Source organism: Spermophilus citellus (assembly GCF_964194105.1).
Source record: "Spermophilus citellus genome assembly, chromosome: 9".
NCBI lineage: Eukaryota > Metazoa > Chordata > Mammalia > Rodentia > Sciuridae > Spermophilus > Spermophilus citellus.
In genome coordinates, this window is record NC_138191.1 from 16,247,129 (window position 1) to 16,391,307 (window position 144,179).

General features: G+C 41.0%; 1 protein-coding gene and 1 long non-coding RNA gene across 4 annotated transcripts; one reads left to right on the top strand and one right to left on the bottom strand.

Annotated features, from left to right (window-relative positions):
• The first annotated feature begins 7,203 nt into the window (after nucleotides 1–7,203).
• On the top strand, nucleotides 7,204–117,819 carry TBX15 (T-box transcription factor 15). Of its 3 annotated transcripts, XM_081306087.1 has the most exons (9): nucleotides 7,414–7,552; nucleotides 10,172–10,303; nucleotides 65,156–65,369; nucleotides 69,984–70,085; nucleotides 71,866–72,037; nucleotides 73,094–73,261; nucleotides 84,303–84,367; nucleotides 100,789–100,886; nucleotides 112,810–117,819. In XM_081306087.1, exons 3-9 carry the CDS (start codon nucleotides 65,269–65,271, stop codon nucleotides 113,592–113,594), a joined length of 1,491 nt encoding a protein of 496 aa, XP_081162213.1. In that variant the 5' UTR covers nucleotides 7,414–7,552; nucleotides 10,172–10,303; nucleotides 65,156–65,268; the 3' UTR covers nucleotides 113,595–117,819. The 3 variants fall into 3 exon arrangements, with proteins under 3 accessions (XP_081162212.1, XP_081162213.1, XP_081162214.1); XM_081306086.1 differs by lacking the exon at nucleotides 10,172–10,303 and having other exon boundaries at nucleotides 7,204–7,552; XM_081306088.1 differs by lacking the exons at nucleotides 7,414–7,552; nucleotides 10,172–10,303 and adding an exon at nucleotides 51,125–51,322.
• LOC308656048 lies at nucleotides 32,657–36,358 on the bottom strand. The gene is made up of 3 exons (XR_014023592.1): nucleotides 34,778–36,358; nucleotides 34,017–34,105; nucleotides 32,657–33,527 (listed from the first exon to the last, which is right to left on the bottom strand). It is a non-coding gene; the product is annotated as an uncharacterized lncRNA (long non-coding RNA).
• Nucleotides 117,820–144,179: the final 26,360 nt, after the last annotated feature.

The following is a 144,179-nucleotide window of genomic DNA, read 5'->3' on the forward strand; positions in this document are numbered from 1 at the left end:
CTTTCTTCACCTGGATTTGTAGGCTGTGGTGAGGTCCTTGCAAAGAATGTGAATTATGTAAATATTTTTTCCTGCTTAGGGACAGACAATTTTCCTACTCCAGATTTTCTAGGGTACTTGACTGAGCCAGTTTCAGAGCTATCAGTGGACTGCACCACCCCATCTCTTCCCCAACAGTCTGCCCATGGGCTCTGGCCATGCCTGCCCCTCCACAGACACCCACATAAGTATCTGCTCTGAAAGGTCAATCTCATTATAAAAGAACATGTCAATCATTTTGCAGGCTCATTTGTCCAGGGCAACCAGGCTTCTGGGATGGTAATCTCCTTACCCCAACCAGTTTCTGCATCACCAGGGATACTGTGTATACCATGCAAGAATTCTGTATCCCTTCCTATCCCCTTTGACTTTGTTTTGGGTAGAAGAGGTAGCCCATGAATTATGGGCTGAAAAGAAGGGAAACTTACCCATGACCTAACTCACAAACCTACCAGCATCTCTATCCCTACCTGAGTCCAAGAGCAAAGGAAGCATAATTCCAGCCACCTAACTACCTGAACTTGTAATTCTCTGATTTGAGCTGCATGGCTATCTTACATAGAGAGTTGTATTCTGTTCTCTTGAACAGTTTATTCTTCAATTGTCGGAGAGGGGGACACTATAAAAATCTACCAGTCAGGCTTTGTGGGTGATGGCCTTTAGGGTAGCCTCCCATTGTTCCACTGAGGACATTTTGCCCTAGGTGGCCCTTTTATTGGTGATGAATGAAATCCAGACCTTCAAGAAAAAAATAAACGTCATCATCACATCAAGGCCCTCAAGCTCTTATGTTGGTTGCCTTTAGCTACTGGTCATTGTGCTGTCCTGGATTTTGTCCTAGGTGCCCCCTCTTGTGCCTCACTTCTGTCAGCCTCAGTCTTCCCCTTCTTTATGTCTCAAGGCTGTTGCCGAGGTACACTGAGAAACTGGTACTTCTTCATCTAATAACCTTTAGATAACTTTCCCTCTTGGAAAAGACAAGAAAGAAAGAGAAAGAGAGAGAGAGAGAGAGAGAGAGAGAGAGAGAGAGAGAGAGAGAGAGAGAGAGGGGGGGGAAGGAGGGAGGGAAGGAGGGAAGCAAAAGAACTTATTTAAGCACCTGCAAAACTAGCAGGAAGAAGAGAATAGAGTCACATTTGGGAAGTGAACCTGGAAAAGCAGGGAATTCTGGAATCAGAAAAAGCCTGAAAAAATTCTCTGGAATTTTTTCCCAGGATGTATCTAGCTCCTGGATTTGACTTTCTGGTCCCAGGCTTGCTATCAGAAGGGAGAAAACATTGCACATGATTAAAAAAAAAAAAAAAAAAAAAAAAAAAAAAAAAAAAAAAGACAGAGGCTTGCTGCTCCTACTTGGTTTTACCATTTCTCCTTGCCCATCTGCCAGAACCCTGTTCCAGGTCCTGGGGCTTTGCTAAAACCTCTGACCTCCTCCAGGCAAGGGTGGCTCTCTAAATGGGTGAATCCTTGAGGCAGGATGCTCCTTATTTTCCCCTTTTTATATAGTTCAGAGACTTTGACCAAAAAGGTAACTCTATGCAGATGAAGGAGAGGCGGTTAGTGGACAGTCTTATGGATTAAGTTTTAGGATACCAGGAAAAGCCTGAGATTACTGAGGATTGGGGGCAAGAAATAAAACAGGTGGAACTACTTGATTTCTTTAGATTTCAGGGGAAATGGAATGTGTGGGCTAGAATGTTTCCCCATATGCCTATGGATAATCCCGGGAACCCAAGGACGTGCTGTTTATGCATTTATGTTTGATTCTAGAAAGACAGGCATGTGAGTGTGCAAGGTGTACATGTGCACGAGTGTTGCAGGATAGATATATACATGGTTTTGTAAAATCACTCATGATACATGTATGAACCTTAACTTACAAGTTTCCTATGTAAGGATAGGGTAGTGATGATTACACATTAATTTGGGGCTTCACACGGGTAGCGTCAAAACCCGGGGGCTTTGGATGGATGTCTTCTCTGGGGTTCCTAAGCAACCTTGAGCTCCCGAGAGCGTGTAAAGTTACCTTCCAGCTTCTAGCCCAAGCAAGGTGAAGAGAGGATTTGGAAAGCCTCCCAGGAAGCCCCTTTGTCCCCAGGCCCGCGGTTCAAGCTTTGGCATCCAGAGGCAGGTTACTCTCTCGCACTCGGTGGGATCAGCTCAGGCTTGGAGTTTCGCTTCCTGCAAAGGATGGCAGACCAGGGCTGGCTTCCAGCAGGGCCCGCGCACACCGAAGGCGAAGGTGGAGCTGCGGCTTGCGCCATACGCAGAGGGAAAGAGGAGCTGGGCCTGGGGAAACAGGATTTCCTTGCCTCTTGGGCGCTGCCGCTCCGGGCCAGGCCACACAAGGCTCCCTTTGTGGAGGGGCCCTGCTCCTGCGCAGACCCAAGTCAGCGAACAATAGTGCAATGTTGCCGCCCGCCGGGCCCGGCTCTCCTGGCCACACCGCGGCGGCCGAAGGCGAGGAAACCGGGTGGCGCTTTTTTATAGTCACAAATATAAAATCGGGGCTTTCCCCCCTTTCGCTCGCCTCTTGCCCCAACGCCGATAGAAAGCAGATAAATTTATGAAGGGCGAGCTAAGAGAATAATTACAGGGTGAAGGCCGTTAAATTTTATTTCCAGTCCCAAAGGCAAAACCTGCGATTTTATTGCAAACATCTGGAAGGACCGAGAGGTGGGCACGCTGCTGGTTTAAAATAAAAATAGAAGATTTTATTTCGTGAAAACAAAAAAACATCATTAAAGACCTTTTGCCCCCACGGACTTTTATTTTTTAAAAGTGTGAGGGGGGTGGTTGAATAGTCAACGACGCACGACGGTCCCGCAGCTCTCGGGCGACCTGAACCAATCGGACCACTGCAGATGCGGTCTACCGGAGTGGGCCCACGTCGCCTCGGCGGAACTGGCCTTGGGCAGGCGATTCCAGAAACCTACTCCCTCCCACTATGCCTGAGGGTCCCAGACCACTTATGCCTACCTGTTTTATGCTTTTTTGTTGTTGGGGGGCTCCAGTTTGGGGAAAGAAGTGAAAAAAAATTGGGGGATGTTGCCTTCACATTCCAAGAAGATTTCGATCACAGCGATAATAAAGCCTCAAATGTGACCGGCCCCCCCCCCCCCCCGACCAATTTAGGACCTCTTCAGTCCCAGGTCCTGGAAACGGAGGCACTGGCCTGTTAATGGACTTGCCTAAGGTCACACAGTTTGGGGCCAAACCAAGCCTGGTCCTAGGCTCCGCTTCAATTTGGAGACCCGATTGTTTCTTCCCACCCCATAGTCGCCTCATAATGTTTTATACTTCCCATGATGGCCGAATTCATTACAATTCCCTTGCCCCCACAGGGTGTCCTGCCCACGTGTTTAGGAGCAGCCTAACACATCCTGCTGGTCAACTGTTTTTAACTTTGTTTTCAATTACTCAATCAGAATTCCAATAGCAAAGCCTGCTGGTGGCTCACCCTAATTTTGAGGCATTATCAGTGGTGGAATTTAAGGTGGTATTTTGGTGTGGGGTGATGGGGGGGGGAGACAGATATATGCAGGATGTGGGGTTTCCTTTTTTGAGTTGTCTCTATGACTTTTGCCCTGATGATACAGAACTGTTTTTCCTTAAAAAAAAAAAATCAGAATATATAGTCATGGCCAGTTTTAGGTGAGCAATCACTGTGCTGCCCTTTCTTTCCTGTTTTCTGCTGCTAGCATTAGGCCTGGGCTTCCATTCCTTCTGTCTATGCAGGTGGTCAGTGATACCCAGTGATCTCAGACTTTCCAGGTGCTCAACACCTAGTCTTGTTCTTTAGCATCCTACAGGGGCTGGGGTGAGCCCTTGTCAATCAGTTTCAGGTCTAAAAAAGACTTGAAGTGAGCTCAACACCTACGGGATCCACAGAGGGCATAAGGTTGGTACTTGTAGCTGGGAAACTTGGGGAGTGCCTAGACTATTAGCTTCATCTGGGGGACTCCACTCATCCCTAAGGGTTAAAAGAGAAAGATACTAGGGTAATGAGAGGATATTTTGAAAACTCTGTGAGTAATCAATAGAATAATAACAGACTACATTTTTATCTTCTTACATTTAATCCCTGCAACCTTCTTCCTATCCCCAACTGTATACTATCATACACTTGAGCCATACACATTGAACCATCCCTCTTAATCTCCTCCAGACCTTACTCTCCATCATCACAGAGTTATACACTAAGGAGTGTGTATGGGGGGGGGGGGGGATCTTACATAACCCCTATACAGTGGCAGAATTTCACCTTCCCATTTACCTACAGGAAATCCCCATATTCATGATTCTTTTAAGCCAGTTTGTCTTCACTTGGGTCAGTTTTTGTGGCCTAACCTGAAATTGCAGGATATATGGGAGTGGGAGCAACCCAAGTTCAACCTAAATAGAAGAGTGTAGGAATTCTTCCAGAACTCTGAAGTGCTTATGCTCTGGGTTAGGGTACTCAGGCAGACCATTGAAGGCACTGTTCTTCTTTGTATGTTTCTGGAACATTATGTCCAGGAACTGTTATATGTAGGTTCAGGCCTCCAGATTTGCCTTTTTGTTGGTGGGTAACCAAAATTAGTGGTTTTTTTTTTTTTCTCTCTCTCTAATTGTTGTGGGCTCAGGGAAGAATGTGTGACCTGTGAGAAAGTAAGAAGGGGAGAAGCTGCCAGAAAAGTGGGGAGGGTGTGGGTTGAAGAAAGACCCAGGAAAGTTTAGAGGGCTTCTCTATCCATTTCTCACCTGGCCTGGTCCAAGCAGGCTCTAATCTGGGCATTTGCCAGGCCAACAGTGGATCAGGAGTCCAGAGTGAGGCTTGAGCCTCTGGGGAAAGGAACTGCACATTTCTGGCCTTTCTTGTCTCCAGTATTTTTTGCTAAAGCCAGGTAATAGTGAAAGCAGTCACTTTTGGGGACAGCTAGTGCAAACAATTCCAGTGGTGATGGAAGTTGGAGACCCTGCACGCCCTCCCTCCCAGGTTGTCAGAGTCTGCAAGTAGAGTGACAGAAGTCATTAAGGGCTCAGTGCATGGTTTCCAGACTTCCTGGGTTCTTTCTCCTGGGGGATCTCCAAGTTTAAAACTCAGGTTCTTGGGGGAGTCCAGGCCTTGCTGGATTTCACTCATTCAGTGCTTTTCCTCCATCATCATCATCATCATCATCATCATCATCATCATCATCTTGCATTTGCTGTTCTTCCAGCTTTCTCTCATTAAGGTTGGAACCCAATTTGAGGGAGATCCCCAAGTAGCCTTTTGCTTTCCTCCAAAGAGGCCCAAGTCATAGTCACCACACTCCAGCTGCCAGCACCAGAGCACTTATTATAATAATAGCCAGTACTGTATTTCCCGCGGCCCTTGACAGTAAGGTGGTGAATATGGTGTTTCAGAGGCCCCTTGGGTCGTCTTTTCTCACCCCAAGGTCGGAGGAAATGTGGGATCTGGTTCTCCAGGTCCTCTAACACACCGTGGATCCTCCACAGTGGCCTAAACTTGTAGGTTTTCCGAACCTGCTCAAGGCCTGGCTGTTGGCGGTACTTACTTGCTTGTCCTCTTAATCCGTCGCCTGCCCCAAGGACCAGACTCTTTTTGGCTTCTTTGAGCGGGGATAGAACCGTGCGTCCTGACTGGAAGGCGAGGCTGTGTCCAGGCCGCCGCCAGCGAAATCGGAGACGTTTTTCCAGCTTGGCAGGACCAATTTCTCGGCCCTGAGCTTGCTGCGCACAAAACTGCGCTCGGGGTCTACGGCCACCCGCGACCAGTTGTAGAATGTGGGTGGGAATGTGGGAAACAGGAGTGTTTGGTAAGGGCCAGGAGTGCTGGATGTTAAATTCTTTAGATATTCCTGATGAAAGTATAGCCCTAAGAGGTTAAAAAATAAAGGAGAAGGAAAATAATAAGCGAGGCGGAGAGCCAGGCTCTGGAGGTGACCCAATATGCAGAAAATTTTGAAAAAGTGCCTCCTTAATTATTAAAGTTCCTAGCTGTCCTTGCCCAGCACCCCTCCGTGGGTTCTCTGGACTAAGAGTCCGGAATAGGCGAAGCGCAGCCCAGCGTCTGCGCTGCAGGGAAAGCGAGTATTTTCTGCCTGTGGGCCTAGCGGAGAGATGCTTTCAGAGCGCGGTAAGCCAAACGCTCCACCGCGGGTCTCCAGCTCTCAGGGTGCTTGTGGATCCTCCTCCACCAGGTAGAGCTGGAAAGAAGAAACAGTGTTTGAATTTTCAGTTACAAGACCCTGGATAGTAACGGCACTTTTTTGTTTGTTTCGTTTTGCCTTAACCAGAGTCGCTCAGGAAACGTTAAATAGGAGCATAGGAACCTGTGTGACGAAAACTGGGCAGAATCGGCAGGTCCGAAAGCACCTGGGGCGAGCGTGAGATTATAGCAAGAATTTTCTAGCGTTTTTGGACAGGTTAACATTTTGTCAGAGCTACACAAATTCAGATCTGCAGCTAAAATGATTCTGGGCTTGGAGTATCTATGAGATCCAGCAGATTTGAGAGGAAAATGTGCGGATTTGGTATTTGCAGGAGTTTGTAACGGCGCAGATCAGACCTCAACTTCCAGTTCCCTTCCCCCATCAAGTAACCTACGTGGGCCGGACCGGGAAACCAGGGGTTAAAGTCGGCCCAGAAGCGTCCAGCCGAGGACCCGCACGCAGCCTTGGCCCGAGCCTCAGTCTCTCCCCTTCCCTCATTGGCTCAAGCTCTCAGGGTTTCTCCTGTTCCTTTCTTGCTATTGGTTGGGGGCTGGCTTTTTTCCCCCTCAGTCTTTTTCTTCCTTCCCCCTCCCTCTCCCTCACCCCTCGGACAGGAGCGCACTGCCTGCCCCCAGTTCCTTGGGAAGGGAGGAATTTAGGAGAGGAAAAAAAAAAAAAACCAACTTTCCCAGAAGTTTGGATCAGAGGAAGGACGGGAAGACCGAGAGGGGAAGAGGGAGAGGGAGGAGAGAAAGGGAGAGGGAGGAGAAAGAGAGGGAGAGAATTAAAAAAAAAAAAAAAATGAAGTCCAGTCGGCACAGCCTGTGAGCGCCTGCCCGGGTGGGTGGGAAGCAGGACTCCCGCGCTCATGCAGCTAGCGGGCGGCGCTCCGGGCGCTAGTTCCTAGAGGCTGGGGCAGCTGGGGGCGCGGATCCGATCCGGCGGCGAAGGGCGGGGGAGGACGCAGGGGGAGGGTACGGAGCCGCGGCTTCAGCCTCGGCCAGCCTTGCCGCCGCCTCTCTCGGGCCGGGCCCGGCGGGCGCTCGGAGCGTGAGGGTGCGGACTGCTCCCTCAGTAGCGGGGGCGAGCAGAGGCCGGGGTGCGGGCGGCTAAAATGAGTGAAAGGAGAAGATCTGCAGTAGCCCTGAGCTCGCGAGCACATGCCTTCTCCGTTGAAGCCTTGATCGGCTCAAATAAAAAGCGGAAACTGCGAGACTGGGAGGAGAAGGGGCTGGACCTGTCCATGGAGGCGCTGAGCCCCACAGGCCCACTCGGAGACTCTGAGGACTCGGCGGCACACGGCCTGGAGCCCCACCCGGGTGAGTGCGTCGGGCCAGAGTGCGCGAGGCGGGCAGAGAGGGGACGCCGAACAGCGTCCGCGGGTGTGGACTGAGGCCTCGCCGCTGACGCCCTGCCTGGCTCCAACACGGGTTCCTTTTCCTTGGAGCAAATGCTTTGAGCTTCCCTAAATTCGCCCGAACCAATTTGGGAGACTGGCCCGAGCCTTACATTTCGCCAGCTTCAGGCAAGGAAACCTACTGATCCGCATCCCCTTCTAGAGAGGAGCTCAGAGTTTGGGTTGCCCTAAACGGAAGGGACAGCAGGCCCCTGGGTTAGGAAGTGCGGGATCTAAGGCGATAGCGAGAGACGGAGAAGCCTGGGCTGGCTTTGGAACTCTCTGGAGGACTGGCGCGTCATTCCCGGCACCGATACTTCAGTCTTTCTCTGGAAATGCCCAGTTTAGCTTTCAGTCTCAGTCCTCACTCTTCTTCCAACTTTTAGATAGTGGAATGTAATTATATTTCTACCACGTTTGGAAACTGGAATGGATGTTAGACCCTCTTGTCCTGAGCTTGGATCAAATTTCACGGCTCATATCTGTGTAATTGGGGGGGGGATTCGATTAATTGGTGTCTCGATTTATGCGTATCCTATGCCTATAATGCACAGAGAACACGTAAAATGCAGGGCGGATGTCGATGTCTGATTTTTGCAGAACCCTAGAAAAGGGAAAAACAACTTAATGTTTTGTGTTAAGTGCCAAGATTTCAACTGTGCAAAACCGCCTGGGGGAACAGCTGTTGTCAGAAGAACTTCGTGCGTACGCAAACAGAACGCTCGCGGCTTGGTTTAGCGGTTTCAGAAAATTTCCAGCCCAGACTTCTATGACCATGCTGGAGGTGCTCTTGCTGACCAGCCGGGGCTGGGGAAATAGACTCAGGTCCATGTGCTGGCAAGAGCAGGGTAGCGGGGCGGCGGCCCGCACAGTGGTAGGAGAGGCTATGGACTCTGGAGCTTGGGGATCCCAGCCGAAACTCTGGCCAAACTCGAGGAGGGACAGCTGTCGCTTACATTTTCTCTTTATGCAGTGACAGTTCAATTTCCACGCTCCTGAGGCTAATAATAACGCGATTAGCAAGTGACCTGCAGAGACTGGGTTTTATGAATTCTGCGTGTTCTTGCGGCCTGTTACGGAATTTGGATTTAGTGCTGGGGAATTATTTTTATTAGTCGATGAAAAGAAAATTAAAAGGAGGATTTATTCCATCCATCCAAGTCTTTCTCTGTATTTGGATGCGGGTACAGGTCCATGCTGCGTGAATGATTCAGGAAGGAACAGCGTGGCTAATGTGTTTCCCTTCCATGGCCAGACCCAATTTCCTCACCTAATTTATCTGTTGTCAACATCTCACTAGGGCCTTCATATCGTTAGTGGAAGTTTTTGCAGGCCTTATACAATTTGCAATTGGGGAGGTTCTCTTTGATTTTTCCCAATAAGTGGAAGAAGCAGACGTTATTTAACTGTGTACGGCAGCTGCCCTGTTCGGGGAGACTTCACTCTTGGAAGTCTGCAGGTCTCTGAGTCTGTCTAGGGTCTTATGTTCAAAAGGGCCAATATGTGGGGTCATAATAAGGGACTGAGTTCATAGTTTCTTTTTCCGGCTCTTCTCATTTGGAAAGGAGGAGAGGAAAGTGAGGGGATCTGGGCAAAGAGAGAGGGACAAGAACATTGGGAATTGGTTTTCAAAATTCTGTTCTATAGCTCCTGCCCCATGGGGTTGGGGTTGGGTGGGGTGGAAGACCTAATATAGAACTAACTTTATGTAACAGTTCAGCGGGTCAGTTCCCTTACTTTATTACCTTTTTTTTTTTTTAAAGATGAACATTTTGATTACAGAAAACAAAATATATTTAGGGGCAAGGGTCCAGGAGAAGGAAGAAACAGAAATCAGGAACACTTTTGCTGGCTTTCTGCAGAGTCTGGCGATGGCTTAGTTAGGTTGGTTGAAGGCGGAGGAGATCCCCAAGTTGGAGCCCTGGCAATGGCTAAGGCTTTCTTACAGTGATCTGTATGAAATAAAAATAGGATGAGGAAAGATCTTTCCGACTAAGGGCGCCATGGTGTCCTTGAGATGAAGCTGTTCAGGAGCAGGGGAGGCAGGGCTGCCAGGCTCTGGATTCAGACCAGGGATTGGGATCTTTTTCAGACCTTTGCTTTCTCCTCTAATATAGCGCCCTAACAGACACACAGGGCCACATTTAAAGATGTTTATATGAAGGAGTGGTGTATACGACCCATTCTGTCCATGCCGTGCTGGACCTCATAATTCTGTTCAATTTGTTCCTCCAGGGCAGGGAGGTTGCTGTGAGGCTCACAGGCCTTAGGCCCATAGCAAGCTAGGAGCAGGGGGAAAAAAATAAAAAATAAAACCAAAACAGACAGGGGGATAGGGAAGGACCCCTGCCCCCTGAGCACACGGACAACCGCCTAGTGTAACTGAGTTTATGATTCTCATCTCCATACTCTTTTGACTGGTACCACCGTTTTCAGTCCTCCCTTCCGGAGACTGAAAATCCCCAGGATCCTCAGACAACCCGAGGCTCAGATTGTAATGCTTAACTTTAATTCAAAGACGTGGCCTTTTGCTTTTTCACAGCCCCTTTTTCTTTCCGCGTCTGGACAGAGCTGGCTTTAGTTGGCGCCTGAGCACCCGCAGCCTGGGGCGCCAACCTGTAGCAGCGGGGGACCAGCCCGGCTTGCTGTAGGCACTCACCGTTCAGAGGACACAGTATGTATTTCAAAAATTTCCACCGAGTCTGGTGGCCCCCCAAATACCGAGGCCCGCCAGGCTTGGGAGGGGGCTTATGAGGTACTCTTACTGTCATACCCACACCCACCCTCGCTGTCTTTTGGAGAAACCTCTAGGACTCAGCCACTACTGGCTGGAGAGGGTCTCAAGTACCATTTCGGAGGAATCTGGCTCTCGAGCCTACTCGCCCCCGCCTCTAGCTAAGCAACAGGAAACTTTCGAGCCAGGATCGGACAGAACAGCTGCTGTGACTGCGGCCTTAGAAGTGTATTTTGGGCGCGCGAAGGCGCCATCTGCGCCGGGGACCCCGTCCCCAGCTCCACCCAGCCTCCCCAACTCTGGCTTGGGCCTTTCTCGCCTGAGTCCTCAGCCGTGCGGCCGAGTCCGGGTCTCCTGCGGAGCGAAATAATTCAAACCTTCTGCGGAAGTATTTTCCGCTTCTGAGTTTGCAGGCCAAAACCTTGCAGCCGTGGTGGCGCTATGTAGGCCTGAAGAGATGGCTGCACACAGGGGGTGAACACGCATAGACAGGCACCCTCAGTGACACGCAGGGGGATTGGCACTTTGTGCCCAGGTGCACACGCGCAGGCTCGTGCATTTTCTCCTGTACCCACCCTCCCCTACGCTACAGAAATGAGACAGAAAAACAAAACAAGCTGAAGTCTACGCTGCCTCGAGGCACTTCCTTCTTCTGAGTTCCCGAGATCAACTGGTCACGTGAATTAATCTGCTAGTTTATATGTTGGTTCAGAGTAAAATTCTGAGATTTTAATCCTGACATTACTTCTTTACCTGCCCGACTCCCGACGGGGAAACTGGGTGAAAAGGTGGAAGCGACTCTTAATCGATTAAGTAAGGATAATAAAAAATCTTGATTACAAGAAGCCAGTGGGGAAAACGTGTAGCGCAGGCATCAGTCAGGACACACCAGGGCTCAAACTGCAGGGACAAGGTGTGTGGCATACTAGGCTATAGGCTTAGCCTTTGTCTAGCGTAGGGGCCCGGTCTAGGAACCCTAGTTCTCTGTGCTGCGTGTGCCTTGGCATGCAAGCAGGCCTCCAGGCTGCAGGGCCCCAACCCGCCAATGAGTCAAGAAAGTGCCTGATGGACATATCTAAGGTTTTGGCCTGTTAGGTCAAAATGGCCTTCCGCAGAGGGCACACATTTGGTAAGCGACTTTGTGTAAGGGAGGAGGTAAAGTCTGAATTTGTCTTCCGTAGGTGAGGATGAGTGTTCGCGGTGGGGCATGGCTGTCAAGCGCCTTCTTCGAGTGCTGGTCAGACCCTGGCTAAAGAAGACCAGGGCTAGAGTAAAGCGGGGCTGGGACAGAGCACGGCGAGGGCTCCCGGCCGGCCGTGGAGGGCAGATTAGGGAGATGTTCTGTGCCTGGAACCGTGGCACAATAGAAACCAGTAGAAAAAGGGAAGAAATTCTAAGCCGGCTCCATCTCTTAAGAAATGACGACAGTAAACCGCTGGAGGACAGGGAATGGGGAAAATCCGGATGCCCACACTTTGGGCTGTGATCCAGAGGAAGGTGAATTCTGCTGTCGTTTGCACCTTCTGAGCTTCGTCCGTGCTTCAGAAGCTAGCGGGTTAGGCTCAGGGATAACCGAGGGGCGTGCGGGGAAGGGTCTCTCGCTCAGCGGAGCCCCTCACCTGCCTCTGCCGCCCACTTAGCATTTCGGAGAGCTCCCTTACTCCTCCTGGAGTACCTAATACGAGGCAAAGGCTTTCTTGAGTGGATCAGCCCACAGTTTCCCGGCACTTCAATTCTGAAGTTAAATCTTTCATCTCTCCACCCCCGACCCAATGCTGTTTCTCTTTGAACACTGGGGGGCGGGGGGGGGGGTTCCCGGCTGGCCGCTTTGGGTTTACTGATTTTACACATGGGATTTCCAAAAAGAAAAGTTCACGGAGCGATGTTTATGCGGAAGGAAGGAAGTTTCTTAAAGTGGATTTTGGACTGTAATTGTATTAACACTGATCCAATGCTGTTTTTCTGACACACCCTCTTCCCTATACTAATTATTTTAAAGTTATAAAATTTTAAATTATGAAATTTAGTTAAAATATTTTTAATACATACATAGTAAGAGGATCCCAGTGAAGAATGACAAGAAGTGAGGGTCAAAACTAAACTAAAAATATCGGGTATTGATGGTTTCTCTATAATTTCCTTTGCATGTGTGAACATAAATCTAATACAAGCAAGTTTCCTTATACTGAGCCACAACGAGAAAAAGACAAATATGCTTTGGTTCAGAAGACGTAAACATGATGTTTATACAAGACTCTACTAGGGTGTTCATTACTATTATAAAAGAGCAGAATATTCCAAATCCATCATAACCGTTCTATTGACAAAATTTTCTCATATTAATGCGATGAAAAAAAAAACCCTTTTCATTTCCTGATTATGGGCTCTGATGAAACTTTATTATGTTGGAGAAAAAAACCAATTACCTTTTATATCTGTGAGTGAATTCTCAGGGTGGCTTCAGATGAAAAAAAGAAAGAAGGAAGGAAAGAAAGAAAGGAAGGGAAGGAAGCAGGCCTGACTTGTGCAAATTCCACAGGGATAAAGAGCAGATTGACATGACGTTTTCCTTCCTAGAAATGCAGAAATCCATTTGATGGTCATTCTGGAAGTATAGCTGATTATTGATTTCTTACTCTCAAAAGACTTAATACAGAGAATATTTAAGCAGCTTTCCCACCTGAGGCTTAAGTTTTGACCTTTTAGGATGCTTTTCACAAAAGGGAAAAGTAGAAAACTGGTGGAACGTGGAATCTCTTTTCCTTATTTCCTTCACCAGCGTGGTTTATTTTTGGCTTTCCTTTCACTAGTTTTTAGTAAGCCTGGAGTTTTATATGTGCATGATTGTGATGCACAGGGGTCTGCATTGGGAACAGCAATTAGCAAATTTATAAATCAGGGTCTGTTTACACTTCTTTCCAGAAGGATAATCATTAGTTAATTTAAGTGAGGCCCATGCTCTCAGTGGAAAATGAGACTTGGTAGGGAGGACTGTGAAATGGTAAGAGGTGGGGAATTTAAGCAACTGGTGAGGACTAATCAACACTTATTTTGTGTCATTAATGGCTTCACTTTGAGAAAGTATATTTTGCTGACTACAAACTGGTGATGAACTTTTGATACCAAAAGTGAAAACAAGCCTTGCAACCTCTACTTTTTATCTTACATTTAAAAAACTAGTCAGTGTCTAATTTTGTCCTTTAGAAAGAATTGTATAAAAAGTGTGTTTAGGTGTGTTTATATATAAATTTGTGCATGTGAACACCATAATACCACGAGAATGCTTTATCTACAAAATGCCCCTTTGAATGGAATATAGATAACATTTCAGAAACAAGAAACTGCTGTGTGTGTGTGTGTGTGTGTGTGTGTGTGTGTACACTCGCGCACATAGCCAATTTAACAAATTGGGAACACATAAAATTTGGAAGGCCAAAAGTTTTGTCACCTTTGGGCATTACTTGAAAATCCTAGAGAAACCCAGCTTTGAAACTTCTCAACACTATTTTCATTTAACTCTTAATTTAGCTGATGACTTTGACTAAAATCTCAGAGAAAACACCAGATAATGAGCCTGGACAGGGACAGTTAAAATTTTTCTAATTGAAAATGAACTGGAACAGTGGAAATTTTTCTAACTAAATTAGGCATTTAATTTTGCGAATAACGCCATCTTTATTTTGGATGGACAAAATGCTGGTTTTAATTTTGAAGAGTAATTTCCTCATGCAAAAAGTAAACGGAATAGCTAAGAGAAATCTGGACAATAATTACGTGTATGGAAATAACCAGAGAAACATTGCGATCTGGGGAAAGTAGTTTTAAAGCATAAGAAATACTACCCCCATTTATTTTATATTTTCTCCTACAATATAGTCGCCGAGGCTCAAATAAGCTGTTTCCAGAAAGTTACTGTATTCTCTAGGATTAAAAAACAAAGCAAAAACAAACTCAATAATTATCTCTGTAGTTTCCTTTCAAAAGGGATCATTAGAGGTCCCTATTAGATACTCAGCCCGAGCCCTGGAATTTTAACGCCCACTTCTCCACTGAGTGCACTGATTTTCTTAATCCCACCACCGCTGCCTTCTCTACTGTCCTGCAGCCAGGAACTCGGTTACAGCCTCAGATAGGGTCTCAGAAAACAGCTACCCCCTTACTTTCTCCTCCCAAATTTCCTCCGCACTCATTGAAAACGTCCATCTCCTCCGCCCCCGTTCAAAAAGTTTTCAGATGATATTTCACCGCGGAAGGAACTGGGATTGCATCCCTTCCTGATAACCCGTCCCTGGGAAAACAGGGCAGTTTTGGTGACCTTCACCAAGTCCAAGTTGGGCGGCCGCTGCTGCGTCTGCCCGCGATCTGCTTCTGCCCAGGCCTCCAGGCGCCTAGGGACACGGGTGGGGACTGCCGGTGGGGTGGCCCGGCAGCCGGCCTGGGTGCGCCAGCTGCGAGGTCCTGCTCTAGGTCCTGGAGCGCGGCTCCCAGCCTGCCGGTCCCAGCCGCGAGCGCCCGGGACTGCGGTGAAGCCTTTGAAATCTGGGAGAACGGAATCCTGAGGGATGGTCTGTGCTCCTCTTAACTCTGATTACATCCTGGGGGAAATGTGGGGATGCTGGGGTAACCGGGAAGCCTTGGTAAAAGACATCGCCCCCAAAACAGACCCCCGAAAAACAACAAATCCAAAAAAAAAAAAAAAAAAAAATCCCTAAACGGAACCCAAGGATCTTACACCTCGAGCCCTGAGGGGAGTTTTGAGTTTTGCTTTCATCAGGCTAAACAAATTTCCGAGGAATCAAACTGACTTCAAACATTAGCAATTAGAAACCAAGAATCCCTCGGCCTGCAGAACTTTTAATCCCTAACCATTTCCAAATGGGTAATTCTAGGGTCAGTGAATATCATAGCCAGTCAGTTAAAAGGTAAGTCATTCTGCCATTCCGGTGGGACCCAGAGTATCCGCGGTTGCCTAAGAGGATCCTTAAAGGTAGAAATGCCCCAGTCGAAACTGGGAATCACCCACTGAGACAGAAGGAGGGTAAATGTCCGACTGTCCTTCATGCTGTTCTTGGAGACTAAAAACAAGGAAGTTATTATTTTCTTCAAAGGGAAACCACCAACTCTACAAAGTAGAATGATAAGTGACTACTAGTCACTGAGAAATGACTTAAGTTCTGTAAGAAGCCAGTGGGAGCAATCTTCTCTCTGGACCTCAGATTAGTGGGGAGAGGGAAGCCCTATCCTAGGCACCCTCCTGGCTCCAAAGCCTCAGTCTCACCACTATGCAGGTCCCAGAATTGTAAACATAGGGGTTACTTGCTCCTGAAAAAGAAATAATGATTTTCACAATAGGGAGGGGCTAAGCCATTGTGAGCATAGAAATGCTTTGCCTGGGTTCCAATAGTTTCCTCAAGTCAGAAACTTAATTAATAATATGGGTCTTTCCTTTTTCTGACCACGAATAAGGGAGAGGCTATACCTATTTACTATTTAGAAAAATGGTTTAGTTAGAAAAGTAAAGGTGTAAACAAGATTGCATAGGAATATTGAATAGTAAAACACTTCAGAAACCGTAGTTGCTTATGTGAATAACTATAAGTCTCTACTATACTGCAAAACTTTCAACACAGACCCTTATATTCTATGTCATATCTGTGTATTATGGTAGAAGTCTGGATTAGTTTAAATAAGGAGTCCTAGATTCTTATCACTTAGCATTTAGTAAAGTGCTAACTTTACCATTAATGTTGGAATCAAGGATATAAAGGCAGACATATTAATTTTGAAAAAAAATGCTTTAAAGTTGTTTCATAGCCACTATTCTTGGTTTGTGAGATGAGAGGGCTGGTCTTAAATGAAAACCGAGGCCCCTTTTCTGTAAGATTCTTTTAACTTTTATTTCGATTATGTTAACTTTTGTTTTGTTTTTGAGTATTTTTACATATTCTCCCAGTGCACCTTGGCCATTACTTGACCCATTCCTTACTCTTGTGGAATGAGGAAAGTTTTATTGTGGTTGTAGAAAGTAATAGCAATAGCAACACAAAGCCAAAACAAAACAAAACAAAAACAATGGTTTTTTTTTTTTTAGCTAAAATTAAGAGCTTTCATAAAGATCTTGAAAAAGATTTATATTAATATCACATGTTCAGAAAGTCCTGGATCAGTGATTTGCAGACTGTTGGTTTTGATGTAACCTATTGTCACCCACGTGAATAATGCTAAAAGCGTTCTATAGCATGAGTGAATTGAAAGGAAATATAAGTTATTCATGTTTTGAACATTTTTTGGTCCTTCCCATAAATAACTGTAAAAACTGTGTATTTGAAAAATGAGCATTAAAAAAACAACTTTGCCATTAGTGAATTTATTTAATGGGCCAAAAAGACAAATTGGTTACCCCCTATTACTATTGGAGACTGATGGAAAGCACTAGTAACTATTTTCCATGTCTAGTCTGCTAAGCCGACATCTTGATCTGGCAGAGATGTGAGAATGCTAAAAGGATGACTTAGTAACAGGCAAAACGCTTGTCAACAAGATAGATCAGAAGACAGCTTAGCATTCAAGACCTCTATTCATAGCAGCTGAACTTGAGGGCAGGGTCAGATGCAAGACTGAGCCCAGCACACACCTAGGAGTGGGTCTCATGTTTCTGTCTTGTGAGGTTTCATTTCCTTACAGACTTCTGCAGCTGGGTTCAAACCCCAATGATGGCTCCCCACCCTCATTTGCTGAACCCATTTGGCAAAGCCCCTGTGCAGATCTCTGTAATCATGGAGTGTGTGGAGTTACTGGTTGCTTTCTCACTACTATTCTGTAAACTGCTGTAGGTCTGAGACCTAGTTGTCATTGCCTTGTTGTTATAGGACTTAGTAGAAGTGGCTGGCACACAGAAAGCGTTTAATTAATAATAAAATATGATAATGATAATAGTACCATATGAAAATAGCAAATAGCAACATTCATTGAACCTGTGCTATGTGCCAGCCATTGTGTTAAGCTTATTTTATATATGCATTCTAATTAATAATATGTAGCAATTATATATAGTCAAACATTTTTGAAATACTCTTATATTATCATTTCTATTTGGTGAAATGAGTGCATCAATTATACAGTATGGTATTACAAGCTCAGATTCTTGAGGTCAGTCTGCTTGTGTCTGAGCCCCAGTTCTAACACTGGTTGTATGACCTTGGGCAGGTTAATCCCCTTTAGCTCCAGCTTCTGTAGCTGTGACATGGAATAATAAATGTGTTCATCAAATGGTAGACATGAGGATCAAATGAGATAGTGTGCATATATATAAAAAGAAAGGATTTAGCTCGTACCTGTTATTTCTATCAGCTGAATTAATAATTACTCATCTTAGTGACTAGTTTGGATAAGAAATGTTTGCAAATTGTAATCTATAAGGAAACACTGCCCCTTTCCCTGTCCTTTGGCTTTAAGTGGAGGGTTTGGGATTTGGAATGGGATCCTCATTCTGTTTATAGGCTATGGTTAGAAGCAGTACTGAATTTGAGTACATGTGGCTAATAAAGTGAAATAGAATGGAGATCTGTTGCTATTCAAGTTGCAGTGAGGCAAAAAGCCAGAGCCTGAGTGGGCATCTAAGGGAGGGATGGTGTCCAAGGGTGGGGATCTGTGGCTAGCACATAGTAGGAGGAAGGGTTGGGCTGAAAATGGGGTTGGGGAGACTTTAAGGACTCCCCAGGGACTGGCAATTCTTGCATTTCTAAGTACTGTTGATTTTTTAAAACTCAGTCCTCAATAAGAGGACTGAGGGGCCTTCTCGGTTGCAGGGACATGGAATATAATAGAAGTAGGTTTCTCTTTGATTAGTTTCTGATATTTCTACCTGAAGCTCAGAAATTCTCCAAAGGTCAGGTTTTGCCTAATAGGAAATAGAAAGATTCATTCTTTGTTTGTAAAGCCATATTCTGACGGAACCCCAGGATTCTGGACAAACTGAACCAGCTGTATCAACTGAGTCTGTAGTAAAGGATTAGTGCATGTTGCTAGAGAGAGAGAGAGAGAGAGAGAGAGAGAGAGAGAGAGAGAGAGAGAGAGAGGAAATAAATTAAGGGAAAACCTATAACTAAGCTGAAGAACTAAGGACAGAAGAGACTGGGGAAATCTTTTTAAAGAGAAACAGCAGATGCCCCAGTCTTGTGATACCCACATCTAGCTGCCTTGTTTTGCCCACTTTTCTTCCTTTTAGAAAAAAGAAGCCTGAATTTGATTATTTATTATTATTATTATTATTATTATTATTATTATTATTATTATTATTATTATTATTTTAAAAACTTGTTACACCCTAGACTTTGTATTTTTTTTTTCTGGCAGCAGAGGGATAAGGTATCTTCCTCAGAAAAGAGGAAGAGAGAAGGAATCCTTCTCTTAGCCTCCTTGAAGCAGCCCTGCCCTTCATCACGAGCTCTCAGACCCCGACTCTCCACTGAAGGAAGCTACTCTTTCTTATAGGGATTGAGGTCTCAGGACAGATGTCCCTATACTGTCCCAATCTTATAAGTATCATCTTAGCTGAGAGTGTCCAAAACTCCAACCAAGCTTTTATGGATTGAGGGCACACTCTATGCCAGGTCCTGTGCTGGTGGTTTTATTCACATTCTCATTATGTCCACTCAGTGGTGCTTGGAGGGAAATAATTGTTTCCCCCATTTTACAGAGGAGGAAATTGATGTTCAATGAAATAACTTACCCATAGTCACCTAGCTCTGGTTCATTTTAAGTGATCCAGCCATAATTAAAACAGCCTTGTGTAGCTACAGGGTGTAGCTACAGGGTCTCTCTCTCTCTCTCTCTCTCTCTCTCTCTCTCTATATATATATATATATATATATATATATATTTGTGGGGGTACTGGGAATTGAACCAGGGGTACTTTAGTACTGAGCTCTATCTCCATCCCTTTTTATTTTATATTTTGAGACAGAGTCTCACTAAATTGCCCAGGCTGGCCTTAGGCTTTGTATTTCCTGCCTCAGCCTCTCCAGTCATTGGGATTACAGGTGTGTGCCACTGTGCCTAGCTCAGGGTAATAGTAACTATTTGAGTAGATTGTCTACCTGAAGATGACTCTTAAGTGCTCTAGGAAGAATGCTTTATGGAAGAAAATTCATGCTTTCTGCCTGTGCTGTCCCCAGCAGAAATTGTTCAATCATAAATGAGAGCTAATTTACAGTTTGCAGATCTCCCCACTTCTCCTTGTTATTATTAGTCCTTACCTTATATCCCTAAAGTGATGTCTCCATATCTGCTAGTAGAGGGCACCCTGTGGCAGCAGTACACGGTGGAGTTTCCTTGCCATGATGTTTGGAATGGGACATAAACAGCCTTCCCAATGTGACTTGCATTTCTTTGACTTTAATGTTCAGAATTCTCAGTGTCTGAAGGGCAGTGGCTACATATTGAATTTGATCTAAAATCTCTCCATCCTAAATCCTCTTGTGCAGTGAAATTCAGGGGAAACTTTAACTGCTCTGTTTTACCCATTCCCTCCTCCATTCACAACGGGATGGATGGAATCTCATTGGTAATTGATTCAAAATGGAACAGCTTAGAAACATATCAGTTGCAGTGACTGGCAATTCGTGCATTTCTAAGTACTGTTGATTTTTTCAAACTCAGCAATCACAGCTGAAATCCCTTTGCCATGGATTGAATTTACAAAGGAAGAGATTCTGATTTCCACAGTGGCTTCTTTTTAATGCCTGAGGATTAGAAAACCGCCTTGAGGACCCACGGCAAGTACACCCGCTCTTAGAGTCACGGCTTTAACTTTAACCTCTGAGTGACTGCTCTGATTCATTTATTTTTTTTTAACAGCTCTATTTAGAGCAGCCTTGTTTGGTATGGGATCAGTTATTTGCAGAAATCTCATTCCAACAAACACTTAAACTCTGTACTCCATTTTTCTTCTACCACTGAAAGATACCAGCAGTGAGTTTCAGAGAACTTAACAGCGGGTTTCTTTTCTTTTTTTTTTCCACCTGTTCACTGTCTTTCCATCACTTTTCCTCCCACTCCAAGCAACCTTCCTCTCTTAGGAAGTCTGATGTCTCCAGAAGGGATTTGGAGAAAATCTACACTCCCTACCCCACAGATTTCCATGGTGGACTTTTACCATTAATGCATCTCTTGGTTGTTAATTGTACAGTCTGTTGAATGCTTGTCTGTTGTGTTCAATGTTAGAAAAGTGGCTTTTAGAAGCTAAAAGGAGAAAGATGTAAAGTCCATCTCTGTTTTAAAGCTTTGCTTTCTCCTACTGCCAGCCCCACTCTGTGCAAGCAAGTGATTGATAGGATTTGATACACTCTTGCAGCAATAGAAGCATATGAATCTCTAAGCCTATTTCCTTTCCCAAGGAACTTATATGGAGCCAAACTCTTGAAATATAGAGTGTGGCAGAGGATGAGATCAATGCTGCAATCTTGAATGATTTACTGGATCTCATCCATGAGATCTGTCCAATTAGAAATGTAGATTCTTTAAGATGTACAGCCAGTCAGGTCTTGGTGATTTCATTTTTTTCCTTCAGAGTTCAGAGCAGTAGTTGCATGACCAGCATTAATCCTTGGGAACATTAGATTCCATATGGTGCAACTGTGCATTACCCAGATTAGACTGTGACATCACAGAGATTTAAGGCATCTCTGTGATATTCAGACTGGGTGGTAGGTACTGCAGGAGGCACTCCCAACAGACACAGGCCAATCTGCTGAAGGGGGTGAGCAAATAGCCAAGTCTTGGTAAGTGTGTGTGTGTGTGTGTGTGTGTGTGTGTGTGTGTGTGTGTATGTGCATGTGTGTGTGTACGTGTAGGGAAGGGCTGGGGGATGATGAGGGGTGTTATGGAGAGCTGGGTGTAACGGCTCCCCAGCCTGCGTGGGTGAATTGGTTCCGGATGTTAACATTTTTTCCTTGGGGCTTGACTACATTCTTCTTTTTCTTTGCCTGTCTGTTTTCCTGCCCAAATTGTTAGGCCTCCACAGCTGTGGGGCTCATTGGTGGTGAATACTGAGTGGAAAGATCTGCTTTATTCCACAGGCAAGTTTTGGGCACATGTATAGGTGTAGACTCTTGGGGGGGGGGGGTTCACTCAGCATCTTTTCTGGATTTTAAGGTCCTGAGGCCATTTGATGGCCTCTGTGGGGAGATGTGTACAGAATGTTCTAGGAAGCAAGTGGCTTTTTATATGCTAGAAGCAGAAGAAACTAGCTGGTGTGGAAATCCCAAACAGTGAAGGCAATGGTGTGTTGTGGGGAAATGTGGGCTTTGGGTTTAGGGGGACTTGACTTGAGCGTATGGTTCTGACAGTGTGACCTTGGGCAAGCCACTTAGCCACTCTGTGCCTCCGTTGTGTACTAAAATGAGGGTAGTAACACCTGCTTCAGGACTCTTTGAGAATTAAGTGAGATAAATGTAAAATGCTTGGAACAGTGCCTGATACAAGCAAAGTGCTCCCCATATTGTCATCTGTTTATCTTGCTCCTAATTATGCTTTTGGTAAGCTGAGAAAACTTAGAAACTCCTCCGTGTTTTTATGAGAAACCATCTGGAGAGTGTTGGGCACAGGATTGTTCCCAACTCTCCTTCTTACCCTATCTGCCCTGCTGCTCTATTCGTAGTTCTCCTTCCTCACAGGCCCTCTTCCTCCATTGCCACCCTCTCTTGCTGCTTCTGGAGCACTCCTCCTCCTACTGTACCCCCTAAAATGCTGAAGAAAGTTCATCCTATTTTTCAAGACCCCTCCTAAGCACTCAATATGACAGGAATATTCCAGATGGAGAAGGATAGGTGGATGTAAGTGTTAATTGACATCATGTCCAAATAAAATGTGAGTCAGAAAAGTATGTGCCCATGCAGATTTCACGTGTTTGAGTATTACCATAATGGAGGAAAGTTCTTGGATGCTGCCAATTTTATCTTCACTGGGAGTCTGCTTAGGGATCTCCTTTATGAGGGGCTTCTCTGTGTCACCACGATGCCAGGGTGCTTGCACGATTTTATGATCACAAGGGAGTCCTGGCTGGGTAATCTGCAACTTCCAAATGTGTATACAAATGTCAGGGTCTCCCTTTGGCTGCCAACATTAGAAAACTCTTAATGGGGAGGTCTTTTCTGAGCAAGGCTCTTCTCCTGCTTTGGTCTTCATAGAATAACTGCAAGCTTCCCACTACCAGCAATCGGCTCTTTCCTTGGCAATATACACACCTGTTAAATATTATTTCTTTTTCCTATTAGATTGGCCTTAACCTTTAAACTATTGAATAATCAATGCTGATACCCGCGGAGGCATTGGTTTGGGTGTTCTTTGTTCTGTGGCCATCTTCCTGCACATGTTAATACATACACATGCAGTGCTTTCCATTGATCTTTTCAACGTTTTAGCATTGGTTCTTAGACATGTCAGTTAATTTCTCTATACCCTGAAGTCTCCATCTATAATTGGGATGAGACCACTGGATTTGAGTAAGGAAGAAAGATTATCTAATTGTACTATTAGAAGGAATTTTTGTAGAGAGAAATTGCCAAATACTCTGCATGGCATTTGTTCTGGAGCTTTTGCCTGATGAGGTATCAGCATTTAGAATCAGTTTAGTTAAAAATTTCATTTAATTTAATATCAGCATTTAGAATTAGTTTAATTAGCACGTTTAGTTGGTGGGAGTATCTTTGTCCCATCTTTCCCTGTTTTTTCAGACCTTGTAGCCACAGCAGCTTGTTTTCTGCCCAGCAAAGAAGAGAAAGAAGTAGAATAAAAGGAAATCTGAAAATCCCCAGTGTTAAACAGAAGTGTAAAAAAATATCTCTAAATGAAAGACAGATTGCATATGTTTGCTTGAGAAGCAGAGTTGGGTTAAACTCAAACAGAATGATAGAAATTCTTTTGTTTTTTTTTTTTTTTCTTCCCATGAGTAGTAGGGAATATGTGAGTGAACTGACAGGAGGTCCCAGTTCAGGACCTAGCTCCTCGACTGGGGGAAGGCAGGTTATTGGGAGAAAAAAAGGAGAAAACGCCACTGAAGCTCAAGGCTATCTTTGATCAGGCTGAGGGGCTGAGGCATGTGAGGCAGCTCTGTGAGAATGCATTTCAGAAACAGCGCAGTCATAGAGAGTAAGGGGTGGGGATACACAGAGTGCCAGGTACTTTTTTTGTCCTCATCAACTATTGGGTCTGACTCAGATGGTCAAGGAAGAAAACAGTCTTGGATTTCTGTTTCCTTTTGTCCTTTACATCTTCTGACCTAACTCACTGCTGCCTGTAGCTGAAACTTGCTATAGAAGAGTTCTCCAAACTTGCCTTTGGACTTTTTTTAGCTACTGTACCCACATTGGTGGTGGATTGTTGGGGCTGATCCAGTGTCATTGTGGATTCTGCAGGGCTGGTGGCTTTCAAGTCATGGTTCTAAACATTGCAGAGCGGAGATAACCTTTGAGAGCCAAACTTCCACAGGAAGCCTGAAAGATCTGGGGGAGCTGATGCCTTAAGCTCCAAGCATGGGAAAAGAGTCTCTCTGCATTTTACATGTAAACAAGTAGAATGGCTGAGTCTTTCTCTAGTTGAGAGCCTTTGATCCTAAATTGTAAGAATATGTCTTCAAGATGCATCTTGAATGTCTTGATATCTTTTGAGAGCGCACCACTACAAAATGGCACTTAGTCTGGATCTCCTTTAAAAGGGAACTGTGACTAAGAATCTCAACCCAAGGAGGGGGGCACATTATTACTCCTCAAGGTCTAGCTGTAAACCCTAGAAGATCCCATTTGCCCATCTCTGAAGCAGAGTATTTTACCTGCGGAGCACATTGCAAGTACAATAGATTGTTCATAAAGATTTGAAAGTTCCTATTCATTCATCAGCATTCTGATTCTTCATTAAATTATAGGCTTCCTTTCAGGTCTCTCCTGGTTCAGAAAGTCAGGCTTGACCCCCACAAGGAGTAACACTAGAAGGTTCCTGCCTTGAGTTCCCTATAATAACCATACAGATTGAGACCCACTTTTCTCTGATTCACAAAGATGTGGACCCTATTGAATAAGGGGGAAGATGGGATGAATCTGAGCTATCAGATTTTGAGAGAGGTCTGTCTTTTGAGCTGCGTGATGTACAGAGAGTGAGTACATTTGCTCAGGGGATTGGTGCAGATACTTAGAGGAGAGAGATGTTCTGTATGTTGTGCCAGTTGCCTCACATGACTTGCTGAGGGGCCTCTCTTTAACCCAGCTCTTTCCCATAGTCTGTGTTAGATGATTATTGATTAGGACATTACAGCCATTCTTTCTATCATAGGAAAAACTAAAAACTGACTTCCTAATCCCACTTACATTTGTACTTTCCAAAAGAGTTTGAAGTGCATGGTACTAAGATAGAGTTTTGAGACCTGATGTATTTATCTGAAAAGTAGTCAAGGCAAACAGGGAAGCTCTGTGTGCTTATTGCAGACCACGATCCAACATCCACCCCCTGTGCATATCTTCAGGTGGCAATGGTGGCACCAATATGCTGTTTTAGGAGCCCAAATCAGAACCACAAGACCCTCAAACTAGTTTCTATGCTAAGAGCTTTAGGGTCTTTTCTTCTTTACCCCAAAATATTGGCTAAACAGTCTACCTACCTATGAGTGTGAGATATTATCAGCACCAACTCTTCTGATATGCTTAGCACAGTATTTATAAAGATATCTGTATTTTATTTTCATCTGTGGGACTATGGTTAGGTACTACTGTATCTATTTTTGAAGTATATGCATTTTTACACAACATATACATAGAATTTTTGGATGACAAAATTATTTTTCATTGCACAAGAATATTTCTTTCTTTCTTTTTTTTTTTTTTTAGGTCGTCTAGAGTGAAATGCTCTTCAGGATAAAAAACCTTTTTTTTTTTTTAATTGATAAAATGAACTCAAATGCCTGTTTAGGTAAAGCCAGATTTTTATACACCAAATTTGTTAGAAGCTATGTTACGTTGAGTTTCATATTTTAGTTCAGGCTTGAAAATTGACTAATTTTGAATACTTGATGACTTGAATTTCACCTCCTGCTTTGCCAAGATCATATATTTAGTGAATTTTCAGTGTATTTCTGCTCGAAAATAAAATTGTCTACTTTCTTTCTTTGTTACTGGAGATTAAATCCAGGGCCTTTTGTTTGTTGGTTCGTTTTGGTACTGGGGATTGAACCTAGGAGCACTTAACCACTGAGTCACATCTCCAGTTCTTTTTTATATTTTATTTAGAGACAGGGTCTCACTAAATTGCAGAGGTTCTTGATAAGTTGCTGAAGCTGGCGTTGAACTCACAATCCTCCTACCTTAGCTTCCAGAGCTCCTGGGATTACAGACTTATGCCACTGTGCCCAGCTGAATCCAGGGCCTTGAACATGCCATTGAGCTGCATCCCAGCCCTTCATGAAATTTCTTAAGATAAAATGCAAAATACTTTTTAGAGGTGAACTTCTAAAACATTGATTAAATTGCGGTCAAGGAAAAGTCCCTACTTCCATTTTCACAGTACAATGTTAAATGGGAAGGCTCTTAAGAGGAAAAATTTCAGATACCTACTAGAAGTAGGAAGCTGACAATATATGTAAATCTTTTGCCTTCCAAGTCCCAAGCTTCCTCTGTGAAAATGGAGAGTGCAGCATGCCATGAGTTCTCTCAGTGGTAGTGGGGAATAGTATTGCATGACAGAGATGGGCTCCGTTTCTTATTGCTCTCTTTTAGACAATTTAAAAAAAACGTTTTATTATGAACATTTCTAAACATGCAAGTACCATGAATCCTTATGAACCCATTATCTACCTTCAATGCCATCAATATTTTTGCCATGTTTGCCTCCAATCTCTCTTCTTTTTTCTTTATTTTTTTGATTCATGCATTTTAATCATATGTAATAGTGGGTTTTGTTATGCCATATTCATATGTGCATATAACATCCTGTGATCAATCCCATTCTCCAGTTCCTTCCCGCCTCTCTCTCTTCCCCCTCATCTGTTTGCTCTACTCTACTGATCTCCCTTCCATTATTATTATTATTATTATTATAATTTGTGAATTATAATTACATATAAAGGCAGGATTTATTGCAGAATATCCATAAATGGACATTTGTTGGAGCATTTTAAAGTGAACCTCAGTTATCGTGAAATTTCATCACTAGATATTTCAGTACTTGAGTAGACTTCAAAAAAAAAAAAAGAATGGTCATTTTCTGACTGAATCATAATACCATCATCCCACATAACATGGTTAATACTAATTTCTTGATAACCATCTTAGTCCATGCTCGAATTTCCCTGATTTGTTCAGAAACTGTCAAGCACTGTGGCCACCAACTCTTCTATTCTGATCTGCTTATGCAGTTCTTTTAAGGAGACCATTTAGGTGATGAGGGTCTATGTTAGCCTCACCACCAAACCTACCTGAAGTTACCTGAAGTGTGTGTTGCAGCCCAGTTTTGGGGTCCTCATTTGTGCAGTATCCTTTGAGGAGGTCTGGATGGGGAGGAAGGATTGAAGTCTTTCTTTTAGAAAAGTTCTTAGGTGATTTTGTTGAGCAGCAAGTTTTGGAAACCAGTATTCTGTGCCTATCCTCTTCTTAGGGGTGCCTTCGGGACACGGGACTGGAAAGTGCATGATCCGGAGTGCTCTGGAATCTGTATTTTTGAAGCTATGGTAACCGTTCTGTCAGCGCCCAAACAAATGTCCAAACTGAGAACATTCATTACTGTGGCAAGGTCAAAAACTTACTTTTTTGTTTTAATAAGAATGATTTGTGGCTATTGAAATAATGTGAGGCAGTAATATCTGATTACAGACTCCCTAGGCAAATGAGGCTCAGGATGTTTTTCTGGTTGTGGCAAATACAACTTGTAATTTTCTAGAGGTCATGGAAAATGAGACTCCTTCAGGGTTTTAACATTGACAATTGAATACGATTCTGGAAGTGAATTAAATGAGAGTGAAATCTAATTGTGTGCAGATTAACTCAGGGAAATCTGCCCCAATGTTTGCAACTGTAGAATATTTAGACCTGAATGAAACATCAAATTGAATACCACACAAGTCTACAAGTGAAGCATTTTGGTTGACCTTTTCTTTTGTCTGCATAGTTCTCACAATTTTGTCACAAAGCTTTGACAATTTTATCTTCTCCCTCATTCTTGGTGCATAGAGGCGGTGGATGAGCTGTTGTTTGACAGAATACAATTGGTCAGGCACACAGAGGACCTAAAACTTGAGCTTGATGGTGCTGAACACATTATTTTAACTCATTTCAGTTGAATGATTTTCTAATAATGCTGCCACTTATAGGTCATTTTTATAATTCTAATACCCTATGAAATCTGAAATAACCTCAAATTATTGAGTCATGCTGGTCCTTCAGTTCTGGAATTATTCAATTAGGTGCTTGGCTAAGTTGAAACAATGCTTAACAAACATGTTGATTAATATCTAGCTGCTCAAAATTACTAAATAATTTGCAGATTCTGTCAACCAATAACTGTGCCCTCTGATGAACAGCTGTTATTAGTCTGTGTACCTCTATATTTGGTGAGTCTGTATGTGGAGGTCAATATTACAGGGATCACAGGCCAGTCCTTTTTTCTTCTGGAGAACTTTGCTTGTACCTCTAATAGAATACTGCAGTGATGACATTGGAATGTGACTATGTATTTGTCTATCCCCTTTACTGACTTTGTCTTTCCTACACATCAGGAGTCTGTCTTCTTTACCTGTGAATCTCTAGTTCTCACATTCCCCTTGGCTTGCAATAAACAATCAATACATATGTGTGGCAATAAATGAATCAATCATATTTTGGGGTTTTGTTTTGTGTTGGGGTATCATATTGACTGTTTTGATTGAACCAACTGAAAGGAAAATCTAGACAAACTGTTGTCTTTCTTCCAAAAAGATCATTTGTGTAATACCACTAATATCACATTTGTATAGCAGTTTATTTTCTCAAAGTACTGTTTGTCCCCGGATGGATAATCATACTAAGAATCATGTTCACACCCATGAAAAAATGAAGCCACTAGTCATTTTATCTTAGATGTCAGAAAACAAATGAAGACTTGTCCAAAATGGCAGTCAGGTATGAACAGAGCTCTGGGGTAGATCTGTTGCTTCCCCATTAAGATGCCCAACCTTGGGCTAGGGCTGGGGCTGAGTGGCAGAGCACTTGCCTTGAACATGTGAGGCACTGGGTTCCATCCTCAGCACCACATAAAAATGACCAAACAAAATAAAGATAGTGTGTCCATTTATAACTAAAAACAAAATTTAAAAAAAGGATGCCCAACCTTGGTGTATCCTCTTTCCTTAACATGAGTTGTGGGTGTGGGAGGTTTAATGATGTGCTGGGGGAAGTCAGAATACGATTTTATTCTCTGAGAACCTCTGAAAGTGCAATAGGTTTTCTTCTAGTTTGGTAGGAGTCAAATTTAGGGCTGCAGCCATGTCATTACCTGCAGCCATGTAGTAATGACATGCAGAGTTTTGTTCACTCTCAGTGACCATTAGGTTACCTTCTTCAAGGGATGAACCTCTGGCTGTCTTTACACCACTGGATTGCTATTTGCTTGGCAAGTGTATTCATAGGTTTTCTCTGAAAATCTGAATCAAAGCTTGAAATCACAAGATCAGTTTTATTCTTCTTTTCTATTTTTAGTTTTTATTTTTGATACTTAGGCCCAGAGCCTCCTGCATAAGTATTTTACCACTAAGCTATACCCTCAGCAATTTTTATCTTATTTTGAGACAAGATCTTGGTAATTTTCTCAGACTGTCCTTGAACTTGCCATGGTCCTGCCTCAGCCTTCTGAGTAGCTTGGATTCTAGATGTGCAGCACCACTGTGCCTGGCTGGTTCTATTCTTTCTTTTTCCTTTTCAAATACTAAAAGTCCCACCTCTGTGCCTTAGAAGATCCTGTTGGCCCGTAAGTCTCCATTCTCTAATAAGCTGTGATAGGTGTTACTTATTCAGTTCTTTTCCTTATACATTTTTAAAAATTCAGATAATTTGTACACATGTTAAAATTCAAACAGCCCAAACAAAGAACTCATGGAAAAACATTAAGTGAAAATTAGTCTCCCATTCTGAGTCTCCTAGTTTATGGTCCTGGGATGACCAGTGACCAGTTTCTTTCACATTATTCCAGGTGTATGCATCTCAGTCATTATATGAATGATGTATATGAAAAATTATATCCACACTCACATACATGTATATGTATGAATTTTTTAAAGTGAAAACACAAATTGTGGCATGATATGTATAGTACTTTTATGGTTTAGTTTTGAGCTATTTTATTGGAAAGCCATACTTGAGACTTCTCTTCCCCATGTTTTAAAGGTCACTAATTACATTTTGTTGGTCAATCATAATTTGTATCAATGTTATTTTAATGAGTTTTTAGGTTGTTTTCAATCCTTTGTTTCTTTACATAAAGTTCCATGATTATTTTGAGTACTCTTGTTGTGGCATTTGTGGAGTAAATTCTAGAAGTAGAGTTAAAGTTATCGCATTTAAAATTTTGATGGGAATTCCAGATTACTCTCCCCAAAGGATGTTCAATTTACACTTCCATCCATGGTGTGTGACGGACTATTTTCCTATCTGCTTGCCAATTATATATTAGAAAACATTTTCATCTTTGCTAACTAATATCCATGTCTTTGAAAAAATGCTTATAAGTTGATTTTATCATAAACTTTCTGCTCTCTCACCAACTCTCCCATTTTCTTCCCCCAGATATTGAGCTTTAGTTTATAGAACTGCAAGGCTATTCCTTCTCCCCTTCAAATAGGCACAGGGTTTGTTTAATCTCAAATTCCCCTGCTCCTCCATTTATTAACCATCATTACTTTAACTTTATTCTTTTAGGATCCTGGGGTGCAAGTCTTCATTGCCAGAAGCCGTCAAGGTGTTGGGTAAATAAGAAATGGCAGCAAACATTTCTTATTGGCGAGGGAGAGAATAAAGGGCATGTCACTCAGAGTTTTTGGGTGCAACTTTGGTTCAATTATCTTCAGATGTTTAAAATCAAGGCTGTTTCCAGACCATTTCAAAGAATGGCAGGGCTGCCTGCTGAGACCTGTGTGAAATGAACACCCCGTTACAACTAATTAGTGTTACTGTTTTCCTTGCAGTTGGGGGTGAGAGGAAATATATGAAGGGTGTTTATCCCTTCCTGTAGTAGGAAAGAATTGGAAAAGCCTGGAGGGGACCCAGACAATGACTCCCACTGGCTGTTCCCACCCTACTCTGAAGAATGGCTGTAAGCAGTTATGAGCCTTATTGTGTGTTCAACCCAGTGCTTCAGCCTGCTTTGACCCATGTTCAAGTGCATCAGATTGTTTTTTGAATCCTGAGGCAAGTAACCATATGATTAAATTCAACAATTATTTACTGCATACTTATAGTATGTAGATAGATGACTAAGGAATAATCCCTGTTCTAAGAACTTTAAAACCTAGGTGCAAAAGATAATTGAGTAGGTCTTTAGCGCTGCTTCAGATTTTGAGGACAATAGTGGTAAGAGCTTAGGCTGAGCTTGAATTGGGTCTCTGTTCTTTACTAGCTCTGAAAATTTGATTGCTTGACTTCTCTTGACCACAATTTCCTTATCTACAGAGGTTTGTTCTCAAAAACTTATACAAAGTCACACACGGTTAACAATCCATTAATTTTAGTAAATATTATATGATTGGGGCTGCTCCTTAGGACAATTTCTGTGAGGGAAGTAAGATGCTAAAGCATGGAATGGGGGAAGGTAATAAATGGGTGGATCCTGAGGTACAAGTCTTCATTGCCAGAGGCTGTCAAGGTGTTGGATAAATAAGAAATGGCAGCAAACATTTCTTATTAACAAGGGAGAGATTAAAGGGCATGTCGCTCAGAGGTTTTGGGTGCAGCTTTGATTCAATTATCTTCAGATGCTTAAAATCAATGCTGGGGCTGGGGTTGTAGCTCAGCGGTAGAGCGCTTGCCTCGCATGGGTAAGGTCCTGGGTTCGATCCTCAGCACCACATAGAAATAAATAAATAAAGATATTGTGTCCATCTGCCACTAAAAAATATTTAAAAATAAATAAATAAAATCAAGGCTGTTTCCAGGCCATTTCAAATAATGGCTTAGTTAAGTTAGGTCTCTTGGCAGTGATGTGTTCATCACTGAAGTCTTGGAAGCTGAATATTTATACGCTTATTTCTTCCCCACTATTTCATTTATCAGTTGCTGCACTCAGTGACTTAAAATAGTGGAGCACAACAACCATTTTATTTGTTCCTGCTTCTGTGGGTCAGGCATTCAGAGCACATCATGCATCTTGCTGCATGATGTCTGGAGCTTTAGCTGGGGTGTCTCAAGGGCTGGCTGAGAGGGCATAATGGGAAAATGTCTGTAGTCTCAGTTTTGGCTCCAGGAGGGTCTCCTCTGTTCTCCCTGTTCTTCCCTGTTGCTAGCTTGGGCTTCCTTACTGCATGGCATCTGGGCTTTGAGGGCATGTGTACTGAGAGGAGAAGCTTTACTGTGCAAATATGTATCAAGCCTTGCATCATGTTTACAGAAACCTTATTGGCTAAATCAAGTCTCATGACCAAACGGAGTCAGCATGAGAAAGATCTGCACAAGTAGAGTTCCTTCCTAAGGAACTTCCTTATGGACTGAAAGGGGAGGATTGATTCAATGAAAGAGTCCTTTAATTGCATGGTTAATAAGAACTTAGATAAAATAATACTCTAAATCTTTCACCTTTCAGGGATATATTTTTTCTCCTCATGAAAACACAATTTATATTTTTCTTCATCTCTTTAAGTTAAAATTATGGCTGGGGTCTTCCTTCAAGGATGTGAAGTCCTCTTCATGGCTTATTTTCTTGACTTAGACATAGATTCTCTGTCTTTTTTTTCCCCAACAAATATTTAGCCTCCACAACATAAATCTTCAAAAGACTTTCAAGGATTCAACCATTTAGTGTCAAATGCAAATATTTAAACTTTTAAAAGAACTTGATTCTTATCTCTACTTTCCAGATAGCTCATCTTCCTGAGAAGTACTCCCTTAAAAGTCTCATTTTTCTCTTTTTCTGGAAAGTTTTGGGTTTGCTTGTTTGTTTGTTTTGTTTTGTTCTGGGGATTGAACTCAGAGGAATTTTACTATGACACTACATCCCCAGCCTTATTTATCTATTTATTCAAAATAAATTTAAAAAAATATTTTGAGATAGGATCTTGCTAACTTGCCCAGGCTGGCTTTGAACTTGAGCTCCTCCTGCCTCAGCTATCCTAGCCACTGGTATTGCAGGTGTGTGTGTGTGTGTGTGTGTGTGTGTATACCCCCCATGCTCCACTGGAAAGCGTTAATCTTAATGGAGTGAAAGGATTGATATGAACTAGTTCTGCTTTTGAGATCTCTCCCATTCATGAAACAACAAAATTTATGTATCGCAAATTTATACACATAATTGACACAATCGTCAGTGTTTCTGATTCATATTTCTCTAAAGATTGACACTGACATCAACTTTACAGATTTCCTTTGAATTAGGAATAGATATTGTGCTACCAACAAGCAAATGAGCTGAGGAAACTGGAGAGGGGTATAGAGAAATATCTAAAAGCCCAGAAGTTGTCTGTTATGGGCCGTGAAAACTTCAGTTTAGACTTGGGACCCTTCTTGTGAGCGATGCATCAGTATTTCACAGCTGATTGGAGGTAGCGACACATCTCACGAAAATTCATGGAGCTTCCTCATTTCTCTCATCTGTCTAGAAGATTCTGAAGCCTTGGGTCAAAGCTTCGTTGTCATTTGAATACACTGGGAAGGACTGGGTGTTGCTCTGGCCACAGAGACTACAGTGGCAGCCTGGTTCACGTTTGTAGGGAGTGATGATAGTTGTCCTTCTCATGTCGTCTGAATTGTCATTGTGTAGTGAGGGTGTGTGTGTGTACTCTTTGGAATGGCGGAAACTCAAGGCTGCTTCTACACTTCACCTTGAAAAGCTACAGTCAATTTCTATTCATCGGAAATTGGAGAAATAATTGTAAGCTTACAGAGCTCAAGTTTTTGGCTAGTACTGGACAGCAATATTTGAACTCTGCATAATCTTCTTTACAGTTCTGAAAAACAAAAATTAACGTGCCTTCTTTAGAACTCTGGCATCAACGAAGAAAAGGTTTGGTGCTGTGGCACACACTGGTAATCTCAGTGATTTGGGAGGCTGGGGCAGGAGGATCTCAAGTTTAAGTTCAACCTGGGAAATTTAGCAAGACCCTGTCTCAAAATAAAAAAATTAAAAAAAAGGTCTGGAGGTATAGTTCAGTGGTAGAGTGCCCCTGGTACCTTAATTTTTTTTTTTATTTAGTAAGATTCAGGTTTACTGTATTAGAACTTTTTGAAAATTGGCATATCTTTATGATATAGATATTAAACACATCTTATCCCTTAGAGTGTTGAAAAAAGGGAAGTAGCCCATACTGAAAATGTAGTCTTCTGAACATTACAAATTAGATTTTCAGAGAGCCAGAGCTGGTGCCCTCTGCTTCAGCACAGGTACCATAATCTGCTGTGATAGTGGAAGTGAGTCTTAGCTCCTGGACAATACATACCTAGTCAGGGATTGAGCCACAACCATTCTTGCATTTCCCCCTCCAAGCTCAGCCAAGATTCTCCAGAGATGTTCACAGAGGTGACTCATCTTACGTGACAAAGCCAGAATTAGATAGGAGACTTAGAACAAATCACTTGATTTTCCTAGGCCTCAAGATTCTTACATGTCAAATAAAGGGAGCTAGTGAGATAAAACTTTCGGTCCTTGTTAAGTCTCTATAGCCAAGTTCTGCTTCAGAGAGTCAGAGGGAGGGCGCAGAAATCTGAATTTTAAATAGCAACTGGGGCATTCTTCTGATTGCTCTAGTCCCCCTATGCACTTTGAATAATGATCCTTTACCACGAGGAAGAGGGCTGCCTCATCCCAACTAGTGCTGTGCAAACATGAGGCTGATCTGCAGCTCAGCAGTCCCCTCCATTTCAGTGGAGGGAATGAATCACACTTTCATCACAAATGAGTGTAATAAGGCTAGATTCTGAGCAGCACAGGATGGAAAAATGCAATCCCTGCTCTCTAGAAGACAGATGCATAATCAAATAAAGGTATTATAGGTTGATGGATACCCCAGCAGGATATGGACAGAATCTGGGAGCACAGAGTCTGGTCTAGGAAAGGGGAACTAAAAAGTCATTTTTAGTTTCCTGATTCCTACCAGGTTTCTCTGCAGTGGGGCCTGGATGAAGAAAGACACTCCAATCCCTGGGAGCCCTGTTGTCCTTTCAGCTCAGGAACCCCCCACCCGCTTCTCACCAGCCTGGCCTGCTATTGCTGCCTGCAAGATCTCCAGCTATGGCTGCCCAGGGTTGATGACAGCAGAAGTAACAAATTGCTTCTCTCTCACACCAAGAGGATAGGTTGGACCACATCCAGGATGATTAAATTGCACTTCCAGCTATGACTGTGTTGACCAGACCTCGGTTACTGCCCTCGCTCCTCCCTTCAAAGCAACAAGCAGCAAACATTCAGGATGATTGAGTCAGAGTGGCCACTTGTCCCTATTTCCTCACACTCTCTCAACTTCAGAACACGAAGCCCCGATCCTGAGGGAACCTGCCGGCTCACTCAACAGCCTGCTTGGGAGACTGTGTCATCTCCTATAAATGACAACCTTGTGCTTTCTGCCCTGGCATGCCTTCCCCACAGTCCTTCCCCTCCTTCTCCAACGTGGCCTTCTGGTCACCCTACCATGTTGTGCAAACTTTGGCACTACTTGGGACTGGCTCCCTCTTCTGGGGTCCTGGGAAGCTAGTAGCTGTGAACATCAAAGCCTGGAGAAGCTCAGTTACTGAGTCTGGCCTCCCAAGTCTCCATCACCCCAGAGGTTAGAAGTTGGCACTGGTGGTAAAGATGAAATGCAATGCAGTGGAGAGTTGCAGGTGTTCTCTAGGTCTGATCTGCATGCAGTTGTTTCCATTCAGTTGCAAAAATGTACAGAGCTCTTGAAACCAGAGCTTCATGGTGTGAATCAGATGAAACCTGAACTGAGCGGAAGGTGGCAGGTTTTCCAGTGCAAGCCTAGCGGGTGTACATTGGTGGAAAGTCACGTCAGGCCCATAAACACAGGGAGACGGAGAGGCCGCCAAAAGCAGAGGCAGAAATAGCTGGGGGTCCCTTATCCTGCCTCAGTCACACCACCAGCCTCTGCCAGACACAGTTCTCCCTTGCTCAGACCTTCCCCCTTCCTTTTCTTTGTTTCTCTCTCCAAGGTTTGTTTTTCTCCATGGACTCTTCAGCTTCCCTACAGGGCTTCAGTTGTCTTGCCAGTCTCCAGATTGCTGGACCTTTTCTTGGAATGCAGGAGGGATTCAGAGAAGCTGGTCACTAGATTCAGAGAGGCTGGTCTGCATCAAGGGCTTCTTTTCTCAGGGAAGCCACAGGAAACATGCTCCTTTATTCCATTCCCACGCAATATATTCCAGGTGTCCATACGAGGAGGAGGAATTGGCTCCCAACTCCAATTTTAATCAGGGTGTTTTTGGATGTGTCGAGTTTATTGCAGATATTTGTGCTTATTCTGGTTTTTCAGGCAGATTTCATCCCTTTCTTATTCAGTCTCTATATATGCTCATTGCTTACTGAACTGAGTTCATTCACTACCTAATAATGATGAATTAAGGGGCTGGAATAGGACTGACATTGTTCTGGAAAATAAAGCTATTTTGCTAGTGCTCAGCATGTTAAGGTGATTTTAGGAGATGGGCAAACTCAACAGTAATGAAACAGGTGCTGTGTGGCAGTAACTCCAGGGAGGGCTCAGCTCAACTTGGCTGGGATATTGTGTTTTTTTTTTTTTTTTCCAGTTACAGAGACTGGAGCCCCTACAGTGCTGACAGAGGTCAGGTACTGGAAATATCAAGGACCATCATTTCTCATGCACCAGCCCGAGACACCTCGTACATTTCATGTTCAGATGCAGAAACACTGAACACCTGGCAGAACACAGCCTTCTGTCTTCCAAAGGAATACTGACGTCTCTCTCACAGATGTCTATAAATACAAACTCTTATTTGCCTGAAAGCTTTCTGGCAGAGGAGCAGAGTGCATCCTCCGCAGCCTAGCATTCAGAGTTGGGGAGGATTTGGTGAGGTAATGTGGGAAGCATCTAGCATAGATCCTGGTGCAGAAGAGGTATTTAATTGTTGACCTTCCCCTCTCTCTTCCACAATCCCTTTTCTTCCTTATTCCTACCTTCTCCCACAACTTGTGACCAGAACATTCATTTATTTTATCTATCTATCTATCTATCTATCTATCTATCTATCTATCTATCTATCTATCTATCTATCTATTATCTATCTCATCTAATTTATCATTTATTGGAAGATGTTATACCATTTAATGACTGGTTTGGCTTCTCTCCACGGTAGAAACTTCCTATTAACTAGCATTTAAAATACTGGGACACTAATCATGATGTTCTATTCATCCCTTACCAATCTGCCCTCTTGATTACTATTCCAGCCTATATCTTTGATTCTCCGAATATGAGACAGCTATTTAATATTTTCTTTCTTTAGAACCAGGCAATTGGAAAGCAGAATAGGTATTATGGGCCAAATGGAGTTGGATGGGTTTTGGTGAACACTTCAGCATGGCCTAACAGGATAAGACATTAGTAAACTGCAGGCCCAGCGACCATAGAGATTTGGGTACTTCTCTGTGAGAGATGGGACTGGTGGGCATATGTAAAGATATTAGGGTGTGTATGATTGAAGCCCTTGTGTGTGTTTCCTAGGGCAAGGGCAGAAACAGGGTGAAGCAAAACTCACTTCATTAATTAAGGAAAATGATATTTTAATGCAATACTTAAAACATTTAAATTCGAGGCTGGGGATGTGGCTCAGTGGTAGAGTGCTTACCTAGCATGTGTGAGGCACTGGATCCCATTCTCAGCACCACATAAAAACTAATAAATAATAAAATAAAGGTATTGTATTCATCTAAAGCTAAAAAATTTTAAAAAAATTTAAATTAATGTTAACAAATCCATGATAAGCAAATATCAAAATATCGGAGTGATATTAGAGCTTGAGGTAAAAGAAGAAATAAGTAATAATAATCCTATCTGTGTTAGCTTTCTAAGGCTATAACAAAATATAATAGACTAGGTAGCTTCAACAACAGAAACTCATAATTTTGGAGGCTTAAAGTCCCAGACCAAGGTCTAGCAGGACCCTGGTGAAGGCTCCTTTTCTGATTTGCAGGCACAACCCTCTGGTTGTGTTCTCACATGGTAGAAATATAAATAAACTCTTTGGTGTCTTTTCTTATAAGGGGCACTAATTCCATTGGACCACATCCCATCCTCATGACGTCATCTAACCTGATTACCTCCCCAAAGTTCTGTTCCCCCAAATTGTCACATCGAGGGGTTAGAGATTTGACATAAGAATTTTGAGGAGACAAACACATTCAAGTCACAACACTGTCTTTATTTAATATTTTGAGAATTTTTTTTCATCACACATTTTCATATTTGACTTTAAAATTATTGCATTAAAATATCTTTGGCTACTGAATTTTATACGCCACACCAGTGTCTCAATAATTTCACTCCACTCTTGGCTTTTCCCTAGGAAAACCCCAACTGCTAGACTTGGGGTGGAGATTGTGGATTAAGCCATCACTCTGAGCTAAAAGGGCAAGGTCTGACCCCTCACTGGATTGGTCCAAAACTCCCCATGTTTTTCATTTCTTTTTTATTCTTTGCTTCATTTCAAGTGCATAGTTGCATTGTCCACACAATTAGCTTCATTGTTCTATAGGAATTTACCTTTTATCCACCACTGTAATAGTTGGGCAAATATAATAGTCAATAACCAAGTCTAAGTTCTTAAAATTTCTCATATGAATAGAGGTCGGCAGGAACCAGAGAACCTACATTTTCAGTTTTGTTAAGCAAGTGTTGTTGTGAATTCTGTAATTTTGGAATGTTAGCGTATTTAATATTCAAAACTTTCAAAGTTTTTAAGTTCTCTGATGATGTGGTTATGTTTTCAAAAATATTTTTGATGTTTTTCCAAAATAATTAAACATTTTCAAAAATTTATCTCATCTGTAGTCTGTATTTAAATTTTATCATTTGTCTTCATATTCATTACTAATATTTTTTTTCCTGATCCAAGATCTAATCCAATAATTATTGGATATTAATAGTCATCTTAATTCCTTTAAACTGCTATAACTTAAATTCTGTGAACTGGGTAGATTATAAACAGGAATTTATTTCCTACAGTTCCAAAGGCTAGAAAAGTCCAAGATCAAGGTACCAGCAGATTCAGTATCTGGTGAACACTATTTCTTGTTTCATATCAGGGGCCTTCTAGTGGGTCCCTGCGTGGTAGAAGGGGCAGGTCAGCTCTCTGGGGCCTCTTTTATAAAGGCACTGATCCTATTCATGAGGGATCTGTCCCCATGACCTAATCACCTTCCAGTAATCCCACTTCTTAACACCATCATGTTGGCACTTAGGTTTCAACATATGCATCTTCAGGGGACATTCAGACCATAGAAATCACGCAATGTGTTAAATTTTCAAGTTTCATTAGCCTCCTTTAATCTGAAAGAGTTCTGTGACTTTTCTTTGACTTTATTGATCATATTATTTATTTATTTATTTGGTATTAGGGATTGAACCCAGAGGTGCTTTATGGTGATCTGGTTATAGTTTGAAGGGCAGAGACCAGTTATTTTGTAGACTGCCCCTTACTTTATTTTATTTTTTTCCTGATGTTTTCTCATGTTTAGATTCAGATCATACATTCTGGGTAGAAATATCTGAGTAGTATGTGAGGTGTCTTCAGTGCCCCATATCAAAGCCTTGCATTGTTGGTTTATCCCAAATTTGGTTATCTTAATTTGATAACTTAATTAAGCAGTGTCAACCAGTTCTCTCCACGGTAAAGGTAGTTTGTTATTGAAATTGATAAATAAGGAGGATATTTTTTGGGAAATAGTTTGATACCATGTAAACGTCTTGTTCCTAATCATACTTTAGTGTCCACTGGTGTTTTTTGTTCCCATCATTCTGTATGAATTTATTAGTTGATCTTCCACTGTAAGGAACAGCGATTCCTTTGTATTTATTTCTTTGGAGTGGACTAAATGTGTTTCTATTTTACTTAACAGATTGTAGTCTGTCTTCTTTATTTTGAGGCTCAAATTACCCCTGACTTGGTGGGAATCCTTTCAAATGACCCCCAGTGTGCTCATTTGTGACACCAACATTCTTTGAGCACTTCCTCATCTTATGGGGCAACAAAATATTCCAGGCTCACCTTTAATTTTTTTCAAAAATAATATTATTACATATACCGTTTTCTTTTTATGGGAAGTTATTCGAGCAGAGAATGGGATTTGGGCAGTCGCTTGTCTGGGTTCATCTGTCACGTCCACTGTACTAGGCAGCATATTCTCTATAAGAGGCCATCGGGATCCACCTTGAAGAGGCATCATCAGTGAACCTTCTTGGAATCTGTTATTTTGCTTTGGTTTTGTATCACAATCCTGGGTGTGATTCACACAGCTGTGTTCATGTATCACTTTAATTTTTAAATTGTTGGTTTATTTGGGTATGTTTGTTAAGAATTGCAATAAATTCCCAGAATATGCTTCTGCTGGTTTTGGGCTCAGCCTTTGTTGATTGTATAAAGGGTAAAAACGGATCCCTGCTCCTAGAAAGTTTATATTCTGGTAGGAAAGACAAGAAGAGCATGTAAGATGACATGGCAAATCCCATCCGAGAATATATAGCTCTAAACCATATTATGTGGGTGCCAACAGCAAGTCTATATCAGTTCTGAGGAGGAGGTTATGCATGGAGAAGGCAGGCAAGATGCACAGCCATAACCATTAGGATGCAAGGTCTTTGTAGACCTAGGATGAATTCTGTGCCCATTGCTTTGTTGGAAGGATGAACTGTTTGGTAGATGACCTTTTATAACTGTACTATAAATATTTATGGGACACTCTTAGGGAAGAGTGGGCTAGTGTAACTAAGCCTTGGGTTCACTAAATTGCTGTAGACAAACAGTTCTTGGAACTTAGAACAGGGTCATGGATTAAATCAGAGGAGCATGACCCTGAGCCATTCTCTGACTTTTTTTCACTCCCTCATGGCCCTAGAGCAGGGAGCTCTTAACTCTGGGCGGACAGCTGTGTTTCCAGAACCTAGCAGAAAGAGTATCGTGTAGCAGTAAAGCATGCCAGGATGTTTTTCTGGTCCAACAGTTTTATATTTCCACACTGTCTACACACTATATTGTAAATGCCTTGGGGGCAGGGCCCTGAATTACACTGACATTCCCCATTGTATGTGCTTAGTAAATTATTCATTGATTTTTCTGGAACAGCCCCAACTGCTTTGGGATGTGAGAGATGGGAGATAGAGTGAGATTTGTTGACTCATGTAAATATGAAGTTTTTGCTGTTTTAGGTTAACCTCATAGCCCTGGGGTAGTTCTACACTTTCCTTTATAGAATCAAAATCACTATAGCAATCCCAGATTTGCCTTTTCCTAAACAAAAAAATTTGTTTTTAAATATTCTCCCTATTTAAAAGACAGATAGCCATTTAAAAGGATGGGACTTCTATATATTAAAAAATCCTTTTTAGGGGATGGGGTTGTGGCTTGGTGGTAGAGTGCTTGCCTAGCATGTGTAAGGCACTGGGTTCAATCCTTAGCACCATACAAAACATAAGCAAATAAAACAAAGGCATACGGTTAAAAAAAAGTCTCTTTTAAATATAAATAAAACTACAGCCTAGACGATCTTGAATCATGAGCTCCAGGCAAACAGGCCATTTCTGACAACCATCACCCCTTGCTGCCCATGAAAACGGACTCTGGAAAGATGTCCCACACTTCTGGGCCTGCTAAAACCTGAAGCTACATATCCTGTAATTCTTTCAACCAAGAAGGTGCTGGGACTCTGCCTCTTTATGATGGTGTAGGTTCTGGTGCAACTTGAGGGCTGTCTTGAATAAGGACCTATGGGATCATGCAGTGAACCCGGCTGAGGTGCCATGTACATTAATTATGGAAACCCAACAGTTGGATTAGGAAATCCCCCAACCTGAAATGAATATCAGCTTGAGTTTTTAATCCCAGAAATATTTCCTGTTTTTGAGATTTGCTGGTAGGTCATGCTTGCCTTAAGTTAAAGGGTCAGATTTTCCTGTAAGCACTTGAGCTCCCTTGCTATTTTGGGTACTCACCTCTCCACACACACATATGCTTAATCAGGAGCTGGAGCACAGTGAATTTCATCGACTTTGTTCTGAGCCTGCCGTAGAATCTCTTCCTGGGCCAAGTGAATGCTCAATGAGTTTGCCCCTTCCTATGATCATGCTGTAAGGCTCGAGTTGTGTATAATTCCCCCAACATGTTAACAGGCATTCTTCCAAGTGAGGACAAAATCTGGCTCATAGATGATAGCTCTGCCCCTGGGATCTCTTAGGGACAAGCTGGTGCTTTTAGAACTGCCTTGTGCCTTGATCTTAATTTATCTGTTGTATTCAATATCATTGGAAGCCAGGAAAAGGCCAAATACCTGACCTCCGTTCCAGGACTGTGATATTGCACCCACTCCAAACTCCCTTTGATCCTTGCTTTGGCAAGCGAAGCCAGGGAACTCCTTAGCTTTCCTTGGTCCCCAAAGCTTCATCTGACTTTGTCAGTTGTGATATTTAGTCTTCCCATTACAGTTTGATTTGATTGCAGGTTGAGGCTTTGATAGCCCATTGGAAAGTAGCTGATCAGAGTGATGCTCTTCCAAGTGTCCATGTGAGAATTTGTGTCCTGGGCTGGGGATGTGGCTCAAGTGGTAGTGCGCTCGCCTGGCAGGCGTGTGGCCCGGGTTCGATCCTCAGCACCACATACAAACAAAGATGTTGTGTCCGCTGAAAACTAAAAAATAAATATTAAGAAAATTATCTCTCTCTCTCTCTCTCTCTCTCTCAGAGAGGGAGAGAGAGAGAGAGAGAGAGAGAGAGAGAGAGAGGGAATTCGTGTTCCTTCTAGTAACTGCCTGAATGGTGACAGTTTTTGAGAGCTAGAACCTCAGCCCCATTTGGTCTTTCTGATTATGAGAACTTAGAAGGATGAATAGAGGTCACTATTGACAGCTTACAGTATTCACCTTGGGTCCATTCCCACTCCAAATACCGACAACCCCTTGATCCTGTTAATTTTAGACTATTTAGAACTACCTATCTCCTGAAATAATGTCTACCTTTGAAGGGAGCAAGAAAATATTCATCGGTGTTTATCGAGAAATTTCATGTAATAGAGAATTGTTGACTTTCTTGAGTCAAGACCAATAGATTAAAAAAAAAGAATAATAAGAAGAAGCTAAAAACTTTAAATGATCCTGTGTATAAAGTGTTAGTTCTGTATAGGAAGACATGGGTTTCAGATAATTCCTATGGTGTAAACTTACCCATAAGCACATGACCTTTCTTTCATCTCCACTTGAAATCATATTATATGAGTCATGAAATAATGAGACTTCATTTTAAAAGTAGAATTTTGGGTAAGTCATTTTTACCTTTCTTTCTAGTTGGAGTGAAGCTCTGAGGGTCCTGAAGCCCTAAGTGTGGGGGACAGGAGGTTGGGAATTAATGAAACGGCAGAGATCCATGTTTCTACTGGGCCTGTACAGGAGTTTGAATTTTCTCCAAGACTATTTTGTATCTCCTTATTTTTATATTCAATTTTATATTTATACTACATTTTGTATTTTATATTTGGTCGGCTGACTTAATCAGGTGTTATAGAGAGTTAAAATAAAAGGGGCGCATTGAGAGTGAATTAAATTCCAGTGACTCATTTATGAGGGTAAGGTTTATAGGACAACCAAAAGCTCACTAGTCTGAAAAAATATCAGTGGCCTTAATGAATTGAATTTAGTCTTATAATCAAATCTCAAAGAGAATACCTTTAGTTAACCATACATTTTCTCCAGAAACCAATTCTTGGCAATGTGGAAAAATGTCAGTATTGAATCTATATATTAAAAAGAAAAAAGAAAGAAATGTGTCCCTTTCTTCCTGCCTTCTTTTGTAACTACTTTCTCTATTTATATGCTGCTGTAAGAGGCCTGAACTGAGGGAGGATCTAAATATGGAATGCACCATTTTTTTCAAGTGCTAAAGTTGTTTGGTGGAGGACACAGTCTTTCCTTGGTGGTTTCTTACACCTCATTTTCTGAGACAGCAGAATTTCAAGTAAAAGAAATTGAGAATCTTAGTTTCAATCTGAAAACATAGCTGATTTTATCACAGAAAATTATTTTTTAAAAAAATTTCACTCCTGTCTTACACTTGTTTCATCTTCCACTGCAGCCCTACATTTCTGAGGCACCAAGAACCACATTCAGGTTTCTGACCTGGATGGGGGCAGGGTCCTCTCACATTTGCATTGGGGGAAGGCCCAGGCCAGAGACCTACCTTCTCATGGCTGGAGATGGGGAGAAGCAGCAAGCCCCCTCTGGGGACACGGGCCGCTGACCTCCAGCCATTGACTTTTGGAGGACACCAGTGCAGGTTGTCAGGGATGGGAACAGGAAGCAATCTCAGCCCAGGTTAACCATGACCTTTAGGTTTTGCCACCTGGAATCAGGAACAATGGAGTGTTGCAACTTAGTCCACTGAGTGGAAGCAGAAAATAGCACCTGTGGTTGTAGCAGGTGAACTTTAAGGACTGCCCAGGAGAGCTCAAGAGCTGTGTGGAGACCCTGCCAGCCAGAGAAAGAGGACTAGGGCCTGGGATTCCACAGATCCTGCCCCCGGCCCAGAGCCTGTTATTATTGTTACTCAGACCCCCCACCCCCAGGGCCTTTCTTCAGCTGGGAGAAAGAGGTGGCACAGGTTACTTCTGTTCTTCAGCTGTCCCTGTTCCCTTCTCAGGGGAATTGCACATTAGCTGTTGTATATTTGTGAAACTCCACAGAGCTGAATGGAGGACTACTCTAAGAATTTAGAATACCAAGCAATTGGCGGGGGAATCTCCTACTGTAGAGAGATAATCTTCTTCCGTATCATTTTATTATCCTGACAGTTGGAGTTGGAACATTTCAAGTCTCGGGTGAGCAGAATCTTTTCTTTCTTGTTGAGGAAATTTGTTCCAAACTTGGTGTTTGATGACATTATAGATATAGTCATAGTTTATAATTTCTAATTGTTTGTTTTCTAAAATGTTCTGTTTTTTTAAAAACTTTTTTTAAGTTGTAGATGGACACAATCTCTTTGTTTTATTTATTTACTTTTTTATGTGGTGCTGAGGATCGAACCCAGTGCCTCATGCACTCAAGGCACGCACTCAACCACTGAGCTACAACCCCAGACCAAGTGTTCTGTTCTTATTGCATATTACCACCCGGCTTTTGAATTGGGTGATGATTCTATTTGTTCTTCAGAGTTTAAACTTTTGCAGTATAAAGGTGGCTCACGTGAGTTGTGTTTTGGGGGACAGTAGGTGCCAGTGCCTTTTCAGAGTGCCACAGGAATGTGCTGGACTTTCCTATCCTCACTGCCTCATTTGGCAGGGAACCAAGAGCACACACAGATCTTCAGTACAAACCGACTGCTTCCCAGTGAGGAATATGAAGCATATTGTGTTGCTATACCAGCGAGTATGGAGTGACTGAAGCCTTTGTTTTTCTTATATTCCTTGACCATCGTCTTTGAACTCTGGCATTCTGAGTAATATTTTCCTGTTGCAGAAGGGTGAGGAGAGGCCCATCTTTATCAAGGCATGAGTATAGATGATCATTTAATAACAAAACAGCAACAACACTACCACATTAGAGGTCCTGCAGTGCACGCCGGTGCCACTCGCACAGGTTTCTCTGAGAAGGCAGCCATCTGGCCCTGAATTTGGAGTTTGGCCAGTGAGAAGGTGCCTATATATTTTCTTCTGCTGATATTGGCAAATATTTCAATGGTGCGACATATCTCTTGTCCTCATTCAAGCTATATTGAAGACCCAAATGAGGCCACATCATGTGGGCTTCTGCCATGAAGGTGTCTGAAGAAGGGGTCATCTTTATGCCAGTGCTGGCTCGTCATTAGCTGGCTTCAGCTTGGGTCCTTCTCCTCAATCCTTTCTTTGTCCCCTTCCAGGAAATCAGACATGGCCCTTCTCTGACGAAGCCTCAAATCAGCAGATATGATGACTAGATACCAAGACTGTCAGATCGTTAGCCTGAAGGGGACCCTCCTTCTCCCAAGAGCAGTCCTGTAAAATTGTGAGGTTGTAACATTTCTTCCTTCATCCTCCCTATTCACTCCTCTGAGTTATACCATCTGGCCATAATTTTATCAAAGCTAAAAGCAAAGTATTTATTGTGCACTCATACTGGGACTGTTTTTTTCAAGCCAGTCATTGGAAGATAGATGTATTTATTTTGTGATGATGCTAGGAAAGGAAGAACCTAGGGCCATGCTCACGCTAGGCAAGTGCTCCCCCACTGAGCTACACCCCCAGCCCAAATAGAATATTTTAAATCCAGATTTATCTTGAGGAATGGGGATTAGGAGTGGATGACGGTTACAAAAATTGGTCACATAAAAGAAGTTTAAGGCCATTCTTGCCTCGTTTTGAGACTTGTGAAACTCACTGAGAGATCTGAAGACAGTGTGAGTTGCAGATCACAAGTTGAGAGCGTCTGTGTTTTCCTCCCATCTCCTCCAGTTCTCAGGGTCCCGGCAGGCTAGACCACCTTGAGCCACTGACCCAGTGCTGACAGAGAGGCAGGAAACAGCAGCTGCTTCTGTTAGCCTCAGACTTGAGGGCTTCAGCGAAGGGCCTCACGGCCAGGTTGCTGCCAAGGCCTTTGGCTTTCTTGAATGACTTGATCCCACACTGATGTTTCAAGGCTGGGTGCTCCCCAGCTGGAGCCCTGAAAATGCTTGCATGGCATCTCTAGAGAAGGAAACTCACTTGAAGGAAACTCCCATAAAGTAAATCACCAGGACTGGATGGTTTTCATCCAAGAGTTGGGGAGGAAATGAAGTGTGAAATAGCACAGATACTGATGAAGACATTAGTTCTCCATTAAAACCACAACTGTGTCAGAGCAGAAATTTGCTAACATGATGACCTTATTGCTGGAGGAGAAAGATTAGTGTCTTCTCTGAGTCCCCTGGAAAACCTGGACCACTTGGAAAGAATAGTATAAAATACGGACACTACCATAATATTATGTCTTTACTCCCTGAGATCTGGTAATAGGAATACCATGACAATTCATGTATAGCAGCATTTTGATAGAAACCTGAGAAGGAATAGGATAGGGAATAGTCAACACATAGGCTGCTATTCCTTCCTTCTCTGTTCATGGCAGACATCACTAATCAAGCTAGAACTTCCCCCTCTCAGCTTGGATCGGGCCTCATACTTCTCAGTTTTGTACTTTGAACTTCCACCATCAAATGATCAGAAACGATATCTATATTGAAACTCATTTGCCCTCCCTGCCTAAAATGATATATTTTATGGACCACATTGGCTTATAACTAAATTACAAATAATGATAAGAAGGAAGTCTTCATACTTAGCTTAAGAACATGACAAGAAACATGTCACATTCTTTCTTCTTCCAAGGATTGAGTTGGAAGAACATCTGTCTCTAGAAATAAATAGTTTTGAGAGAACTGCATCCGCATATGTCAGCCCAATCCAAACCACCGTGGGGGTCTTTCTGGAGAGAAGGGAAATCAATCACTCTGAGACAACAAGCAGCATTTTTCAGAAGATCCTTTTAAGAAATGAGAACCGGTGGTAACTTCTCTCACTAAGCAGACTCAGTGGGGCAAAGAAGAAGTGCTAAGACCAAAGGAGAAAATACACGGGAATATCGGACCTGGAAAAACCCGAGTGACTTTATGGAAAATGAACCCGAGGTTCAGTGGGTTAGAGTTTCCTTTCACACTAGGGGAGCAGAACGCCAGCTCTGCTCCGGCCTGGAATCCCATGGGCTTGTCCACAGAGCATTTTGCCACTGCGTTGAGCAAAGCCTCCTATCACTTTTCGTGAGTAAAGCAGTTTGGTTAATTATAACCCAATTTTCCTGCTGCCTAGTGACCTCTCTATAAATGGGTACTTCACAGAACTAATATCTTCGAATGAATTGCCGTCTGACCATTTAAAGAAATATCTGCCTGCTCTCATTGGGTAATGGGCTATTTTTCTTAATCAGTGATTAGTTTCTATATTTATTGATTAACAGAAAATCAAAATACAGTAAAACCACATGGGAGATGGCCAGATGCTGTGATTCAGAGGCCAAAGGAACAATGATAAGACAAGGTCTGTGGGTCAGCAGTCCTGGCTACTAGTCCACACTCCACCACAAGATAACCCTTGACCTGGCTTAATTACATCTTGCAGAACCATAGGCTAAGGGGGGGGGAACATTGGGGAGGCTATTGTGTCTATATCTTTGACTCACAGGAGCAAGCAATGATCATTTTCATTTTAAAGACCAAACAATAGTTGCCCAGCAAGAGGAAATGAAGCAGCCAGTCTGAGGGAGGTGTGGATGAGTGAGAGGAGAGAATCAGGCTCCCAGGGAACAGGACTTCTCACTTCACCACTTTGTTTCTTCGTTTCCTCATCTTTAATGGGCGCTGCATGGATGCAGCACAATCTTTGGAGCCCGCAGAGAACGTGCTGTGGGTGAAAAATGGGTCACTTGTAATGCTGATAACTTAACGTTTCTAAAGCACTTTGTAGTTGACAAAGTGCTTCCCTCTGCATTACCTTACTCTGCTGGTTACTCATCCAGTTGGGTAGGCAGTAGGATTCCACATCCACTGTTCACAAGTGGGTCAACAGAGCCTCTGTGGGGCTAAACGGCTTCTTCACGGTTAAATGGTGCTACAGAGAGTTAGAACCAGAGCTCGCACTCTTGCTTCCAGATTTTGAACCGGGGTCTTTCCCCCATAGAATGACACATAATGCAGAGTTGAGTCTATTTGTCATTCACGTTAATGACAGCAGCGTGTCTTCAGTGTCACAGGGGGTGATAAAAATAGACATTTAGCTGCGAGGGCAGGAGGTTCTCACAGCAAACAAACTGAGCTCACCAAAATGTTCTCTCCCCTGGCAGGCCAGGTTGCCGTGGCCTTTAGGAAAGGCCTGGTGTGGGCAGCCTCTCCGACAGGCTGTGCTCTGCGCTCGGCTTTCCCCGGGGAGCTGCTTCTCTGCCCCAGGGCCAGATGCAGGCTCGGCCTCAGAGGACACAGGGCGAGGGATTTCTTCTGGGGATGTGGACTACCGACAGACAGCACTCCCCAGGGAGAAGACTGGACTGTGTGTCCCCCCGACAGAAAACTTGCTGTGGTTTTAGCCTGCATAGGAAGAAATGGCCTGGTGAATGGAGGGTTTCTGTGCCACGGGTGTTTTTCTGAGACAAAGTGGGAAGGAGAGTGAGAGACTGAGAGAGGAAAAGCAGCCAGCTAAAGGAGAAACCCCATTTGTTATTACATATAAAAATAAATCATTTATAATCCATTGACTTCCCCCAAAAGATCTGATATGGGAATCATTTACCCTATTTCTATGCACATGTATGTATGGCTATCATAAGGATAAACTGGAAATAAGGAGACATGCAGAGGAAAAATAGGTGATCTCATGGGACTATTTAACAGTCACCCTCCCACAGGAAAACACAACCACTTCATTTTTACCAGGGAGAAAAAAAATGCATTTTTTTAAATTAAGATGCACTGTCGTATTCTTTATTGTTTCTTTTGAATATTTCTCCCATTATAAGTATTTGGCTGTGAGGAAACACTATATTATGGAAGAGAGCTTGGAAAAATGAACCTTTGTCCTCCATTGAAGAAAACTGGCTAAATAGTATGCTTCTCTTCGAGAATCCCATAACTCCGATGCATCCTCTTCCCAGAAAAATACAAGCTCTTACAAATGACCATTGTAGGTGACACAGACCCCAAAGCTATCCATTGATTTTTAGGTTAATAACCTCTTGACTTAAATTAGAAATACTTTATAGAATAATTTTTCCTTTCAATAAATTCACTGCATCTGTTTCAGAGGATTGTAGTTAAATGCAGGTGGCTCGTCAGTGTCACAAAATATTCTGGTTTCTATGAAATAATCTCACCTGTGTAACATTTGTATTTTAAATATGTACCCATTGCGCTTCACTTATAATTTTACCTTAGTCCTTTATTGCTTTTTAAAAAAGATTCTATAGAGTGTGTACTTCATTCTAGTTTGTATGATAGCACTTGTGTAATACTCAGTATAATAAGGAAAATCTGCTTTACTGTTGGATCAATTTTGATTACATGTAGAATATAGTATATAAAGTAATACTTTAATATATACAACAGCTCATATGCCATCAATAAGATCTCATCCTCAGACTTGTGAATACTTGGAAAAAATTACTTCCACATGTTCCTAAAACTACTTAAAATATTTGACTGGTTGGTGGTCCATTGATTCTGAATATCTGACCTGTCAAAACGCCATCTTTAAACTTCAGTGATGCATAGAGACTTGGAATTAGCCAGGGCTGAATTTATTACAGAACAAAGGGAGGTGATGATTAACACACCCATCTGAGCAGTAGGGGGGAAAATAATCCTTGAATGGATTAGATGCCATGATCCTAAAACCACATTCTCTGAGTGTTGGGTCTTTGCCCAGAAATGGGAAGAGTCCAAACACTGATGCCTTTTAAATGACAGGGTGTCTCTATGGGACTCTGCTCAGGGACACTGGGACAGAGAGTTAGGGGTCAATCTTTCTTGCTCCTGTGACCTATCAGAGTTGGGAACCTGTGTGCCGTAACCCTTGAAACCGACAGCCCACCTGATTAGTGTTATACAGTTATCAGTATGCCTGTCTAGGTGGAGATTCTATTAAAGTATAAATAGATGAGACAGGTTTTTGTTTTTAACTGCTAATCAGAAATAGCTTGTCATTTTTTTTTTGAGACTCTCCTAGACTACTTTTAAGACTGCCTTTGAGGCTGCCAAGAAGATGAAGTAAATTATTATCACCATCTCATAAAGTGAAACCGTGGACTGGATCTCTTTATTCACTGATAATATCTGCTAGATGCTGAGCACCCCCAGAATGTATTTCTAGGGAAGTTTATCTTTGCAAGAAGAGTCCATGAACGCAACACTGAACACATTTTCTGAATGATTTTCCCAGTATTCTCTGTTTCCATGCCGTGTGCTGTCAGCTGTATAAAAACTGTGGATTTAAAAACATAGCATGATATAATAGTATTGATAGAGATTGATTCTGAGAATAGGTCTGCAGCAGAAGACTAGCCTCCTGATAAGAAAAATAGATCATCAGAGGAAAGTCATTTTGACCCTCATTCCCTGGGAGGAGGAGTACTTGAATCACAAGCCCAGGTGCTCAGGAAATCTCCTGTCACTCTGAGATGGGTTGGAACATGGTGCCATGTCTGAAGCTTCTAAATACAGTTCAGGCTGGGTCATCCTGCCAGATGCTGAACTGGCACCACCACGGGAATCGAAGTGGGAACTCTGACAGTGCTTAAATGCCATGGCCCCGGGGCTCAAAGTCTTCTGAGGCCGGGATGGGGAGAGGCAGTGCAGAGCCTTATGGGGAGGAGGGTAGGAGCAGCTTTGGCAGGGAACCCCCTGCTGCCTTGGTGACACCACCACTCCTTCTGAGGGCAACAGACACCCAAGAACACACCAGCTATTTTAGAAGCTGTCAGCTTCTGAATTGCTGACACACTTGGAGGACACTGTGTCTCCAAGGGTCATCCTGACCCATCAAGGTAGGTAGGCCTGGGGGGAAAAACAGAGGCATGCTCTAGTCAAGGTGTTGACTTGGGAGCAGGTGGATTATTCAAGTGACCTGGTGAAGATGAAGGGAGTTAGAGATGGGAGTTAGGAATAACATGTTGACTTTGAAATTCCTAAACCAGCCTTCTACCTACAGAAGCACTTTCTACCTTACCCCACCCTGTCCTTGGCCAGCGGAAAAATCTACCCTGGGTTTACCTGGGGTTAGGATCCTTTGATGACTCATTCCCTTTTGGAAAAGGTTTTAGAAAGAAAAAAAAAAAATCCCGACAAGAGACATTCAAGAGGCAGAGTTTTACTGGAGGGTCTGGGACCATAGGGTGTAAAGGTGGAATTCTAAATTTTGCAAGTGTCTTCAGCCATTTGGGTGAGCTGTGAATTAAAAGAGAATGCTATTAATATCATTAATCCAGAGTATTTCTTTCACTCGTAGGGCTTACCCTGTGCCCTCGGAGTAGGCTCCTTTCTTCTGTGAAAGCATTTGATTTTAGGGTTTCCTGAGGGTGATGTGTGATGGTGGATGAGTTTCTAGTTTTGGAGTAAAGAAAGACTTGGGGCCTTATTTTCTCTCAGATGTTTCTGGGTGGTGGTGCTCGGCACGATAGCTTGTCTGAGTCTCAATAATCTCGCTGGTAAAAAATAGGGTTATACCACCCAATTCTTGGGCCTCCCCCTTCTGGCCCCTGGGAGCCTCACCTCAGCTCTGGATCTTTTCTGCCTCCCTAGTGTGTACTTCCCTCTCTAGAGGCAGGGAGTGAGTACTCTCCAGAACATTGCTGAGCTGGAGTCAGGGCTCCCTACAGCCTCCCTGTTCCTTCTGGCCTCTCTGCCTCCCTGGAGAAGTGTCCTTGGGTTGCTTCTTCAGCCTTAGACACTCTCCCTGCTTCTCTGTTCAAGGCTAGAGTTTGCCTCCCTGGCCACTTTCTTTACTGAAGATCCAACACAAGTCTTTCCTCAGCAGTCTGCCTCCATCTTTCTTCTTTCTAGACCTGGTTAGTTTCCTTCTCAAGCAGTGCAAACCAGGAGATAATCCCTTGAAAGTTTCACACAAAACAGGCTTTCTTATGTGAGCATTTTCATTGTGTGTGTGTGTGTGTGTGTTTGTATTCTTTTTGGCTTTTTCTCCTTCTGCCTTTTTACCATGTCTACTAATGCTATTCAATTTTAATGTTTTATTTTTCCCCATTAGGCCCTGAATTATTTTTATTCTTTTTGCTTTGTGACCTTTTCCCATTTTCCATTTTATATTTTCTTTATTGGGATATGTTTTTCTTCATTTAAAAGGACACACGCTTTCTTTCTTCTTTTCAGAGATGAGTAGGAAAACTGATTGGGAAAAAATGTAAATCTTATGGTCACCTGTCTTTCTAAACTATGGAAAAGAATTAAATGTATTCCTGTGCTGTGCAGGGACTTTCTTGAGAAGCATCAGTATCTCTTGATTATTATTATTCCCATTTTAGATGAGGAAAGTGGCTCAAAAAGGTAAGTTGCTTGCAGGGTAGTGAGTCCGTATGATTCTGAAGATGGTCCATGCTCTTTCCCATACCCCCCCCCCCAGCATCTCTGCAAATGCCACTTCACTGAAGTCAGCAGGGGCCTGGGGTGCAGCAGCTGTTTATCAGGAGTCCCTGTGAACCTGGAGGAGGGCATCTCTTATCTGCTTTTCCCTCAGCATCACTAGCTCTAGCATTTGTAGAAGGGGTTGATCTTCTATCCATTATTATCCTCATGAGTGTAGCACCTTTTGCTTCTCAGGTGAGTGTGGAGGTGAGTTTGTGTGTTTCCTAGGTGCTTGATCATGACGGATACTCATGAAAGTGACTGAACTCACTGCACTTCATTTGAAGACCCCAAAAGCTTTCAGGGCAGACCTTGCCTTTTAGTATAACACAAATCGCAGTCATGAAAAAGAAGAGCTGGTAGGATTCCAACAGTTCATGATATGAAGTCAGGAGGCAACCCTGGGATTTAATAGGGATTTCACTGGGAACATAGTACATAATTAAGACACTTCTTTGCTAGGGTCTTATTTGTCTCCTGGAGGAAGACTGGAAGAACAGCATTGAGGATTGTTCATGTGGCATCAGCTACCCTCCCAGCTCTTCTCCACCTGTGTTGTTAAACATACATTTTATTCATTCAACAAAATAACATTTTATTGAGTGTGTAATAGGTGCCAGACACAGTTCCAGGTGCTAAGGAGATGAGTGGGACAATGCAGATGTGATTTGGGTATATAATATGTTGCCGTTCTCTAAACACATGCTTCTGCCACAGCTTTCTTTTTTCCTGGAAGATCCTTCTCCTCTTTTCTCATTTCTGTCTTTGCATTTCAGACATCTCTTTTTTTTTTTTTTTTTTTTTTTTTTAAAGAGAGAGTGGGGAGAGAGAGACAGAGAGAGAGAGAGAGAGAGAGAGAGAGAGAGAGAGAGAGAGAGAGAGAGAGAGAATTTTTAATATTTATTTTTTAGTTCTCGGCGGACACAACATCTTTGTTGGTATGTGGTGCTGAGGATCGAACCCGGGCCGCACGCATGCCAGGCGAGCGCGCTACCGCTTGAGCCACATCCCCAGCCCCAGACATCTCTTTCTTATGCCCACAAAAGACTTTTGGAATGGAAGAGGTTCCCCTCACCTGTAAACACCATGGCATTTTGTTCCTATTTTTCTGAGATAACAGTATATGGAAAGTAGTATTCATATATTCAAATCTTTTTCTATCTACACAGTGTTTGTGTAAATACACAAATACACACATCTTGTTGAAATTCATAAAAGTTTTCACAAAGTAGGTATCCTTATTTTACAAATGATAAAACTAAAGCTTAAAGAGGGCGAGTGATTTGCTCAAGGTTAGGCAGTTAGAAAGAGAAGAGATGAACTGTGGACCTTCATCTTTTGGATACCAAGCCCTAGTGTGCTAGGTGTCATGCTGGGTTTTAACTTTTCTACTTTTAGTATATTTTGTAAGCACCTACTGGCATAGGTCATATCTTTTTCAATTTGGTGCCCCTCACAGCACCTGTGCATTGCCAAACCTAGGCTAGATCCTCAATCATCGACTTCATATCGTGAACTGATGGAATCCTACCAGCGTTTTTTCCGTGACTGTGATTTGTGTTACACTAATAGGCAAGGTCTGCCCTGAAAGCTTTTGAGGTCTTCAAATGAAGTGCAGTGAGTTCAGTCACTTTAATGAGTATCTGTCATGATCAAGCACCTAGGAAACACACAAACTCACCTCCACACTCAGCATGAATTTACTTACTGTTGTTTTAATAGGAACATTCTAACAAGGGATAGGGTAAGAGCTTTCAGGGGCTTTGGAGGAAAGCCTACTTTTCTCTTGTTGAACAAATAAATGATTGATTGAATGAAAGAACTCAGCAGGTTACTGAAGAGGTTATTATAGGTGTTAGCTATGTATTGCTCATATTCACCAAACAGACTAGTTCTCTGTTTGTATGTCAGGGTGGGTATATTTTAAACTTGGTGTAGCTGGAGGTCTCCTGAGTGTCATTTAAAGGGCATTGTATATTCCTGGCTGTGCTCACATGTCTATCCTACTCACATGCTTGAAATTACCACCTCCAAGGACACTGTCTCCAGGAGTCATAGTTAAATTATTCTTGTTGCTTAGCAATTGACTGTTTAGTTCTTCCCCTTTAGTACATCAGCATGAATTTACTTACTGTTGTTGAATGGGAACATTCTAACAAGGTACCGGGTAAGAGCTTCTAGAGCCTTTGGAGGAAAGCCTACTTTTCACTTCACAAAATTTAAAAGACCAGATGGCAGTTGTAATATGGTGCTAGAGCAGTGGCTGGTGGTGGGAGTGGTGGTGGGAGGTTGGAAGTCAAGGTTGCAAAGAGCTAAATAAGCACTGGCTTGGGGATGAGCTAATGTGTCACTTTGCCCAGGAAAAATGCCAAGCCCCTCAAGGAGGGGCTGTGTTGACAGTTGGTAGCTTAAAATCAACTGGTAAATTTTAAAGGCCACCCCGTGGATCAGAATCAACTTTTGGAAGGCCTCTGGTCCAAGAGGTATTTAGGTTGGCTCTATAGCCATGTGGCTGATGGCCCATTTTGATTATTTCATTTATGTGTTGTTGTGCATTAATCAGGAATATCTTTTAAACAAAAAAAAATTGGTCTCACCATTCTTAACTTTATGGGAAACTAAAAAATATTTGAAATCAAGACTTTTTTAGATAATCCATAGCTCATATTTGTCTTATTTTTGTTGTTGTTTCCCTGACTTTGGCATAGAACCTTCTATGTTAATTTGACACTTTTCTGTTTGTAAAGTTCTTTGACATACATTATTATCAGCTGAATTCTCTTCAAACATACACATTCACTAAAGACCATTAAAAACTTTTGGGCCTTGACACTTTGATCTGAGTTAAGCCTCTAAACAAACAAATTTTGCACAAATAGGAACTAACTCAAAGGCCCTATCCTGTCTTTCATTGCTGTCATTAACCATTTCTCAAAGCCCAAATATTTTCCAAGTACTGTACCTTTTAATCTTATTTGGTTTATTGATCTAGGCTAAAGAAAAAGGGCAATTTGACATCAACAGTGATCTTCAGTGTCACATTTGGATACTTGACCCAGGTTGGACCAGGGATAGAAGGTAAATACAGCAAAAGAAGCCTTTTACACTTTAACTTAGGTGTTAAATAATGTCAGGTTGGTGAAGGGAATTAAATCATTCCCCGACATAACTGCCCTGGTACTGAGAAAGGAAATCCCCCCCCACCCCCCCACCCCCCGGCCCCCACCTTGGTTTGGATTTGCTCCTCCCCCCCCCAAAGAACTGACAATGTTTTTGTTTGCATAGAGCTGTCTTCCTAGCAGTCTGCAAGTGCACAGCTATTCAGTGCTAGCTCTGAAAGCCAGCCGCAGTCCACAGTGGGAAGAACATCAACTCCAGTGTGAACTAACTGGCATCCCTCTCTGACTTCTCCTGCTCACATAATGAGGGAAGTCTTCTAGTCATGCCATGCCTCTGCCTACACTTTTGAAAAGTGGCAGCATTAATGCCTACTTCATAGGGTTTCTGAGAAATTTATGTAAGACCATAAATAAAAGGTCTAATAGAATATCCATTATATCTTTTCCTTTTTTTTTTTTTGTAAATTCCCTCCACCTTCAAAGCATTCTGGAATGTGAGAGGTGAAACTTTTGGTGTCAGTGAACCTTTGCCTGTTCACCCAGAAATAGATAAAAAAAAAATAATAATCACTGCTTCACTTTATTCCAAAGCTTCTTTAAAAGGCTTAGTTCTTAGGGCTGGAGTTGTGGCTCAGCGGTAGAGCACTGGCCTAGCACGTGCGAGGCCCTGGGTTCGATCTTCAGCACTACATAAAAATAAATAAAGATATTGTGTCCAGCTACAACTAAAAATAGATATTAAAAAAAGGCTTAGATCTCAGAGATGACTTCAAGTCCTTGCTGTGTTCTATGCATCACTGAGAGAGGTGCTGGTTGTTAGTTAGAGAATGCTTTAGGCAGCTAAAGAGATATGAGCTCTTAGTCTCCTTAATTGGCTTATTGGCATGGGAATTGCTGGCTTCAGGTTACCAACCCCCTTTCTCCCAAATAGAACTTGGAGGGCACGGAGAGCTCAAAGACTCCATTCCATTACTGAAGTCATCTACACAGGCTTATTTGAATGTTTGCTATTATCGTAATTTTAGTTTAATCCAACTTGGGTTATAGTTCATTCCCTTGAAGCTCTGGACGGAGTATCAAATTTGGGCTCAGTCCGTACTCAGGATAGTGCCAAATGCTCTGCTTCGGCCATATTTAGAATTACTCTATGAAGTTTCATCACCAGCTTTCACTAAGCTATCTGATAATTTGCACTGCAGAGGTCCTCTGGAAATAGGATTCCACTTCTACTTGATACCAAGAATGCTGCTTGTGTATAAGATTCTGAGGTTTGCCCTGATGTGAATGGAAGACCTGAGATGGCCATGGAATTTTGGGATTGGGAACGTTGAAATTTAGGAACTAGACCAAGGAATGACTCTCCTACAAAATCAAATAGAAAATAACACTCAATATGGTCAGGCATCAGCCCTTGGCATGAGGGAAAAAAAAACAGATAAAGTGTTTAGATTAAAATTTTAGTTGAGTCTTTCTCCTTTAATTGTTTAAATTATCTTTTTCCTTGGGGGAATAGATGAGAGTTGGTGTTCAATCCTACAGAAGTGGCATTGTGCATCTAATCTCAAAAAATTCTACCTCTGCCATTGTCTTCTAGCACCCCTCTGCCATACTGAAACCAGGCTATGATATTTCATTCACACAGAAGATGTGGCAAAGCATCAGGCTTGGCTTATGGAATTCAGAGTCTGGGTGGCAGAACCATCATCACTATAATACAAGATAAAAATTTGAGTTTGTGGAGAATCGAATGTTCTGACATCCAGGATTCTCCAAACTCAATCTGGCCAGGAATCATTTGTTCTTTGATGTCCAAAGAGCCTAGAAGAATGAGTAGAAAACAGTCAATGTTCAATAAATGGTTGTTTAGTTGAGTTGAACCTGACTTTCCACCTTCATCTCTAATTTTCTTTACATATTATAAACTTTGACCATATCAGTTTGCTTATCAGCCCCTTAAAAATGTCAAATCCTTATTGATGTTATTTATGCTTACTACATGACATTCTTTCCCCACTATTCCTTGCTCATTGATACTGAACTTACATTTCAACTTCTTACTCAGATGTCACCTCATGGGCTGGGGATGTGGCTTAAGCGGTAGCGCGCTCGCCTGGCATGCGCGGGGCGCTGGGTTAGATCCTCAGCACCACATAAAAAAATAAAATAAAGATGTTGTGCCCACCGAAAACTAAAAAACAAATATTAAAAAATTCTCTCTCTCTCTTTAATTAAAAAAAATGTCACCTCATGAAGTCTCCTCAGTTCTTTTATAATTGTTGCTTCCTTCTCAAAGCTTCTTAACACATTTTTTCCCACCTTTGTTGGAGCAGCTAGCATCATTAGTCTTTTTAAGTAGGTCCTTCCTACCATGTGAGTTCCTTAAGGGCAAGAACTTGGTTTAACTGTCTTGAACCATTAGTATATAACCTGGTCTATAAAAAGTCGAACATTTGGTGAAATAAAAATGTAATTAAATATAGTCCCATGTGTCTGAAATCCTTAGACAGTAGAACTGATGTAATCTAAACTTTGGCATAAATGATATTTTATATATATAAAGTCTTAGCAGAGTGCCTGACACATAGTAGGAGCTCAATAGATGTTACCTACTAACATTTGGGGATAGTTCTTGTGAGCTCATATTCATCTCACTATTCAAAGCCAATTACATGGTTATCAACAGAATCACTAGATTGTGTTTTGTTATAGCTACAAATATAATTTTTAAAGCTGGATCATGTCTTAGACCCTCAGCTTCTAACATTAAAGATAAGGAAACAGATCAAATGAACCAAAGAGACTTGCAAGTTTCCCACTCCTGGTGAATAGCAGAGGCACAGAACTAAATATGCTTTGTTCACTGCATTCTTGAATGATTCTTCAAAATTATCTGTTAAGTGCAGATGCACATCAGTTGGCTGACTGTAAAAATGTGCTAAAAAATATCTCCAATCTTGATAATAACTGTTCATTAAAATCAAGTGTAGGCAATTTAGGCATTTGTATGTATGATAACCAAATCAATTTATTGTGGTTGGTTTGCTGTTGTTAGACTTGGTGGTCTCTAAGCTGCACTACTAATCCATCCATTAAACATTAGAGTTGAAAGAGCCTTTATAGCACCTCTAATTAAATGTGCATGTGCTGTGCTATAAAGATTAAGGAAATTGGGAACCAGAATAGTTATGTGACTCAGCCAAGATCAAACATGTTTAAACCATTTCAGTTGTGGGGATGGTTAAAATAGTTGAGAAGTGTTAGCAGAATTGCCAGCTGCTTTGGCCAGGGTCAAACCTAGTTTGAGCTCAGGGACATCTGATCATTTAATTAGGAAGCAGTAGGCCGGTGTTCTACCCTGTTAGCTTTCAATTTCTCTTGGTTTCAATTTCTTCATCTACAAAATGGACATAAACATATATGCTTTCTACCTCGTCAATTGGAAGGATGTATTACATGTATAAAATATAAATTCAGAAACTGCTTTGTCACTACTATTATTTATGAATAAACTCAACTGTTTATGAACTTCATCTTACAGTATCCATTTTATCAGTGGGATAGAAAGTGAGCAGTGCTATGAACTGATATAAGGATTTCGGGGGGGAATGGAACTATGTTGGTTTGACCTTACAAATCACACGATGTGATTGGCTCACTATAGGTTTTCCTGAGTTTCTCCTTTAACTTCTTTGTGAAATGTCACTTTATTGTTTATGTTCCTGATTTACTGAAACTCCCCATGGTGAAATGCTATTCATAAAAGGCATCTGATGGCCAACAAAGCTTTCTGGGTCATTCAAATGAGTTCTTCATGCTTATTTTGAAAGAGCAAAGGTCTTTTTTTTTTTTTTTTTAATCTTTAAGACTTCAAGGGATTGTTTTTTGAACGAATGATATGATTTTATGAAGAAAATCAACTATGTATTTCTTATATTCATCACTTAGGTAGCTGGATTACATATTTTAATTTAATAACTAAATTTATAAATTTGCTTAGCATAAGACATAACTATGATTCAGAAATGTGTTCATCCAAAGGATTAAACTTTTTGTTATCGATTTTTTCTGGGTGCATTATACTTATACATAATAGTGGTACTCATTGATATATCCACATATGTTCACAGCCTAATTCAGTCTGCTTCATTCACTGTACCCCCTTTTCTTTCCCTTCTCCCCCCTCTGGACTCCTTAATCTACTTTAGTGTCTCTCTTCTATTTTCATGAGGTCTCTTTTCTTTTTTCTATTTAGCTTCCATATATGAGAGAAAACATGTGACCCTTGACTTTCTGAGTCTGGCTTATCTCACTTAGCATGGTATTCTCTAGTTCCATCCATTTTCCTGCACATGACATCATTTCTTTCTCCTTTGTGGATGAGTAAAACACTTAGTGTGTATTTACCACATTTTATTTTATCTATTCATCTGTTGACAGGCACCTAGGTTGATTCCATAATTTGACTATTGTAAATTCTGCTGCCCTAAACATGAGAATTTGTGTATTGCTGTATCACACTAACTTTAATTCTTTTGGATAAATACCCAGGAGTGGTACAGCTGGGTCATTTGGTGGTTCCATTCTTAGTCTTTCAAGGAACTTCCATTTTGATCTCCATAGTGGAAGTTTTAATTTGCCATTGTACCAACAGCATATAAGTGTTCCAAAGGATTAAACTTTATGTTTAACAAGCCTATTGATCTTGACTCTGAGGTTACTGTTTTAAGGGTATTAGAGGGCAGCATATCTCACAGGTAACCTTAACTCTTCTAGAAATTTAAATAAACTATACTTTAGTTACTTAATATAATATCAATATTATATTATTCAAATTATGATATATAATAAACAACTGGGATTGGAAAACTTCATGGCATATTCAAATTATTGTGAAGGTGGCTGGTGCCTACTATCTGTAATAACAGTCACTAGTTCTACTTTGTGATAGTGAGAATTTTGGAGGGCAGAGTATTTCTGGGGGTGTAAATAGCTGTCTTTGTAAATTCTCACCACACTGCCTTTGCTTGCATAGATGTTTTTTCATTTCCTTACTAGTACCCATGGATTATCAGGACTGTTCCAATCTCCTCAAATTCCTGTTGTTTTTTTTTCCTTCTGGATTTCTACAAGATATTTGAGATGATACGTAATGTTGTGGAAAACTGTATGATAGTCATTTGTGTTATTTTCTGATTATTTATGAATATACCCAGCGCCCACTTCTATTGTAAATACCTTGAAATGGAGTCCCTTTGTGGACTTGGTATTTCAGAATCTAGCACAGTGCTGGGCACATAGTAAGCACTCAATAAACACATAATTAATCAACACTAACTAGGAAACTTCTCAAGGTCTGAAATTCTGTTTCTAATTATCTATATGGTACCTCATTCTGGAGCCATATGCTCACAGGTGATTATTGATTGGTTTGATTGAAACTGTAAACCCTTAGGCATAGCCACTCAATTCTTTAATCCCTATGATAATGTGAATCTGTTTCCCTCGTCTTTTTCCTTATTTAACCTGTCTTTCCCAAACAGTTTTAAATTTGATGTTTCTAATTGAGGTTTCCTGGGTAATCACTTGCATTTCCTAATTTACTTTCTTCAAATCATCAGAGAGAGAGAGAGAAGAGATTCAAAAAGTTTTCAGTTCAGTTCTTCTCATTGCACAATGAGGAAATAGGACCTTTGTGGTTAAGCAACTTATTTAAGGTTATTTGTTAATCCTTTAATGTTAAATTTTGAGTCTCCTTTTATTCCAGATGACATAATGAGTTAAGAGTTGAGTCTCCTATTTCCTAATTCTCCAGTGACAGTCCCTATTTCAATCACAGCCTCAACTAGACTACCATTAAATATTTATGACTTGGCTCAGTGATTTCTTGCCTCCCTTCCCCCTTCCTAAACATACATTAGAGAAATCATCTCTAAAACTTCTGCTGGGCTCTACCTAGGGTGTCTACTTCCAACCTTTTCATCATGGTACAACTCTATGGTGAGGAGATTTTGTAATTCTTTGCTCCAAATGGAGGTTAAGATTTTTTTATTTTAAAAAAACTTGTTTTGAGAGGTTTATAACAATTCATAATATTTATGGTAAATGAGGAGCTCTTAGGGTATTACGGAAACAAAATGGGATTTGGAAATCCACTTCTTAGGGAATCTGAATTACTATGTTTTGCTGAGTGTGTAATGATATGGAGTCAGGCTAAGATTTGTCACTCAGAAGCAGCTCTTATCTTAGATAAGTAACTGTACTTTTCTGTGCTTTAAGGAGACCAAAAAATAGCTCCTGTTTGGTCCTGAGACACAAAGTTATATGCTTAGACATGTAGAACCTAATTATAAAACTTATAGATTTAAAAATTTTTTTTTGGAGAGGATATTAGCTGGACTAGTGACTATGGATAAGCCAAAGTTTTTGGTAAGAAACTTTTTTTCTAGGAGGTCTGGTTCCATTCTGCAGCTCTCTGAAGGTATATAGAAGTGACAGATGAGGAACGGGAGAGAATGGATGGAACTGACACTTTGTTCCCTGTGGATACTGACAAGACTGTAAATACTCTTGCCAAGGATGCTGCCTAAGTTTGACAGAGAAAAAAATCCAGGGTTAGAAAGAAAGACAAAGAACCCATGGGACATGTTGTTCACAGCTGTAGAGACCTGTTGCAATTGAGTAAGGGTGGTAGCAAGATGGGTGGGCATTTTGGACCTTCTTTCTTCCATTTTACTGGTCAAAGACTGACCTGCGAGAAGCTCTGAATCTTGACAGCATGACAAAGTCACTTGTCAATTCTTTCACAGACGTTGCTCACAAGAAGGCAGATGAGTGGCCAGCAAGTACATGAAAAAATGTTCAATATCACTAATCCTCCAGGAAAAGCAAATGAAAATCACAATCCCATATCACCTCACTCTAGTAAGGATGTCTGTGATTAAAATAGACACTGGGAAAGTGTGGATGAGAATGTGGAAGAAAGAAAACACTTGAGTGCTCTCAGTGGGAGAGTAAATTAGTACAAACCTTATGGGAAACAACGAAAAATAAACTTAAAACTGAACTCTTATGTGATCCGGCAATTCTACTACTGGCTATTATCTAAAGGAAATTAAATTGGTACGTCAAAGAGACATCTACACTTTCGTGTTCGTTGCAGCACTGTTTCCAAGAGTCAAGACATGGGAACAACCTATGTTCATCAACTGATGAGTAGATAAAGAAAATGCTGTGCATATGTCCAATGGAATACTATTCAGCCAATAAAAGAATAAAAGTCTGTCATTTGTGTCAACATGCATGAAACTGGAGATCATTATGTTACGTGAAATAAACCAGCCACAGAAAGACAAGTACCACATGCTCTCACTCAGAGTTCACATCTAAAAAATTCAGTCCTATAAAAATTGAGAGTAGAGTATGGTTACGAGAGGCTGGGGAGAGTAGGAGAAGGAAGGAATGGGGAAGGTGGATCGATGGGCACTCAGTTATGTTTATACACAAGCAAGAAGATTTGGTGCACTGTCACACGGTGGAACTAATGTACTGCACATTTCAGAAAACTAGACATAAGAATTTTGAGTTTTCACTACCAAGAAATGATAAGTGTTTGAGAAGACAGATATGTCTAAACTGATTTAAACATTGCAAATGTATACAAACATTGACACATCATATTACCCCCATTGAGATATACAATTTTTGTGTTTTTATAGATCAAAGATAAATTTAATTGAAAAAAGAAAAATAATGTAACCTAGCAAAAGTGATAAATATTTAAGAAGATGAAAATGGTAAACGGTCTGATTTAATCATTGTATATTGTTCGCATATATCAGATAACCAACACTATCCCATAATTTGTACAATTATTATGTCAATTTTTAAAAAGTTAAAAGAAAAAGAAGTCCTTTGTCAGAGTTATATGCTTTTTTGGAAAAATCCAAACTTTACTCATCAATATTTACTTACGGAGGGAATGTTCAGTATTGAGGCTGTGTTATAGAAACAGGTTCTTAGGCTTGGTTTGCAGTACCGTTTGGCCTGATAAGATTGAATTAGCTAATTTCAATTTGGAAAACCTTAGAATTCTTGGCATCCAGTTCCTCAGAGAAAAATGTATAAATTCCTGAGGAATCTTCTCTGGTACATCTGACTTCAGCCTTCTCCATCTTTCTGCCTCCTGTCTCCCCCGTCCACCTACACACACACACACACACACACACACACACACACACACTTCTCTTCATGAGAACAGAAGACACAGGACAGGACCATCTGGCCCAGCATGCCAGCTTTTTATTTGGTTTCTCTGAATCCCACCTTCCTGTTTGGATCAACCCTCCCCTCACCCATACTTCAGAAACCAATCAAGGTGTCTCCTGAACTCATTTATTCCTTTTGTTTCAATTGCCTTCTCGAGTAACTTTTTCCATATGCTTATATCCTTGCCTCACAACAGAGATTTTTTTCCCATCAAGAATGGCCTGATTGGGTTCCTAGGAAAAAAAAACCATTTACTCAAATATGTGACAAAGTGCTTCTAACGATCCCAAACAACTTTTCATTACTTTTGATGACCAGGGCATACATGAGTGGAGGAAAAATTGCTGGGTTTCAAAGCAACTGACTGATGGGCAGGGATACTGAGTGGTGGGAAATGAAAGCACATACGTCGTCTGTAGCCTTGGATCTTTTCTACCTCGAGTGAAATTGTCTAATCTAGGTCTGGAGATTCAACCTCTTATTGATATTTTCCTTTAATTTGGAATTTTTTTTTTTGGTCACCCCAGTTTGGCCTCATTCCCTTCAACACAGTGACATTAGTACTCCTTATATGGCCTGTTGTGGACCAATTTTCTTCAGCTGTTGCTAAAACTTACTAAAATGCCAGATGTCATGTTGGAAACACGAAACCTGAAAGAAGGTCGTAAATCACAAAAACAAACCATAAAAAAAAAATAATAATAAAATACCCTGAGTGCCGTGCTCTGGAGCTCCTAGCTTCAAGTCTCCTTTTGTTCACCCCTCTGCACAGCGTCCCCCGGCCCTCCCGTCTTTCAGGGCCAAGGGTGGGGGCAGCTCAGCAGTTTCTCACCTAGAGCTTGATTGTTTATTTTGCAGATTCAGAGCAGAGCACTGGTTCAGACTCAGAGGTGCTCACTGAGCGAACCTCCTGCTCCTTCAGCGCTCACGCTGACCTGGCCTCAGGTGCCGCAGGCCCTGTGCCTGCTGCCATGTCCTCCATGGAAGAGATCCAGGTGGAGCTGCAATGCGCTGACCTCTGGAAGAGGTTCCATGACATTGGGACAGAAATGATCATCACCAAAGCCGGGAGGTAAGGATGAGTTTCTTTGGATGGAGAACCAAATCCGCAGACTCCACATATTTTCAGTAGTGTCAGTTAAGCCAGTGCAACTTGCACCCCATTTCCTACCTTGGGACACTTGGTAATGTTGTCCTGTTGCATTTACTGTGATTTGCTATCTTCCTCCAAATACCCAAATAGAAACCACCTCTATTCTCCCAAATATTTTCCACCTACAATGGACATCAGCTGATTCTGTGAACTCATGGTACCCATGGCCAAAAGACCGATTACCAAGGTCAGTGTTTACTCTCACATCCAAAGTTTGCAAGAAGTCTGCTCCCCAAACAATACCTTACATCTTATAAAGTCATTTAAAACAATCAGATGCTTGTGTAAGAATTGTGTGCAGTGTATGGTCTAAGCCCTGCTGGTTGATCCATTGCACTTTGTTGTTGGTTTAAGATTATGAAATTTGAATGGAGATCTGTGGAATCTCTTGCAAAACTGTTTACCTAAAATGATACAATCTACAAAAAGCTCCTCTTGAAAGAGATACTTTTAGTTGAACTATTCCTTTATTGACATCTTTCAATTCTCCACCGTTAGGTATTTGTTTTGTGCTGGATACTCAACATATATTATGTCCTTTAAACACCACAGAAATCCTATGAGGTAGGACATAATCATCCCAGGTATGGACAAGGATGCAAAGACTGGAGGAGGTTAATTCACTGGACTAAGGCACAGGGAGAGTAAGAGATAGTTCCAAAAGTCTACCTAAATTGATGTGGCTCCAAAGCAATGGTGTTATCGACTTATAACTCTGAGCTATTTTTTCTTACATTTTATTATTTAGTTATAGTTGGACACAATACCTTTATTTTATTTATTTATTTGTATCTGATGCTTTGGATCAAACTCAGGGCCTCCCATGCGCTAGGTGAGTGCTCTACCTCTGAGCCGCAATTCCAGCCCCGTAGCTCTGAACTATTAAGAAATGGTTGTGGTTCTCCCGCCTTGGATTCAGAATGAAAATTATTTAGATAAAATTAAAATTGGAATAAGTTTTTGAGAGTATAGAAGTAGCTAATGGAGATAAAAGCAAAACGAATTATGCTACTTTTATATTTTTGGAGTCAGTATACATGGACTCACATGTCATGGTTATATAAAATAAAATATAAATTTAATAACATAAAATGGAAAATGAAATATAAAAATAGAATGAAAGAATATTTTGATTTGGCCCAGTTCACGCACATGCATTTAGGGGAAACCTCTCAATACTATAAACATCATTAAATACGAGGTTAGAATGAATCTGAAACCTTGTTCATTTTCTCTCTCTTCTGGAGCCCTCTTCTTTAAGTTTTAGTAGTGAACAAAACCATCAAAAGTCTTCTTAGGTGGAGCAACTTTGAAGACTTATTCTCAATGCCATCTCTTTCTTGTTACCTGGGTTTTATGTTCTCCTCTTCCATATTTTGTGGTGTTCAGGTTTGAGAGAAAACAAAACAATCCAAGGAAAAAGTTTTTATTTGAAAGTTTTAGTGTTTTGATTTTTGGCAAGAAGATTGGTTTAGAGAGAGGCGAGGCAAATTATTGTATTCTTTGTTTTTTTTCTTTTTGGTCTAGAAGCTTTCCTAGGTGTTAGTTGGTGCTTTCACTTTGCTGATGGGTCTGTGTTTTCTAGTTGCTCTTGTCCTGAGCCCACTCTCTCACCCCTACACTTCAGTGAATTCAGTTCATTTGAGCACCTACTTGACAACTCTTTGGTAGCTGATTTCACCATTTCTTCTGCACATTTCTGTTTTTAAAAATTCACCTCAATACCTGGATATACCCACATAGTCCCTAGCACATACACAGATTATTCCTAACTCCTGATGAAATCTTTTATTTTTATTTTAGTATTTTAATCTGGTGTGTGTTGTGGGTGGGGGGAACGAATTGATCTTGAGGACACTTTACCACTGAGTTACATCCCCAGTCCTTTTAATTTCTTTTTCTGTTTTGGAACAGGGTCTCCCTAAGTTTCCCAGGCTGACTTTGAACTTGTGATTCTCCTGCCTTAGCCTCCCAAGTAGCTGGGATTATTGGTGTGCACTACTGTGCCTGGCCTTTGTTTCTGTACTGGATGGCCTCAGCTATTGCCGCATGTAACTCTCAATTCAGATTATTCTGGACAACTCAGAGACACACCAAAAAGGCTTTCTCTTCTGTGAATTTTCTTCATCCCTTCTTATCCCCCTAGTCAATTTGTTTATTCTCACTTCATTTTCCTTCCTATGTAGTAGCCTTTTTAATTTTAATTCCAACTTGCATTTACTTAGTTATTTTTATCATATATGATTCTTTGTCCTTTTTACTACTCAGATCTTAGTCACCACCCATTTCCCACACCCAAATGAATCCTGTTGATTTAGAGTTACTGCAGTCTATAGAACCCCCCATTGTTGAATATACCAACGCAATCCATGTAGTCAGCACCATGGACAGAGGTGCTTCTAGGGATTATTGGGTTGAGAAGACAAAAAACGACTGACCTAAATTTAAGCCATAAAATTAACACCAAACACAACTCCTTTTGTGAAATATGAAAGATTAATATTTCTCCAGAGTATTCTGACTCCACTTGATATTCTGTGCTAAAATGCCAAAAGGAAAAACAATGCTTGCCAAGCTGTTAAGGGAATTCAACTTCAGTCATAGAATTTTAAACAGGGAGGCACCTTAGAGATGATCTCATCCCTTTACTTTGTTTTATAGGTGACAGGGCTAGAGACTTATTCAAATTCACTCAGCTCATTTATCTTAGAGCTTGGATACTGGGAAGGGATGGGTAGCTTCTCCATTTGAGGTCGCAAGACTGTTCCAGACAAAGCAGGTATAAAACTTAAAGACATTAAACCCCTTTTCTTGAAGTCATCAAGACAAAAGCAAAATCAGTTTCTTTCAGGGTAATGCAACCTCTGTAGGTGACTGAAAAGAACCACATTTCCTTACCTCAGGAAGTAGGTGAGAGGACTTTGTGTCTATCTCTGGAGAGATGCTGTCCAATCATACATACACACAGGGCAATTGTGAGCCACTCTTCCTGAGGAGGGAATTACTGATCTGTATTTAAATGTGTTAACCAAGTTTTTCAAATTTTTGGAAAGAGTTAAGGTGGATCAAACTGTCTATTGTGAATGTTAGATTTGGCCATTGAGTAGCCAGCCATCATATTTTAATAGCCCACCACAAAACTAAAATGTAAAGCTTTCTATAAGGGTAGGGGAAAAAAATCTAAAATGATTTAACCAACAGAAGCTTCTGAACAGTAATAAAGTGGGAAAGAAGGAATGGTTATATGTTATATTTTGCAACTATTTAAGAATTAGCCATCATCCTTATTGAAGGTGTGTGATCCCTTTTGTATCCCTCAAATATCATGATATCATCGACTTACTGACAGAGGACATTTACTCCTGGATTGTTTTTCCTGGATAAGTAGGGAATGTGTGGCTTGCATAGAGAGCATATCCTGTAATCGACCAGCATACATTTGGAAGATGGCTGTCTGAGGTCAGAGTATGGTCTATGGCCGTGAAATGGAGCAAAGCCAATTAGGCCATATGTGGATCAAGCTTGTGACCTTGACCTCATTAGCACTGTGCTTTGCCCAGCTCCACTAACTAGCCCCAGATGGTTAAGCTTAATGCAGCATTCTGTGTACAAGTACCCTACAGCATATTCAAGGCAATCCAAAATTTTGAACTGAGCACTTTTTATGTCTGGCTCGATGCAAAAGAGCTTGGTGTTTTTCTTCTTTCTTATGGATAAAGAATGGTGAACTTTATTCTAGACTTGTTGAAACCCAATACCTCTTTTGGTCTGCTCACTCTCCTCCTCTCCTCAATTATGAGAGAAGTTGTAAAGTGCCATATCCTGACCTCACCGGCTTTGGCAAGTTTAACAAGCCATTGTGGTAGAAACAAGGTAGTGCCCAGAGGCCACTAGAATTCATTTGGTATTTGCTCCTTATTCCACAGGGTCCTTCCTCTGACACACACGTTGACAGCCTGAGAACTTGCAGAAATGTTCCTACAGTTTTATGAATTGAAAGGAACTTTGGTGGACTTTTTTTGGGGGGGCGGGGAGGACTGATAGCACCTTCACTTTTTCTCATTTCTTTGTTGAGATTATTTTTAGAGTGACGATTTAAAAATAAACTCAGTCTGTCAAACATATTTTACAATCCCCTACAATAAATTGTCAAAAGTCCCCTGGATAATAAGAAGTAGGTAAATTATTGTGTTTATCTTTGTGACGATTATAGCTAATAGGAAATGTTGTGTGGAGACATGCTTATACCCTTTCCCCCAAACACATATATTACATTAAAGATTAATTAAAAATATAAAGCAGATATAGGGCATGGCAGAACCTCTTGAGTGAATGAATGAATCGTCAAATAAGGCAATTTAAACTAAGAATAGATGTTGTTTCAGCAATATCGGTCTCCACCATATTTCATAGTGATCATTTTCAGAGCGAAAACCAAATCAACAATCTTTAAAACTTAGGAGTAGGTTAGACTTTTACTCCTGGTGCCCCCCCCCCCACTCTGAAGAGCTTATTTCCTGTTCCTTTTCACAGGAGGATGTTTCCTGCCATGAGAGTGAAAATCACTGGCCTGGATCCACACCAGCAGTACTACATAGCAATGGACATTGTACCTGTGGACAATAAAAGATACAGGTAGGAATGGAGGGAATTGCCAGCATGCCAAGACAGTTCTTTAAACTCATTAGGTGAAACATTTTAACAGTGCACGCTGTACAGGGAACAAGGATATGCCAATGGCTTGTGGCAGAGTATCAGGCAGGAAGTGGTAGCTAGAGGGAGGAAATAAGAAACAGGGCTCAGTAATAGTTTGATCTTGAATCCTTTCTAGGTCTCCAGGCAGAAAAGGAATTTATAGTGTCTCTTAGGGCAGCAAGTGTTTAAATGTATCTTGAGCCTAAAATGAATATAGTTAACATTAAAACTGATTAAAATCTCAAATAATTTGATTTGTGAAATGCTAAATGAGTTGGATTGAATTATTTTGGAGAATGGAAGGGGAAATGGGCCAGTGTAGCATATTCAATCACACACCTAATAGATGAAGAATTGGGTAAGACCTCAAGAAGAACACCTAGTTAGTGAGAATTATTGTCCTTAATATGGGTATGGGTTTGCTAGATAGTGTTCTCTCAATGCCACTAAAATCCATCATCATCTCCATGTCTCTTGGATGACTTGTATGCAGTTCTTATTAAAAAAAAAAAAAAAGCTGCCAAGCTTCTTTAGCATTTTAGAAAGCTAGGCATGGTGGTGCATGCCTGTAATCCCAGCTACTCAGGAGACTGTAGCAGGAGGATCACAAGTTAGAAGCTAGCCTTGCAATTTAGTGAGAACCTGTCTCAAAATGCAAAATAAATAAAGGACTGGGGATGTAGTTCAGTGGTAAAGCACCTCTGGATTCAATCCCCAGTACCAAGAAAAAAAAATCCTAGTCAAATCATTAAATCAAAGCTTATTTTTAAATATCCAAAGTTGGAAAACTTGGCCCCAAACCTATGAATTTGAAGGCCAGGATAGGGGAAGAGAACTGGTCAAGAGACACAAGGCCCGGATTGCAGGACTTAAAAGAGAAGATGCTTCCGGTATGTTTTAAAGGATCTTGGAGGTTGTAATCTGGACTGAGTGCCTCTGTGTGCCAAGGTCCAGGTCTCACATGATCCTTTGGAACTGAGAAGCAAGGAAGCACCAGATCCCTGGAGATGGCTTTTCAGTACCACGGGGAAGCTCAGGGGTCTAGAAAACTGATCTCTTCTACTGCCAACAACATTTCGTGTTCAGTGGTGTTTATGGGAAAATAATGTGGAAGATGATCAATCTCAAAATGAGGCTCCTAATAGATTTTGGTGGTATTTGTAGGAATGGTTGCACAGAGGACCTCCGTTCTCCTAGAAACACTCGGAATTCAGGCTCTCAGCAAGAAAATGGTTAACGAGGAGAGACTTAGAGGGTATCTACACATGGCTGCCTTTTATAGAACAATATGGAAGATGTTTTTAATAAGGAACCAAATCCCGAACAAGTGGCCAAGGGATTATATGGTTTACATTTGGAAGGTGAAAGGTTGCAGTAAAATACCTCTTCCCTAGCTAGACACGCGGGCTCAGGATGCCTGTGCGCACACAGGGGTGCACGGCAAGGAGAGGGAGAAGAAAGGAAAAGGACTGTGAGAACGTTTCCCCCACCAGAGATGTAGCTTTGATCATTGACTACAACATTTCTCGGCCCTCCTCCGCTCTGTTCCCTTGTCCATTTCCATGTCAGTCCCATTTCCCCCGGATACCTACCTGCCTTTCTCTTTTTCTCATTTATATTCTCTACCTCATTCCTGTTACTTCTCCATTCTTGTCATCTCTTTGTCCTCATCCCTCTCTGCATCTGTCTCTAAATTCTCTGCTCTCCCTCTCTGTCTCAGATACGTGTATCACAGCTCCAAGTGGATGGTGGCTGGCAATGCAGATTCCCCTGTGCCTCCCAGGGTTTACATACACCCGGATTCTCTTGCTTCTGGAGACACCTGGATGAGACAGGTGGTCAGTTTCGACAAACTCAAGCTGACCAACAATGAGTTGGATGATCAAGGACATGTGAGTTAAAGAATTGTAACTTCCTCTGCCTCCCTCTTCCCCTTTCTGCTTTAGAGCTGACTAACTCCAGGCTCTATCAAGTAGATACAAGAATCATTCTGCCACTTTAAGTCATTTTAAGCAAGTGAGCACAAAAATTTTTATTTTTAAATCCAGTTAAATTTCATTTATTACAAATCTAACATTTAGCAAACATCTGCTACGCATCAGCTTGTGTTTATCAGACAAAGTCCTTTTGCTCCGGGGACTTAACGGTTCAGTCAGGGAAGCAAGACAGAAACACAAGACAAATTAAACAATGGCAGAAGAAATCACAACATTCAGTAGAATAACTCACGGGGCAATAAACTAAGGGAATGAATGACAGTTTTGGCTGATTTGTTAAGAAATTTGTGAATTTACAAGAGAACACCAAGTCTCAAGGTTTTGCAGATATAATTGGAGGAACTGATGTTATTAATTTATCTCTGGCAAGGAAACATATACTGAATTTTCACTCATTGCAAGAATCCATACTGGGGGCTATGGCAAGATTGAAGAAGCTAAAACCATGGCTCCTATCTTCAAGGAAATGATGGATTTCTGAAGGAATGAGAACACACACCATTTATACTCACATGACATGAAAGAATGTCCATAAATTCAGTAATGAGTGCAAATAATAGCATATGGGATTTAAAGATAGCATGAACCTATGCTGAAAATGTGAAACTGGAGGGAACAGCCTGTCACACAGCAGAGGTTCTGAGACCTGTTAGTGGACTGTTGTGCTCTGGTGCTAGAACAGTCATTCAGCATTTTTCCAATTAAAGCAAACAAATTGCATCTACCATCCATGGGAGGGATGCTTTGCGGCATGTTTCCACACAATGCTCTCTATTGACTTAGTCCTTCCTATGGTGGGTGAGTACATTGGTTTCCAGTTTCTGTACATCTCACCCCCAATCTGTATCCTTTCCATAATGTCCCACCTTGGGTTTATTTTGCATGAGAACTTGAAAAGATAGAGGGACCTTGAAACCAAACCTAGCGTAATGTGTCCTTTTCTCATTTCAGATCATTCTGCACTCAATGCACAAATACCAGCCTCGAGTTCATGTGATTCGCAAGGACTTCAGCAGTGACCTTTCGCCCACCAAGCCTGTCCCTGTGGGGGATGGGGTGAAAACATTCAACTTCCCCGAGACTGTGTTCACCACAGTCACAGCGTATCAGAACCAGCAGGTAAGAGGCTGCCCCTGAGTGTCTCTGCTTTTAAAGGAGCTTATTCTTCCTTTTGGTCAGAAATGCTTAGTTCTTCTCCACAGCAGTGGGTAGACAGAATGAGAAACGCTAGACTTCAGTGCACAAAGGGCCCTGGGGGTGACAATACAGCAGTGCCTGGAGACAGCAGGTGTATCTTCATTTAGACCAGACCTTTTTTTTTTTTTTTTTTTTTTTTTTTTTTGTACTGGGGATTGAACTCAGGGGCACTCGACCACTGAACCACGTTCCCTGCCCTATTTTGTATTTTATTTAGAGACAGGGTCTCACTGAGTTGCTTAGTGCCTTGCCTTTGCTGAGGCTGGCTTTGAACTCATGATCCTCCTGTCTTAGCCTCCCAAAGCACTGGGATTACAAGGCGTGCACTGTCATGCCTGGCCAGAGACACTGTTCTTGACCAAGAGGACCAAACCTCCTGAGATATCCTCATGTCTCTCTGTATTTGTACATGTGCTCATGACCTCTTCCACATCCTGTCAAGCAATCCTCATCGTTTGGAATTCCTTTGTGATTCCTTCCCTCGTATCTGAAGTTTTCCGTGTATTGCTCTACCCAGTCTACATCAGCCATCGAGCCCATCAAACTCTTTAAGACTCACCACTTCCATTTACACTTGAGGATTAAATTTACCTCCATATGATCACCAGCCACCTCCTAAGATCTCTTTTAAGTTTTTATGTCTGCAATACACTAATTCACCCTATGAATATTTATTGAGGTGTTACTATGTTTCAGCCTTAGTAGAGAAATAGAGCTGATCAGGATGATTCTTTTCCTTAAGAAAAATTTTCAGTTGAGTGAAAGTTTATAAATACATGATGATGATACAGTGGAATAATTTTTCATGACAAACATGTGGAAGGGATGTTTCTTGGTTTGGGGAATAAGGAACTTTTCTCGGAATTGTGACACTTTTTCTGAAATTGACACACACTTAGGAACTAGCCAGATTAATGCAGGAGATGTGTGGATGGGGGAGGAGCAGAGGAAGTCACATCTGTAATTACTGTGGGCTTCTAAACATTGTTCTTCTTTTGAAGAGAATGTGGCTGGATGGATTTAAAAGTGGTCTTTATGAAATTCTCTACAAGTTGCATGTGACACCTATTTTTGTAAATCACATTTTATCTTTTGGCATATTGTCTAATTAAAAGGATCCTGTAGTGAATCCTTTTCTGAAGCACAGAGATTTTTGTTTATCTTGATTATGAATCAGCATATTTTTATTTGTTGCCTGCTCAAAGCAAAATGAACTTATACTATTATAATTAATATCATTTGTATTGGATACTTTGTTTTGTGCTCAAAGCAAGTGAGGAAAACATTTATATACTAGTTTTCCTCAAATAATTTATTTAAAAATTTAATAAATAACAAATTTAATAAATAACATTTATATACTAATTATTTATTAAATACTATGTGCTAGACAGGTGATGGTGAGTTATGTGATCTTTGGCTCAGAGAGCAAGAATATTTCTGTCTTTTCTGGTTTAACTGTACAATATTCCTTAGAGTTTTTTACCCTCAGAGGAATTTGATACATGATAATTCCTTAGTCTAGTAAAGGTCCCATACTCTATGAATGTCAGACTTTCTCAGGAGGCATAAAGTGTTTTCAACTTCAGATGGTCCTTGTGGTGCCACATTTGATCCAAGGTAGAAGAGCTTTAGTTTATTTTGTGTGTGATTTATAAATTATTAAACACATTCTCAAACACTTTAGATAGTGGAATTTCAGAGGCCAAAGGACGGCCATACAGGAAACTTTAATAATCGAGATTTTTCAAGCTCTGATACAAGACAAAACAGCAACATAGGTATGGCTTTTGTAATAACAGGAACCTTGGGATTAACCCTGGCTCAGAAGAGGGAAAATAAGAGTCTAAGTACTTTGAGCCAGGTACAGTGGTGCATGTCTGTAATCCCAGTGACTTGGGAGCCTGAGGTGGGTGGATTGCAAATTCAAAGACAGCCTCAGCAACGGCGAGGCACTAAGCAACTCAATGAGACCTTGTCTCTAAATAAACTACAGAATAAGGCTGGGGATGTAGCTCAGTGGTCTAGTACACCTGAGTTCAGTCCCCAGTTCTCCCTACCTCTCCAAAAAAAGAGTCTAAATACTTTGAGTAACTGATTGAATTTTTCCAGGATAACCCCAGATACTATTTTAATCATTAGTTTCTCATGAGGGTAGTGATGTAGCAATAAATATTCTGACTTTAGGACTTAGTTTGTAGAACAAACTAAAACCCTGAAGAGTGGACATTGTATGACTTCAATGAGGTCAGTTCTAGAGGTCAGGGGAGGCACTATTGCAAACAAGCTAAAAGTCAGAAATTACAGCTTTTTTTCGGCAATGAAAGAGGACCAAACATGGGGACTTGAAATTCCTTTCCCTTCCTGCACTTTCTCTTGGTGTAGGCCTTTAACACCTGAGTACATTCCACACAGATAAATATTTTGCCTACATCTGGGCTGAGGAGGGGGCAGAATGCCATGTTTAAGGTCATGTAATCTGGCAGCAGATAAACCTGGTTTGATTTCTGACCTTTCCAGTGACAAATTGTGTGACCCTAAGTAAGTTCCTCAGACCCCTTTCACTTGTGTTTCCTGGCCTGAAAATGTGCCTGCCTCATAGAGGCATGAGGACTAAATTCACCCACAGAGACCTGGCATACAATTAGTGGTAGTCAGCCTGCATTGCTCGGTGACTGGGGCTACCTAGGAGCAAGGCAGAGTGGCTGATAGAGGTGAGTTTAAAGGGTGAATTGCTCATTAAGACAGAAAATGGATTGTTGGGAATTGGAGGAGCTACGGTTGGCTCTAGAAGGGATTATGATCAATAGGTTAACTGGTTTGGTCTCTCTGTCCTCATGTCCTATTGATGAATTCATGATGTGCTGACATTCAAAATAGATGAGTCAAACTCAACTCTGCTCATTTTGAGATCAAGATAACAGCTTTCGCCTGTTCAACAAGCCCCAGTCCCTGGATAAATCAACAAGCACGATTGTTTAACATTCCCTTTGGCTGCGTAGATATGATTTAATATAATACATTGCCTTCTAATAAAAAAAATAACCACAGGTTTTTCCCCCAGGAAAACTGAGGCCTGTATCCTATAGGTTGGAGCCATTACCTAACAGTAAATTTCAGACTTGTACTAAAGACCTGGGAAGCAGCAATTGTTCTCTTTTGTGAGCTGAATTCACCGATTGCTGTGTTTTTATTCCCTTTGACATTATAGAATGTTTACTTTGCCCATTTCTTTTTAAGGGAAGGGTTAGGAGGTCTATTGAGAGTGAAGAGAATGAAAGCCAGTGGTAGGTCCTCAGTGTCCGCAGGACACTTGTTGGGAGGAACTCAGGGAAGGAAGGACAGGGAACTGAAATAACTGAAATGTCTCCAACCTTCCTAAGGAAAAGCAGTATCTTGTTCCAGAGACGGCAACGTACTAGACAGCAATTGGAGACCTGGGCTTTGTTCCTGAAATTTTCACTAGCTCTCTATGTCATTCTGAGCAAGTTATATGACTGTCTCTCTCTCTAGTCTTCCCATTCTTCTAGAATAAGGAGTTGGCCTATGGTTTCCAAAGTCCCTGATAACTCTGGAATTCTAATTTCTTCTTTTTTTTTCTGCATGATTTTTAATGAGGATCAGAAGCAATTTGTCACCCTCAAACTGAGGCCAAAACACCTGTTTTTCAAATGTTGAAAATTATTAGAATTCTGTAAACATTCATGTTTCTGAACATTCATGTCTATAAACAATTTAAGAAACTCCTACAATATTCTGGACCAATACATTCTTAGCAACTCCACATTTGAAGAGGTAGGAATATCCTGTTTTGCTTCTGAGAAAAATGTTCCCAATTCTTCTATTCATTTTTGACCCTTCCAATCCTTCCTGTCATTAAAGTCTGTTTCGGATGGCTTCCTGTTTGTCTCTCAGGTGGGAAACCTGACTTTCCATGTGCAATCCGCTTCTAGACTCTGCTTCTACTGACAGAATATATATTTTTTCCCCTAATCTCATTGCTTCTGCCCTTATCTGGCCCTGCACTCCCCATACCTTTGCCTCCCAACATCACTTCCAATCAAGTCGCCTGGACTGCAAGCAGAATGTCTCAAGATCCATTCCATACATCATTGCTAGATAGATCTTGCTAAAGCACAGCACTGATTGCATCAATTATCTATGAAAAATTGTCCATGACCCCTTAGGGCCTGGGCAGTAAAGTCCAGGATCTCACGTCTTTTCGTGAATGTCCTCTGTACCTAGTCATAAACTTAATTTCTAGGTTCATTTCCATTTCTTTCATCATTTATCTGTAGGAGTGCAGTAGTTTGATTTTTACTGTTGAACGTTGTAGCTGCTTTGCTTCTTCTCCATGTAGTTTTCTCTCCCAGGCATGTTCTTCCCCCTCATCGTTATCTAGCTGGATTCCTTCTGCTCTGGAAGTTTGTTGAAAACGCCACCCCCTGCAACCTCTACCTTTTTCAGCTGCCCATGAGCTCTGCCTCCTGCTGGGGCACTGTCCTCTCTCATGGCCCCTTGTCACATTACAGTGTTAGTATGAGAACCTTAGTATGTGTGTGTCCAATCTTCCTCTCAATTTTGACCTTTTGGAGATGAATGTACCTTTTCCGAAAAATATGGTGTGTGATATGGTAGAGAATACTAATTGGGAGTTTAGAGAGTTGCATTTCTAGACCCAACTCTGCAGCGGATGGACAGTACAGTACAGCCTTTGACAAATCACTCTACCTTGAGATTCTCATTCACAAATTGATGGCTTGGTCTGAATCAGTGTCTGTCTATGGAGAATTTTTTTATGGTACCATGAAAAATGAGAAAAATAAAGCCAATATAGAGACTTTTTATAGATGTAAATATTCAAGTTAATAGGACTAATCATTATTCTGTTTTCTGATATATAATGTCATCTGTTTTGTAAAATAGCAGGACAGTAGAGAGATATTGATTTCTTTATATGGTAGAACAAAAAAAATTGGGATATAAATGTTGAAGCCTCAAATATTGGGGAGGGATTAGAATTGGCCTGTGAAGTTCTAAAGCCCAGAACTATAAGTTAAGATGAAGGATTCTGGCATGTCCATAATTCTAAGATACTTGCATCTGTCCCAGAGCACATGGCACTGATACATGCTTTGCAAATGACTGTATACCTGAGTGAATGATTAGCTAACATGCCACCACTTCTGGTTTCTGTACACATCTGCACTTCTGCTTCTTTGGATATGAAGTGTGAATGAAGTGTTTTGATTTTCATGGCTATTTTATGCTTTTCCATCCTATCTTCATATCCTTGCTGCCTAACCTGTAGATCTCAGGGTTTCTAGAATTCTGAAGTTGTTATTTACTATTATTTGCTCTCATGATGCCAACTCAATAAGTCTGCGGAAGGGGGAAAGGTATACCATGTCCAGAATCTCATTGTGGAGAGTAGGTTGGTAGAGTGGGAATAAAGGTGACTTAATACCTTCTGCTTTTTCTTGGAAGACACGGATACTGTGTGTCCTTATGGATTCAGTGGGGGAATTTCCATTGCAGTATTTGTCTTCTCTATGGGAAAAGACTGCTCAACGTTCATTTTTTCCTTTTCCCAAACAGGAAACTAGATTTCAAAAAGACGTAGCCCCGTTTTCCCCAGGTTACAATCTTATTTCTTGATGAGAATTGGCTACATGAACCAGATTGGAATTCTGAAACCACCGCCAGGTTTGTGGAAGCAGATCCTATAGGATTTCTGAGTCACTCATTATATCCTGTACTCTAGAGCCAGTTTTGCTTTACCTTTCCAACTAAATCAATGCAGATTTTTTTTTTTTTTGTATAAGCTAAGGTTTTTTTTTTTTTAATTTTTTTTTCCTCGGATTGATGGAAAACCATTCAAGCAGTATGGGAAAAAAATAAGAAAAACTCAGAGATTGCTAATAAGGAAAGGCCCTTTTAGCCTCAGTTCTGTAAAATCATATGCAGGTTATTCAAGGTTCACTTTCTTTGGAAACTGTGCTGTTTAAGTCTGCTCTGTGCACTGTGAGAGAAACCTTATTTATTAACTGCTTCTATGTTGCTATGTAAAAATGTCAGTGGCAATGATTAAAATTAGTGGTAGCAAGTCAACACCCACCCCCACTTTGCACAGTCTTCAATAACTAAGAAGAAACAAATCAGTATGAAAGGTTATGGAAAGAAAATCAGTGGGGGAAAAAATCCTGCTTCACAGCCTCTCTATCTTCTGTCTTCACTTTATCACTGGACCACGTCTAGGCACTACAGCTGTGAATAGTGTTAGCTGCATGGGGAGTTGATAGACCTTGTTCTGATTGGAAGGACATTGAACATTTCTATTTGTAATGCCTGTAGTGAAAGTAAGTAAAACTAAGAGAGTTGTTAGGTCTAGACTCTCTAAATCTTGTCATGGCTTCAAGACTGCTGATCCCTGGTTCTCACTTAGTCATTCATTCACTCAGTATTTATTGAACAAATATCTATTGAGGAACAGTATGTGCCATAGTAGGTTCTGCTTAATAAGTTGGAATCTAAAATAGATATGGGTCCTATTTTCAGTTCAAAGGAGAGAGAGTGAGTAATATGTAAATAAAAAAAGAAGTATATGATTATCAATTAGGTCAAGAGCAAAGATGGAATTAGAGAAGGTGCACTTAAGCTGGGTGTGGTGGTGCATGCCTGTAATACCAGCTACTCAGGAGGTTGAAACAGGAGGGTTGCAGATTTGAGGCACAGATTTGAGGCCAACCTTAACAAATTAGTGAGGCCCTAAGTAACTTAGTGAGATCCTGTTTCAAAATAAAAAAAATAAAAAGGATTGGGGATGTGGCTTAGTGGCTAGGCATCCCTGGATTCAATCCCTAGTACCAAAAAGAAAAAAAAAGTTGCACTTAAAATGTTAAAAAGATGAATAGGTATCCTATTTTGGAGGGGGATGATCAGAAGCCATTTCTTAGGACATAATGTTTAGATTGAGACTTAGAGCCCTGAGTCAGTTATGTGAAAAGTAGAGTGCACGGATAGTGCAAGGGTGAACGCCTCATGCAGGGAAAGAGCTCAGCACATTCCAGTGCTGAGAGCAGCTCAGTTTGGCTGGAGCCTTTGGACCAAGGCATAGGAATGGGGTTGGTGTTGGAGAGTGAGCTGGAGGCAGCCTCCATAAGGAGCTTGCACTGAATTCTGCACAGTGGTTGGCCCCGAGAGAACGTCATGATCCAGGTATGCATTAGCAGAGATTACCTGGGCTGCTGCATAGAGAAGAGATTGGACAGCAACAGGAGCGGAAGAAAGGAGATCAGTTTTGAGGTCATTCAGAGTAGTTCAGTCAAGAGATGATAAGTACAGAAAAGTACAGATAAGACAGTCATATTTGGCTCTAATTGTTAAGTGTAATTGTGAAGTAGGATTAAAAATTAACTAGTCGAATGTGCTCTCTTTCTGGGTGTAGACAAATATATAGAACATATGTAGCTATATAAAATAATACATATATATACATACATGTATACATTTCTATAGCTGCTTCTTATAAAAATCCCTGGATCATATATTAGGGTAAGGGACAGTGTAACTTTATACTTCTTCTTTGGGTCAGTATCCCTTTGTGTAACTTGAGTCATTTTGGGTGTGTTTAGTTTTTGTTATTTTGCCCCTTCTCTGCTGTATTCCGTGACCTCTAGTTGTATGTTGCATACGCAGGCTAGAGGTAACATATTTTTGTATTATTTTCATGGTTGCTTTGGTCCCTGTGCTATTCACTAGGTTTACTGTCCTCTGCTGTGGGGTATCTGGTCTGATCTTCCTTGGTTCCCTGATGCCGATAAGTTCTGCTGCTAAGAGATTTCTGAAATTGAACTTTGTATTCTTGCCTTGGTCAGGGCCTCATGGGTCTCCCTTGCTAGCTCAGCCTCACCTCAGGTCTTACCCAGGCCCTCTGTTTGACTGCTATTGAGGCTGTAGCACATCTGTGTCAGGGCCAGCCACCCCTAAGAGTATATGGAGGTCACTCTGCCAGTTTCCTAAGTCTCTTGGAGTTGAGAGCTAAGGCACATGACGTCTAACTGCTTGCTTTCCCCTTTCTGTCTTCACTATGGTATGGGAAGGGAGGATTTTATTTTATTTTATTTTTTTTTGGTCCTAGGGATTGAACCCAGGACCTCAAACACACTAGGCTAGCATTCTACCATTGAGTATATTTCCAGCCCTTTTTATTATAATATTTTAAATTTTGAGACAGCGTCTTGCTAAGTTGCCCAAGCTGGCCTTGAACTTGTGATCTTCCTGCCTCAACTTCATCAGTAGCTGAGATTATGGGTGTTTACCACTACACCCAGTTCAGAGGGAAAGGATTTTTTAACTTCCTTTTCTACCTGATAAGAATTCACCTTTTATTATATCCTTGCCTTCCACGGGACAGCAAGCCTTACGGCTCAGCTGTCATTTGCATCTTTCTGTACTGTGGAAGACACTCTGCAGATCTGAGTCAACTGGGCTGCCTCTTGATCTGGGAATCATGGGACGAAACTAAGGATTATTGAGGTTAAGAATACGTTGATTTAGGTCTCCAAAACACGTCCCCTGTTTCCCTTTGTACACATAGCCAAAGTCTTCAGCACCAGCATTAACTGGGATCATAATTTGGTTTATATAACTAAAATTGGTCTCTTCTGCCTCTTGAGTAATCTGAATGCTTGAGCATTAAAGTAGTAAAGGGCTTTTCATGCTGTGACCTCAAGCGAGCTTCTGGAGCCTTCTCTTTCATTGCTTCTCTTCCTGTAGCCAAGGCTCTGGTTAAATCGGACTCTTTGGTGTTTCTTGACTATGTGCACTTCTTTCCCACTTTGACACTCCGACTGGCATTTGGCCTTTCTTATGAAATGCTTCCCCTGTCTCTTTTTCATCTTCTTGCATTTTTTTTTTTTTTTTTGTTAAAATCCTATGCATTTTTTCAGGGCCTGGTTCATCTACTGTCTCTCAATGAGACTTCAGTGCCCTTCAACTTGGCTTGATTGTGACTTCCTCTGAGCTGTCAGGACACTTTGCTTCATTGGGAACCTGATGGACTTCTGTTTCATATCATCTCTATTTGCATACATGCCTGTTCTTTTCTTGTACATGGGGAAAGGGATGACACAACTCTGCTCCCCATAAAACTCTCTAAATCTCCCGTTAAAAGCTTTGAAACAAGGACAGAAGTGTTATGTTCCCCAACATTTGATGGTATTTGTCTATTAAATTTCCACGCAGACCCCTTGCCTGGGCTCCAACGAGCTGTGGGAATTAGGTTTTCAACCATTTCTCGCTGCCCCATGAAATAAGAATGTCGTTTTATTTACGGGGTCTGCGGAGGCCCCCAAAACGTGGCAGCACAATCATATATCAGAAACCCCTATCATAAATGAGTTGGACAGAATAAGCCAACTTGAAAGAGAAAATAAAATATTATAACCCCAACTTGAAAAGAAAATATAGTGTGTGGTTTATTGCTGTGGATTATGGAAGGAAGAAAGAACTGATTTTAAAGTCAAACACAGAAAAGCAGTGACACTCTTTAAACTCAATACAGTATTCACATGGCAGACACTGGACTTTAGAAAGCCAAACCTTCAGGCTCCTGCTCTGGTCTATAAAATAGATGTAAAATTGCTTTGGCTACATTATTAGTGCTACATTATTAGTGTGCCGTTCTAGAAGCAAGGAACGCTGAGGGAGAAAAATAACCTTGAAGCCAGCATGGTTCTTTCAAGTCAGAGTCTGTTCCTCAGAATCTCACATTCCATTTGAAAGACTTTTAAAGGCTGTGGCTTTGGGAAATTCCACTCTGACAAAGTGAGCTGGAAGAGAGAGTCACAGCACAGGAGACAAGTGTCGTGGTCTTAAGTGATAAGTTCTGCAGTTTTCAGAAAAGTGAAGATGGTCTTAGATAATGAGATTTTCTTCTTTCTAGAATTACCTTGCATTGAGAGTGCCTTCCTGTCTCTCCACAGCTTCCTAAGCTCCCACCCCTATGGCTTGAATGTAGTAAGACATTAACATCTGGTTCAGACACAAAGGTTTCAAAATGCCTCCTATGGTGGAGGCTGAAAGTAAAAAACACTAGGGTGCATATGGAATATGTTGGTCAGGCTTGTTCTAGTCCAGAGGCAGGAGGGTGATATATGCAATCATGGCAGGGGTTGTTGGAACTAAGAAGGGTGCACTGGGGCATAAACTAGGCGGCCCTAGGGCCTGTCCAACCTAGGTGATGCAAGTGGATGTGCCAGCTTGGCTCAGCCTAAGCAGCTTCTCTATTTCTTCTGATTTGCTTATGAGTCTTGGAGACTTGCTGAGATGAGCTGCGTCCTGCCCCACTCAAACATTTACAGATTTCTCCTTTGCAGTAAAAGCCTAGCAAAAGTCTAACCACTGTCTTTTTTTGTTTGTTTGTTTTGTTTTGTTTTACAAGAACATTTCAGGCCATTAAATGAACAAATTCCTGGTGGTGAGAAAAGCACAACTTAAGGGAAATGGGAGCTGTAGTCTATCATTTGTATCTTCCAGGCTGAGGTTGATCATCTGGTGGTCTGATTGATTCATTATTTAGCCACTTGCACGACATTCATTCAACATGTATTTTGAAAGTGCCTCTGTATGTCAGGTATCATAGACCTGACCATTGCCCAGTTTTTCATTTCAAGGTCTATCTAGGCAAGTGATTTATCACCATTTTGGGGCAAGGAAGGTGAGTAGGAGAGATTTTACAGTCACATAAGAGGCAAACCTTGGATTTGAGAGAAACTAGTCACACATCTGCATGCCAGGCCCAAGTCCTATATCAAACTTCAATTTAAATTTCAAACTAAAAAGAAACTAAATAAAAGCAACAGCTGTTATTAATAGAACGACTTTTTTTTGTTAATTTTCTGGGAGTAGCACAAAAAGAAATCACTTAATTTCAAAACAATTCATATCTGTTTGTTTTCAGATCACCAGATTAAAAATTGACAGAAACCCTTTTGCTAAAGGATTCAGAGATTCCGGGAGAAACAGGTAAGAAAAACTGGGAAGAGACTCATTGATGTTCGTTTTCTGTATGACACAACTTTCCCCATACCTCCCTGGGGGCTAATGGCTCCTGATGGTTTGAAAATGCTGGGGTGCCCCCCACCCCGCCCCTGCAAAGAGAGTTTGACAGCTGATCCAAGGACGGAAAAATCTGCCCGCTATAGGCGCATCTCCAAATTCACTGTGAACACCATCCCCATGACCAAATTCAATCTCTCATGCTGTTCTCTTCCCAATCATATTTGGTAATTCAGTTTCTTAAAACAGGGTATATGGTAATTGATTATCCAAAAGTTCCTATTTTTTTCTCTGATAAGTGTCTATAAGTGCCTATAGCACTTGCAGTGATAGCTCCTACGTTTTGCATGATCAGGAAATGAGGAGTTGTGGCCAAATAAAAAATTACAGAAAATTACTACCTTTATGAGCTAATGTTTATAAAAATATATTAATCTTTGTACTTCAAGAAATAGTCCCAAATACATAACTGTTTCCTGCTTTAGAATGAAGAGTTTCTTTGGAAGCAACAACATAACATAAATTTTAGTAAAAGCACCTCTTCATACACAGGGCAGTGTTGTTTTTGTTTTTAATAAACACAGGATGAATTCCCAGTACTTTGGGGAAGTTTCAAAAATGGAAGCTAAGCAAATTTTAAAAACCCACTTCAAACTGAGACCAGTAGAATGCTACTTGATTGTAAAACTCAAGACTCTTAGCATTTGTCCTTTAAAAAATACATTTACAACACATGAATATTTACTTATTCATTTTAATCTATAATATGCATAAATTCAAGCTTTAAGAAGTTCCATTCCACAACTGTGGGATGGGATTGTTAACCAACAATTTTCAAGAAATGTTTATTCTTTTAAGACAGTGTGGGAAGAGAATGTAAAACTCTAGCACAACAAAAGGGATATATCCCACAAATCATATACATTTGGGGGTTGGGTGGTAACATCGTCCTACTGTTTGTAAAGGAACAAGCTGTTCTTCCAGTTCAGAACCCTGAATTCCCTGGTTTTCTCCTTCTAGTCCCACTATGCCCCTGGCATTTTATCACCGGTGGCAATTACCTGCATTTAGAAGGTGAAATAAAATACCAAGTGATATTTTTGGCATGGGGTCGGGGTGGGGTGGAGAAGAGAGGCTCTAAAACATGGCCTTGCTTGATGTCCTGCCCTGTCAGTGTGACTTGGTTGTTATCTGGTGACACTCCTAGGAATTGCTGACGTTCGTAGTACTCCTGTTGTACCTGGACTTAGAGACTGTGCTTTTTTTCTGACTGTTGATTCTTCTTTCTTCTCTCTAAATTCTTCCTATCGCACTTTTCCTATGCAAAGTTAAAATTAGTTAGCCATGGAAAATAAGGAGAGAGCTGAAATGGCTAGGGAAGCCACATCTATGTAAGGTTATTCCATTAGAAAATTCCATCTGATTTAGACAACACCATATCAGCAAATGTGACATGTATGTCTCTCATAGTGCGTAGGCTTTGCAACAACTCTTTAATGGTCAGACGTCTTTCATAATTTGCCGGCATTTCTTTACATCTGGATGACAGATTGTCAGAAGTTATCTTTGGTATTCTCTCTGCCAGAGTTCTTGGATAAACCAGAAACTTATATTTAGAACACTTTATGAAATATGTAGCTCATTATATAGTCATGCACCACCTAATGACGTTTTTAGTCAAGGACAGATTGCTCATACGATAGGCTATATACCACATAAGGTAGGTGGGTGGTAGGCTACACCATCCTGGTTTGTGTAAGGACACTATAATGTTCACACAAGTACTAAATTGCCTAAGGGTGCATTCCTCAGAATGCGCTCCTGTCAGCAATGCACGACTATATTATAGCTCAGATTTATGTTAAAAATCAGTCATGGTGATCATTTCCTTTACAAAATGATTTATGCAAGCACTTCTTACCTAACTCTCATATATTCGAAACACATTTAGATTTCTGTAAAATTTTATTTACCTCAAAATTCTTAAGGTCACATTCTTTGAATAGAGAATCCACTTAAACTTCCAGTTTTCTGATAACAACATCGAGTAATCTGTTCTAGGTCAAGCGATTCATTAGTGGTAGACACACTAGAACTCAGGCCTGTGGGCCTCCGGCCAAATGCTTTCCTGTTTCCTGAGTTTTCAGTTAAAACAATACGAAGTCCTCTATTTTCAAAGGTAAGCCATTGAAGAGTGAATACCTATTGTTTCCATTCCTTCCTCTTCTTCCCCACTAGCTTAGATTCTATGTCCAGGTCACCAAAGGCTATTTCCTGTGGCCTCTTTTCCAAGGCTCTGTGGTCTGGGCTCACTGAAGACCTAGATAGTGATGAGAGGTAAAAAAAAAAAAAAAAAAAAAAAAAAAAAAAAAAAAAAAAAAAACCAGAAGCTGGGCTTTCATGGAAGGTTCTAGACCTGCCTGGATGGTGGTGATTCTTGGGGTAGGACATTCATAATTGGTGGGCCTCATGTGGCCAGGGCATTTATAATCTTCAGCTAGGACTCCATGAATGGATTTCAAGTGAATTGAATTTCTGTGAATTCTAAGATATGGCATGTAAAACTATGTGTGGATGAGCAGATACACATTTTTTCTGGTGGAGAATTCTATAGTTTCCTTCAGATTTTCAGGAAGGACCATCTCCAAAGTTAAGAATTTCTGCTCTATACATATTCTCTGTCTCCAGTCTCCAAGCCAAACCTACCTGACGTTAGTTATTCAGCTATTTCTCTTTCATTCCTTCTGTATCTCCAGTAGCGTTTAATATTTATTTTCTTCTTGGCACTTAGAAAATTGTTTTTTTTGTTTTTTTCTTTGTCATTTTCTTCCTTGTTTTTCAGAGAATTCGGCCACTTTTTCTAAGGTTGGTTGATTCCTAAAGCTAATATTTTCCTATTAATGTTCACCTTATCCTTGAAAATTGCCCTCTAAATATACTTTGATGATTTTTTTGTCTATATTGTGCAGGTATCAAGAAATATATATATGTCAGTTGTTGGCCAGTGTTAAGAGAAATATAAATCAGTTAAGAGGTAGGATGGGCATGGGAGCCGCTTCTGTAGGGCAGCCAGTGATAGTCTCTGTGACAGAGTGTTATGACTGATGCTCGGGAAGTATCCAGGTAGTTACCTAATTCCAGGTAGAGAAAATAGCAACTGCAGAGACAGGCATATGCTGGGTGTGTTTGCATGACCTAGAGGAGACTCTGTGGCTAGAGCATATGGGTCCCTGCTCAAGAACATGTCTGAGCAGCATGGAAACAGGAGGTACAAAGGTATGATGAAGTAGGCCATGTTGACCAGCATTAGACCTGTGCACCAGGAAACAGAGCCACACTTCCACCTGGAGAATAAGACCATTGCATGTTATAGGATTTCCCACTGCCAGGAGGTACTGATGGCATCTTAGCAAAGTGCTGAAGTCCTTCTGGATCCTCACTGGGCTAGAAGGGACCTTGACTCATCATTTGCCCTGCTCAGGCAGAAGGAAGGTTGTTTGTCTGTCCTGCCTAGTGGGCTGTTTTACTGCATAAGGAATCCAGAAAAACAGAATCATGGATCCTCATGAGCCTAGTTCAGTGCTTCATTTATTTTTTTTCTGATAGTGTGGAAAGTTTTCATTATGTCTCATCAAAATCTGAACACTACATAGAAACAATGAAATCCTGTCATTTGTGCAAACGTGGATGGAACTGGTCCTTATGTTAAGTGAAATAAGCCAAGCACAGAAAGACAAGTACTGCATGTTCTCACTCACGGGAGCTGAAAGTTGATTTTATAGAAACAAAGAATAGAACCCTGGTTACTAGAGGTTGGGAAGGGTACAGGGGAGCGAGGTTAGAGGCAGGTTGGGTAATGGGTACCAAATTGCAGTTACAAAAGAAGAGTAAGTTGGAATGTTCTCTAGCACTGTAGTGTGACTAGAGTTCACAACAATTTAAATATTTTAGAAAGTATTAGAAGAGAGGGGAGAGAAGTTTAAGCTTCCCAATTCAAAGAAATGAAACATGTATGAGCTGGGGCTATAGTTCAGTGGTAGAGGACCTGTCTAGTATGGTTGTGTTTGAGATGCTGGGTGGTTTGATCCCTAGCACTGCCAAAATAAAAAAAGAGTGTAACCGATGTGATTCTGCAATCTGTATACTGGATAAAAATGGGAGTTCATAACCCACTTGAATCAAATGTATGAAATATGATATGTCAAGAGCTATGTAATGTTTTGAACAACTAATAATAAAAATTAAAAAATAAATAAATAAAATAAAATTTAAAATAAATAAATAAATAAAAATTTAATATGAAATTAAAAAAAGAAAGAAAGAAAGAGAGAGAAATGGTGTGTGATGTGTGTTTAAGAAAATGGAAATGCTAATTGCCCTGAACAGATTAATTGCATACATGTATTAAATTATCACTATGTGTACCACATAAAAATCTGTCAATTTAAAAAAAAAAGAAAACCCTGCAAGCTACTTTAAGTACTATAATAATCACATCAGTTAACTGTGAATTAAAAATTATGTTTTCTGTGCCCTTTATTTATGTTTTCTCTAATCTTCAAAACAATCTGTGTCTTGCAAATAAGAAAAATGAAGCACAGAGAGATTAAGCAGCTTTTCTACTGTCACACCGTAAAGGTTGGAGCAGGAATTAAAACGAAATCTGCCTGAGTTTGAAGCCTGTGCGCTTTGTGCTTTATCATGCTATCAGTTTACACTTGACATTTTATTTTCAATAGATAATTGAGAACATAATCCTTCCTCCACAAACTCTTCATTTACTTAAAAACACTACTCAAGTCACTCAGAATCACCTCTTTCCCAATAAAGCAACCTGTATATTCTCAGTCTGTCTCTGAACTGTACCCTAGGACTTCACCTATTACTTGTAGGCTCTGTAAACAAGGATTCCCTGGTGAAGCACGGGAAGCCAGCCTGCCCTTCTCCATCAGGTGAGGCTGTGATAGAATGATGCTGAAGTCAGAAGTCTCACAATAGGGCAAGGATGAATGATGAAACGTAGAAGCTGTTTTTCTCTTCCAGCACTCTGAGAAGCTAGATTAAAATAAGCTAGAAATTAAAATAAACTTGTTAGGGCAAGTAAAGGGCTTTTGTATTTTCCTCTTGAAAAAAATTTAAAATTACCTGATAATCACCAGCTGCCCAGTGATTTAATTCACACTGACTGCTTGCAGGATCTGATGGCAAGAATTCCTAATGCCATTTTGCAGATGGGAAAGATTGATGCGAAAGGATATAGAGAATTGTTTGCAAATCTCCTGGGAACTGTTGGTTCTGTGCCAGCATCAGGACCCAGTTTACCACCTTCCAGCCAGTGCCTCATCTGTTGCCTTTCTTGTGCTAACAGCTATTATAAATCTAAGATCTTCCCCATGCATTTTAGACATCAAGTGACTCATACCAAGGGGCATGGCTTGATGAGTTGCATATAAATGTACCCAAAACATACGGATTACATTTCCTTTAAAAACACATGGGCTTAAAAATTAGGGGGGGAAAGTGCTTGGCCAATGTTTTCTGGTTTTGCAGAACACAAAACATTTGTGGAATACTTTGGAGTTACAGGGTTTGCCAAACCTCAAACCAAAACACGTTCAGGTTTGTCGATCTCAATCCATCCCAGCGTGATCCAGAGGCTGGGGAAGGGAGGCGTGTGAGGGGAAAGATGGCAGGCTGCAGCCACCCACTGCACTTTCTTCAGATGCCTCATGAGGGTCTCCTGGGCCTGGAGCCTCTCACACTCAAAACCATCAGAGTGTAGCCCGGCTGACAGCTGTGTCCTCTGAAGCACACAGAAGAGTGTTGAGGGAGCTTGTGGCTAAGGACACTAGCTGCCATTCTTCATATTTTAATATAAAGAGGTCTCTAGGGAGAAGTGTCCTGGTTTCCAGTCCCTTTCTTCTTCCTCTCCTGGGAACCAGTGACTAATCTAATTGTTTGGGAGGAGGACTCCTCAGGATCTGCTTGTCTGCTGACAGCACGCATCCCAAGCTGTCCTGTTGGGTGGTGAGGCCTGCAGCTGGAGGGGGTCAGCACCTGTCAGGGCAGCTCTGGCCTGCTCACGATCTGCGCGGTCCCCAGACAATTACACCAGCAGTAAAATTGGTATTTTGGGGTTCATTGTGTTAGGTGCCTATGTGTTTCCCAGAATTGATTCTGAACTTGGAGGAAGACAAGAGGGAATATTCATTGGACCGTCCAGAATCCCAGGAGGAGCTCCAGGGAGCACACATGGTCAGCCCAGTGGTGCCACCATCATCAAAGCTTTTCATTGTTCTCTCTGCTTCTTTAGGAAGCGTCAGGCACATGCTTCCGTGTGAGAAGGCCTCCACCCTTCAAGCTGTACTTTGAGTGCTGCTCCCTTCCATGCCACATAATTATGCCCCTGATGAGAAGTCTTCATCAAGAGCCTCTGTGTGTGTCTCTGTGTGTATGAGGATGTGTGTATAAGGATATGTATATGTGTATAAGAAGACATATATGTGTATGTGTGGCGTGTGTGTGTGTGTGTGTATGTGTGTGTGTGTGAGAGAGAGAGGGGGGGGAGGGAGAGGGAGAGAGAGAAGGAGAAAGTGTGGGTTCATGTTGTGAGGATAATAATAATAATAGCTAGTTACTCCTTTTGGAGTAGAGACACTGACAGATCTTGTTCCTAAGAATTTTCTCTTTAATGGGAGGGAGATTGTGTTTATTTGTAAGCTGTTCCACTTCTAGATTTCTCAAAAACTTTTTGTCCTAAATCTGATTTTGAGTAGAGGTCAACATATGTTCATTTTCATTCAGGTCTCAGGGTGCAATATCCAGAGTTACCTCTGGGAGACCTCTGCTACCAGGAAGGGATGGTAACACCTTCCTAGTTCTGGGTTCAGAAAATAGATTCCTTTAGCTTCAGATTATGTTTTGTCTTATGGTCTGTGTTCCTGGGCTTCATCCCCTGCTGGAATGTAAGCTCTTGGAAGGCTGGGACTGTACCTTTTCAAGTTTATGCTCATAAATTTCTCCCACAGTGCCTTGTGTATAGACTGAAATAATTGTTCATCATTCAAATCAGTGTTGATGAGTGGCAGAGAAGTTTAGAACTGGGGACACTAGCTTGAGAAAGCCTTGTCCCAACCAAGAGCAAATTAAGGAGAGCAGCATCTGGGAGCTAGTTTTGGACATCCAATGAGAAGGGAAGATAGAGTGAATCATATAAACATCATCAGTTAGTCTGAAAGGCTAACAGTGATTTGGATTTAAATCTGAAGCTGGTTTCTTCTGTAAGGCACTAACCTGCCCTGATTGTTGCTTAGACACAGCAGGGGCATGGCTGAGCTTCCTGGCTCTCTGGAGCAGGGCATCCACCCATTTTCAGTTTCTGTGAGCCTCAGAAAAGAAGTTCCCAGAAGCTGGGCTAAAGCAAAATGAGTTTTTTTTTTTTTTTTTTTTTTTTGAGAAAGGTTGCCCAATAGGGAACTGTGAGGTATTATGCTTATGACGGGGGGGGGGGGGGAGCACCTCCTTTCTGAGAATACCAAAGGGAAGGTAGGGGTCAGGAAGCTGAAGAGAAGCAAACCTCTTTGCAGGGTCTCACCATTGAGAAACAGCCTTGGGAGGGACATCTACCCATAGGGCTGGGGAGCCAGCATTGCTCAGCTAGAGGGAGCAACAACTGCAGAGACCCTGCCTGTTAAAGGGGGAACCAAAGGAGCAGAGGGCAAGAGGACACTATGGGTCATCTAGACATGTCTGATGTGAGAGCGGTGTCTCTTTCAGGGGTGGCTGCCAAGATTTTACAGAAAACCCAAGTCAGCTTGGGAAATTTTATTTAATTCCCAGGGACTTCCTCCAAAGCAAACACATACACAGAAAGGAGAGGATCAAAATTATGATCTGTCTGTGGAGCGAGGGGCCCTATGAACTTACAAGTAAGATGAGTGGGTTCTTTCCTGCCAGTGCCCTTCATCATACCTTTAACCTTGGGTTGTACTTGAACTCCCAGCCTCCATTCCAGCTGCAAGAAGAGCTGTTCCATCTGGCATGTTTGGATGTTCATGTTGATGTTTGCAAGTCTGAGAAGTCACTAATGTTATTTCCATGACAGATCACAGGTAGAATGGCCCATCTTTTTTTTTTTTTTTTATTAGTTAATTTTAGTTACACCTATTTTAGGGTTCATTTTGACATACTTGTGCAAGCATGGAATATAATTTGCTCTGATTCAGTCTTCAGTATTTCTCCTTTCCCTCTCCTTCTATGTATTCCTGTTCCCTTTTCTCTCCTCTACCGATTTTTCTTCTATTTATAGCATTTTTTAAAAAAAAATTAGTGCCTGTTGATATTACATGGAGGTGAGATTCACTGTGGCATATTCATATCTATACATAGGAAAGTATGATCGGATTCATAGAATGGCCCATCTATTGCCCAGGAAATTACCACAGCTTTTGGGGAGGGTGTGTTTTCTCTGGAGTCCACTAATGGAGGCCTGAACAATTGAGTTTCACAATTCGGGCATTGTCAGAAAGGAGCCAGGGACAAGTTCTGTCTTGTGGGAGGTTGCTCTATATGGATAAGTAATTTTAATGGGTTGCCCCCCCACACACACACACACTGAAGAAACAATAAGTATGAGGTCGAAGAGGAAATCTGAGAGTGAGCTCATTCTCAGAATGTTTCCAGCCAACACTGCTGTTTGCTGGGAACATGGCCGGAGGCAGTCCTTCATGATGCCTTGAGTCCCAATACATAACATTTCAGGGAATGAGGATCATTCACTGCCTGGAGAGTAGATGTATCTGTTGAAAGTGGAGGTTTGGTCAAATTAATACTTATCTCCAGGGAAGGAGTTATTCTCTAATGGTGATGGTGAAAATATTGGGGAATAAGGGATTTTTCTAGGATCCTCACTTAAGCAGCTTAAGCCTTGGTTATGAAATGAAGAACCACTGCTCTTGACACAGTCAGGAATGCCCTGTCATAGGCCCAGCTGCTTCTTCCAACATCCAATAGAAAGAGGAGTGTGACAATGAGGAATTAAAGCACATAATGTTAGCAGAAAGGAAAAGAAGTATATAGGGAAAATTAGCTAGAAAATCCTAGGGCCTGTTCATTTTTGCTTAGATATGAAACCATTTTTCTTGGAGAGGAGGGGGCAAAGGATGCAGGGTGGACCCTATGTAACATCTGGTAGGACAGTTGTCTGTTATAAACAAGTAACTCAAATCTACACCTTCATCTATTGAGCTAAACATAGGAAACCGCTATATTTATTGATCAAAAATAGCAAAATAACAGCAATTTCATATAACTGAACGTCATTCATTTCTAGCCATTCAAATCATAAGTATACAAACCAGAGCGATAAGTACTGCACATAGTACCTGAAGAACAAATTGTTCGTTTTTACCACCACATTGAAGTGTAGCATTTCCCCTGGGGAGATTTGCCTGTGGTAAAACTGAATATAGTGAAGACTGGCTATCAGTATTTGCAAATCCAGCCAGGCCCAGCATCCAGAGAAGGATTTCGCACTCCTCTTTAGGCACAGCTTGCCAGTCAGCAGAATCCATGCCCTCATCCATCTCTGGCTCCCTGTTGCTCTTGAAGGCTCACATAGCAAACCTAGAGCCAATAAGCTGTCCACTTGCTCTTTTTCAACACACACAATGTCCCAAGTGTGCCCCTCCTGTTGAATTTCTGTTTTCATTTGTTCTCTCTGGAGCCATTGGCTATATTTTTCCAGCCAATCTCATCCTGCTCTTTCCTGGCAATCTCGCTAGCCTCTGTAGATTTTGCATACTTTTTTTGTTGTCCCTGGCATGGGTGGCTTCTGCTGCTTAGCACAGATCTATGGAAGTCATCAGTGCTGGACTCCTTTGCAAGCGCCACTGCATCTAAAGTTCAAGGTAGCTGGCCCTGTGCTGGATTTTGGCAGCAGCCGCCAGCTGATCTCCTCCTATTCACCCAGGCCATAGCTGTTCATCATGTCCCCTGGCTTGTGGTCTTTTAGCAAGTACTTAACATTTTTCTCTGCCTTATTATTTGTTCTCTCTCCCTTTTCATGAACCTTTTCCACCATTGTCCTCTTGGCCATATGGCTTTGCCAGGGGAAGTTGGCAATTGTTTTATTATCTATGGCTCTTGCCCAGGGATGGTGTCATTCGGCAGAGTGACGTCTCTTTAATGGCTAACATATTGAAGTCTGAAATATCTGCAAGATAATGAGGCCTACAGGGGCTTGAAGGATAGCTTTCGGTTCTTTGAGGAGAGATGAGAAAAGGAATTAGGTAACATATGGTTCTGAATTCCAGTGGAGTAAAATGTATTCTGCTCTTACAGGCCACCACCTGAGCGTAATGATTTAGATTTGTTTTGCTGGAGTTAAGACCAGTGGTCCTCAGTCTTTCACTATGTTTTCTTCCTTGTTTGGGTATAGTTTGTCTTTAATCAATCTGTGCATAATAAATAACAATTAGGAGAAAATATTATCATGATCTCCATATTATACATAGGGAGCCTTTGGCATGAAGAGGTTATATAACTTGGCCAAGGTTGCACGAATAACAAGCAGGGTTGCCATTTGAATCCAGGCAGTTTAGCTCCAGAGCCAGTGCTCTTAACTGTGATGCTAATCCAGCCCTCATGTGATTTTTAGTATTACCAAATCCAAGTAGGAACGTTCCAGTCTGCTTAGTATTATTATGGATTTTGGTCATACTTCTTAAGGCAGTGAAAACTCTTCTTGGACTGTCATTACTACCGATTCAAACTCCAAGTCTCTGTGTGTGTGTGTGTGTGTGTGTGTGTGTGTGTGTGTGTGTGTTGGGAGTGGGCAGGAATTCCAAAGTGGGACTCACTCTGTGATGAACAATTTTAATTCAACTCCAAGCATCTTTCCATTGGCTACTCCTTCTTCCCAGCTGTTGGAGGAGGCACATTGATGACAACTACTTGATAGTGTAAATATACTCATTGTATCAACTGAAGCTAAGGTTGGAATGAATGTTTGATTTTTTACTCAATTTGCAGAACTCTACTGGGAAGTATTTTAGAATATTCCTGGACAAGAAGTATATTGAATAATCAAGATATTATTGATGTTGGAGCTGACTCCAAATCTAGTGAAAGAGAAGGAAGTGTGGAAGGTTTGACCTCATCTCCTCGATGGAGCAAGGACAGTCTAAGAATGTTGGGTCATAGTAATAAGACCAGAAACAATATCCTGGTTCTGAGTCTTTTCAAATACTGGAACAATATGAGAAAGGAAACGAGACACACCACCACCCATGAGATGACATCTGAACACCGGACATGGAATAAATGCCTATGGTGTCTATGTCATTTCACACCCTGAACTTCCATCACCTTGACTTATTTTCAGTTTCCAGAACACTCCTTCTCTTCCATGCCTCTAAGTCATTGCACATACTGTTTCTTAGTAGAGAAAGCCCTTAATGCCTCTTGTCTGAATGGAAGGCTGCTGAGTACATTTTATAAATAAGGTTAAATAACTGGTCCCTTTGTGGAGTCTTCCTTAAGTTTTCCAGGTATATTAAGTACTACTTGCTTGAGGTGCCATGATATCTATGTGTCTCCAGTGTATCACATAGCTCAGAAATTAGTCATTTACCCATTGTTCTCTTTTTATTTAACAGGATACTCCTAAAGGATATCAATTGAGGTCTCACCGTGTAACAGGCATTGTGTTAGACATTGGGGCATGGAAAATCATGCCCCTAAAGAGTGAAGACCCTTTATATCTCCTGAACTTAGCACATATTTTCCCCCCTGATCAAATAACTCCTTTATGATCTCAAAACCCCTGTCACATTTAGTTACCCTTAGCCTTTGAGAGATGACGAATGGTCTTATCAACCCATTGCATATGTTCCCTTTATCACCAGCAAATAGTATGAAGCATAGTTAAAGATGAGCCAGAGAGGACTAAAGAGAAAATAAATGGAAGAAACAATAAAAAGAAATTCCCTACCTCAAGACAAGTAGAAAGCAGAAACGATGCATCAGAGTCTACTGAATGTTTTAATGATTGTTGTTTTAATTTTCAAACGTCTACTGAACTTTGGAGGGTTGATCCTGCCTGCCATTTTAAAAAAATGAGATTGGAAGGATATTTCTTTAACAATCTGGTTATTTTTCCAGATCAGTTGATCTTGAGGTGTCAATAATTTGTGAGAGAGCTCTTTGGCTTGCTTTTCCTCCTTCCTTCCCCGCCTCTTCTGTTTAGCACATTCTCTTGGTTGACCAGCAAACACATTGACAGGTCTAAAGAGAAAAGTCCTGGAAATAAGAGAGGGAGTGGCAGCCAGAGGACTGAAGAAAGGGTGTTTGGGCATGGCTTGTGTTGTCACTGGAGTAACTGGCTCACAGGGGAAAATGAGCAAGAGCGGGACATTTGCCAATTTGACTATCTCTGATTGGAAATCTCAGAGATGATATCTGTTGGTGTGCAACAGACCCAAAGAGACCCATTGTGGGGCATGTGTCAATGAAACATGGTTGCCTAAGGAAGCTTTTCTTCATCTCTCAGGCAATGAATTCACTTAAAAAAATAAAAATGAAAAATTTTACAAAACTAATATAAAATTATGGAGAGTAGGTAAATAATGTGTACCACAGGATAAACTTGGAATAGACATCCAAAGGACTGAAGATATTAACAAGTAGTTGGCAAGGTCTCTTATAAGAGACCTTGAAGGATAGAAATGACTGGCCTCTGGTAGGGGAACTCAGACTCTATTGAAGGTCAAATACTCCATCACTGAATCAGAAAAAATCAAAGGAAAATGGAACCCTCTCTGAGACCTAGGTAAATAAAGGAACAATTAATCATAATTAGCTATAGAAACAATTCCCAAATCTCCAACTCTAGAGGATTCCTTCCATTGTCAGAAACTTTATATTGTACCAAGTTGTTTTCCTAAGTTTTAGGTTTAGGAAAAAAATGAATGCTAATAAAAATTAATGCAATGATTACTCTGTTATAAGACATCTATTCCTCTACTTCCTAATTCAATTCATATCAATTGAGATCTCATCGTGTAACAGGCGTTGGGTTAGACATTGGGGCATGGAGAATCATGGATCCAAAGCCTAAGGTGCATACTTGCTAGTGGTGGAGAGAGGGGAATTTTGTAATCTTGTCATAACACTACACCAGTATAAAATTAGTGACTTCTAATAACTAGATCTGTCCAATGAAGCTCGATAAAGTTTGAGAACGAATAAAAAATATGACACACAGAAAACAAATAGGATTAATTTTTTTTAAAAAAGAAATATACTTTAAGTACATAAACAGATTGAGTAATATAAATCTGTGACACCTATATCATCCTACGTAGGATAAAGCATATCACAGGATAATTTATACTATCTCCTTTATAGTATAAATCTGTAAGAGATGGAGCCATAGTGGATTACTAAGGTATGGCTAGTAATGTTGTGGTCTTAGCCATTATTTGGGGAAAATCAGAACCCCTATCTACTTAAGTCTACCACCAAAATAATCCTTGTGTGACAGACCCTTTGATGGACCATGGATGTGTTCATATGAGGCATGTTATATATTGCATTCTTAAGCTAAGGAAGATCTCATGGGTGAGGATGTGGCAGGCAGACTTTGTGTAGAAATGTGTACTTCCATCATTCACCCATTGATATGGACCTAGAGGGTGATTCTAACCAAATGTCATAAAGAACTTTCTAACAGATCTAATAAAACACTGAATATTTATATGCCAACAGAGTCTGGATGACAGGATGATGTCATAGGAGAATGTAGATGATACCCAGAGACCCTTCTCAAATTTTAAATCTGGTCCTATAGCTCTGTTTTCAGTTGGATTTTAGATTTGGATATACAGATACATGGGCACTATTTTACAGTTTAAAGCTGATTATAGTATAAAGTTGCCTCAAAAAAAAAAAAAATAAAGTTGCCTCAGCCTTTTGGGCTATTATGAAAATGAATCCAAAGTTCATTTTCTGTTTTTTTCAATGAATACAATATTGGCAGTATATTAGTGTATTATTGCCATTTCACAATCTTCTAGCACTTGATTATGAAATGAGAAGGGATTGTTCTTTGTCCTTGAGCTAATATTTTGTCCTCATCACTGGTACATGCTCCTGGAAAGAATGGAATAAAACCTCTGCCATTTGAGTGAGCCTCCTGAGCCACTAAAGGGAATCCTAAGATGTTCTGGTGGATCGCCAGCATTCCACAACAAAGCAGTAAGGTCTAAGCCTGGCCTATCTATTTCTTCTGTCCACCAAGGCTCAGCATGGCTTTATCTGACTATCCCCTTATTATTCTGAACTCCCTGATTGTCTGGGCTCTTTCTCCCCACAAATAGTTTCATGTACTGTATTCAGCATTAACTTAGAGTGACTATGTGGAGATGTCTTCTATTCCTACTTCTAACAGATTAACAGCTAATAAACACCATGCGACACTCTCTCCTCTGAACCTCTTCTTAAAATACAGAGTTTGGTTTGCCAACCTTGGTGTATTTAAAGCCTCCAAGATTCCAGGGAAGACTTTAGAAAGTTAGCTGTGCAAGTAAGGCCTATTCAGAGAGGACATTTTTCCAACACAAAGAACCCATCCGTGTGTCAGCAGCTCGTGTGAGAAGAACCTCAGGGGATACTCTGGTCATTCATAAGGAAAGGATAGTTGTTCTCACTTCAAATAAAATGTCTCACTTTATTCTTGGCGTGTAAGGCTGAAGAGAACCTGTGAATGTATTATCAAGGGAGTGGAAGCCTGTCTGCTCTGGGAAGGTGCATGGTGCTGCCTTCTAGTGACTTTGCAACAAGAAGACTCAGCCAATGCTCTTCTCCTCTTCCCTTCTCCTCCGTCCCCATAGTCCCCCGCTTCCTCCACCTAGATAGAAATGACACAGTTGCAAAGAAAAGTCAGGAATCAGATGCTGCGTTCAAAGCTTTAAACAGAGCCTCAACCAGTGACTGTGTTTGGGGGGATATGGAGTATCAGCAAGAATATGTTGAAATCATCCTGGATAATTATCTGAGGACCATGTATATCAGCATCTCATAAAAGATGACAGAGACACAATTCATCGAAGGGTAAAGCAGACAGTGTGCACATAGTCTGGTTGATAGTTTATCTAGTACCAGTGAACCAAAACCGTCAAGGAGTTTAACTGTAAAATATTGGTTATTTCCTAAATTCTGGCAGTTTGTAAGTCCCAAAGACTGGCTGAATGTAATCCCAGCAGCTCAGAAGGCTAAGAGTGGAGGATAGCAGGTTCAAAGCATCAGGAATTTAGCAAGGCCCTAAGCAACTTAGTGAGGCCCGATCTCAAGATAAAAAATAAAAGGGGGTGGAGATTGGGCTGAGGTTATGGCTTGGTGGTAGAGCGCTTGCCTAGCATATATGAGGCACTGGGTTTGATTCTCAGCGCCACATATAAGTTAATAAATAAGTAAAAAATAAAAGGTCCATCAACAATTAAAACATATTAAAAAAAGGTGGGGTGGAGATGTGGCTCAGTGGTTAAGTGCTCCTGGGTTCAATACTTGGTAACACAAACAAATACTAGCTGAATTATTAGGTTATAGAAATGCAAAGTAAAATATTTGTAGACTCTTGTCTTGTCTTGGTCTTTTCGCCTGAGGTATAACTTCTGGGACCATGCCCTTTCTTTGCCTGTAGGTAGGTATCTTTTGTTGAAATGGAATCGTGAGTGTATTTGATCACATACTCTCCTTTTATTTGTTGTCGGGCTCATCTCTGTTGATTTAAGAATTCTTAGAAGCTACAAGAGTTTGACAGTTTCATTGACTTTTTACATACCTGGGTGTGGAGTTGATGATGGCATTGTCCTGAGCTAGAGAAGCAGTCAGTGCTACTTTCTGCTCAGCTGTACTTATGATATTAGTGACCTTGACCTTTATCATTCAATATGCTCTTTTCATACACAGCAAACTTCCTTTGAAGAATGGTCAGAGTAGGATTTTATCATGGTTATAAAGTTGCCTGCAAATAATCTGAATAATTAGGTTAATTTGTTCTTCCTTCTACAGTCTAGCAGCGTCTATACCTCCTGCCTTTTCATAATGATTTGTCCTGATGGTGACATCTCAGAGCCTATAAAATTCCACCTGCCGGGCTGGGGATGTGGCTCAAGCGGTAGCGCGCTCGCCTGGCATGCGTGCGGCCCGGGTTCGATCCTCAGCACCACATACCAACAAAGATGTTGTGTCCGCCGAGAACTAAAAATAAATATTAAAAATTAAAAAAAAAATGCCACCTGCCAAACAAACCACCTCCGGATCTTTAAAAAGTCAGTATATTTCTCGGGATTACTCACCACTTTATTTTCTGACTTTTCCTTCTGCAGAACTGGACTTGAAGCCATCATGGAAACCTATGCTTTCTGGAGACCTCCTGTGCGCACACTCACTTTTGAGGATTTCACTACCATGCAAAAACAGCAAGGTAAAGCCCTTGGGCAGGGCGTCTGCGTGGTGGCAGGGTTGGGAGGTGGGGCCTGAGCTGAGTGTAGCACATCTGGCCCCAGGCCAAGACATGGGTCACACCAATTCTCCTGGAACAAAGAGATCTCAGTAGCTCCATAAATAACCCAAGCATCACCACCAGCTTGTGCAAACAAGCTTGTTCTAGAGGCAGCGCTTCATCTGGCATTCGAAATTCTTTTCTCCCTTCCTAAAAGCATGTCTGTGTATTTATGATTACGATGGTGATGAAATCATTGTGGAGTATTACTAAGTGTGCACATAGGCCTTGGTATTTGAAGAGACTGTCATCATAATGACATTTATTCCTCGTGGAAGCTTCAACAGCTTTCTTATTTCTAAGTTTTTTTTTTTTTTTTTTAGATACAAAAAGCCTTCCCTCCAGACAATGGGAATATATCAAGTCAGAGCTCACAGTAAAAAGCGGGGTGCTTCAAGCCCATCTGAACCTTGTAATGTTGTGCTCTCGTGCTTTGCTTGTCTGAATCAACACTCCTCTCAAGTTGGTGGGCTAAGTGGACTATGTCCCACTGTCTTTGTGTTTTTTATCCAATTTCTAATATTTCCTCCCGTGTAGTGCAGGCTGGGAAATCCTGGCTATGTCTATAGAAGGTTCCTAGGTGGACTTCAACTCCTTTTCTTGGTCTACTCCTATTCCTAGGGCTACCCATCTTGGTACCTGAGTGAGAGCTTCCCAGGGTGTAAGATGGTGTATGAATGTCCTTCTCCAGCTTCCCCCTGCCTGAAATTGACACTGATCAACATGTACAGACCAAGCTCAATCTGTGGCTACCATTAATAGAGCCCAACTTTGGAGTTCTTATGAAGGAGGCCATTCTAGGGCTTGATAATACATTATATTGAATTCTCTTCTCAGCAGGGCCCCCCTCTCGCTTTGCACACACTGAACCAGGTTTGTCACCAACATCATTGAAATTCCTTATGTTTTACGATGAGTTTAGTAATTTTAATCATGAACTCGGGAGTCAAGACATTTTAGGGTCTTACCACTATTCCTCCCTAGCTTTGTGACCTTGGTCAGGTCCCTCAAGATTTCTGATGTCCCATTTTTTCTCTTCTGCATTATATAGATGTATATGCTAGAATACTTATTGAGAATTAAAAGGGATAATGAATTTAAAATCATCTTAAGCACTCAATACATGCTAGTTACCCATTGTCACCCTCATCAGCATCACCGTCTTCATCCCCCTTATATCATTGGACAAGCATTCCTAACAGGGATGGAGAATATGGTCTTTCTGATAATAAGTCATTCAAAGCATGATTAGGCTGTCTGTCTTCATCAGGGTCTGGTGAGGTTAGCAATCCCAGAATTTTCATCTCTTTTTTTAATAGATGGGGAGGAACAGAAACCTTTCATATGAAGTTACCTTCTTCCCAAAAGACTGTGATTTTAGAAGCAGTGTCAATTACTATTATTTTCTACTGCTTTGAGCCCTTCTGGCCCCCACGAGGCATAGGTTTTATTGGAGTTAGGGGGGCCTGAGTCCTCACCTTGGATGGTCTTCTCTATTAAACTTTGGCAAGTTTCTTTCACTCTGAGTACCAGTGGACTCACCCACAAATGACGGATAATTATTTTGGGGAGGCAATTTATATAAAGTTCCTTTATAAATGGAAGTGTGTGGTCCAAAGACCCCTACTCCAATCTTTTTCTGAGGTGGTTAGTTACTTATTTGCCTTCACTTTACCACTGACTTTCCAAGCTCTAGCTAAGCAGGAGTTTGGATTGTGGAGAAAGTAGACAAGGTTGGCAGAGATATTGTCAGTTCCCAAGAGCAGGCATCAATGGTGACAGTTCTGTTCACTGCTGTGTCTCCAAGATATGCCACAGGGCCTGGAACCCAGGAGGTGCCTAACAAATGTAAATAAGATCATTTGGTGACCCCCTGGCTCAGGTGGGCAGCATCGCCGTCAGCCTGTGCCTTGTATGTATGTGGTGTGGATATGATGTGCTCACAAGGGGTGGCCACCTGCATTGCAACAGCCTGTGAGGCTGTGGGGCAGATGCAGGCGCAGGAAACCTGCATGGATGCTTAGGTATGCAGTACAGCAGGTGTCGTGGGACTTCTATTGAACATCAGCATGAAGGCTTATTATTGACGCTTTAATAGCAATTGGTTTAGGAGAAACTGAACTATCAAAGCACAATTTCACAACTATCTCAGTGACCCCTTTTTTATTGGGGGGAACAAGCTTGAATTATGAGATTCATGTGGTAGTGGAATGAGGCTAAAGGAAAAGCCAGTTTACTGAATTGTTTCTATTCAAGAGTTGATGAAATTTTCTATTAAGTGGGTTTAATTGGAATATATTTCTGAATATATAGTGAACTTGATCCAGATTCTTATTATTAAAAACCTTGTGGTTTGGTTTCCTTTTGTTAACAGACTGTAAAAAAAACATTATCTCCTGCCTTGAGAACTAAGAGTTCCAGTAGCTCTGGACAGGATCACTTTAAAAATGCATAAAGGAGACGTAGACATCTATGCTGAACTGCTCTGTGTCTTGGAAGGAGTAGAAAGTGATGTTGTTAGCGGAGCGTCAGTGCACACTGTCCTGTGTAACTCCCTTTTAGTGGGGGGAGAGTTGACAATGTTGGCTACATGCCTAAGATCCCAGTAGTGACTGACTCACCCAGGTCAGCTTCAAGCATAGAGATATCTGTCATGTCAAATAGTAGACCTAGGACAGGTTTGTCCTCCTACTGGTAGAGACTGCATCAATATTTCTACTTAGGTGAGGTTCAACATGCTTTATTCTCCCTGCCCTGGCTGTCATTTTTATTTTTCTTTCATTAAGACTCATATGCTGGGGGCTGGGGATGTGGCTCAAGCGGTAGCGTGCTCGCCTCGCATGTGTGCGGCCCGGGTTCGATCCTCAGCACCACATACCAACAAAGATGTTGTGTCCGCCGAGAACTAAAAAATAAATATTAAAAATTCTCTCTCTCTCTCTCTCTCTCTCTCTCTCCTCTTAAAAAAAAAAAAAAGACTCATATGCTGGTAAAATTCAAGAAAAACACTCTGATGAATTCATCATAGTTTTGCAGAAACTCAAATTCTTCTATTTAAAAGACATATTGAATAGAACGTTCTGAATGGTCGTTTTTTCTTATTGGGAAAAGAATTCACAGGATTCATTGTCTTCGGCCTTTGACACAAAAAAGAAACCCAGGCATTTAGTGGTCTAGTACTATCCTCAGTTAAGAGGTTTCAGAAAAGCGGAAACCGACAATATGCCTCATTTGTTTTACAGGGCAGTTTCCACTCCTCCAGGCCACATTATTCTTACTCCCTAGAACTTTAATTTTCCATAAGAGTTTAGTTTACTCTTCTCATTGATGGTTTATTGTTCAATAACTTGGTCATTAGCTCTAAAAAGTTCTGAATTCCATTTTTTAAATGAAGTCTATGATATGGTCTTATCTTCAGGTGTCTTCATTTAGAACCAGCCAGGTATTTATGTGTTCAGAGAGTCTGGAGATAGAAATTCTCTTTCAGGGATGACTGCTGCTTGAGTACTGATAGTAGCAGGTAGGAAATGAATCAACCATGTAAGCGATGCGTGGGAAAGGTGACCGGGGCAATATAGACACACAGAGGAGAAGAAATAAGAGCCCAGGTCCATTAGAATCAAGTATAATGTGATCCTGTTGTTCCTCTGGACATTCTTGAATACAGTGTGCTTCTCAAGTTGCTCTTTTATATGATGGAGCCATTGGCATGGCCCAAACTGAGAGAGTTTTGTGAAAAGTGACTTCAAGTGATCTGATGACCGTGTACTATAAGGAATGATTCTGATGAGCCAGAAGCTGGCAATTTATTTCCCTATGTGGAAAGATGAGGAGGCTTCCATTTCAGAAGGCTTCCCTTCTGCTAAGATTTCAACAGCATTACGTGTTTCGGTGTTTGTCAGGCAATTTTAAAGCATTAGAATCATGAGGTCTGCATTGGTGACTAAATTTTCATCTGTTTGATTTGTATTAGTTAGAGTTGGTCAGTGAGAGGGGGTCAAACAGTGAGCAAGTCACATTAGTAAAATATTGAGAAAACAAAATTCAATGGAAATCAGCCTTTGAACTGTAAAGTCATTGTAATGATTCAAATATTGTCCATTTATACAGACCTTGCTTATCTCTAAGATGAAGAATAATGCCTATCTATCTAGTTTTCAACTGTGTATTCACACAGAATTTTTTAAAGCACTCCTTCCCCAATGTCCACTAAACTCTGTTTTAATGGGTCTCAAAATTCTGTGACAGATTTTTTTTTTTTTGGTCAAGTTGTTTCCAAACTACTTACTTTAAAAACGAGTAACTTAAAACTGCCACCTCCATTCAATGGTCCACAAATGGTCTTCTTTCCTTCTGAAGGTTTTATGATGCGTTGTTATCATTAGCCAGCCTTTTACTAATTAAACTTAAATGACCAATTGAGATAAACAGTTCTAATCTGTTCTTCCACGGCTGATTAAGACTAGGGTGACAGGTGGTAGGGGTAATATTCATTTAGCCTTCTAAGCTTTCTGGGCAGACTTGGTCACCTTGCCAGTTCCAGCAGTTTGTCCGTGCTTTGATGACACCCACAACAACTGTCTCATATCACGAATAACCAAAATGACCCAGAGGAGGAGAGTAAGGGAAACTCTCAGTGCACATGGGCTTGCTTGAAGCCATATCAACCATGGCAGCATCAGCAGATTTCAAGAATTTAGGGCCATCTTCTAGCTTCTTAACAGAATGGCAATCAGTCTTTTCCTTCAGCTCGGTAAACCTGCAAGCCATGTGAGCTGTGTGACAATCCAGTTCAAGGACATAGCCAGCACTGATTTGGTCTAGATGGTTTCATAAAGCCCTCCTTTTTGTGTGTGTGTATGGTATAGAAGAACATTTTGATTTTGTAGAATGGTTTACACTGTAAGAATGAGATGCTCCACATGGGAGGTAGAGACCATCGCAATTCAACCCTCTGAAATAACAGTACAGTTTGAGCATTTCTCATCCCCCAATCCAGAATCAGAGATGCTCCAAAATCTAAAACTGCTTGAGTCGCTAACATGACCCTCACAAGTGGAAAATTCCATAATGTGAAACTTTGTTTTATGCACAGAATTACTAAAAAATATTACATGAAATTACCTTTAGGCTCTATGTGTAAAGTGTATATGAAACAAAAATGAATTTTAGATTTAGGTCCCATCCGCAACATATCTTATTATGTATATGAAAATATTTCAAAATCTGGAAATATCTAAAATCTAAAACACTCTGGTCTCAAGCATTTTAGTCAAGGGCAACTCAACCTGTAATTGGTAACATTGTATTTTTTTCCTCCTAATGTCCCTAAATGTTCAATGTTTCCAGAACTAAGTCTGCCATCCACCTCATAAACCTGGCACCCTCCCACCATCCGCTGGTCATCCTGTATATTTCTTTCCCGGTCCTACCTTCTGTGAACCACCATTACCAAGCTCTGGACTCTGTCCACATCTCTAACCCCATTTCTGCCACCCCACTCTGAGCTGCTGTCATCTCACCTGAATGACCATGACATCCCCCAAGCCTCTATCTTTTCCTCTGAGCCGTTCTCCACACCTCTTCCTTTCACCCCCTTACTCCAATTGCTGAGAATTTTCAATGGTCACAATTTACATTCTCTGTAGAAGACATATCCTTGGCAAAGCCCACTAGACCTCACATGTTCTGTCTTTTCTGCTTCCCCTCTAACATAGAGATGGGGGCAATGAGAATTAGATAAGTTAGTGCCCTAGATAATTGAGTGCTTCCAAAAGCACCCAGGAGTTACTAAGCATCAATGAGTGGTCCCTTTCATTATCGGTGGCTGATCTCGTTATAGCCTATGCCACTTTTCAAGCATGCTGTGCTTTTTCCTGCCACAACTTGTTCCTTTGCCTGAGAGGCTCCCTCCCATCCCCTGGCCTTTTTAGTGCTATTTTTGAGAACTCAGCTTAAACCTCACTTGCTGGGGAAGTTTCTCTGCTATCTGTAATAAGCTGAATCCTCTTTTAGAGTGTGCTCTGGTTTATCTGGGTCATTCTTTGGTTAAGGTCTTTCATTCACATTTTTCTCATCAATTTTTCCCCACATGATTATTACATTTCTGGGTCCAGGCATAATGATGCACATCTGTAATCCCAGTGACCCAAGAGACTGAGGCAGGAGGATCACGAGTTCAAAGCCAGCCTCAGCAATTTAGTGAGATCCTATCTCAAAATAAAAAAATAAAAAGGGAGATTGGCACAATCCCAGGTACTGGAAAAAAAAATTCTGGGTACAGGCATGATATCTGGCTCATATTTGGTACTCAAAGAGTCATGGAAGAAATGAGTGAACTCAACTCTGCTGGGTGCTGTATTAAGGGAATAGTGTCAATGTGTTTGGCAAGAATTCCCTAACTTAAGCTAAAATTCAAAAAGAAAAGAGATTAGGGGAAAAAAGGAACAATAAAGGTATAAACTAAGAAGAAAACAATCTTGGTTAAAAAATAGTGAAGGAAATGTCCAAGACATCCTAAGTAGAAATAACAGGAGAACTAGTTGGGGTCAATCATTTAGGATCTTGACTGTCCATATGTGTGTGTGTGTGTGTGTGTGTGTGTGTGTGTGTGTGTGTGTGTGTGATGGGAAGTATGTAAAATAAAATTGAAATTGAGTCACTTTTTCATCTATCTATTATTAGGATTTCTTATGCTGTCATAGCTAATGTTAAGTCTTTGGGTGACAGAATTAATGTCAAGAATAGAAAATTAAGGGGAAGGAGAGAAGTTATAGGAGAGAAGAGTCTGGCTCTTAGAAACAAGTAATAACATGGAAATTTATCCTTTACTATCCCAGATGGGGTTTTATCTTACTGTTCTTCAATGTTGTTTTTTTGGGGGGGGTGGGGAAGCACAACAAAATAAACCCCAAAGGAAACTGTATATGAAAGTCCCCATATTACCATCTGGAAATGATCAATTTAAAGATGCAAAAGTCAGCAGGTTTGATATTCTGGATTTTCATCATCCCATTCATCTTGTATTTGTGGTACATAAATATATCCTAGGTTGTTGTCCTTGTGTGGGACACTGCTAAACATGTATTCTTTTGGGTTGTTTTGCCTTTTAGCCTTGAATTTTGGAAGCAAGTTAATGTCAGATGTGAATTTTAATGTACCTCCTTACTTTAGTCCAGGGGTAAAATAGGATGGAGAGGAATAGGGAGTGGAGCTTGATACTAGAACAACTGAGAGTATGAAGTTATTTATGGCATTATATTATGGAATTATATTTATAGCATTATATCTGAGGTGGATTAAGGCCTCAGAGGATAGTGGGAAAGACACACTAATTTGTGCTCTTTCAATTTCTTTTGCTTTGCTTGATCTGTGAAGAGATGAGGCTGTGGAACAGCCTGTTTTCATCCTGGGTTGAGAAGAGAGGATTCACAGAGGAGCTAGTATTGGTACAGCCTTTAGGAATCTGGCTCAATTGTCTCTTACCCCAGTGCCCTGTCATTCACAGCACTAGCACTGGGACTCCTTTAGCCTGTCAGGGAAGGGTGTGTAGCTCTGTGAGCCCAGGAGGCTCAGCTCTAAGGTTGGAGGTCAACACCAAGAGACATCCTCACTGGCGCCCACTGCCCTCAAGATTTCTTTCTCTTTTCTTTACTCCTTGTCTCATAAAAGAGAATACGTAATGCCTGCATGTCAAGTACTGTTGTGAGCCCTTTGTAATGTGTATTCTTTCATTTTTTTTCCCCTTGAATGTGAAGCTGAAGGCTAACTTGCTAAGGTCCCAAAGCCAGTAAGATAGCTAGGACAGGAACCAGGATTGTCTGGCTCTACACAGCATGTTTGATCACAAAATAAATTCATGTCAAGACTCTTAGAGCATCCAGAACGTGGCAGATACAGAGGAGATGAAGGTGACAGGCAGACTATGCTAAACAGGAAAGGGAGGCCAGCTTTTCTTTGAGAGGCAGCTCTGACCCCTTCTGTATGGCACTTCTTGGCCTAGCTTTGCTGTGCTGAGAGGTCTTCTCTCATTCAAGTGTTAAAATGCAAAGGAGGTGGTCTGCCTCTTTAAATTTATTTAGCACTTGGCTGGTATTCCCAACTTGTTTAACAGTTGGCAGGTTGTTAGATCACAAGAGAATAAAGACTTCTCAGTGTCTCAGTTTTCTATTTTGCAAAATGGATACCATAGTCTTCTCTCTCTCTCTCTCTCTCTCTCTCTCTCTCTCTCTCTCTCTCTCTCTCTCAACTGTGAAAAATAATCATTATCTGTATTGAGGACTTGTGTGCATACATTTTTTCAAACTGGATGGAAGCAATGTGACCTTCTCTTGAACAGACTTGCTTCCCCCCACACCCACCCCTTTAAACTCTAGTTCTATGGAGGCTCCCACCCCCTAAAGCTCAGCAGGCCACCAAATCTCATTTCCAGTGAATGTCATTTAAAAGCCAAAGCAAGCTGACTACAAACTTTTTAACATGTGCCTCTCATCTGCTCAGCAGAAATCCCTGTAACTTGTTAATAGTTCCCTTCTTATTTTTTTGTAGTGAAACCAATCGAGGCCTTAAATCAGTACCATTCGTTCCATCTTGGGCCATCTGAGAAAACCATTTAGAGTTGTAGCAAGTCCTGTGCTCCATCGTGCACTTCCTGCCGCAGGGCTAGGGCCAGTGCCTGATGGAGCATACCTATAGCAGGACAGGACAGTGTGCTGAACAGGTGGTCTCCTCGGGGGCCACATAAACACCAGATCAGGGAGAGCAGGACAGGCTTTCAAAGAAAAGACACCAGATTCCTATCTCGTAAAACACAAATCTCTTTACAGCCAGAGTCAAGTTTCTCCATTTGTGCCACAGCACTTATTTCAGTGAAGTTTATGGTGTTTAGGGTCGGAAAGGAGAAAGATGGATAGGATGCCTCAAAGAGAAGAACATGAATTTCTGAGCTTTCTGTAAGGCACAGTGGACTAAGGTATTTGGCTGTTCCAAAACAGGAAGCAGGCGATGTTCTTCCTCCTCCTCCTAGAATTTTCCCTTTCCAGAACTCCTTCATCATATCAAAATGATTCCTTATAAAGCACTTGCGGTTGACTACTCATGCTTTACATTACTTTAAACTTCAGGCACAGTGACAGTGCTGAGAAGGACAGAAACTGAGTCTAAGTCCTCATTTCCCAACTGAGAATTGAGAGGTAGAATGTGTTGCTTGTGGTCCTGAGCAGGGAGGAGGTCAGTGATCTGGAATCAGGCGTGAGCTTTTCCCCCCATGGCTAGCTATAGGCTAAAGTGTTGGTCTTTTCTATTACTGTGGAGTGAAAACCATTTTACTTCTGTAAAAAGGTAATTTGTTTATGTTTGTAATTTGTTTATTTCTGTAAAAGGAACTTGAGAACCAGAAACAAGAAATAAAAATTTCCTGAAATGACTTTAAAGTCAACAATCGATGGGGTGAACTCTAAATCCAACCGTATCTTGAAAGTTCATTAGGAAAATTCTTTTGACTAAGGAAGAGATGGTATTAGTTGGGCTTTATAAAAAATTGGTCCTGGATAAACTTTAGATAGGGCAAAGGAGACGGAGGGCAAGGGAGGAGAAATGGGGTAGGGAAGATGATGGAATGAGACAGACATCATTATCCTCAGTACACGTATGGAAACATGAATAGTGTGACTCTATTTTGTGTACAACCAGAGACAAGAAAAATTGTGCTCTATTTGTGTAATATGAATTGAATTGCATTCTGTGTCATATATAGCAAATTAGAATAAATAAAATTAAAAAAGAAAAAATCATAAAAAGAAAAAATATTGGTCGTAGAAAAAATTATTAACAAGAACCAAATTTGTACATCAACAACTAGTATTATATACCTGTGGATATAAGCAGAGTGCTTTCTCCGTCCATCTAAAAATTAAATTCAACTTCCTCTTTGAGGCATTTGATTCTTTATCCATACATCTGGGATCTCTTTCTCCTTCCCTAGAACACTGTGGGTGGTTTCTCTATAACTCAGTATCTCTGGAATCCTCCTATTTTCTTTGTAATTTTATTGCTGATAAAAACATTTTTTTTTCTGCTTCTTTCTACCTAAAATGCCCTTTACCTTTGCAGAGTTGTAGGTGACCTAAAGGGTATAGCACCCCTTGGAGACCATAGTAGGTGAGAAGCTATTGTGGGGCAGTACCATAATGGCAGGAGGGAGGGAATTAGACTAAGGGAGATCCCACAAGCAGACAAAGCAGATGCTCACTCTGGAATTCAGTGAAGGGCTCAACAGGTCCAGTACTCACCACCACTTTTAAATTCCATTAGGAGAGACAGGAAGTGGATGTTGCACTCTGCGACTTCTTGACCCTGGAAAAGAGAAGGCTTGCAAAGGTCATTTTTGGCCTTCTTAATCTGAACACATTTAAAATAGGTTGGAATGAATTGGCCTTCAGTCTGCTTGTGTATCAACTACTCATCCAGATCTTATATCCACTTGTCCTAAGATCAACACTTTCAAATACAGATTCAAAGACTTTTAGAAGTGGAAGGAGCTGGAGGTCCTTTAAGATGAAGTGTGGATTCTGGTCTTGAGAACTCATTAGAAATGCAAATTTTCAGACCCTACCTGAGAGCCACAGAATTAGAGACTTTGGAAGAGAGTCAGTAATCTGTATTTTAATTAGCCCCCTAGCTGATTCTCATGCATATATTCACATAAGCCACAGAATCACTACTTTTGGTCCTATGAAATGAAGAATTCAGGTTGTATCATTAGTTCCTAATTCTGGCTGAACATTAGAATAATTTGAGGAGGTTTTGATATGACAGTCCCATGACCCCCAAACCTTCCTTTAGTTGGTCTGAGTTGGAATCCTGGAGCATCATCATTTTTGAGATGGCAGGTCCTCTCAGCTGGAGAGCCACTGATCTAAGTTAATTGCTTATTCCTAGATGAATAAACGGAAACCTATAGAGGGTAAGTGAGGTGTCCAGCATCATATGGGTAGTTAGTGTGGCAGAGCTTTGAGTAGAGCCCATTATCTCCTGACTTTCACATCAGCTTAAGGACTGTTTGGCCTCTTGTCCCAATAAATATCAAGATTCCAAGGACTCTTGATTACAGATTTGTTGCAGTCTCTAACACTGGATAGGCTCCTTTGAAGGAAGTCTGGCAGAGCCTCTGGACCACAATGATTTTCTTGTGGATTAGCCTGTTTTATTATAACTTAGCTCATATAATTATGCTCATATGTCTTTCATAAGACAGAACTTTAATCTCAGGCCTCAAGTCTGACCACCTGGTCTCTCTATTCTGCCCTCCCAAGCCTCAGTCTCGATACAACACCCTGTTCCAGCACCTGGTTTCCACTAAGATTAGAGTCCTGCATTAGTATGCTATATTTTGAGCTGAAAGACTAAAGATAGAAAAGTAGGAAACAATCACTGGTTAAAATAGGCATTTCGTGCATTTCCACTGAGAATGGGAAAAGTTGAGCTAGTGGATTTTAATGAGGATCACTAGAGGTCTTATTAAAAAGTGAATTTTACGGTAAGAAATGGAAAAATGGATATTGGAAATCTTATTATAATTGAATAAATGAGACTAAGGCTTTTACAGAAAAATAAAGAGTTTAGTGTTCTTTTGTGTCATCCTCTTTGTCCTCTCTTTTGCAGAGTGTGTACCTTTGGGTGTGTGTAGATGGTGGAATCACTGGGTATGGACTTTGACTGAAAATAAAGATGTAGGTCTATAGAAATCAGTCCATCTCGGGCATTTGAAGGCACCCTGTGTGGCTCGCATTTGGCCCAGGTAAACCCAACTAAAAATACTCAATGGTATTCATGTTTTATTTTTCAGGAGGCAGCACAGGTACTTCCCCAACCACCTCCAGCACTGGGACACCATCCCCATCGGCTTCTTCTCATCTTTTATCTCCATCCTGTTCTCCTCCAACTTTTCATTTGGCCCCCAACACTTTCAACGTGGGCTGTCGGGAGAGCCAGCTGTGTAATCTAAACCTCTCTGATTATCCACCTTGTGCCCGAAGCAACATGGCTGCCTTGCAGAGCTACCCAGGGCTGAGTGACAGTGGCTACAACAGGCTCCAGAGTGGAACTGCTTCAGCCGCTCAGCCCTCTGAAACCTTCATGCCTCAGAGGACTCCATCCCTCATCTCAGGAATACCAACTCCTCCCTCGTTGCCCAGCAACAGCAAGATGGAAGCCTACGGTGGCCAGCTGGGGTCCTTCCCCACTTCCCAGTTTCAGTATGTGATGCAGGCAGGCAATGCAGCCTCCAGCTCCTCATCACCACACATGTTTGGGGGTAGCCACATGCAGCAGAGCTCCTACAATGCCTTTTCTCTCCACAACCCCTACAACCTGTATGGATACAATTTCCCCACCTCCCCTAGGCTAGCTGCAAGCCCAGAAAAACTGAGCGCCTCTCAAAGCACTTTACTCTGCTCTTCTCCCTCCAATGGGGCTTTTGGAGAGAGGCAGTACCTGCCTACAGGGATGGAGCACAGCATGCACATGATTAGCCCTTCACCTAATAATCAGCAGGCAGCCAACACTTGTGATGGCCGGCAGTACGGGGCAGTCCCAGGTTCCTCCTCCCAGATGTCTGTACACATGGTTTAGAGGTCAGTCCAAACACCATGGAGCCTACAGGAGTCAAGCCCCCAGAGTCTCCGTGGGCAGATCCTCCTCTTTGGGAGCCCAGTGCCTTTGGAAAACAGGAATTGTGTATTTTTTTTTCCTGGAGGGGGAAAACACATACCCAAGAACAACAAGAGACACTTTTGAGCCACTGAAGAATAGTTGCAGTGAATCATCCACAGCTCAGTGGCCATTCTCCTGCCTTCCCAAACCTTAGTTTTATAAAGCATCATCTATGCCAGAGTGGCTTTTGAAGAGACTGAATAATCGTTTTATAATAATGTTAAGAGAGATGCTAGCATGTAGCAGTCATGAAAAGTTACACACACACACACACACACACAGACCTACCTATACATACTTACATGCATACATACATGCACATATACAAACTTACACATACACAAATCACCCTGCACACTGACTCTGAACTGGGTGAACTCTGTGGATGGAGGCCCAGAGTGGGTGCTTTCACCAAGAATTTGTCTATGTACAACACTAGATGGACTGGGCCAGAAGTAGCCATCAGCCTTTCTTGCCTGCAGCTTAACCTGCTTCTGGAAAGAACGGTGTATCCTGGAATCCCTCTCTGCCTATGAGGGTGGAAAGACATCTGAACTACGACTGGACTTGGCTTCCTTAAATTGCTTTTAAACTTGGGCTGTCTTCATGGAGTGCGCCGTCCTTGATATTCCCAGTGGTGCGGTAAAAAGGGAGTGAGAGCTTCTGAGAGAGAGAGAGAGAGAGAGAGAGAGAGAGAGAGAGGAGAGAGAGAGAGCAGGAGAAAATGGAGAGCAAGACAGAGAGAGAGAAGGTGTGAGCAATGAGAAGAGTTTCACCAAGGAAATGCGCTAGAGTTTGTTTCCCCGCTACAGGATATAGAAGGCATCATGGTGTTACTGAGGAATAAATCTCTCTGGGACACTGTGCATGGTCAGGGCACCAGTGAGAGGGGCCCAGGCAAGGAATGTATCTCCATCCCACGTTCTGACCACTGTGATCCAGAAGAGAGAAGCATCACATGGGAGTTGCTGATCCCACAGCATGCAGCCTGGCAGAGTGGGGAAAGAGAAGAAACGTGAAGAAGGAGGAATTTTATAATTCCCCGGGTGATATCAAGAGTAGAGGCAGCAAATAGAGGCCTGGCCTCCACATGCCTCCACAGCCTGAGCTGGACCGCCAGACCACTGGCCCCCAAGGCAGAGAAACTCTGTCACGTTCCAGGGAATTACAGATGGGTCTCCTACATGTTTCCACCTGCCTGTAGATCTCCATTTTTGTCAAATAGTTCATTGCATTTTGAAGTTTGGGGTTTTTTTCTTTCATCTTTCCTTTTCCCTTCAGATCCTTTAATGATAAGAAAACAAAGTGAAGCTTGGTACAAGCTAAAATTTTTAAATGGTGTGGAAATGCAAATAATGCCAAGTAAAATAATACAGATAATATTAAGATTTTTGGTTTTGAGGTGTTGTAGATAAATGTATTTATATGCCTAGTGGGGAATCCAATATTGAATATTAAAAAAGGGGGCAATAAAAGGGTGTGTAAAATATGTATGAAGAAAAGGTGTATAAAAATTTGCCCTTATGCACGGAACTGTTTCTAAGTGCCAAGCACAGAATGCCGCTAAATAAAATCTTTGCAATTTTTTTTTGAGTGTTTGTTTTTACAGAAAAATGAAATAACAGGCTTGCGTATTTGTGTTCTGCTTTACGATGAGCATGGCACATTCATATATACTACCCTCTGTGATCTTCATACAGACTCCAGAAAGTAAATATCATTATCCTCACTTTACGGTCAGTAACTGAACTGCGGAGATATTGAGCAAATTATCCAGGACAATACAATCCATCAGAGAGGGAACTAAGACGTAAAGCCAGGTCTTCTGACTTTAATGGGATTTTTTTTTCTTTCATTTCAGCTGCAGAAAATCATGTGAGTATAATAATAATCCTTATTGTTGCTCTGTGCCAGACACTATACAATGGGTTTTACATAATCATCTCGTCCTCCAACACTTCCGTGAGATGGGTATTATTTAATCATCATTTTGTAGATCTGGAAGCAAGCTTTTAAGCACTGGCTGATGACCTCAGATAACAAGTGATGGAGCTGGAAGTCTGACCTTTAGGTCTGTGCAATTAGCACCATGTCATTTAGCCAGGGCTCCAATAGTCCTGGAAAAGATGTGGATGATCAGGAAAGGAGACATGACCTAAGGGTTGAGGCAAGAATCCCTCTGAGATTGGAGTTTGCTTGATATGTTTAATTGTAAATTGAACAAATCACTATGGTATGGGAGAAGTGGTTTTGAGCTTTCATGCACCAACTGATAATTTATTTAAAAAAAACTAATAAAGTGTTTGAGCTATGCCATTTACAAGTACTTTCACATATTTCCTTTAAGGCTCACAATAACCATGAAGGGTAAACAGGGCAGCAGGAAGCATTGTTTGTATATGGGGAAGTAGGACTATAAAGAGTGTGACCTGACCATACTTAGGTGTTTGGGGAGCAACAGAATGAGGACCTGAAATCTTCTGCTCTTGCCCTATCCCAGACTATTTGCTGGTGAACAGCTATATTGGTTTCTCATTGATTCATTTTATCAGAACTTAATTTGAGGGGCTCAGGTTCCCAACTACAACACTCTTTCATTAGAAATGAAGCTGAATTGGGGAAGCAAAAACCTTACTTAATCATTGTTTTGATTTTTGCAAATAACTTCAACAATGCCAGTTAATACTATCAACCCTTAGGTCATTGCCAACACAGTCGAGACAATGACCAACTGGTTACCTGCATGTATTTCAGGCTGTCTGGGTATGACCGGTTTCAAAACTTAAAAAGACACCCTTATTAGGAAGCCATGTATTATTCTTTGGCATAAAGGTAGACCAAAACCAACTATTTCTTTTTGATTTATTGGCATACTTAACATTGCCATTTGGCTTAATGCCCTTTGAGGTTTTAGATAATAGTCATGACATGGCAAGCAAGTCACTTGGCATAGAAATCTCCAAATTGTCATTTAATAATAAAAACAATCATTTAAGCAATCATGTAGAATATTAAATACAGAATACTTCTGTAATTAGTATTTATTAGAATAAACCCAGTCAATTACATCTGAATTACAGTATATGCTTCCATCTGTACCTGAGGAAGTAATTTTTTCAACAAACTGAATAAAGAATTGTCAAGAATATGTTCTTCCAATTCCTTTTAGTGCAATAGTGAAAATTCTTGGTAATAGGCACAGCAATTACATTCAAAGAGCTATTTATTAAAAGGATTGTGCCACTAAAGGTTGAGATGCACCATCCTTGCTTGTGTTTCCTTGGGAAAGTCTTTCTCATTCATGTGTGCATCCTCAGTGCTCAGGACAGTTCATGGCCTCTTTACGGAGCCTCAGTACAAATCTACTCTTATTGTTCAATTTGTTGATCAAATCCATTTTTCTAGGTCAGCGCAAAATGATTGCATGACTGAATTATTATTCTCTCCAAATTAAAGGGATCTAAACTAAGATTTATTGTTCTTCATAAGGTATTCTATTATAAATTAATGTACATTTAACTTAGGAGCTGAAAGGCATCATACATAATGAAGGATAAAAAAAAAACATACATGCCACAATTTCTTTCCTGAAAAGGCTCACTTTTCAGGCAGTCGGATTCCTCTCTGGCAAACGTTATAAAAGCCTCTGGTCATTCAGGGAAGATGCTCAGGGTAAGAAGGTGAGGCTGAAGTTATTTTTTTCTTAAGGAGGTAGAATTTGAATTGAGCTTTAAAAGATGTTCAGAGTTTTTTGCAGATGCAAGGAATTGGTAGGTTTCATAATGAAATACTTTAAAAGGCGGTTAAATAACTTTTGAGGGAAAAAAGATAGCATTTTGATAAAAATGAGCAATTTAATCAAGTTGGACACATTCAGAAACTTCTAGCAGACTACAGATTACCATCTTCCTCTATGAAATATTTTCTCATTAGTGGAAGTGTTGAGGGCTGAAATTCAAGATAAAGACTGCTTGGTCAATGTCAAATGTTTGATTCATTGCTTAGTACTTTGACAATCTCAGAGAAACTCTACTGTACTGATTGCATTCAATAAGTTATGGGAGAATTGTCTTCTCAAGGAAACCCAGGAACCAAGATATGTTTTATAAAAGCATTTTTTTTTTGCTTATGGTCATCAATAAATTTTATCTCAACATCCATGACCAACTTCATTCCTTAATATGGTTCAATTAAATAAATATTTATTTGATGTCTGCTTTGCATCAAGTGCTTCTCTAGGCACTGAGAAGACGTCAGTGATCAAATACGCTCATGCCTTCAAGGGGCTCATGTCCTGGTGGGAGGCTGATATCAAATGCACTGGCAAGTAATTAAATAACGTAATTTCAGATTGCAATAATTATTTTGAGGAAATTAAAATAATAGAATAATAGAGAGTGACTGGGGAATGGGGATGAAGGCCCACATAGGTAGGATTTACTAGAGGGCTGCTCTACTTGGTGACATTTTTGCTAGGACTCACACACACACGTTACCTTAGAATTTGCTCACTTGAAGACATGCTGAGGGGGCCATATCCTCACTGGAAGAGAGGCTCTGCTCATTTTGCCTCAGCGGAGGCCAAGCATTTTCATCCTTACAATGGCTTTATAGCATCAATACTTATTTACCAAAGGCTTCCATGTTTGGGCCATTTAGAGACTCCTAATTTCTGAATCTATCTTCTGTATGGACCCAAAAAGTCACATTTTCATGACTTTCTTAACAGGGATTGAGAGGCATTCCTTCTATTTGCGGCAAAAGACTAAAACAAATGATCAAATAGCAACAATCAGATTAATAATGAAAACTAATAAATAAAAAAATAAATATGGTTTGGTATCCTACAACTTTCTCAGAACTCTTCTATGTAATATTGGGATATATGGAATGGAATTTCTACCTTGAAAGAGATTTCAACCTGCTGGAGGAGTAGAGATAGGTTCATATGGAACAGTGAGCAATCATAGTATTAAATCCATGGTAAAGACCATATATGCTGCAGAATTTCAGAAGGAAACTAATTTTTATTGAGTGTTTATTACATATTACACATTGTGCAAGGCAGTATCCCACAATCCTTGCAATCAACCTATGGGATTTGTATCTCAATCCCTATTTTATAGATGGGAATACTGAAACTCATAGGGGTTCGTAATGTGCACAAAATCACCAAACTTGAAAGTCACACTGTATTTTTTAAAAAACGAGATTTATAGGAACTAAAATAAAGAGAGATGGGTTCGGGGAAAAGGTTAGACGTGAATGGAACTCTGAAGGATTGGTGGAAACTGTATACGCTGAGGAGAGAGGAGGGTGGTCTGGTGTGAGGGTGGGGGGCAGCGCAGTACAGACACGTCTCTGTATGGGTCATTGAGCTGTGGCTGCAGATGGAGGGTGAAAACATTCACTGTCCTAAGTCATATGTCATGATATTCTCCCTGCTGCTTCTGGCACCACGACTCTGGATTTCCTTTGCCTATGCGAGGTGTCCTGGCCCTGTAACTTGGGAAACTCAGGATTTCCTCTCATGTCTCAGTGGGAACATCAACCTAGAAAGGACCAGTGGGGGCTGGGAGGTGGTGGAGCATCAAGTGACTTCCCCAACACCTCCACCCCACTCCCCAGCCAGGCCCCAGGGATAGCTCAGCTGCCACAGTCCTTGGGTTGGACTCTGCTCAGAGCCCCTTGCTTTCTCCAGCCAGGCACGCAGAGCCACGTGGGACGGTGAATGGGGACCTTGCTGCTTAAATCCGAGAAAACATTCATCATGTTTTCCTTCTTAGCTCATTTTACTACCCGTAGCACTCATCTTTTATGGGCCAGCCTAACGGCGTTTCCCACTTCAGATGCTTCCTACTCACATGTTCTGCTTTTATTAGACTTTATTGCAAGCCCTGCAGGGGCACAGAAAACCAAAGGGGTTTTGAGTCATTTTTCGGTATTTTTTCACCCAGTGAAGCCAAAGTGGACAAAGGGGGCTGCCAAAGGATTGCCATAATCAACCTCCAGCAGTTAGGGAAAGTGTTCTGACTCCATGACAAAGGCCCTTGGAGTTCTCCTGGTCTCGTTGTACTCATAACCTTCCCCAACACGCAGGCAGGCAGAGCCCCTCCTAAACTGTCTCCAGGGGACTTAATAGATAAACCAAAATCTTAGCATATTAATGTTCATTTTTCCTTCATCTCATAATTGTTGGGGTTACTGGCTTTTCTCCACAGTGATTCAGGAAACCAGGCTCTTTCCATTTTATGGTTTCACCGTCTTCAACACATAGCTTAGCACCTCTCCATTCAGGTAGCAGATGGGGAAAGAATGAAACGTTGAACTTGATATGTATTTATAAGCCAAGACTAGAATTGGTTATATGATTTCTCCCCTACTCTAATGGTCAGGACTCGAATGACCACACCAAAGTGCAAGGAGGGTGAGAAATAGAATCTAGCTGAGGGTCTGGGAAAAAGGGAAACATTATTTTTAGGCAATAGGGAGTCTCTGCCAGCCTATGAGCCATCTAGCCTGAGTCAATCTAATCCTTTTTTCCTTTAAACCCAGCAGGCAAAGGTAAGTCTTAATTCTAGACCCAGCTTCTCAGCTGCTTTGTAAAATAAAATCTGGAGCCACCAAGTTCACCACGCTGGAGTTTAGTTCATCTGTAAATATATCTTTCCGTAGGAGTTCCTTCCCATTCTCTTAAAACAAGCCCTTGAGGATTCATGAATTGCAGAATGAGCTTTCCTCAAGTCATAGAAGCTACAAAAATAAGAAATACTTATCCTGTGCTTAGTATATGCCAGTGAAATGCTTTACATAGATGGTCTTCTTTAATTCCCAGCAATCGCTTTACAAAATTGATATAATTAGTTTTATGATACTTCATTATATGCGAAAGAAAAAATGCAGGGAGGCTAAGAATCTATCCATATGTCATACTCAGACAGTCTGATTTAGAGCTTGCACTGTTAATTAATATAAGATATTTATTTACTAAGGAAAAATGCTGAGAATGCTATAGATAAGTCATGTTCTCTGCCTTAAAAAGTATATAGTAAACAAAAATTTTAAAAAGCATGTAATATAATAGAATCAACTCTCATTTGGTTTCATCCAGAAAGAGCCCAAGTACAACACACAATGGAGGCTTTTTCTAGTGTCAGGATCATCCTCTACTCAGCTTGCAGTGTTTGCAGGTCTTCAGAGGATACTTCCTATCCTAAGGCAGAAGCATGAAATGCTGGTCACGTAGTGTCATTGGAAATCCCCAAAGATCCAATCTGTTTGGGATCCATATTCTCTCATGGCTTCTCAACTGGGTTTCCGGAAGAGGAAACTCACCAAATTACTCCCTGTGTGAGAAACCAATATTTCAGATCCCCTCACCACTTAGTTTTATTTTCAGGGAAAAATTAGCTATACCTTCATCCTGAATAATTCCCAGAAACAGGTGGGTTAAACTGGCCCATGTTCCGTTTTCCATTTCCATAGCCTACTGGTCTGGGGAAGGTTTCATGCTTCACCAAAGAACCTTTCCCTAAATGCTGGTTTGGTTTCTTTGCAACATGAGCTTACCTATATCTTCTTGAAAACAGTCTCCACAACCCACCCTAACAAGGCCTCATTCTTCTGAAACATGGTCAGGGAAGGACTTGCATCACTGTTCAGAACTGAAGGCCCAGCAAAATAACCAGCGTGGAGGCGAGATGATCCAGAGCTGGAGAAACTGTTAAGACAGGAGTCTAAGGTGGGAGCATCCTTGAGCACATGGATTGAGACAGAGGATGATGTGGTCCATTTGTCAAACCAAGAGTGGTTTTATAATGTTCATGAAGCTCAGTACAACCTTTTGGGAAGGTTAGAGGAAGATGCTCTGGAGGATGTGGAGTATAGAACAAACAAAGGGTCTGTCCAAGTGGCTTGTAAATTCCTTGTCTCCTACAAAGTGGAAACATGGGGAAGTCATCTTCCTCCAATAAGACTTGGTAAAAAAAAAAGTTAACCTTTGAGAATTAAACTAATCAGTTTCTCTGCAGTGACTACTCTAGCTGAATGTATTTCCTGTCTGTCATCCCAATCCATACTTAATAATTCATGACAAAGTAATACTGGCAACTGAAAGAGTTTTTGGAACAGAATTAATTCCCAAGCCTGGAAATCATTTTCACCCTAACCCATTCAATTAAACCTTCAGCAGTGGCTCATCAACTTGTACTCAACACCAATTTTGTACAGAGATAGTACTAAGTTTTGGTAATAATAAATAAGTGAGAACCAGTCCGTACAATTTAGGAGATTACAATCTAATGCAGAGACAGATCAGGAATAGAAAGAACAGTTGGAGTCAGGAAATGCTATAAGAGATGCACGCATGGAATCTATGGGAGAAGCTGGGTCAACCTAGAGTTCAGGTCAGGGTTCCTGGAAATGATGACAGACAGTTGAAGGCAAGATTGCCTAATCAAGACATAGAATAAACTGAAGCCAGTGACTATAATTAGGGTGACCTGTAATCATGCTCCAAGGAAATTCAGAATCCCTCTGCCATCTGGTGCAGTATGGCTGTGGAATTTTGGAAATTTCATATCAGATGAAATAGCTCCACAATATTAGGAAATAAAAACCCTTGACCTCAGATTAGTCTTCTAAGGATCTAAGGACAATCAGATATGTGCAAATTTGGTTTGATAAAAAGTGCTGTGCAGCTGAAGGGACTACAAGAAGCAGTAACATGGTGACATGTAGGGCCTTCATTATCTGGCCATATTCTTATATCCATAATTGTCCCAGAAAAGATGGCAGGAGTCTGAACAGAACTTCAGTCTCTCTTGTCTGTCTGGAGAGCAGTACCATGTATGACCGTGTCATCTCCACCCTGGAACCTGATGACGGGAATGTGTGCAGACACTTAACCCACCTCAGAAAAGCCAAGCACAGAGTGAAAAGGTCACTTGTGGACTGGTGGAAAGGTGTGAGATGCATGGGGACAGCCAAATCACAGAAGAGTCACCTCTGCAGGGGCCAAGTCAAGCAAGATTCAACAGGGGCCGTCTTGCTTGTTCAGGCATTTCATAAACCCACACTGGAGGGTGCTAGCAGGACCCATGGATCCAAAATTATGAGTTATTTAACTTGGCCTCTGGCATGACTAGCTCTTTTGTGACTTGGCTGTTCTTGGGGATGTCACACCTTGATTCTATTGGGCTTTACCAAAGAATATTTTTTTAGGTGCATTTTATACTTTCAATGACATAATCCTTTCTGTTTGGAGAAATAATTAAAGAAGAACCAGTAGTCGGGGATACATTCATTTCAGCTCATTGTCTCCTGGAAAATGCTGCTTTGCAAAAAGTTGTACTACAGGAAACATGAATTCCAGTGGGTTCTGCTGTTGCAAACATAAACTATCATTTTTCTCTCACTGCATTAAGCAGCAGGCCCCAATGGGAACTAGGCAACATTAAGAAGCAGTTAGGAAGATGGTAGAGTAACCTAAATAAGCAACTACTTTTGTCTTCAGCTCTCCTAGATACTCACCACAAGAAATCAAAGGACACATTTTGTAGAATTTTTAAGCCTGAAGTCTGTCGTCCGTTGAAGGGAGCATAGATTTCATAGACTGACCAAGCACAAAATGGAGTGGTGCTGTGATTAGAGATCAGGAAGTTGGCTTGAGGTCAAAATCCAGAAATTTGTAACAATGGGAAATAAGCAAAACTCCTCCAGGGTCTGGAAGCAGTGACTCTCCAGGAGTTTGGTCCCCTCTGTTTTATAGGTCAGGAGATGACAGAATGAAATGCTCTCTTATTTGATTTCCATTGACTTCCCCCTGGAAGCAGAAATTTTATTAGCATGCTTTGCCTCTAAAGAAGCTACAGGCTTTGGGTTGAATCCAGTGCTTTTCCTGCTACACCATGGAAGGCAACATGCAGAGAAAGAGGCCTTGAACTATTTTTAAAAGGGTTGGATTTGAGCCTTTGCTTCCATCACTTATTAGCTGCAAGATAGAAATCACAATTAACCTCCCATATTGTTAAAGATTAGGTTAAGATGAAATCAAAGTCCTAATCCCATGAGGGTGATATAATATGAACTTGATAATGATAGTTGTGCCTGTGTTTGTCAAAGTGTCTTCTTGAAGTCAGGGGGAAACAACCTTGTCAGCCAAAGCTGATTCAAAGAAGGCATGATAGAGTAGCATGATGACCTGCTCCATTTAACTGACCTGGAGAATCTGTAAACTAGGGAGAAATTTGATTAGGCCAGATTGCCATTGGTGGGAATGTCTCATTGGCGACTGGGAAAGGTAGGGGTGTTAGCATGAGCTTTCACTGGGTCATTCGTGGGCAGATAATGGCAAGGGTGGGTTAAAAGAGTTGTAACTTCAAGTCCCAACTCTGCCGCCAACCAGCAGTTATAGCATTTTCGGGCCTTTCTGGGCCTCCATTTCCCATCTTTAAAATAGAGATATCTCAGGAGGTGATTTCTAAGGTCTTTGCCATCTCTGATGTTCCATGAAAGATAGACAAGTCTTTCTGTGATTGTTTTGGGTGATTCTTTGGAGTAGATTTGGTTTAAAGAAATAAGTAAAAGGGAAGATAAGTAAAAGTTAACTTGAACACTTAGGTATCTCATCAATTCCCAAGCACTTCCAAATCCTTTTTTTGGTTGTTTGTTTTTAATTTTTTATTTGTTCTATTTAGTTGTACATGACAGCAGGAGACATTTAAATTCATCATTCACAAATGGAGTGCAACATTTCTATTCTCTGGTTGTACACAGTATAGAGATGAACCATTCGTGAATCATACATGTACCTAGGGTAAGGATGTCCATCTCATTCCAACATCTTTCCTATCCTCATAACCCCTCCCCACCCTCCACTTTGCCTAATCCAAAGTTGCTCCATTCTTCCCATGTCCCTTCCATCATAGATCAGCATTCACTAATCAGAGAAAACATTCGGCCTTTAGTTTTTTGGGATTGGCTTACTTTACTTAGCATAATATTCTCCAACTCCATTCATTTACCTGCAAATGCCATAGTTTTATTCTCTTTTAATGCTGAGTAATGTTCCATTGTGTATATATACCACGGATTCTTTATCCATTCATCTATTGAAGGGCATCTAGGTTGGTTCCACAGTTTAGCTATTGTGAATTCAATTGCTGTAAACATTGTTGTGTCCATCCCATTAATTATTTCTTGATTTTAATTCTTGTGCCAATGGAGTCTTATTAAGGAAGTTGGGGCCTAATCCCACAGGATGAAGATTAGGGCCTACTTTTTCTTCTATTAGATGCAGGATGTCTGGTTTTATTCCTTAGTTCTTGATCCATTTTGATTTGAGTTTTGTGTATGGTGAGATATAGGGGTTTAGTTTCATTTTGTTGCATATGGATTTCCAGTTTTCCCAGCACCATTTGTTGAAGAGGCTATCTTTTCTCCAATACATGCTTTTGACACCTTGTCTAATATAAGATAATTGTAATTTTGTGGGTTAGTCACTGTGTCTTCTATTCTGTACCATTGGGATGGACTCAAACTAAAAAGTTTCTTCTCAGCAAAAGAAACAATCTGTGAGGTGAATAGAGAGCCTATCCCTTGGGAGCAAATCTTTACCCCTCACACATCAGATAGAGCACTAATCTCTAAGGTATATAAAGAACTCAAAAAGTTAAACTCCAAAAAACAAAACAAAACAAAACAAATAACCCAATCAATAAATGGGCCGAGGACTTGAACAGACACTTCTCAGAAGAGGACATACAATAAATCAAATAGATAAAAAAATGTTCATCATCTCTAGAAATTAGAGAAATGCAAATCAAAACTACTCTAAGATTTTATCTCATTCCAGTCAGAATGGCAGTTATTATGCATACAAACAACAATAAGTGTTGATGAGGATGCCAGAAAAAGGTACACTCATACACTGCTGGTGGGACTGCAAACTGGTGCAGCCAATAGAGAAAGCAGTATGGAGATTTCTTGGAAAATTGGGAATGGAACCACCATTTGACCCAGCTCTCTCTCTCTCCTTGGCCTATACCCAAAGGACTTAAAAACAGCATACTACAGGGACACAGTCACATTACAATACACAGCCACAATTCACAATTGCTAAACTGTGGAGCCAACCTAGATGCCCTTCAGTAGATGAATGGATAAAAAAATGTGGCATATATACACAATGGAATATTACTCAGCAATAAAAGAGAATAAAATTATGGCATTTGCAGGTAAATGGATAGAATTAGAAAAGATAATGCTAAGTGAAGTTAGTCAATCCCCAAAAAACGAGTGCCGAATGTTTTCTCTGATATAAGGAGGCTGATTTATAATGGGGTAGGGAGAGGGAATATGGGAGGAATAGAAAAACTCTAGATAGGACAGAGAGGTTGCAGGGAAAGGGAGGGGGCATGGGGTTAGAAATAATGGTGGAATGTGATGGATATAATTATCCAAAGTACATGTATGAAGACATGAATTGGTGTGAATAGACTTTTTATACAACCAGAGATATAAAAAAATGGTGTTCTATATGTGTAATAAGAATTTTAATGCATTCTGCTGTCATATATGAATGAAACATAATTAAAAAACATTGTTGTGTCTATGTCACTATAATATGCTGGTTTTAAGTCCTTTGGATATAGAGTGAGGAGTGGGATAGCTGCGTCAAATGGTGGTTCCATTCCCATTGTTCTGAGGAATCTCCAAACTGCTTCCTAATGTGGTTGCATCAATTTGCAGTCCCACCAGCAATGTATGAGTGTGCCTTTTCCCTCATGTCCTCTCCAACACTTATTATTACTCATATTCTTGATAACTGCCATTCTGTCTGATGTGAGATGAAATCTTAGTTTTGATTTGCATTTCTCTAATTACGAAAGATATTGAACAATTTTTCATAATGCTTTTTAATTCATTCTTACGAAAGAAGATCTTTTCTTTTCATAGTCATAAAACTCTGAAAAATATAAAATCCCAAAGGAGGGATTGGTAGTACAGCTCTTGTATCTGCAGAAAGAATGTCGTTCTCTCATTAGTTGGCATTTGGTCCTTCTGAATTGTCAGTTTCTTCATCTGTAAAATAGGAATAACTGTCCTCTTTTACTTGTGGAGAAAGAAGGAGCTGATTACTTGGATTTGAAAAGTAGTTAGAAACTGTACATACTATAGGCTCTCCTAGTGCATTATGATACTTAAGGACAAGAATTTTTCTTTTATCTTCTTGATAAAAGAATTGGAGTCACAGCAGTTGAAAGTAAAACACCAATATATGTTCAATAAAAATAAAAAAAACTTTCCCTGACATACTATTATCAATTGTTTGGCATGTATCTTTCCAGGGTTTTTAATCTAAACCCATAGGCTCAATATATATCGCACTGAAGCATGTTTGCATAGGATTTAGTTTTCTTTCTTTCTTTTCTTACTTATTTTTAACCAAAAGTAATAATGTCATCCATATTATTCTAGGGATAGTCTTTCTAAAATTGATTTTATTTATTCCACAGCTAGATAGCTATTACTCTATAGTATAGATATAGCATATGCAGCATAATTTTTTCCAGTTCTCTGAAGATAAGCATTTGAGTTGTATTTATTTATTTTTATTACTAGGTGTTAAACCCATGGGTGCTTACCTTAGAGCTATATCTCCAGTCCTTTCATATATATATACATATATTTTATATATATATATAATTTTTTTTTTTTGCTAAGTCACCAAGACTGGTCTCAAACTTGCAATCCTTCTGCCTCAGCCTCCTGAGTTGTTGTGATTATAGGGTTGTGCCAGCCAACCTAGTCTATTGTTATTTGTTTTTAAAATTTACTTCCCAATATAAACAATGATGAAACAAAATTTTAAATATATATTTGATGACCTGTAGACATTAAATCTTAATCAAGCCTCACCCTATATCTTTACGGATCAAATCTACTGGAAACTGAGGTTGGATTCCAAAGATAGATTTGGCTCTTAGTGACTTATCGAGATTTCGTCAGTCCTCCCATAATCCTAAAATGAACAAGGCTTATTCAACAGCTGCCACCACCCCCCGTTTCCCCAAATGGATAATCTTGTGAGCTTCAGCCGACTTGACCATGAATACATTGGATGCTGCGTCCACAATCCTCCCCTTTTCTTCCACAGATGCACAGGACAGGGGTAGGGTTCTCCCTGCCTTTCACCATACATAGACAATTTTAGCAATGACTTTCCTGACATCTGTTTCATCAGGTTCTTAATCTCAGGACCATTAGTAATTGACACCATAAATAAGATCACCAGCGAGTGGCTGGAATCTTGGGAGGGGCCAGGAATTTGACCTGCAGATTGTGGGGGATCTGATAAGAGCAGTCTTGTGGTAAACTAATATCTGATGCAAAAAAAAAAAAAAAAGGTGACTCTAGCACATAGCTGAGTGCACACGTAGGTTTCCCATAAATAAGATAAAGGCACTCCATAAATAAGATAAAGTTTCCTGACCTATTGCTAAGATTATTTGTAGCCATGGCTACATCATGCTGTAGTTACAAGTCCATTCTGTCACTAGGACAGTGAGGATTCATACTTTATTCTGCAGGCCAGAGATTGTTGCCTGGTGGAATATTGTAACTAAGCATGTGTATTATTAGATATTTTAAAAATAATGTAAAAAAAATTTAATATTGGGAGATTATACATAAAAGCCAGGATATCTAGCATCCAAAAGCTAAAGAAGATTTGGTGACTGTGAGGTCACTGTTCCATGTGGAGCCACTTGGGGCTGCCCTCTTCAGAAGGGTCATGAGCTGCCTAGTCTGACAGAGTCTTCGTCTGGTTTGCTACACCAACATTTGTGTCTGTAACTTCTAGTTTGGAAATAATGATAATTACAACTTAGAAATTCTATTGCTGCTTACTGTTAAGTAGAAGAGGTACCACCCATATGATTCCTTCTTTCATTTACAGGGGGCAAAGTTGCCAAGATTAATATTTATTTGATTAAAGTAACAGACAAAATATCCTAGCAGAATATTTATCCTTATCTTACAGAAAAAACCAAAAACAAAAACAAAACCGAGGTCCAGAAAGTTTAAGTAAACTACTCCAATCTACCAAGGCTCTTGGTAAAGTCAGTATTTGGACCCAGACAGTCTCTCTCTCAAAACAGTATCTCAGTTCTTTGGTCCCATCCAAAGATGAACACTCCTCCAAGGAAAGGGAGTGTTCATCAGCTAATCTCAAAGCATAGTTAGTTGACAGCAATGTCTTCTCTTGTGAATCTACGAGGGTACTAAATGAGCCTTCAGGAGGGTAGGCAGAACCATGAAATAAATGCTCTAGTTTGAGGTAAGGGCTCTGCAGATAGAAGGACATAGGGGAGAATCCTTATGTTTAGGAGAATGAGACTCAAAGGACAAATAATAAAAATAATCTTCAGATAAAGAAACAGATTGCATATTTTGGGGGGGAGGGGGTACCAGGGATTGGACTCAGGGGCACTCGACCACTGAATCACATTCCCAGCCCTATTTTGTATTTTATTTAGAGACAGCATCTCACTGAGCTGCTTAGGGCCTCACTAAATTGCTGAGGCTGGCTTTGAACTCACGATCCTCCTGCCTCAGCCTCCAAGCCAATGAGATTACAAGCATGTACCACTGCTCCTGGCAGATTGCATATTCTGAGGATTCAAAGGAGCAAAGATTCATCAATCTGACCAAGGGCATTTGAAGCTCATTATAAACAGAGAGACTGAGGTCAGCATGAAAATACAGGGTAAGTTGAAGCTTGTGAAAAACTAAAAAGCTTCTTTTGCAAGAACATGCTCAGTTACTTTGCAAATGCTTATAAATTAAAAAGGAATTGAAGCCTGAGATAGGCAAGTAGATGGTATGAGAGTTGTTTTTTTAAAAAATTAATTAATTAATTTTAATTAGGTATATATGACAGCACAATGTATTTTGCCTCTTTGTACACAGTTGCAGCACAACTTTTCATTTCTCTGGTTGTACATGATGTAGTGTCACACCACATGTGCAGTCATACATGTACCCAGGGTAATGATGTCCATCTCATTCCACCATTTCTCCTGACCCTATGCTCTCACCCTCCCCTTTGCCCAATTTCCTCCATTTTTCTCATTCCCACCCCACCCATTATGGATCAACATCCACTTATCAGGGAGAACATTTGGCCTTTGGTTTTTTTGGAATAGGCTTACTTCACTTACCATGATATTCTTGGACTCCATCCATTTACCTGCAAATGCCATAATCTCATTCTCTTTTAATGCTGAGTAATATTCCATTGTGTATATTTACCACAGTTTCTTTATCCATTCATCTATTGAAGGGCATTTAGGTTGGTTCCACAGTTGAGCTCTTGTGAGTTGAGCTGCTATAAACATTGATGTGGCTGCATTACTAAAGTATGCTGATTTTAAGTCCTTTGGATATAGAGTGAGGAGTGAGATAGCTGGGTCAAATGGTGGTTCAATTCCCATTTTGCTGAGGAATCTCCACACTGCTTTCCAATGTGGTTGCACCAATTTTCAGTCCCACCAACAATGTATGAGTGTGCCTTTTCCCCCATGTCCTTGCCAACATTTTTTGTTGTCTGTATTCTTGATAACTGCCATTCTGACTGGCATGAGATAAAATCTTACAGTAGTTTTGATTTTCATTTCTCTAATTACTAGAGATGTTAAACGTTTTTTCATATATTTGTTGATTGAATGTAGATCTTCATCTGAGAAATGTCTGTTCAGCACCTTAGCCCATTTATTGATTGGGTTGTTTGTGTTTTTGGTGTTAAGATTTTTGAGTTCTTTATATATCCTGGGTTTAGTGCTCTATCTGATATGCATGTGGCAAAAGTTTGGTCCCAAAATGTAGGCTCTCTCTTCACCTCACTGATTGTTTCTTTTTCTGAGAAGAAACTTTTTAGTTTGAGTTCATCCCATTTATTAATTCTTGATTTTATTTCTTGCAGTTTAGGAGTCTTGTTAAGGAAATCAGAGCCTAATCTGATGTGATTAAGATTTGGGCCTACTTTTCCTTCTATTAGACTCAAGGTCTTTGGACTAATTCTTAGGTTCTTGATCTGCTTTGAGTTGAGTTTTGCATATGGTGAAAGAAAGAGGTTTAGTTTCATTTTGCTGCATATGGATTTCCAGTTCTCCCAGCATCATTTGTTGAAAAGGCTATCTTTTGTCCAATATATGTTTTTGGTGCCTTTGTCTAATATGAGATAACTGTACTCATGTGAGTTTGTGTCTGTGTCTTCTATTCTGTAACACTGGTCTATCTGTCCATTTTGGTGCCAATACCATGCCATTTTTGTTATTGTAGCTTTGTAGTACAGTTTAAGGTCTGGTATTGTGATGCCTCCTGCTTCACTCTTCTTGCTAAGGATGCTTTGGCTATTATGGGTCTCTTATTTTTCCAAATGAATTTCATGATTGCTTTTACTATTTCTATGAGGAATGACAATGGGATTTTAATTGGAATTCCATTGAATCTGCATAGCACTTTTGGTAGTATGGCTATTTTGACAATATTAATTTTGCCTATCCAAGAGCATGGGAGCTCTTTCCATCTTCTAAAGTCTTCTTTAATTTCTTTCTTTAATTTTCTGTAGTTTTCATTGTAGAGGTCTTTTTACTCTTTTGTTGATTCCAAAGTATGCTATTTTTTCATTATTATTTTTAGACAATTGTGAATGGGGTAGTTTTTCTAATTTCTCTTTCAGAGGATTCATCACTGATATATAGAAATGCATTTGATTTATGGGTATTGATTTTATATCCTGCTACTTTGCTGAATTCATTTATTAATTCTAGAAGTTTTCTGGATCCTCTAAGTATAGAATCATGTTGTTAGCAAATAATAATAGTTTGAGTTCTTCTTTTCCTATTTGTATTCCTTTAATTTATTTCATCTAATTTCTCTGACTAGAGTTTCAAGGACTATTTCAAATAGAAGTAGTGAAAGAGAGCATCCCTGTCTTGTTCCAGTTTTTAGAGGGAATGCTTCCAGTTTTTCTTTATTTAGAATGATGTTGGCCTGGGGTTTAGCATAGATAGCTTTTACACCATTGAGGTATGTTCCTACTATCCCTAGTTTTTCTAGTGTTTTGAACATGAAAGGGTGCTGTGTTTTGTCAAATGCTTTCTCTGCAGCCATTGATATAATCATATGTTTCTCATCTGTAAGTCTATTGATGTGATGGATTATGTTTATTGTTTTCTGTATCTCTTTCTTGAATTAATCTTTTGCTACTTGTATTTGTTCCCTTATCTTTTTGTTGGTGTGATCAATGCATCCTTGTATTTGCTCCCTTACCTGTTTATTGGTGTTATTAATGGTTTCCTATATTTGCTCTCTTATCTCTTTTTGGAGTGATAAGTTTTTGCCTGTATTTGCTCATTTAGGTCATTCTTTAATTCACAGATCATTTTAATTATGTATATACTGAACTCCTTCTCTGACATTTCATCAACTATGCTGTCCATGGATTCTGTTATTATAGGGTCCTGGTTTGTTTGGGGAACTTTCTTCCCTTTTTTTCCCTGTTGTCTATGTGTCTTCCTTTCTTGCAGTGCAGATCTGAGGTGTTACATTTTCTACTCTATAATCTTGTAGGATCCATGCAGATTATCTGTACCTCACTTTGGTGTTGGGCTTTCAAACCCTGTTGGTGTCCCCTGATGGCTGCTACTGCAACTAATGATGGTGGTGGCAATAGCAGAGGTAACTTGAGATAGCAGTGGGAATGTCCCAAGATGGATGCAACCTCTTTCAGAGATGGGGCTGAAAGGGTGGACCTTACACTGACTTTGGGATGACTGTTCCAAGATGCAGTTGCTTCTAGGTCCTGTCTGTTGTCACAAGGTGAAGACTACTGTGCGAGGAAGGCTATGGCCATGGCTGCAGTGTCCCCAAATGGGGGTGAGTTAGGCCTGGGCTTCCAGGTGGGCAGGGGGTGGGAGCTGACCTGGGCCTACCCTGGGCCTGGGCTCCCACATGGGTCAAGAATTCTAGTAAGAAGGTAGATATGGCTCAGTGGGGAGAATCTAAGTTTTCGAGTTGGAAAGATCTGGTGGACTGCTGATTCAGTTTGACTCTAGCTATGTAATCTTGGTCAATTTTCTTCTCCGCATCTCAATTTTCATAGTATTTCGATTAGAATTAATTGAGTTATCTGTGTTAAATGCCTGGCACATAGCAGACCCTGAGCACATAGCTGAGTGGACATTCAAGTTTCCCTGCCTGGAGGTGCTCCATAAATAAGATAAAGTTTCCTGACCTATTGCCAAGATTATTTGTAGTCATGGTTACAGTATTTGGTAGCTGCCGTGCTTTTTGTGACTTGGGGAATGAGGTTTCAGATTTCATTAAGTTCAAGTCTTAGATCCAGATGAATCTTACCCTGGAGAAATTTATAGATGAGATGAAGAAACCATTGTTGTTTCTGGTAAAGAAATCATGGTGCTGAGAGTTTTTAAAAAAAAAATTGGAGAAGGAAAAATATCATTATTTTAAAAGAGGAGTTGGGAGAAAGGGTATTTAAACAATGTGGAAGTGATGTCAAATCTGGGGAACATTGTGGAGTATATTAATAAACAGATGTTTGGAGAATGTTTAGAAAAGACAGCAACAGTTCATAAGAGTTATCCAAGGATTGTTAACAGAAAGTTATTTCAAGCAAATCTCAAATTTTTTTTTTTTTGGTCAGAATTACTTAATTAACTGGTTAGGAGAATGCTATGAATTAGCTAATCACACTATTAATGTGACACTTGACAAAGATTTCAAAACCTTTTGTGAATAAGTTGGTGAGATCTGGATTTGAATGAAAATACAGTTCAAGCTTATAGAATTCAAATATTGTTAATGAGTAGACTGCTTTAAATTCTTGAGAGGCAATATAATAAAAGTCATATATGACAAACCCACAGCTTATATCACATGGAATGGGTCCTCTAAGATCTGGAACAAGCAAGTATGTCCATTTTCATCACTTTTTTTTTTAACATAGGACTTAAAGTTCTAGCCACAGAAATTAGGCAAGACAAAGAAACAAATGACATCCACATTGGAAAGAAGAAAGTCAAACTGTGCTTGTTTTCAGATGACATGGCCTTAAATACAGAAAACCCTCAAGACTCCCACCCCAAAAGTCTTGGAATTAGTAAGTGAATTCATTAATGTCACAAGATATAAAAGTGACCACATAAACCTGTGGTGTTTCTATATGCACACAGTAGTGAGCTACCTATAAAAGCAATCAAGAAAACTATCCCAGGTACAATAGCTACAAAAATTTAAAATATCTACAAATAAATTTAAACAACAAGGTCTACAATGAAAACTATAAAACATCAATTAAATAAATGTAAAGGATATAAAGGAGTGGAAAGATATTCTGTGTTCATGGATTGGAAGAATATCGTGCTGGAATAACTGGGTAAAAGCTTGGATTTTGTGTTTTTTTGTGGGATAAAAAAACCATTGTGCCTTTTAAAAATTTTTGCCATGGGCCTTCACTTTCCCACTTGGCATCATGGATGGAAACAGGCTTCTACAAATTTACCAAGCAAACACAGTAAAATTTCTTTAATTTAGATTAACTGGGCAGGGTGTGTATGTGTGAAATTGTGGGGGTGGTGGTAAAGAGGAAGTATGATATAAGAAAGCTGTTCTGAATTAGGTATTAAGAATGAATAAAATAATATTAAAAAAGGAATTTGGTTTATCCTATCATTTTCCACCAGATTAATTTTACCTCCTTTTATATCTATTTTTAGTGAGTTAGGCTGAATTATTGTATGTACATTTTTTTTGGCAACTAAATGAATGCTGCTGAATGAGGTAAATGGTTCTTGTTTTTCTTTCAAGTGAGTTAACATCAAACTCCCCCAGATCCTTTCTTCTCCCCCCCACCTTTCTGAATTGGTTTAGTCCATCTTTCTTAATATGTATAAGAAAAGCAAGTTAGATTTCAGACCTTGTTTTAAGCATTTGAATCTCTGAATCAGGGACATTTGAGTTAATGAGAAACATACATTACAAATCATTTTTGTTCCTGAAGGGCGAATCTTTGAGGAGTTTGCATGAATACCTTATGTAGGTGCAAAAAAACAAAAAAACAAAAAAAACAAAGTGAAATTGAATGTACCTTAAGAACATTTATTTATCTAGATTGACTCCTAACTGGGCTACCTTTCTTGCTCTTTCCTTCCTTCCCCTTTTCTCTGCCTACCATCTGCTTACTCTTGATTGCTTAGGGTTGCTTATGCTTTTTCATGATCTTCCCCTCTCGCTCTCATAAATGTTGGCAGTGATTATGTGTCTTGCCCTCTAGAGCCCCATGAAAGCTCCGGAGGAAGTGTATGGGCAAAGGCATTGAGCCACCAGAATAACCATTTGCTGAAGTGACTAACATTTTCTGTGATTCAGTTGGAGGACTTTATTGGTGTTGTGTGGACCCAGTTCTACTGGGGGAGGGCAGAAGGTATGGGCTGGTCTTCCAGCTCTGCCTCTCATGAACTGTGAAAAGTCATGCAAGTGGCCAAAAATTTCGAAATTGCCAACAACAAGGTCTCCTTCCTTATCTTCACTTGCTTCCCCCAAATGTCAAATGGATCAACACCGCAATGAAAGTCTTTGGCAGCAGGAAGTAGCTTTATTCCTCTCTCACCTCCACTTTCCTCTTTCTTTCTTTTCCCCTTGTTGTCTTTAAAATTTATTTCAAGGGCCATGACAGCCAAAGGATACTTAACCTTTGCAGAATTTCCCTTGAACCACCTTTAATGTATTACTGAAAGGAGGTTGTGGAAAGGGTTATGTCCTTTTGAATGAATAAATCTCTTCTCCTGGGCTCCAAAATTCCGGTAGAGTTGGGTTGAGCAGTGTGCACACTCTGTCAGAGCCAGGCAGAACTGCCAGTTCGAGCTTTTCTGCTTTTGAGAAGGCAATGGCTCAAGAATAATTTCCTAATAGAAGATAGACTACTAGGGAAGGAGTTGGGGACAGAGCACAGAGAAAGGGTGGGGGAGGCAGTAGAGCATTCTGGGGAACGACAGATACAATCAAAGCATAGTACATACATGTATAGAAATGTCAGTGAGATCCAATAGTTTATGCAGTTGACATAATTGAGAAATTATAATAACAAGAAAAAACAATTTCCATCACACTACAGGAGGATGCTGGGTTCATTGGATTTCTTGCAAATCAAAGGTGGCTCTGGTTTGGTCACCAAGCAGTGTGAAGTTTGGTGTGGTAGTCATGAAGATGTGCTTTATGGTCCCCTGAATTCAGGGAGAATAATTGGTCTGGAGCCTAAAAGGGCTCCTTTATGTCGAGAGCACACCTACAGAGAGCAGCTCTAGCTAAAGCTCGAAAGACTGCTCAGGCAATACCTTCTTGGGAGACGTGGGACTATGGTGAGGGCTGATTCTAGAAGACGCAAGGAGATGGCGCAGCAGTCCAGCATATATCCACCCAATTTTCTCTCACTTCCTGGTCTGCCTACAGTCCTTTCTCTCCTCATTTTTGCATAGACATTTCCTCTAATAAATCTTTGTACACTGAACTCCAGCTTGACTTCTGCTTTTCATAGAACCCAGAATAACGCACTAGGCAGATCATCTAAATCTTTCAGATTTAATTTCTGTATCTTGCAGAAAGGATGTGTGAAGAGAAGTTTTAAAAGAAGAGAGAAACAAATTTATTCAGTATCTGTATGTTCTGGGCAAGCCACATACATTATTTCACAAAATTATCTCGTCACCTTTATGTGGCAGGTTGCTGTGCTATTTTACAAAGAAGAAAGCTGAGGATTAAAGAAATTAAATAACTGGCCGAAGGTTAGATAACTTCAGAACCTGCTTTGGAAATCAGTTCTTACTTATCATCAGGATTTTGCCTTCTCTACTAATTTGCCTGTTTTTCTGTCTGCTTTATTGAGGATCAGATGAGATAAGAAATGTGAAAACACTTTGAAAATGTGATACTCCAAAGTCAGAGATAGTTAGATAGTTATTTTTGTCGGTTGCAATCAGGATCACTACATACGAATACAGGACCAGAACAAAATGAAACTGTAAGGCTCCTTGTTAAAATTCATTGAGAATTTTAAGATGACGTTGAACCAACTGTGAGGTCATCTGAGTGTGAGACCCATGCAGCCAGCCCTGGTAACAGCAGAATTGTTGACACAGGGGTAATTAAATTGAACTTGAAGAAAATTTTCTGGAAATATAAGTTTAAAAATTTAATTGTTCAGAAAACAATAATAAAAAAAGAAATCCCTAGCTCTCGGAGACTCTCAATGACACAGAAATGATCTGACTTTCTGTAATCGTCATCATTCATACATGTCAAACAAAAACAGGAATTTCTTAGCTAAACAGAGCCAATAATGTTTAAGAGAACACAAGGGGCAAAAGGCAGGATATACCTGTAGCAATTCTTACCAGCTCTAGGATTTTTGGTGACATCCGGGGGCCTCTGCTCCAAGTTTTAGCCCACGGAAAAGCACAGGCCCTGATGCCTTCCGCGCCGAGCTATATAAAGCAATGTCTGTTAAATTAGTTCTGGGCTCAGTTCTCAGGGCAGCTTGCTCTCTTCCAGGCGTAATGCCGTCCTCAAGTACGGGGAAATACTAATCTTGGCCCAGCAGAAGCCCACACCCACTTCACTTGACCAGATGGGTGGCACCGCGGTTCTGTGCAGGCTTCAGATCCAAGTAGCCTCATTAAGGTTGCCTGGGTGTAGTATCCTCCTGGCACTTTGAGCCAGTATGGTTCCTCCAGTGGCTGGGGGCATCTTGGGTTGGATCAAATATCCGTTTGACTGGAAAAACCTACAGGAGCCTCTTTGTAAGGCAGTGTGAGGCATGTTTGCACAATATCCTGACCCTTGGTAAGGCTAGTTTCCAGTGACATACGGATCCTCTTAGATTGGGCAGGGAAATCCATCAGCATTGTCCTCATTCCTGCTTGGGTTTGACCTTCTGCTTTGAGCTTTTGACATGGTTAATAAGAACTACTCTATCATTCCAAGGCATAAAAGCTGGTGACAACCTGAAGGAAGATGGTCATGAATCTTCGAGTTATTGAATGGCAGGGGCCACAGCTGTCCACCCTGGTGCCTTTGGGCGATCTAGCACCAGCCTCATCCCTCACCACTTCCTCATTTGTTCTTAATGCTAACTAATACCATAATGTTTTACACTTATTAACTTTCATGGAAATCATTTAATCTGCCTGCAAAGCCCTCATCTACTTTGTTCAAGGGAGGAACTCCTACCTCTCTCAGACGCTGCTCAGAAATGTCAATAGCTTGCTCCATTCCTCCGGCCTCTGGTAAGGAGCTAGAAATCTGTCCCGAAGTCACCGACTACCATGGGGGAATGGAAACAGAACAGTATGTAGAAGACTCGTTTATGTTCAGTTCTATCCTGGTTTAAAATATCTCATTCATTGTTAGACCACACATCAGATAAGTGTATCAGATCACATTATCTGATTTTTAATGAAGAAATACAGTTGTGACCAAATAGGTAATTTGCAAATGGTGCTATCCATCCTTCAGATGGTCAAGGGCTTCTCTCTGAGGCATCTTTTTGAAATTTGGTGTCTGAGAGAAGCAACACATTGGGTCTTCAATGCTTCAGGGAAGCATTTTTCCAAACTGTTTTCTGAGAAACCATTAATAATAATTATTAAAAGTCAGAGGATGTGGCTTATTAAATATTGGGAATCAAACAACATTAAACAGATGTATTTATTCAGGGTCTTCCCAGAGCCCTTAGTTTTCTAACATAAACTGCGACTTTCTAAGAGAAAATGTGTGAGATTTTCCAACTTTTTTACCTAAGGAAACATTGCTCTGGGTATCTTCCGGTGCTATTGTTCAAAAGACCTCTTTTTAGAAAACCGGGTATCGGGTGTCCTTATAATTTGTCATCCAAGTACAATTTTGAAAGAAGGAGGCATCATTACGCCATCATAAAAACAAACTAGAAGTGACTCAGATAAACTGGGGACAGCTAGTCACCCTACTTAGAAGAGATAGCCTTCTGGTGGAATGGGAGACTATTGGAGAACGAGGAATTTTAGGAGGAAGGTGACATTGACAGAAACTGTTGCTGGGGATGCAGGGGATAAGGGTAGCTAATCCACCCTTGACTTAAGAATGTCAGTGAACCATGAGGGAGGAGGATTGGGAAGGCTCATTGGTGGAACTGCAGACAGTAGCCACCAGCAACATGGATGAGAAATGCATTGCCATCCTCAGGCACAGCCTTCTGTCACACTACTGACCTTCCCCAAGCCCTATATTTCAGCAGAGTAATGTGCTCACCAGTGGCATCAGGTCTCAGTGTGAGTGCCCATGACCCCTACTTGTAAAATGGCCAATTGCAAAAACAAACAAATAGCCTCAAGCACCCTGGGGAAAGAGGATGCCATTTCACTTAGGATTTGCCAAATAAAACAGTCTGGGAAAAAACAAAATAAATAGCTTTCTTGGGCCTAACAAGAAATGGCAAGTGTTTCTAATTCAGGCTCTGAGCCTCCTTTGTCTGATGGGCTATTAGAATCTGGTCTTGCTGAAGCTGTTGCTCTCTGTCCAGCCAACTGGACCTGCTTTATAGTTGGCGTAGGTGTCCTGGGCTTCATCTGGATGGCTGCATGTAGACCGTGTAACATAGTGTCCATTTTCTCCTATGTATATCACATGTATAAGTCTGCTTTTTGTTTGTTTTTTGGGAGGGGGGAACATTTATTTATTTACTTATTTATTTTAATTAATTTTATTTTTTACAATACATGACAGTGGAATGTATTATAATTCTTATTAACATGTAGAACACAATTTTTCATATCTCTGTTTGTATATAAAGTATGTTCACACCAATTCGTGTCTTCATACATGTTCTTTGGATAATGATGTCCATCACATTCCACCATCCTTGCTAACCCCCTGCCTCCTCACTTCCCCTCCCATCCCTCTGCCCTATCGAGAATTCATCTATTCCTCCCATGCTCCCCCTCCCTACCTCACTATGAGTCAGCCTCCTTATATCAGAGAAAACATTCAGCATTTGTTGTTTGGGGATTGGCTAACTTCACTTAGCATTGTCTTCCCCAACTCCATCCATGTACCTGCAAATGCCATGATTCTATTCTCTTTTATAGATGAATAATATTCCATTGTGTATATATGCCACATTTTAAAAAATCTATTCATCTACTAAAGGGCATCGTGGAACCAACCTAAGTCTGCTTTTTGTTATGTAACCAGATATTGGAGTCAAGCTAGCTTTATAAAGAAAAGAGATTTATTTAGCTCACAGTTTTGGAGGCTGAAAATCCAAATAACACAGCCCCAAGTCTGACAAGGGATCATGGTAGATGGCAGGACTGGAAGAACCTGTGGGAGGAGAGATGACACTGTAAAATAGAAAGCAGAGAGGTGAAAGTCCGGCATTCCCTCTGAGTACATGCTCCACTGATGTAAGGGTCTCCCACTAGGTCCCGCCTCTTACAGGTTCCACACCATCATTGTCACACTGAAGACCAAGCTTCCAACACATTAATTTTGGTGTGTGTGTGTTGAGGGCAGGGACACATTTGAACATAGCCAAACCATATCAGCACTCAATTTTTCAATTTTTCAAATCACTCAGCTAAGGTCTTCTGCTCATTTTCCCAGACTCCCAATCCTAGGCCCTCAACCCGAAGAAGACCATTCCACTCTCTCTACCTGCCTGGGTTAATGGCAAGCTCTGTGCCATCATTAAGTCATTATTTAAACACACACACACACACACACACACACACACACATTTGGTAGAAGCTTTTGAGCAGGAAGTGACTAACACAATTAAGATTTTTTTTTCTGAATTTACAAATAGTTTTTTTTATCACAGAAGGAAGACTATTGAAACAATAGTTTGGGGAATACAAAACTCAGCCGGAAGGATTTTTCTGGAATCTCTCCATTTCTAACAGATGGGGAGATTCCAGATCTTTTGGTATTTAGCATGTTCTTCTGTTTCTCTCAAAATTAGGGAGATCCAGGTATGGTGACACATGCCTGTAATCCCAGGAGGATTACAGGTTACCCTCAGCAACTTAGTGAGGCCCTAAACAACTTAGTGAGACTCTGTCTCAAAATAAAAAATAAAAAGGGATGGGGATGTAGCTCAGTGGTGAAGCACCCCTGGGTTCAATCTGAAGTAAGAAAAATTAAAACAAAACAAAACAAAAGCTGGAGAGAAAGGCTCAGGTTGGCAGTAACTTATAGCCTGTAACTAGGACTTAAGGTCAGGAGAGGGAAAGAGAAGGATGTATATAAATTATTAGTACTTTAAGCTGATAAGAGCAGACACTACTCTTGATCTCAGCCCAAAGGCCACGAAGCAATAGGTTGTTAGTACTTTGAAAAACACTTTCATAATTATCCAATGTGAACCTCACAGCAATTTTTTTTTTTTTAGATTTGGAAGTTTAGGGGTTTTCGTTCCCATGTGCACCACTGTGAGGTTCGGAGTGGTTTAGTATTTCTGCTGAGGGCCATGTTGGTGGTTAAAGATAGATCCAGGGCAAGAACCCAAGTCTCCTAATTTTTAGTCCAGAGTGCACTGTACCTCAACAAGCTCCCCTCTAGATAGTAGTACTTTAGGGGTGTGAGGTATGGCAGGCCTCCACTCGATGCTGAGAAAAGGTGTCTTCATGGAGAGAGGTTTGCTGGCCCCGTGAAAGGACTAGATTAGCCACTGTACTGGGCAGAATAATGTCCCCTCAAATTCATGTCCTTCCTGGAACCTCAGAATGTGACTTTGTTTGGAAATAGGGTCTTTGCAGATGTAATTAGTTAAGATGTCACACTAGATTCAATATGACTGGTGTCCTTTTGAGAAGAGGAGAAGAGACACACAGACACACTGAGAAGAATGAGATATGCCAACAGAAGCAGGGATTAGACTGATGCACTTGCAAGTCAAGAAACTGCAAAGATTTGCTGACCACCACCACTAGGATTGTTGCATGGGACAAATTCTCTCTCAGAGCCCTCCAGAAGGAACCAGCCTTTATGGCTTCTTGACTTCAGACCTCTGGCTTCTAGAATTGCACAAATAAAATTCTCTTTAAGCCACCTGATTTGTTGTACTTCCTTATAACAGCCCAAGAAAACTGATATAGCATATTCTGGAATAGAACTTCACAGTAGAAATAATACATGATTTACATATATGACTTGGGATAATTTAGTAGCTGCATTTTAAAAAAGGATAAATTAATCGAGTAATATATTTTTACCTGAAATAAAAATACATTTTAAACATGTTTTCCATGTAAAATTAATAGGACTTCATTTTACAATGTTTTTTTTTTTCACACTACATCTTTGAATCTGATGTGTCTTTTACAGTTATCACATTTATAGCACATTTTCAATCCACACCAGTCATTGCAAGTCCTCAGTAGTCAGGTTACCAGTGCCTTCCACATGGGATAACAAAGCCTTGGACTTTTTTCTCCCTAGGTCATGTTGATGTGCACTGCATTGCTTCAGTGAGGTCAGGAGAGGGAGCAAGAAGGACGGCTTTTTCCTCTGTCTGCCCTATTGATTTGTCCTAAACACAAAACCCATCAAATACCCATGACTTCTCTACCAGACAGCATCCCATGAGCACATCTCGGCAGGATGGAAGAGAGCAGAAATCCCTTTCCAGACTTCCTGCTTCCTCAACATGTTTCCAAAATCTGTCCTAGAACTTTCTCTTTGGCCGGCTGAATCTCACTTTAGTTTTCTTCCAGGAGCAAGATAGCTCCTCGGCTGACCCTGAATCCATCTGAGGCACGATTTAAGAACACGCTCCTCTCACCCTTCCTTCCACTGGTGTTGGGAGTAAGACGGCAGGTCTGGGTCTGTATCTGACACTGACAGATTCTCATGCCGATTCCAAAGAGATGCCCAAGACCAAATGTTACAAAGACAAACCATATGGGAGCCCCAGCACTCAGCCATTAATACGAATTTCTGAACGACTGTGATGGATGGCGCAGCTCTTGCAGGTCCAAGATCAATGAAAATGCATCTTGATCTTTTGAACTCATGCGTTTTATCTTGGATCCTTTTTCTGTACAACGAGACCCATTTCTGTGATGCCTGAAGGCATCTGGGGCCCCTCCGATGGATTTGCCATCTATACCCTTGCCAGCCATCCTGTCAGTGGGATGGAGGAGGGCCTTGAAAACCAGAATTTTTATCATGAGGCTAAATGCCAAACCAGACCTTTAGAGGTGGTAATTCCACATCCTGCCTAGAGAAGGACCATGGGCCAGACTGAGAGCCCTACTCACCTTGATAATAGACCAGGGGGTGATAATATACAGTTTTGTTCTTGGGTTTGTTTCTGTGTCTCCCTTTATCTGGGCATAAAAAGACTTCCTTCTCTCTTTCCCCCTCACTGTATCAAGGTATTGAAGAAAGGCTTGGTAGAGAAATTGCCTTTCTTTGAAGTCTTGGATTCTTCCCCAAATTTGTGGGCCGCTCTCCTAAGAATATGTGCATGAATTCAATTTTGTATGCAGTTTCAAGGCATTCACACACCTTTGGAACCAGTCCAGAGACCTTATATTAAGGACAATTGGTGCAGAGAAACTTTTTTGGGCTTAAAGTGAGGTAGTCAGATTGAAGTGGACACTGTACCATTTATTTGAAGAGTCAGGAAACTATCATGTTCTGGTTTTATCATTTCTCAGGGAGCTACCATGTTTTAGGAAAATAGGTTCCTTGGTTAAATGAGGCTAGGATGAGGCTAGGAACTAGTGTACTCATTTATTTCCTCTCTACTCCCACTTTGGAATTTGTGATGCAAAATAGCATACTGTATGCTCTAAGAAGTTTTTTTTTTTTTTTTTTTTTTTTTGCTGTTGTTATTGTTTTAATTTCTGTCCTGGGGATTGAACCCAATCCCTTGTGCATACTAGTACTAGCCAAGCACTCTACCACTGAGAAGTGTTGAAGAAATCCCACATTTATTTAACCAGAGAATCTTATTTTTGCATAATACTTCAAACATCCCATAGAATATACTTACTGGCTGCTATTAAAATGTAGACCAATGTGTAAACCATTCTGCATCTTGTTTCCTCCCATGGAAATCACAGGGTTCGACTTTTCTCTCCACTTTGAACTATAGGATGTGGACTGCTTCCTCTTGCCCTATCCTGGATAGCGTAGCCATCAATGCACATAGCTACACGTGGGTAGGTAAGGTCACAAGTGAGGGGAGTGGAATGTCAGGAGACTTCACGCACACACACGAAGCTTTGCTAGAGAGGACACCCTTCTCATAACCCACAGAGTTAACAATGTCCCCAGGACTTGTGTAGCAGGGTGATAACGGAGTGCAGACTTGATTCTGAGAGGTGCTCACTGGTCTTTGCCCATTCTTTGGTTTGTGGACAACTAGGGTTTTTCTGCAGA

Bases quoted from the DNA above. Each gene is read 5' to 3' on its own strand.
- TBX15 (XM_081306086.1), top strand. From the start codon at position 7,348: ATGAGTGAAAGGAGAAGATCTGCAGTAGCCCTGAGCTCGCGAGCACAT. The intron at 72,038-73,093 runs GTGAGTTAAAGA...TTCTCATTTCAG, and splicing joins AGTTGGATGATCAAGGACAT to ATCATTCTGCACTCAATGCA. The intron at 84,368-100,788 runs GTAAGAAAAACT...TTCCTTCTGCAG, and splicing joins AGAGATTCCGGGAGAAACAG to AACTGGACTTGAAGCCATCA.